This window comes from Anopheles cruzii, chromosome 2 (assembly GCF_943734635.1).
Source record: "Anopheles cruzii chromosome 2, idAnoCruzAS_RS32_06, whole genome shotgun sequence".
Lineage (NCBI taxonomy): Eukaryota > Metazoa > Arthropoda > Insecta > Diptera > Culicidae > Anopheles > Anopheles cruzii.
The window spans coordinates 3,881,307-4,003,184 of record NC_069144.1 but is presented as its reverse complement, the minus strand read 5'-3'; the positions used below and the strand labels follow the sequence as shown (position 1 = coordinate 4,003,184).

Here is a 121,878-nt window from a genome sequence, read left to right as displayed (position 1 = left end):
TTTAATCAACATTTGAACTACATTCTGCCTTTGCCTTTTATCTCTTTATCCTTATTCTTACCTACAAGATAGTTTTATTTTGAACAAAACTAGCTGTTCCCGACGCTCATTCCATCCCCATTTCTCGATTATCCGGCGTTTCAGACGATTGGGCATCCCGGTGATGTATCCGATTGGCTTCCCTTCTCGCTTTCCGTTGCTCCTCCGTTTCAGACGATCGGGCTTCTCGGTAACGTATCCGATCAGCTAAGCTTCCCGCTTCCCGCTTCCCGTTGGATACATGGGAACATTCACCAGAACATTTCCGCTTTCCCAAAGCTCCCCCCTGCAGAATTCGATTCGATTTGTTCGAAAACTTGCTTTGCTTTTATATGCAGGGTGTTCCATCACGACCCACACTAATAAAATGTTAAATAACTCCGCCATTTTTCAGCCGATTTTGAAAAATCAGCCAGTTTCTGAAACGTTAGTCTAAGCCGTTTTAGTCATGGATCAATTTACGGTAAAACAGCAGGCTGATATTGTAGCGCTCTACATTGAAAATAGTCGTTCAACTGTAAAACCTGTGCGTGCTTATTGTTGCCGAATTTCTTCTGATTTCTTTCTGTGGGTCTATTTGAAGAATAAAGGTTATTTCAGCCAACCGTAGACCATTGGAAAACTGAAAGCTAACATCGCAGCGGAAAGTGCTAAATTAATCTTGTTGATATGTCGAAATCGACTGCAAAATGGCGGAGTTATTTAACATTTAAATAGTATGGGTCATGATGAGGCACCCTGTACATTCGGTGCAAGCCATCAATTTAGGCTAAACGATGTTCGCCTAACCTTTGTTGCCCAAGCTACTTACATTTAGGATTCTCCCGGTTTAGGGGCTGGGACAATCTGCGGAAGTACTGCCCGAAGTGGCCCGAATAAACCGATTACGCGGGAAGCGCGACGGGTACCATTATGCAACAGCTTCGCAACAGAGTGATAAAATCGAACAACGGGCGGACGACATGCCACGGGCATCAACAAGTTAACAGTCGATGGATTGGAATTTTAAAGTCACCCAATGTCAAACGCACCCACGGGGGGCACTGGCCTCGTCTACGGACGTTCCGTTCCGTACGGCTTCACGTAAACAAATCAATCCGAAAGGACCAGGACGAGAGCGGTGGCGAAGAGTGGATATCGGAGGGACGCTCGTTAGCCGTTCCAATCTAAGCTTTCTGCTTGCGCAATCACGAGCTTAACGAGGCCAAAATGGGGATTGAAATCAAATCAGGACCTCTGGAAGGGAAGGCTTTGAGGCAAACGTACCGGGCAAAAAGGAGTACCTAACACGCGCCCGCCTTATCTTATTCGATGTTCGATAAGCGAAATGTAACCCCGACGTTGGTCGGGCGTTGGTCGCCCGCCGGAACAGTGGCGGGTTCAGTGGCGACTTGGCGTGCTGCTTTTGCATAGTGTCCACGAGGAGCGAGGTCCATAAAGACTCCAACAACACCTGAGACGATTGTCGCGCGAGCTAAGGACGGTCTCTCATCGCTCAAGGGGCCTCATGGGTCCTCGGAGACTCGAGCGCCGTCCCTCCCGAGGGGGGTTGTTTTTGCGACGACCGGCAATCACCACCGTTACCTGCCGGTTAATGAGATTACATCGTCATGATGTGACGGGGCCGTCGAAAACACGTTGCCGGGGTCACAGGCCGGCAATTCGCGGCCAACAATGAGGGGCGCGTGTGTGCGTCGTGGTCCTCAACCTTCCGGAGGGAAAGCCAAAAACGAAAACAGCCGCCCCGGCCCGGGGATTATGTTTGTTGCCGCGTGCTGGTGGACCATCGGCAACCGGTCGGTTGCCAACCGGAACCGCGGTGGAGGTTTTTTTATCCGTTCAAGGCTTACTTTGACCCGAGCACAGTTGGGCATAGAATTTGTGTGTAATGATTTATGCGTGCGGTCGGGGCGACCCGAAAGCACACTAATTAACCTGCACGGGTGTAAAGTTTCCGGGCACCCGGTGGTGGTGGTGGTGTGTAATTGGTGTGAAAGCTTACGGTGCGCTCGGTCGCCCAATAAATTCTCATTAGCGACGGCGAGCGGCGGATCACACTTTATTAGCGTGGCCCTCGATCACGCGGGTTCTCTACCAACGGCCACATTTGATTCCGAATTAATGATGCCGCCGTAACGACGATCAGCTAATTGCGCACTATTTGCACGCAACACCGTGAACCGGTGAAGGTCACCACCGACCAAGAATTCTAAATCCGAGCCGCGTTAGAATTTCGTAGGTTCGCCATCCGGTTCCCTTTTGATCTCACTCGCATTCTGACGGGGGGGTTCTGGGAAGGGACCAATAGTGTGAGTGACGGCTGACAAATCACTTTATTCGCCGGCCCTAAACTTAGGGCAACATGAGACCGCAAAAATCGCACCACGAGTTCCGCCGTGTTGCGTTCCTTTTCTTCGGCCCGATGCAGCATGCTGCAGTGAACCCGGCGGACACACGGCCTTTGGCGTGTTTGCACTGCAAAGTGAAAGATGATGTAGTCCGCTCTCCGCTCAGTCCATCCATCAATCCGCCATCCGGCAGCCGGCGTTGGTGGCCGCGGTGGCTGTCACTCAGTGGCCCGTGTCCCATATGTAAAGCCAGAACCAGGCAGAAGGGAAGGCCCGGCGCAATTCGGAACACCCGAACCACGCGGTGACGGGCGTGCGACAGATTTACGACGGCCGGGAGAGAAAAAAAACAGTCTCACACGCCCATCACGGTTCTGCCTCGTGACCCGAACCCAGTCAGATAAGGTATCCGGAGCCGGAGAAAGAACCGGCCGAACCGGAAAAAAATCCTCCCTCGTCCCTCGTTTCATCCGCTGGCAGACTCCGCTCATGCTCCGGTTTGGCGCGTGTCGCGTTCCATCGCGTCACCCGTCAGGTTGATCCTCCAGCTCGCCGTTCGTTACGAGATAATTATCTCGCAGGGTGTGAAAATAATCACGTTTCTTTTGTGAAGCATAAGGTTCTAGACTTCCATCTTCCGTTACGTAGGCTTTCTGGTAGAATCCTATCGATCCGTAGCTGCGCCCGATCGTCAGCATCTAATTAAGCAAATTACATACCAGCGGAGGCTGCGACAGCCCGGTGTCAATTGGGTCAGCAACAGGACACAAAACCCAACCGGAAGCGGTGCCTAGTGTGCCAGTGCGGACGGAACCTGCCAACACCTGACCCGGGTATCCCATGTTCCACGACGGAGCTCGTTTTTGTGGTTTCATCTTTCTTTCCTGGGGCCGGCCACGTGTTGCGGCGATAGAACGAACGGCCCCGGGTCTTCCGGGTCGGTTACGTGACCGGTTTCACTGACCGCTCACTTTTGACGTACGGTGCGTGTCGGACCGTCCAATCATCGGGGAACCGTAATTTGGCCTCCGGATCATCTTCATCTTCGCTTATCTCGCACTGAGCACGCCAAACGCAAAACGAAAGCACGAACCACCCTCGGTTCGTCCTGGGCTCCGGGGCTGGGCTCAACATTAATCCCACCCCGGGTTTGATGAAATGCCTTCCGGGGGGCTTGGCGAACACCTGGTTATGCGAAGCCACGCGATTCGATTGATGGCCAAAACGCGAGCGAGGAATTAAATATGATTACCAAAAGAGGGGCCCCAGTCGTGGCGCGTTTCGGGTTACCCGCTGTGGCAACCGCTGTTGGTGCCGCATCGGAAACAGATGGCACACCTCGAGACGCTCGGTTTCCAGAAATTTAGGACGAAACCATTTCCCGGGGCGTTCGGTGGCAATTCGGCAATTTAAATAGATTCGGCAAAAAGTGGTGAACCGATCAACATTTAAATTGTTACGTCAAAAACCGACTCGAACCGCGGGGCCGAATATTTAGATGATTTAGCATTATGGTAGCCCGGCCTCAGCACGTTCATCTCAGGCCCCCTCCAATGGCGGTGCCAATAAAAGCCGATGACAATCCATTAAGGTATGATTGATGATGGAGCACACCTTGCGGTAACCGCTTCCGGCGTTACATGCTCGACCGGACACACGACACCCGCGGGATATCCTTTGTAGCTTGATGTTTTGTCCACCAGTGTTGTTGGCCGATGATGCCAAATTGTTTTCCAACGATTTTCCAAGGTTCCAAAAACCACTCCGGAAATCGAAGCCCATTCGAAGCTAAAGATTCCCGAACTCGATCGATTTGCTTTGGCCATAAGTCTCACGCTCAGACTGTTCGGGACATCGATCAATAACTCGGGTTATGGAAATTGGGAAAAAACATAAAAACAACACACAAACCCGCGGTGATCATGAGAAGGATTTGTACCGTCACCGACCGCGCCCGCGACAACTGGTGCGAATGTTGGCGCGACCCTTAGGCCAAATATGTAAAGCACGGTGCCTTTATTTTATTGCCCAACCAGCCGGGGCTCAACCGGAGCTTTCCTCTGATTGGCACACACTGATCCGCGTCGAATCCGTTCGTAGCAGACGGGGCACATGTTTTACGATACCCGCACCACTTGAAGAAGCAACGGCCAAACGGCCCACGGCCCAATCGGCCGCCAGCCACTCACCCAGACGACCGTCGTCGTCATTCATCATTTCCCGACAACCCGTAGACCAAACATGGCAAAATAAAGGCCCGGCCCGGAACACCCGGAAGTGTTTACGACGGGCCGGCGAGAAAACCAGCTTCCCTGGTCGCCGGTCGGAGTCGGAAGACGAACTCGAAGGAGCAACAAGGCCACGCAACGCAACACCACAGCCGCCCGGAGCAAGGTTTCAATTCTTGTTGCCGGCGTCGAACTTTTACGGCCCGAAGAACTCGGGTTGAATTTTCGTTGTAGGCACTTTGATTTCACGGGTTTATGGGTCCGTCACCGACGTCCCCGGCGACGTTGGTTTCAATTCACTTACCGTCTGCACTGTGATCGTGATTTGCTTTGCTCTGGGTTTTGATGGCGTAGATTTTTTTGAAAAAAAAATTGTAACCCAATTTACATTCCTCCCGCAAAAGAAAAAGAAACCGTCTAACGTGGCTGTTGGTTTTATCATGACCTCAAACAAATAGCGTAGGCAAAGGGCACACACTAACGGGGACAGCCTCCGAGACAGGACATCTTGTTGGGGCCGCACGGAGGCGTAATGTCCTCGAAGCAACCCGGCTGACCCCAACTCTTTCGCCGCTGAATTATTCATCGGTTTTTAGGGTATTTGTAATTCTGCGTCCTTGGGCCACGCTCTTGTTGCTGTTCGATGCGAGAGAGAGAGAGAGAGAGCTGCTCGATTCAAAACATCGTCCTCCGGCGAAGTCTTGCGGAATCACTCTGTGGTCCAACCTCTTTTCAGTGGGACAAGGCGAAGGATGGCACCGACATAGTGGTGTTGGCCCCGCTTAACATGAAGCACAATAAATCAAGAAGTTCACAGAGAAACCGGCCCAAAGAACCGACAGACATCGGTAAGAGTCCAGACCATTGGAGGAGTATGATTTAAACAGTGTGCAGTGAGGTCTGGTCCGCAGGTCAAAGCGAACCAATAGCTCACAACAAACACTGTCTGCAGACCGGCGGACAGAAAGTTGTTGGGCTCCGTTCAAAACATCGTCCCATGTGCAAGATTGGCCACCTTGGCCATCCTGGGCTTCTGGTAAATTAATTCTCTTTATGTGTCCGTGCCCGAGGTGGTCGCCTGGCGGTTTCCTGGGCCCATCTTTACCACCGGGACATGGATAATGTTTGTTGTCAAACAACGTGCAACTAATTAAATTACACTCCATTGCCACTCCTTGCGTTTGACTCTGACGAATCTAATCGCACCGCAAATCGGCCCGATCGGATCGATAAACTCAGATGGGACCTATGAACCGACCGAGCGGCCCTATTAGGTACGATGCGTTCTCGGAATCGATCGGGCGGCCGTCTCAGGATATCGAAATTCCAACGGAGCGAGCCTAACTCCTTGCACTTAACTGTTTGTCGCTAAGCTACGATCTCGCCACATGGTGGTGGTCTCAAGAAATAGGAGCTTGAGCTTCTACGGTTGCGGTCTGATATTTTTTACGAGAACTAAGGAATTCATTGGCAACAGTAGGGGATCCTTTAAACAGTCCACGGCAGAGGGCAATCCCTTAAACAGTCCTTGAGGACGATGGATATTTGAGGCCGAACGAACTTTATTGCTAACAAACGAATGCCCCAGGCCAGCCCGGAATGGCGGCTGACCCCGCGGGCCACGAAAATTAATTTGTGCAAAATGATAGTGCAAAGTTCACCAAAAATTTACTTGCCTTGTCTCGCCCCTAGCCCTCAGCCCCTTAGCTTCCCGTTTTCGGAAAAAAGCTCAGGTGACTCAGAAGAGCCAACTGAAAGAGGAAAAGAATTTAAACAAAGTACAAAATCCAATTAACTCCCTCGGTTGGTCAAACCCCCCGGACCGCGGGGGGGGGCGGACCCTTCACACTGACACTCGGGCCGCGCGTCTTTATAATTGTTTTCCGCACTCCAATTAGGGGTGGTGCAGGGTGATCCGTCACCTGCACAAACCTAGGCAACCGGCTGGCGGTCCTTCGGGACCCGACGGTCTCAACGGTTCATAATTACCGTGAAAAGTTAAAGTTACGCGGAATTCTCACGACCCACGGCGACCGGAACTTTCTCTCCGTCGTTCGCTTTGCTGCCTGCCTCTAGTCGGTGCCAGAAGTCGGCTCTTGGCCGTGGCGTTGTGCTGCAACTTTGCGTGCAACATAATTTAATGCGCTCCCGGAGACCGCGCCCGGTAGTAAAATGCTTCATTTAAATGGTAAATGAATTGCTTTAGCAACTGGATCAAAACGAGTGTCCACTTAAGTCCCCGGGAGACTCTCCGGGACTAATGGCCTCTCGGTGGGTCGTGTCTTCTTGACACAGGCGAAACAAACCATTAGAAAAATCCAATCTACAGCGATGAAAAGCCCATAGCTCACGGCCCTTTTACCAAGCGATGGCTTCACTGTGAACTTCGATTAAAATGAAGGCATCAGAACACATAAATCACCTCCCTTCCAGGACCGGAACGATGTAATTACTGGCTGGCTAGCCGTGCCTGTAATATTCATCGACCGCTTGACCCGGGTACCGACCAGAGACCAATAAAGCGGTATGCCAATCAGTGTTCTCATCAGCCCAACCCCAGCCCGGCCAGCACACTATCCTGCCCGCCGGCGGTGTCCGTGGCGCTATGGTTTGCGTCACATCCGTGGGGATGAATTAATAAACAGCCAACAATCGCCACCGCCGCCGCCGCCGTAGTGGTATCTGGCCAACTCGTTCCGGTGTCCGGTGGACGTACGCTTTCTGCTGGTCTGCTAATTTGTGACAGACACCGACATCATGTACCGGTCAGCACACATCAACCGGAGGGCACCGGAGGAATGCGGAAGAAGCACCGCAACTCATCCCAACCGAGGCTAGCCCTCGGACCGGGTGTCCTTGGATATTAAATTTCTTCTGCACGTTCATGAAAACCGGATGCCGGACTAACGATTTTCCAAACCTCCCGGACCCGGGTTTATCGAAAATTGGAGTTCCCGACGTGCGCGCGTGTGTGTGGGGTGTTTACTCGATCTTCCAAGAACTTCACGCCGTCTGGGATAGGAAAATTGTCGACCGCGAGAACTTTGCTAGTTGGTAAAAGCCAATATCCTTTCGAATGACCCGACCCGGAGCGTGCGTGTGTGGATTAGTGCGTGCTTTCGATGATCTTTCGTGCCGGTGCTTGGAGGCCACAACTCGACGGTCCTCGACCACGGGATAATGGGGGGATTTCAGTTTCATCGTCCCAGCCAACCGGTGGGACCGGCTGCCCTAAACTTCAGTTGGCGGTGCTTCAATGTTTAACTTCCCAGAAATCAAAGCAAGCCGAAGATTCCACCGGAGAAGTGGCCACCAGCGTTCGCCGGATCTGTCTGAAGGATAATTGATTGATTTGGGTTAAGCCGAGGTTTAATTGTTGATTCTCAAATTGATCTGCCGCGCTGGGCGTCGTGATTCTTAGCAATCATCATCATCGGCCCCGACCGGGTCCTTCCGGGACCGGGTGGGGATCTTTAAGAAATGGGCATCATTTTAATATCGATAAAGCTTAGGGAGTATAATCCGTACCATTGGTGGTTTTGATTCAAGCCAAGCCGGCCGAGTGGCTGACAATCGGTCGGTAATTCTTGATGTGCCTCCCCGCCGGGGGAAATCAACGTATTGGGCCATCGCAGCTCGCCAATTTCCCCGTAGGCCCGTACCGTAATGGACTCACTGTCGTCACCGTGCCAATCAGATATCATTTCAATTCGAACGATATTCCCCAACGGGGCGGGCGTTTCGATAGGCGATCTGCGATAAATGCGCCATTCCCATGGCGTGCGGTATTTTTGTTTGAGTTTCAGATTTTAGCCCCCCAGCTGAAGGCTGTCCGGAACGTTCTGCATATTGCCAGCCAACTGGAGACCCTCATCGACACCGTTGCGACCGTATCCGGCCGGTAATGGCTCGGCCCTTCGGTTCAACGACTGTGCAATGTCGCCCACTACTTGAATGCCATTTACTGTTTCCATCGGAATCACTCAACTCGCCGACATGACGGCGGCGGACGGCGCGGCATCACTTGCGAGTGAGTGCCCTCTCGGCAAACAGGAACATTCGGTGGGCCCCGCGCTGCCAGTATATCCCATTAGAAGGATATCAGCCCCTACTTCGAGGAATGATAAAAATGGCGTATCAGCCGACCAGCCAGAAATCGGATTCTGGCATCGTCGACTCGAGCCAGCCAGCCAGCCAGTCAGTCAGTCGGTCGCCCCATAATGGACATCCTTCAGCTACAAGTTGCAATATTTGCCTTCCATTTGTGCCCACGCCTGCGGTCCGAGTCGAGTCGTGCCCGGGTGGAAAGGATCTGCACCGTTGCACTCGCCCCGGGAACAATAGTTAACCCACTGCTCGTCAACCTGGCTGGCTGGCGGTTCTCTTATCCGGCGCACGGAATAATGTGTGTAACGTTCTGTTCTCTGCTCACGACCCGTTAGGGCGGCCAAAGGCTGATGGCTTATGGAGCCGACCCCGCCTCGCGGCACACGACGGAATGGTGCGCCCCGCTCGGAAATGGAATCGACAAAGTACCTTGCGAGCGAAATGGTCTCGCAGAAACAAATGCTGGACCAGCGTGCGCTCCGTCCGCGGCCGGCTTCGGGTGATGGCCAAAGTGGCGTAACAAATTGGCATCCTTTCAGTGTGCCACCCCTTCATATTGCACTGCGCTCGTCGAAAGGCTTGAGAAGATGTCCTGCGACCGTCGGAAGGCTCGCCCACCGGCACAGACGAGTGAGGGCAAGATGCCGGAAGAATTTGTCATAAGATGATGAGAGCTAAAACCCAACGTCTGCACGCCGGAAACGCTCGTGCCCGCTTGTCTTCTGGCAAGCACATTAGTGGGACCGCTCTTTGCAGGATGTTTATAATTATTTCCGCGTTTTAATCATTTCCGGAACAGCATTTCACGCGACGGGCATCATTCCGAGCCGCTGGTGGGTTCCGCTTCTTCGTATGCGTATGATGGAACCACTTTTTTCTGGTTGGCTCATTCCGCCCATTCACAAAGCTCCATTCAGCATTAAGCAAACTGCAAACTGCAGGGATTCATCGCTTTCATCGCAAGCACTGAAAGAACATTGTAAAATTGTTGAATGAAAAAACGAGCAATCATCAGCAGCAGCAGCAGCGGCAAATATTAGCGAAACTTATTTGAATGTTTGCAAATCCGTGCCCCCGTATTCAGACGTAATTATGTGTGCACACCGCTCCATTCGGGCGGATTTCAGATCCACCTGCAGCCAATGGGTGCCCATTATTAACGAGTTTGCAGAGCTTCGCTCCAAAGGATCAGGAGCAAATATGGTTCATCTACACTGCAGTTCAGTTTTTCCCGCTCCTACGTTGAAGTGTAATTAAGGTTAGTTGAGTTATCGAAAGCACTACACCTAGTTCCAGGAACCGTTCGGCATCCCCGTCAAGAGACCGACCCAATGAAGGATGAAACACCGAAAGCCATAACCGAACCGGACACCGGCGGCACTCAATTGATATTCGACGCACGTTCCGGTGCCTTTGTTACACACAACGAACGTTCTAATAAATCACATCATCATCATCATCATGCTCAATGTGGCCACGGCCAAGACGGGACGGGGAGGGCGGCGTACACGATGCGTTTCCGGTCCTGTACCAACTTCCCAACCACTAAGCTCCCGCCTAAGCGGGAAATGTTAAGTACGCGCTGGCTGGCCAAACTAAATCCTTGGCAAACCCAAACCGGAACTCGGTCACTGATCGATTTTACCCTTGACTCACCGGACGTGATTATCAGCTTGTTGGTGCAGGTGGATCAGATTTAATCGTTGTGTGCTCCTAACACGTGTTTACAAATAAATTTTCGCTTTCGATACCTAACAAATAACGCCGCGGGGGCCAGCCAACCGGGAGCCAGGTCAGTAATTTGCTGGGTCAAACAAAACCCTAGCAAAAGCGTTCACGGGCAAATAAACACCTAACCTATTTTACGATAACGATATTTGATGGCGCCGCCTCCGTGGTGTGATTAGATCGACACAACGTCGGAACAACAGCAAAAAGCACGCGGAAACCGTTTCACGGTAGGTCGAGACAGCTCTTGTTAGGACGGCATCCGGTTCCGACAAGCCGCCAACGTTACAATGAAGCTAATCTCGTTCCCTTCAGCTCCAGCAATCGAGCGAATTGTTTGAATGACGGTGGGATGTGAAATCCTACAATAAGCAGCGCTGGACGAATCCGGCGTGTGTCCGGAGATGCATTCCGATAAAACGTCAAACGCGCGTTCCGTTCCGCGCGAGGGTTGGAGCAAAACGCACCTTGTACGGTTCCGAAGGATAATGCCGCAAGTAAACGATTTCTTTCGCTGTGTCAGGACTTAGATTTCAGGTCATTTACTACATTTATTACCCTGCACTGTTTTCTGAAGAAAGCCCTTCAAAGCCTAAACGAAGCTTTCAAAAGCTTTGCGACTCTCACAGCTTTGGGGTTGTTTTTGGGAGGGACTATTTCGTTAATTCTTTGAGGAGTATTTTGGAATTATTTTGAGGAGTATTTTGGAATGTTAGTTCTTGAGTCGCTATCCTAGACGGTTCACCTCAAACAGTCCCTACCACGGCCCTTCTGTCCTTCTGGACTGCCGAAGAATACTTAGGAACCATGTAGATAATATAATCACCTTTATTCAAACGTCCATACCCTTTGCTAAACAGATTAAGATTAATCGCTTTTGGTTTCACTTTCTTTCCCCTGAGAGTCAACGCGCCACTGGCCTCCCGCAACCACCCGAAAACCCCACTCTTAGATCCGCCACGAATAAATGTTAGTGTTAAATAGTGGTGCTCGTAAGGTTTGCGTTGTTTGCCGATAATGAGATGATAATCGTGACGAGTGACTGAATGTTCGAATACACTTACATTGATATAAAAACATACGATTACGATATCACCAGTTCTGTTCCTTCACTCCCCGGGAGCGAGTTCCTGTTTCCAGTGCTTGGTACAAGGTCACATCCACCATTGAACGCAATTGACCGGGTCGCGGTTGCCCTCCAAGTTCGTTGCCTTGCGATACTCAGCTCAACTGCAGCCATACAGTCAGGAAGATGACGGCGACGACAATAAATAGATGATATCGAAAAGGCGCGAGGCCCGTGTGCACCGAGAGCCACCTTGGTCTGGCCACCACCACGGACAGCCCTAGTCCTTCTTGTGCTCGAACAGGTCATCGAACACCTGATGGATCTGGTCGATCATGTCGGTGCACGTCATGCTGCGTCCCTTCGCCTTGAACGCGTACTTATTGCACGTCTTGGTGAGTGTGCTGGCCGCAAAACAGGCCACCATCGCCGGGCTGATCTCCTGCTTCGACTCCAGCGCCCAGTAGTAGAAGGTGGCCAGGGAACCGGCCAGCAGATCACCCTGCCCACCGCACCGGCGCGCGGAACCACCCTGCGGGCACTCGTACTTTTCGCTCGTCTGCGAATCGTAGATCCGATCGTTCCGGCCCTTCTCGATCACCGTCACGCCGGCCCCGAGCCGCGCGAGCGACGCCATCGTCAGGTCGCGATCCTTCCCAAACAACCGGCAAAACTCGATGGCATTCGGTGTCAGTATCGCACCGTAGTAATCCTTCACCAGTCCGATGTCCTGCGTGATGAGAAACAGTCCGTCCGCATCGATGATGAGCGGTTTCTGCAGCTGCCGGCAGATCCGTATCAGCTCGGCCACCGTCTGCAGAATTGCCATTTCGACTCCAACAGTTTCTAACAGAAGAATGTAAAATTGTCCGCGTTCTGATTGTTTACTTTACAAAGATTTCAATCGTCGATTTTGACAGCTTCTATGCGGCCACACACACACATAAAAAATTTGTTGATGATCACTCAGTGGTGCTGTGAGTTGCTAAATGCTGTCAATTTGTTCATTCGAACGAAATCGTTATCAACGGATGGGTAGAATATAATTTTTATTTCAGTGTTTTGAAGTATTCTGAATATCTAATTGTTGCCCTAGCTTAAGATTAAGCTTAAAATCAGGATACGTTTGTGAATGATCGTTATACAAACTATATTTTAGTCATCCTGTTCCCTTTATCACAACTATCGTGTGGAGCGTGGCGAGTTTGGAGGCTGCAGCTGCAAGAGGATAAGTTGGCCACGTTTGCACAACCTTATTTGGTGGACACTTTGTTAACCGTCGGAGGTAGAAACAGGATGTTTCCCACATCGAGAAGTTTTATTAAAAAAATACAAGCGAAAACGATTTGGCATTACAGATTGCTTTTACGCTCGGTTTTACGCTTCGTGTGGCCCAACAATTATTTTGCAAAAATGGACAATCCTTAAAATAATATATTATGCTATAGTGCAAACCATTATCGCATCAGACTACACCGTCTCTTGGTGAGTGTAAGTATGTAATTTTCGTCTCCCTTATAAATTTTGAATCCTTTTCTAGTTGCTGACCTACATTTTTTCCATTCCATTTTACATCCGAATACCGCAACCAATGCGCATTTCTTATTCTCACCTGGCCACGAACTCGTCAAAAACAAACACCACCCCCCCCAAAACATGTCGTCACTTCGTCTGCGTTCGCAAAAGAATCACGTATTTTGCGATACCCTTTTGGTGGTGCGAGTTCTGGATGTTGATGACAAACGACCATTTCCCCTCGGAGCTGTTCAATTTTATTGCTGTGCATTGTTGAGGCCACCTACAAATCAACTTGCACCGATTTCGAAATGACTAAAGGGAGGCCTGAAGAATGGTAAGCAGCCATCGCCGCCCGGACCATGCCGTCAAGCAAATATATTCCAAATCCTATAGATGCCACCTTCCGATGAGACATTTCTGTGCGACGCTGGACGCACCTTTCACCTACTTACTCCGGATCTTTTTGGTCTGATCCGTTTCCGTGTCTGCTTTCGCCCATTCAATCAGTCCAAAAACGGTAAACACTTTCTCCAAACTTCTGAAACCGAAACCAATACGATCCAGAATCAATTAATGGTGTGCCTGGTTTTGCGAGCAGAACCCAGGTCTTGCAAGATGTACGGAGATAGTCCGGATCATTGATCGTTACGGAATCCTGTTCGGTTGGGCTAAAGAGTGAGCTTGTATCGATTACGACATAACACGCACGTGCAAAATGTTCAAACACCTGGAGATTCAAAAACAGCGCCCGCCAAACCATGTACACACACCGGCGACGGGGGTCACTGATGTCGGAAGCGCCTGTGAAGATAACTTGCGGAGCAGAACTCGCGCAGACTCGACACAGTTTAAGCCCAGCGAGGCTGGTTCGCGGCACGGCGTCAGTCTTTATCGGCGCCTTTCAGCGGCCGGACGTGTCGCTTCGTAAGCGTTCTTGAGATAACTTATATCGCGCCCGTTTCGTTTTCGGACAGTTTGAGTTTCGAAATGGGTATACTATTTCAGTGCCAACCCTAGGACCTAGTAGTCCAGACAGTGAACGTGTACGAAGCGGTCGCGATGCGTGTTCCAAGGCTAGTGCGAAATCTGAGACGTTCCTCCCATCACCGAAAGGTACGGGCCCCGTGATCAGTGGAGTGGAGAAATTTAAATATTGATCTGTTAACGCACTCCCCATCGGGCGATCGGGAATCACCGAGTTAACAGTTAACACCGAAGAAGAACCCGACCCCGAAAAGACCCCAAAACCAAACTCGTTCGGCTAATCCAGGTCCCGAGGTGCTATAAATCAACCGGAACCCTATAAACCGGGCGGCAATAAAGAAGGAAATGTGTGGCAACCACAAGGTCTCCGGCGGCGGTCGGCGAAAGAACGGAAAAGCATGAGACACAAAATTCTTCGTATCTCGTTTCTCGGTTTTTTGGGATTCTCCACAGGTCGCTGGAAAGGCGTCTCAAGACCCCAAAATTTCGTGGCCAGTAGTTTTTGTGTGTGTGTGCGTGTTCTGAAGTCTCCATATTCTGCGGTGTGATGTTAATTAATTAATTCGAAAGAGAACCTCATACGTTTTTTGGTGCTCACAAGAAGAAGGCACTAATGTGATTCGCGACATTCGGCATGTCGATCACCAAGAAGATCACCTGCCTGGACCTGGATGCGAAAAAAAGAAACCTAAAACGCGGTTTGCTGTTTGTGCATTGGGTGACAAATTCCACCGTCACGGTTCCACCGTCGGAGCGGATGATTAATGTTTGCCTGCCTTAAGTACACACTGTGACCGAGGGGTTTGGTTTTGGTTTTGGTTTGGGTTTTGGAGGTTTTGGGATAGCGTGAGCACTTCGCATAAAAGCGGGAGAATTATAATTCTCCAGCCAACAAACACGCGGCTACGGGGGTTTCTCTCCTCACATCAAAGGTTCGTGTTTTTGGAGGGCGCACCAGACAAATGGGCCCAAAATGCCCATCAATTTCGGCGGACACCGAAGCAAGGGGCGGGTCATAAAGAGAATGACGAAAGTGGTTGTAATTAATAAAATCTGATCGTTATCACGCACAGACCTTCCGACGACCATATGTGGCCCTATAGCACCCGCCCTATAGCCCATTAATTGTTATCCGTACAGCGGATGTCGCTATCAACAGCACCAACAGCAGCAGCAGTCCAGCAGAACTATCAGTGTTTGGTTATTGTCGTGTGGCCATTCGAGTGATAAGTGAAACGAATCGCAAATAACACTCCAGATGGGGCTCCCGAAAGGAACCGAAGAAACCGAGTATCCGGAACGGGTTGCAGAAACTTTTTCCGTTCCGTAGCCCCAGTATCGGATAACACGTGACTCCAGACTGAGGGCGCTTGTGGCCCTCTTCGGAGGAAATAAGATATTGGACATGCGCTTGGTGCTGGCACGGGTACAAATGTCAGCTAGTAAATCTCATTCGCAATGAGTCGTGCGTCCCTGTTCCGGGATGCGCTCATCGATAAAGGTCCTTTGGTTTACCATTAAATCACGGGCTGACCTTCTGCCGATGATGAACATTGCGCCCAAGGCGGAAGATAACCTCATCATTTAAACCCCAAATGCCAACGTTCTCGAAAGGGCCCCGGGGGTGAACCTTTATCATACGGCTCGAGATAAGGGCACAATGGGCAATGAGTTAATTTCTTTTAAACAATCTCAAAACACGTGCTCCTGATTCTCGTGTTTGTACTGCGCCATGTTTATTCTTCGGTTTAATTTGGGCACGTTTTTTTGTCAACCTTTCCAAGCCTTTCCAGATGTTGCCTAATCAACCTGCCAGAAAGATACGCAAGTCGTACCAGCACAATGTGTGTCAAATGTACACGTTTTTTGTTCTTTTATGTAACGATCGTTGGGACAAAGGAGAAAAAACCTACGCCTTCTTTGGACCTCCTGAGCTGTAAGACCTCCGACGGGAGGTCAGTACCATGATACTACAGATTTATCACTCTGAAGACGACGGTCAGGCTAATGGTTAATCGTTTGGTCGCGCAGCAAATGAGTACAGTTATGCAATTTTTAACATGCACCGACGTCTCTTCCCAACAACAACCACTTAAACATGGACGGAAAAATGTCCACTTTTAATGATCTTTCTCCCCAAAAAAGACACGACCCTATCGCTGAGCAACCTGTACCTTCCGAGCTGCTGACATGTTGCGCAAATTATGATACACTCCCTCGGGCCGATCGTTAGAATGCCAAAAAAAGAATCCACAAAATTTGTGTAATCATAACCTGTTAATTCGCGGGAACAACTGCTGCTGTCCGAGACCCTGAGAGAAGGGGGGTCCCAGAGAATGAAGGGCCCGGGCCAGCAGCACCAATCACCAATCATCGGTTTGCTCGCTACTTCTCTTCCACTCTTCGCAGAAGGCGATAATCATCTCGATTGATGATCGATTGATTGTTAGATCCGACATGACGGCCGCCCGCTGTCAATTAGTGTCTGAAGATTGAAAGATTTGAACGAAATCGTTCACAGGTGATCGCGTGATCGCACCCATTCGGGAACTGCCAACTTGATAGAAAAAGGGTTCGTTCCACGAGCATTAAAATTTAATGAAAATCAAGCAGGAGGGGACAAGAGAAAAACAACAGCAACGATCAAAGATGGGTTTTTTTGGCCCAAATAAACGAGGATGATGGCCCCATTCTGTTGTCGCTTCCGATGACCTTCACCTCCACGCAAGCTAAGCTAACTTATGCTAAACCGGAAAGCTCTCATGCTTAGCTTGAGACTTCTTCGGATCTTCTGACGCGCTGGCCACTCGACGTTTTATGCTTAATTAACTTCTTTGTTTTGTTGTGTTTCTCTGATCTTCCGTTGTTCTTCTCTTCAACATTCTCACAGTCCCTGTTTGGTGAGGCGATCGTCAAGCTGGCGTTCGTGGCTTGCTGCGGGATCATCACGGTTTTGCTGATCATTCACAAGTACGAAAATTTGGACAACTTCAAGCGAACGCTCTACTACCGGTACCAAACCGCCGAGGGAGAGGGATTTTTCGCCCAGCCACGGAACTTGGACGGGGTGAGGATCGACTGGCACAACTATGAGCTGATGAAGCACGAGGAGAGCCGGACGGGGCCGGGCGAGCAGGGAAAACCGTACCGGTTGACGGACCCGAAAGCGAAAGCGCTCAACGAGGAGGTGTTCAAGGAAAACGGTTACTCGGCGGTGGTCAGCGATACGATCGCTCTGAACCGGTCTGTCCCAGACATTCGGCACGTCAAGTAAGTGCCTCTGATCCACTCTCACGTCGGATCTAATTCAGCTTCCGTTCTTGTTCAGCTGTCGCACCAAGGAATACCTCCGGGAGCTGCCCAGCGTTAGTGTGATCGTGATTTTTTACAACGAACACTGGAGCACATTGCTGCGAACAGTTTTCAGTGTGCTGAATCGATCGCCCCCCGAACTGCTGCAAGAAGTGATTCTCGTCAACGATCACAGCACGAAACCTTTTCTATGGGCACCGCTGCGCCACTTTGTCGAGACAGAACTGGCACCAAAGGTACGCCTGATCGATCTTCCTGCCCGGTCGGGTCTGATAGTGGCGCGTATGGCGGGGGCCCGCCAAGCTCGCGGCGATGTCCTGATCGTGCTGGACTCGCACACGGAAGTCAACACCAACTGGCTGCCCCCTTTGCTAGGTAAGAGGATCGCAAAGGACCCGCTTTTGGCAATCAGTTCTAATTGCTCTTCCGTCTAGAGCCCATCGCCGAGGACTACCGGACGTGTGTGTGTCCGCTTATCGATGTGATCGCATACGACACGTTCGAGTATCGGGCGCAGGACGAAGGCAAGCGGGGTGTGTTTGACTGGAAGTTCTACTACAAGCGGTTACCCCTTCTGCCCGGCGATACCGACGATCCGACGAAGCCCTTCAACAGCCCGGTGATGGCGGGAGGACTGTTTGCGATCAGTGCCAAGTTCTTCTGGGAACTCGGCGGGTACGACGAGGGTCTGGACATCTGGGGCGGCGAGCAGTACGAGCTAAGCTTCAAGATCTGGCAGTGTGGCGGACGACTGGTCGATGCACCCTGTTCCCGAGTGGGTCACATTTACCGTGGTTTCGCACCGTTCAGGAATCCACGGGGCGTGAACTTTGTAATGCGCAACTACAAACGCGTGGCCGAAGTGTGGATGGACGAGTACGCCAGATTCCTGTACGAGAGCAACCCGCAATTCGACAAAACGGACGCAGGTGATCTGACGGCACAGCGAGAGTTGCGGGACCGGTTGCAGTGCAAGCCGTTCCGTTGGTTCCTCGAGGAGGTCGCTCCGGACCTCCTGCCGCGCTATCCGGTGCGTGATCCACAACCATTCGCTTCCGGGCAGGTCCAGAGTGTAGCCGATCGGCGCTTGTGTCTCGATTCGCTCAACCACCAGGCGAAGGAACCGATCGGACTTTACGCGTGTTCCGCGAATCGGACGCATCCGCAAAACAATCAGTTCTTTACGCTCTCGTATCATCGCGACATTCGAGTGCGCAGCAACGACAAGTGTCTGGATGCTGCGAAGCTGAACGATGAAGTTGTTCTCTTCAACTGCCACGAGTCGCAGGGCAATCAGATGTGGCGGTACGACTACGTAAGTGACTAGTTTCTATTCCGGCGATTAGTCTAGGCTAATATCAAGATTTGTATCGCCCACTGCCCAGGAGTCAAAGCAGATCATCCACGGAAAGGACCACCACGGACGCTGCCTTGAGGCGGACATCGCCGGGCGGAAGCTGATCGTGGCCAGCTGTGATAAATCCAAACGCTCCCAACAGTGGGACTGGGGTTACATTAACTTTGTCCATCTGCAAAACTGGGACGTTTACGGGGCAAAGTTTGTGTAGCGATCTGTAGACCCTCTCTGTGCAGATCAGAGCAAAGATTTGTACCTATATTGTGATTCCTTTTTAAGTTTCTTCTATCCTTCCCATGCACATACAGTTAGGTAAATGTATTCCAGGGCTAGAAAATTTTGAAAATAGCATAAAGCGTGTTCAGGGACAGTAACTTTAAGTCATAGTATTGAAAAGTAAACGCAAAGTCCGATCAAGACGATCGATAAAAACATGACTTTTTATGTTTCATTTCTCTGTAATAGTAACAAAAATGTTGAATAATTCAGTGGCAGTCATGTCCGAAACGCGGCCTCAGACCTGGCCCAGATCGATGTACTGCGTAGCGTTGAACAGTAGCATCGTCAGGGTAAACACCATGCCCCGGAAACAGTGCAGCTTCTTCATCGGCTGGCTTTCGTGTATCAGCAGTCCGTAGTACTTTAGTGGCCGCAACGCGGGGCCGATTAGAGGATTTTGGAACACGTCGTCTGCAAGAATCCATTCCTCTTTCAGCTTCATGATTGCACGACGCTACAAATGTGTTGCGACTCTTGGAATCGAGGGCTTTGTGGGTGCTTTTTAAGGACCCTTCTGTTTGTTTATTTCCTTGGCTTTGCGTTGGCTAATTATCTCCTCTAATCGTAACATAATTAGCCACTGGGTCGGTAATTGTAATCGACGGACGGATGAATAATTTACATAAGGAACTGTCAGCTGTTTGACGAAGCGTTTGGGAATGAGTATTCGTTGCAGGAAAGAAATGAAGCTTTAAAAATGCCTAAAGTTGATTAACAATTCCTCCTTTAAGCGATTGCAGTTTGCTGAACCGATGCCGAAAAGCGCAATTGTTCTAATTTTGAGGCTACAACTCGCATTTGGCTGGTACAGTTGGGAGAACAGACAGCAAAAAAGGTCCATAAAAAGCCAAATGGCGGTCAAATTTCTGTTAGAGAAGCATAACCCGCGTGAAAAAGCGTGTTATTCTTTTCGAAGCATTTTCCATCCCGGTAAAAAAGCTATCAATTTTAAATGTCTAATTTCAAAATGAAATATTTTCATTTTGAAACCACCGAAAATATTTCACAGTATGACAGATTCCACGTTAGGTTCAAATTAGAAACGCTTCATGCGCTCAACGCTTTAAATTAAAAACGCTTCCCGGAGCTGGTCCCCTGGGCTTACAGCACTACATGGTCTAGTAAGAAGCGAAATTTTAAATTAATTAAATTTAAAATTTTTCGTTCCCCCGGGGCAGGGTTTGTTGCCGGTATTAGGATTTCAGACTCGATCTTATACATTTCGGATTAGGATTCGTAAAGTAAGAAGTAGAACAGGTTTTAGTTTGTATTTATTGTTAATATGGTGTGAAGTCACTCTTTAATGCAAAACGATGACGAGAATTTTAATAAATGAAACAACAACAAAGGCCACCACTGCTGATCGTTGCCTTCCGCTTCAGTCTTTCTCTTTCTTCTTCCTTTCCGGCTCCTGCTTCGTTTTGCCTTGGGCGCTTCCCATGAACAACTGTTTTCAACTTTCTATTGCTTTTCAGGGGTCTATTATATTTAACAGTCTCTTTGCACTTTGAATCTGTTAACATGTCTCAGTCGTTTATTGTTTGTCGACGTGAGCATTCGAAAAGGCTTCCCCCATTAACGGAATAGTTGTCAATGTGTTTTTTGTCCCCAGGCCGTGACATTTTTTTTACGAAACTCTTGTGGCGCACAATAGTGTTTCCAAGCCCGTAAACACTCACTGAAAAAACCGAAACCCTTCCCCACCAAAAAGACCCCAAAATAACGTGAGTTTACCTAACATTTATCACGTGCTAATCGCTTTCGAAGGCGTTTCTATTCCTAAATTATTAGACTCTTCCCCCTGTGGGTTTGATACAGTATTGGGGGACGGCCTCTTAAAAAATGCTTAATTCCCTTGCAAGTGTTGTTCCAATTGTTCCGCCCCGGCCCAGGCGTTTAAACCTTTCGCCGGTGTTTTATCTGTTTTTGGGTGGTAATTGACAACGCCGTTAATAAATAATGCACTTGAGGGAAGACGAAACTCCGAGGCATGTTCTTTCCCTTACATAACAGAACCCCGGAGTAGCCTCGAAAAAGAAAAGCGGAAAAGCTAGCTCTGGTTGTCTGGGCCAAGGTTTTCGTTCGCACGCGCGGAGGGTTCTCGGTACCCCGCCTTTGGGTTGCTTTCTTGCCTCTCTGGCTTTGGGTCATGAAAATTTATCATCCGTAGCTCATTAAAAAAAGTGTAATTCTTGTCGTGCGCTTTGGGCTGCATTTTCTTCCCTTCATCTCTACACCGGGTTGCGGGAAAATGCCGCGTCGTTTCGGTGCGTTTAAGGTCGAATGGTTGGATCTACCGGATAAGAACGGTAAGGAACCAAACAGCCTGCCGTCCGTTCGCATATCAACAGGGCACTCGCTATCGGGAGCAAGATCGTGCGCAATTTCGTAATGAACCAGGGGAACGTTATGTTTAAAATATAGCCGATTGCAGTCCCCAAAAACCGCCATTCTGGAGAATAACGCCAAAAATGATTTTTTGTTGCTAAGGATCTTGTCGATCGATAACGGGTAAAATATTTCATGAGCAATTTATTGTTAGCTTTCAAGACACGAGATGAGCCCCTAATGGTAGATCTCCGTCTGCAAGATCTGCACAATAAACTTCTGCTGCCCTTTTTTCTTCGTGTGAATCTTAAGCAACGACTGAGCCGTCCGTGTCCACATTTGGCAAAAAGTCCCACGATGCGGTAGTCCTGCAGAAATGCAAATTAGCTCTGCCAGGCAGCCGACCGAACGACCCTCGACGTCAATCACCAGTCTCACCAGTCAACAGCAGTGAGCACCGGAGGAGAGAAGGGTTTTTCGCTCTGTTATTCTTACGATTTATGGAGCCCCGAGATGCCCGAGCAGTCCTCGAGCAGTCACATTTATGAGCATTATTCGTCGGATCTCAGGGTTTATTTTTTCAGACCCAGTCCCATTCAACCGGCGCCCCTGGCGCTAGCCTAGGAAACGCTTTCCTCCTTTTGGACCACAGCGAAGTCAACCGGAACCCCCGCGGAAGGTACGAGTGATCCTTAGGCCTCCGAAAGCCGGTCGGTCGGAGGCGGACTATGACTTCTGGAAACCGAACCGATCGGCTAATGTTTCATCTAATTGAGTTTCCGACCTTCTGGTTCGAATAAATTGGAAAGGCATTCGTGAAGTCGACGCAGCAAGTAGTCTCACCCAGAACGGAATCAAAGCCAGCCCGAATAGGCCACTGGAAGAGTAGGAAGTTATAAGAAGTCTCCACATTGTGTTGTTTTAAAACAGTTCCGCTAGATCCCTGGTCGTTAGTCGTAAGCACCATAAAACACTCCGAGATAGAGCGAACCGTCTTCAAACCGACTCCCGGCAAAGCCCGAGCGGGCTTCCTTGGGCCAGGCCACAAAAAACCGGCGATCTATCGAAGATCACAAACCGATCCGATGGAAAGGTTCGGATCTTCCTACGACAACGTTCTAACGGCTGGACAGCACATGTTTGCAATAAAACGGCAACAAATTGCACACTCCCCGGGGGCCCATGAATGAGAAGCGTCCCATTATGAGATGTCTTCTGGGGCGACCATCGGGTACTGTGTCTGCCGTAGGTCCGGTCCGGAAGATTCGCCCGAAGAAGTCGCGCGAAATAGAAACCGGGAAGAAACCGAAGATCAGAAGAGGCGGGAAAAGTTGTCGATGGGCACTCCCGCTGCACTACGAAACAAGCGGCGGGCGAGTCACCAGTTTTGGAATGTCGTGCTGTGCCATGCTCGAAGATCGACAAAATATGGCCATGGCTGCTAGTCACTTGACCATGGTAACAGTTTCTAGCACGCAATTGGGGAGAATGTTGTTTGTCACACAATTCGTGCGGTGTAATGGTGTGTAATATCTAACGGCCGGTGAATTTATCGGCCCACCCTGGCACAAAGCGTCAGTAATACACGCAGTTTAATGATCTACAAAATATGGGCTAAAAAGAGTGAAATTGCATCATATAGCTAGACCCTTTGCTTGATAATTTACTTGTCAGCTTTAAGGTTTCATGTTTCAAGAGTTCTAGAATTATTCCTAAATTTGTTGCAAAAGATCCTATGAAATGATTCAGAAAAATTTAAGAAAAATTTTTGGCTCGTCTAGATTTGTTTTCGTCATTCGAATAGGAAAGAAACAAAAATCATTGGCCCATCCTTTTCAAAACGATTCTGTTCATTTCTATTTATTGCAATTATTCATTGGAATAAATTGGAAATTAGCTTCCCTTAACTGTAGACAAGCAAAGAGCACAGCATGTCCAACAATTGCCTCAAAATCTATTTCCCGTGGTCCAACCGGAAGATATGTTTATGATTTCCGTATCTCGTTCCGCGACCATGAATTACACTCGGTCCCAGACAACGTATTGCCGCTGCCGTTGCGCGTTGCAGGTGCAACCCGGTTCTGCAATACATCGTCTCGCAGGCAGATGCATCGACTGGCGACGGGAGCATCGACGAGACGACATCTCTGTTAACGTCACGTGGTCTTGTGTCGATGGTCTCGTTACCATCTGAGGGCGGCGGTGGTCATAAAAAAGAAGCGATGGAAAAAACGTGACTAAAAGTACCGCCGTTTTTACGACCAAGCAGCGGCCTATTCACAGAGTTCCGTCCCCGTTTGCTTGTTGCGTCCTCCATTAACTTCCACGGGGAGACACTCTGCTCAGACTGACCGTCTGAAGATGCTTTAAATGGTACCAACTGTTGGTTCAAACTATCAACAAACTCCAGTTGTAAGTCCCTTAAAATTGTCTATAACTCAAAGGAAAATTTATTAAACATTATCGACCTTTTAACTTGCTTCAAACTGACCTCTTTTTCTGTACTGGGACGCTCCGAAGGCGAGCACCTGCGGAGCGAGAGGAGTACAAAAAAAAATTGTTCCTACCCGTCTAGACATTGCCGTCTTCCGTGGTGGCCAGACGTTCGCTCTATGCATCGACCACGCTAAAAAGATATGCAGCGCACCGCACTACTGCAAGCGAAGCAAAAATCAACAAGCTCTATGCACAATCGAGACACGGCGGCGAAAACATGACGAACTCGGATATCGGTGTCGGCGGAACGGGTTGTTTTCGGACCAGCGAACCGACGGCCGACCGAGCCACGTGGGACGGGACATAATATTTTGCGATCGACTTCAAAGCGCGACAAAATTTAAGTTTAATGGTGGCCCTAAAATAATAAACAGCACCAGTGCGCTGTTGCACTGTACGGCACTGCAGCGGCAAAAAACAATAGAGTGCCGTGTGCAAGCGCATCCGGTGGTCTGGCCGCAGTTTTAAAATAGGAATTACTATTTTCGATGCACAACCCCCGTCTATCGATCCGTTCAAAACTGCGCTGAGTGACGATAAATGCAAATGGAGACCAATCAAAACCACCAAAAACCACATGGAGACACGGCCCTTTTCACCTGGTTCACCCCGCAAACGGAAAACTATTCTTTCGCCGGCGTAAGACTCGGTAGATCATATCGGAATTGAACAGTTAGGACCGACAATGACGGGACCTACCGAACGAAAGAACATTAAAATTACGACAAAAAAACACAAAAAACGAACGAATCAACACTGTGGCGACGACGGTGTCACACGGTGCGTTCGGACACCACATAAAACCCGGCCCCCGGGCCTCCATTAAAACTCCCGTCCTCGATGCTCGATAAATATTTACAACAACTCCACCCGGTTTTGGGGGAAAATTTTCCTTCCTTTTTCGAAAAGAGAACGCGCGGGAAATTTTCCCACCAACCAATTCTTTTCCCTCTCTCCTTCGATTCGTTATCTAGTCCCGGCCAAATTTCCTAGCCCATTTGTCGATCGTGAGTCGCTGGTCTTGTTAGTGGTTTGCGATGTAAACAATAGTGGGCATAACCCGTGGCACAATGCACACTGGATGCTCGAGGGACGGAAAGTGATCGCCGCGCTCTACGTTTTGGGGGCGCTGATCACGCGGATGATTGGACGATGATGTACGAGCATCGAGCATTTTTATTTTGTTTGCTGCGGTAAGGTTACTGAAGCGATGTTTACTTCATCCCGTGTCACCGGGCTCCCGGGCTGCCGTCACGATCGATGAAGGAAGTCCCGCTGTTGGCGCTTCGAGTGACAAGGTATAAACATGGGAGCATAGGAAAATGGGGGACTGGGATCGAGGTGCAACTGAGGCTGACGAACTGATCGGTCGGTGGTGATCGTAAACATTATTAACTACTGGTGATAACAGTTTGCTACGTCGCATAAATCATACCTTGATCGGTCGGTAAACGATCAACAATAAATCACTATTCAATTGACGAACGGTGAGTCACGCAATGACATGAAATATACCTGAGACCTAGGGCCTAGGATCCAACTTTAGAACTAAAATCTCAATAAACGAATAAGGTCGCATTTTTTAAACCCAAATCGCATATCACGATTACCTTCAGCTATGTATCATGTAAGAGATCGGAAGTAATGACATTTCCACCATTGCCATTGAGCAGTGCTCGCCTTTGAAAAGCATGTTGAAATCGAAGAAGTTAATTAAAATTTTTCCTAAACAACCCAAAACCCGGGACGAACGGGAAGCATAATCACGTGTGCAGTGGCAGCCATAACGAGGATGAATGATTTATTTAAAAATGGTACCAACCACGGCCCAAACTACCGGGGCCAGAACCGGTGGTTGCGGTGGTAGTGAAACCGGTAAATCTTAGTTCTTTTGGCTGGAGGTATTGAAGAAACAAAAAAACATTTAAACATTACTTTCTACTGAGCAACAAAAACCCAATTATGTGAGCTTATTTTATCGTGGCCACGGAACCAATGAAAGAGACAAACTATTCAATCCCAAGAAGCACTAGCACTTGCACAGCGCCGGTCGGGATATGCCGGGCGGCCAAACAGAGCCCGACGAACGAGGAATCGAAAGAAGGGCGAACATTAAAGGAATCTTGCATCTCGAGGGCAAGAGGAGAAAAAATAAACGCCACGCCGCCATTCGGTTCCATTCCGAGAAAATATCCGATTACCAAAATGGACCGTGGACCGGGCGCGTTGCTGAGTTGGTGGCGATGAAGACGATCAAAGCGGGTCCCGGAAGAATTTTCGGATGGCCCGACGGTGGAACGAATGAAAATTCTTTCCTTCTTCTTTTGTCTTGGACCCTTTTGGCTCGGGCTCTGTTTTCCCGCCCAATTCGGCCACGGATGACGCCTTCTGATCGCTGCTCTTTTTCGTTGCCTCCTAATTTCCTTCCTTTCATGTCCCGTTCCCGCAATCTTCGCATCATTGTTATCTTCTCCGGTTTGCCAGTTCCTCCTTGGTTCCTTTTTGTGGCGTTTTTCGGCCTACCTTTTTTGGGGTTGGCATTTTATGTTTACGGCGAGATGGCCGCAACTCAACATTTCGCACCGTTTCCACGCCGCAAGATGGCCGATGCCAGAGTGGAACCATTTTGCACTTTCGCATCGTTTATCGGCCCCATCTCAAAATGTGTAAGATTCATCATTAGCTTCCTGTGAAACACAAATGAAGCGTTCGACAAATCGCTCGGTACCGAAAACGAATTAACTCGTCACTCAGCGGCGTCTGTTTATTTGCTCTGCAGATGGAAAAGCATTGATTTATTTAGAACCGCAGGAAAGCATCCGTCCATCGATCGTCCATTTTTCTAAAGAAGCTGAAGGTGATTTTTTCTCAAAACCACCAAATTTGCCGTCCGTCCCCTGCCTAATGGACGGTGCTTCAGCCTCCGGGACCGGATATGAAACGTCAAGGAACAACTTTTCTTTCACTTTTCAAACGACCACCGCAACAACGAAATAACTCTCGGAACCGATCAATCGCCGGTGGTTGGGAGAGTTTAATTTAGGAACTTTTCAATTATTCTTCAGCAGCTCACCAGGCAGCTTGGCTCCCTGTGAAGCACAATGGAAGCGGAGAAAAGAAAAACCCCAAGCCGCAGTTCTATTTTGGTACTCGGTTTTGCATTTTTTATAATTCAATCGCCAGCGCGCGTGTGTGGCGGGGTCACGTGATGCAATCACAGTATTCACTTACTGACTAAACTTGATCAATGTTTGCACGAAGTTGCGCTTTTTGCGTTGTCGTAAATTTCGAATGTAAAACCTTAAAACGAACTGGAATTTTGCTGGATGGTGTAACGCGTGTCGAATGTTGTAAAGAGTACTGACGTAACCAACCTATAATTTGGCAATTTAGAAACATTCAGCAAATAAACTTAAACTCTTAGTAACTTTCTGATGCACAACAGGTAATAATAAAATTCTCGCTCTCTCGAGTGAATCACTTAGAATCTAGTAATTTGTACAGAAACGTCACATGACGTCGGTTGGCAAATCTTTGGCTCTTTCTGGTTGATCTTCATTTTGGTTGAAGAACGAAAGAGATCCTTTGCGCATGCAACGTACGCTGCGTTTTGTTGACCACAAGATTAAATCCAACATTTCGATAACAACGATCGAACGGGACAAATCGGCGATCGGTGCAGGTGCCGCTAACGTTGCTGGACACAGAGAGGTGTCCATTCGACTGTCGGTGACTCATGCTTATATCAAGAATGGGTTAATCTTATCCCAAAGTAATAAATCCGCTAAGCCTATGGAATTATTTGGTCACGCTTTCGGACACCTTTCGACCGGGGTAGATGTTGAGCAAGAGGGGGGCCCCAACACCCAACAACGCTTACCCGCAGTATCTCAAATCTGAGTCATTCTTTGGAAACTAGCTGCCTATGTCCGGTTCGCAGAGCTGCAGTCCTCCGTTCCGGAATCGCTCTTAACGTCTGTATAATACTTTACACCTTTAAAATGCTTTCCCCATCATCAACCTGGCCCCCCGGTAGCTCCTGGCCACTGGTGGCCTGGTGATGCCCTTTTCGTGTTTCGAGGAAACGTTTGACGCTTCACCGTTCAGTTTGTCCCGCAAAGCCGCAACGAGGTGGTTCTTCCAGCCGGTGGTTCCCGTTTCACCGAAACCGGAACCGGCCGTCTAGTCAGTCCTTCCCGCCACCGCCACCGCCACCGTCGCCCATCTCGCCACCGCTGACCGAGCCGGACGCCGCGGACCCGTTGCTCCAGTCGCCCTCCATGCGCCACACGCTGAACAGATAGCTGAGCTTCTCGTGCGCCAGGATGCCGCTGCCGGAGAACTGCAACGCCCCGCCGGACGTCGCCATCGCCTTGTGCTCCTCCAGCATCGTCGGTAGCTCGTTGTTCGACAGCACCCGGTACAGGAAGTCGATGTATCTGTGGGGACCGCAACCGAATGAAAAGAACAGGATTAGTCCAAGTATAGGTGGCAGAAGAGACAGTTCCGAAGAGAGCCGGCAACACAAACAAAAATCTCGAAAACAAACAAACAAACGACGCCCACCGACCAAACTCTGTACCCTGAACCGATGAGTGCGACTATCGAACTCTTCATGATGCTTCCCCCGGGACTAGGGAATCCCCGGTTCGTTCGATCGGACCCCGTGTCGACCGAAAGGATAACTGGATTTTCCGTCGCAATCCTGTTACACATCGTTCCGTTTACCTCCGGGGAGCGACTGGAAAATCCCCTACAAAAGGTTAATGAACCCGGGCACCTGGGTGGTGGCGTTTGGTTTGGTGACCAAACAGTTTTGGAAGCCAACCGGGTGATTGGATTGGTGACGAAGACGACTGAGACGACGACGACGGACATTGAGGGGTTTTTACGGGTGGAATTTCACGGCGGAAATAACGGACGGCGGAACGGAAAGTTTGGCAGGGTTTTTCACCGGCAACTGCGCGGGGAAATTCTTTCTCGCACGTAAAATTAAAGGGACACACAAAAATAATAAGTCGTGTGAAAGGATAATCGATAAACTTTTTCAAAAAGAACTCTTACCGAGTGAGATGAGGCTTCTCAAAAATTACCATCATTTTTTTTGTCAAAACCATTTAAACGAAAGTTTGGGAGGGTTAATTTGGAATGGCCTCAAATAATTAAACTCAATTATTCACTTCTAAATATTCGTTTTTCATTCAAAAGCCTGTATCGAAACTACTCAAGGACCCTTTGTTAAAATGTATCTTGCTAACTAAGTTATTAAACAAGTTAATACCCTTTCTGGCGCTTGCTATAAAATCGCTCAAAATGAAAGTAAGCTTGTGTCGCGTCGCTATAAATCATCTGCTGCGCCGGCGGCGGCGGTCCCCGGTCGTGACTGATCATGTGAAAACTCCATCACAAACCGTCATCAACCCGTCACAAACCGGGCTCTCCGGGGAGACACGGTCATAACGCGTGAAACCGAAAGCCGGACAAAATGAATCCCTCGTTCGTCGGGGTGCTGGCTTCTACGAGAGTCGCCAAAGTCTGCGCCACGTTTATTGCGCACCATAAAGGGACAATTTTTACAACATCCGGATACAGGGTGGCGGTCCCCGGATAAACTATGAACAGTGACTCACCCCAGGCCCCAGAAGTTTGAAGCGAAACGAGGACAGAGTGGAGGTGATAAATGGTTAATTTTTTCCCAAACACAACAGTGACCCAATTCCCGCCAGCATCGAACTCTGAAGCAAAGCGAAAAGTTTTCTAATTCGAGAACAAAGAATTTTGAGTTTAAATGAAAACCGAAAGCATAAATTCTTGGCGAACCATCCCGAAATCGGTCCAAAATCGGAATAAACCAATCAAAAGCTAATTAAAACGCACATTTCTCACCGCTCACCCGAAACAACCGCCGGCAGGGAGGGACGAGCGCCTTGAATTTCCCACCGGAAGCAAAGAGTGTGAAAAACCCGTCACGCCGACGAGTCCAACCAACCAACACCGGCCGCTGTCTCCCGAAAAGTCAATTAAAAATCGTTCATCGACACCAGTTTCAAGATCACGACCGACCGCCAGCGGCTTCAGACGATCAATCAGCGAGCTGATCATCGACGACCGCGTTTTTCTCGACCGGCTTTTCGGGTACGACCGTGTCGTGTCGCATTTTCTTTTACCATTTTTCCACGCCACACTTGTCTCGGGACCGGCCGGGACGTGCCCTTCCCCTACGCACGCCGCTCTCCTAAACGGAGCGAAATCTGTCACTGCCAGGAGGAGGATGAAGAGCCAATAGACCAAATCGAACGATCATCTTCCCATCGGCAGACGGGGCGCTGGCGGCTCCCTTACCTTCGGGACGACACCTCCGCGCTGGGCGCATTTTCCACGCACCATCGGAACCGAGGGGTGGTAGGCGATAAATTTTCCACGCATGTCTAACACACGGAAAACGTGGTCCTGTGGGGATAGATCGCGTTATGATGGCTCGTTACATTAGAGATTTTTCACGTTTCGAGCGAAATGACGTCAGAGTGCGTCAGGGTTACCGCCGGGCTGTGTTGACAACCGCCGAAAAGGCGGATGGAAAGGCGGATCGGTTGGACTGTCCCCCGAGGGGACACCTTCCTTTCCGGGTGATGACAGCCCGAGGACCGACACAAAGTGTTGGGGTGTGACGGGTTCTAGTAGTTTGTTCTCGTTCTCGGATTATGGAAACGATCGTAGCGATCGGTTCCGTCACTAAAGAAATTAGTACCATAAAGTGCTTACTCTCTACGAGAATGCTTCGCAAGATCACCTTAATGGCGAAGATCACTCACAACACAGGGTTTCATGATCGGCCATATACAAAGCATGATTTGGTCGAAGCGCGTTCACCAACACAAACTGCGCCAAGCATAAAAAGGGGCAATTTTTAAGATGTGCGCACTTATCCCAGTGATCTTTCTCAGGCTCAGGGTGCGCAATAAAATGGCGAAACGAAAAGATGGCAAACGCAAAAAAAGCACAAAACAATATTTCTGTTAAGAGCACTTTTAAGGTTAAGATCCCCCCCCTGTCGGAGGGCGACCGTTTCGTAAGATCGCCAAGTCCCTCGGGGGTTCCATTTTTTCTTCTTTTTCGGGCGGTAGTCCATATTTTTCAAGTACCCCTTTTTCGGGTGGCAGCTGTTGCGTCGCAGCAGAATGGAGCAGAAAAAACGTCGCAGAAAGGCGTCTCCAGAAATTCAGCGGAAGTCACAGCGGGTTGACAGTTGCTCCCCCCGAAAACCGAAAGATGGGTTCTTTAAGGGTTGCCTCTTGTGTCTTTTTTCGCAACCTTTTCTTATCCAGATGTTGAGAGCAGCCCGATGAAGAGCATAACGGTTGCGGAGCGTAGCATAAGTTTAAGAGGAGCAATTAGAAGCGGCATTTCGTGTCATGGAAAGATCGCGACCCCCAAAATGGCGGTCGCACACACACAAAGTGAAGCAATGTTTTATTTGGCAAACCCTTTTTTGTGGTTTGCTCCTAAAATAGAACTCTGAATAGAGTAAATAGATTATCGCTTGATGATGGATAAATCAGTGCACGATTTCAACAATCGCAACGGTCTTCGATCGGCTTCGACCGCCACGACGAGCATAAAGCAAATTAAAAATTGATCGCCAGACAGGCTAAAGTACACACACTCTCGCCATTGTTTTTGTTCCCCCCCGCGTCACATTCCACCGTCACCCACCCGAAACGCATGGCCGGGCACCCTCTCGCGGGACCCCGGCCATAAAATGTGATGTTAATTAACTGCCAACCGGCCTTCAGCACCGTTTCCAACCCGTCAGTCAATCAGAGGCCCTCACGCAGCAGTACCGCGCCGGAGAGCGTCTTCTTCGGCGGGCAGGTACACTTCGGGGTACCAAACAGGGATATGGCCACGGCACGGCGTGTGTGAGCACTCTCCCATAAATGTGAACACTTTTTCAGACGAGCGAAGACGACGAGCGCATTGTGTAATCCGTTCGGGCGTGCAGGGAAACTCCACGAGCAAAAGAGCGACAGCAAAAAGGAGAATTGTATATTAAAAAAAAAACCTCCGCCAAAGATCAACATAACGCACTCCGCTGCATCATAAACATTACTATCTACACATCCAGACGAACGATGGCCACGGTAACGCGGTAACAAAACATCCGTAATGGCGGGGCAGAGGATTTGAACAGCATAAAAGCATAAATTGTTGGGCCCAACACTCGTTATTTTAAGGCGTGACTTCAAAATGACGGAAAACTGTCTATAAAAACCCGTTCCGTTTTGGGTGATTTCATAATAATTTCCTCAAAAAAAAGGAATGGGCTACTCTCCATCTTCATTCGCTCTCTCGCATCTGGTGCCGATCCTTTCCGTCTTGTCCCGAAGTTCGCATAGCAATGTTTAATGAACAACTCAACACATGTTTCGCGTAACGTGAATAAGCGGCCGCCGCGTGGTGTTAATCCGCCTCCGGGAGGAATTCTTGTAAACATAAGCCTGCGCCATGGTAAGTAACGGTTTTGACCCTGTCACTGACACTACTACTGGGCCTGGAACCCGGGATCTATGCTCTCGCTATGCTCTTTGTTGTGCAGGATCTACCCGTGCCCGTGCCCGTCCCCTGCGATGACATCATCCGAGCGCGGGAATTGAGAATTTTCCCACCGATCATTCGATGGCGCAGCTCTGGGTGGGATGTTGGGGGCCACCATCGCCGCCGCCACCGAAGAATGACATCGCCTCGAGGGCGCCCCCCACCCAAAAATGATGCTTTGTCTCCCGGAATAAAAGTAATGGCCCATGTGCGGGGCCGCCTGTATTGCGTCACGGTTTTGCTTTGGCAGGGCGGAACTGTCAGGCGGACAATGAGCGATCGAAACCTGTCCCACTTGTGTGAGCATCACCGATCGATGTTTGGAGGATCATGTAACACGCGATCACTCGTGTGAGTGGGCTCATCATCGCCTCGATCGTGTGATCGTCAAGTTGTTCCGGTGCAGCACTTATCTTACTAAGCAAGTGATCAAATTAAAATCCAAAGACAACGTATGAAACGATCGTTGTAAGATCATATTCACCAAAATATTTGCTTAACCAAAGGCCATAAAAATCACCGTCAATCGCGCTGCAGTTTGTTTGAAAACAAACGAACTAATGCAAACCATCAATGGTCGCAACTATTATTTTAATGTAGCGAAATTGAGGGGAAAGAAAATAAATGAAGCCGGCGGCCCCGGCGGTAGAGGCAGCGGCCATAATTCATTCCGCTGTCGCGCAGCGGGTCCCACACCTCGCATGCGGCGCTTCGGACGCAAACATCAAACGCCAACCCTAGCGCGAGATCCACTCCAACCGAGATCAGTGTGTGTGTGTCTTGCATAACCGAACGCGACACGCACGACTCCTCTCGGTGGCGGTTTTGTCTTTGTTTGGTTGGTCTCGTGGCCCGAACGCCCCTTCGCATAGGTGTGTGTGTGCGTGCGTCCGTGTCAAATTACAAGCGGTCCCTGTGGCTGGCTTTCGTCGGGAAAACGCCACCCGCCTTTAATTTCTTTTTCTAATTTACGACACACTTTATGTCGCCGAGCCGAGGCAACCGACAAGTGCGCGTGATCGTGAATTTTCCTACTCATTTTTTTTGTTTGTTGATCTTCATTAACAAACATTAGTTTGAATTTCTGCCAATTTTTTAATTTATGATCCATGAAGCGCCAGAAGGGCCAAGCAGAGAACAAACAGAACTGGAGGAATGCAGTCGGGAACGATCGGTTAATAGAGTGGTTCCAAAGTGGTTAACAAACTAACGCAAACAGTCGGCGGTCAGTACTTTCCCGACCAATGACCAGGCGCCCCCATCGAATGGTGTAAAGTGCGTAGCCGCGCCGCGTTGATGCTAATCGAAACCGAAATCGATGGCCCAGACAGCCGTCCGCTTCGCTTTGATATGGTTTCGGATGGCACACGGCGCGACACAAATCCCGATCCCGAAACATTCTCTCAGAGTGTGTATCGTAAATCTTCGGCCCGTCACCCAGCCCGGCCCAAGGAAAGCAACATAACGATCGTAAGGATTGGGCGAAAATTTTGGGCAAAACTTTCCACCAAAACTGCACGCCTAATAAGCGTTCCATAAATCATGACAGAAAATGCCGCCGCCGCCGCCGCCATATTTCGTGGTTCGATTTTGGAAGAAAACGCCGAGGAACGCAGATCGACACTCGATCGACATTCCTTGGTGCGCGCGCTCCGCGTGAATATGTCATTCGCACGGGGCGAAAACCATTGATCATTTCTCGCGCCGCGACGTGCGTGACTATTTATTTTTTCTCGCTACCGCCGGAGCCGGATATTTTTCATTTTTCACAACTCAGTCCCCCAGCGGAGACTGAGTTTTCTCCTTCCTGGCCTTTCGTTCAACCTCTCTCTCTCTGTGGTACGAGGCATTCATTCGGCACGGTTTCTTTATCCGACCGACATAAATGATCTTTAACTGGCCATTTGCAAAAAGGGGAAAGAGTTAGCCGAACGCGCCGGTGCTTGATGGATGGCGTTTTCAATTTAACCCGGGAATGACTTCACTCCGTTTGCAACTCTGTCCGTTCGCTCGGACCTACAAATGCCTCGTTCGTTAGGGATGGGTAATACATTTTTCCAACGAATAAACGGAGACAGCGATCGCCACCGATCGCCGGGAACAGCCGTCCCATTCATGTGCCAATACATTTTAGTCACCAACAATAGGAATATCCTTTCAACGAAACAAAAAAGGACTACAATTCCCGTCCGACCGCGAAAAGTCCGACCGTCAACCTGAAGGGGATTTGGTTTTTTCGCCTCTTTGCCTCTGATTGATGACTGGAGGATTTCACCGAGGCGGGAGCCGTCGGCTGATCGTTAATCATAATCATGGGACCTGCGTCGACGACCCCACGACAACGACAAATAAGTCTTGTTGGGGGGCCAGACTTTCCATCGCAAGGTATTCCGGTGAGCGCAAGGCACTGCGACTGGAACATTGACTGGCTGACAAATTAAGCCTGTTACTGCTGTTTCCGCTCCCAGCGGTCGATGGGTCTCGGTCGAAGTTAGAGTCTTAAAAAAGCGGAGAGGTTCAAGTACTTACCGCGAGGCCAGCTTCAGCGTCTGGATCTTGCTCAGCTTGTCGCTCGGTAGGGTCGGAATGATTTTGCGCAGCGAAGCGAACGCCTCGTTCAGGCTCTGCGTTCGCTGGCGCTCGCGTACGTTCGCCATTACGCGCTGGCTCTGGAGGTCCTCATACCGAATCGACTCCTTCGTCTGGCGCTTCCGGATCCGCGGTGGCCGCACGCGACGCCCGGAAACCTTCGCCCGGCTCGGTTCTTCCGACCCGGCCGTTCCAGGACCTGCGGCACCCAGCTGAACGACGGTGGCCGGTGGTTGTGGATGCTGGGCCGAGTACTTTCCGCACGAACCCAACGAATCGTCCAGTTTGACCGGAGAACCCGACCCAGCGGATGTAACAGACAGGGAGCAACTTTCTGCATCTCCCGTACCGACCAGAGGACTGTTGGGTGAGGATGTATGGCCGTGCGCCGTGGCCATCCCCGGGTGGTAGTAGAGGACCGGACCTTCGGTTCCGTACTGATGCGCCGCGTCCTTGACGTCGGGCGACCCATTAGAAGAGTCCTCCTCAAGCGCCGGTCCCCCGGGGCCCGGAAGCATCTCGGTGGCTTCGTAAGATCCGGCCACCGGGCCAACATAATCCACCGTACCGGGCGCTCCATTCGAGAAGCTCCAGACGGTACCGTAGCCATCGCCGTAGCGGGCCCTTTTCTCCGGCTGTTGGGGATAGGTCTGTGGCACATCGGGGCTCAACGAGGGCTGATCGAACTCGTAGTCATAGTCGGCGTCCACGATCCGGCGCTTCTTGGCGGAGGATTCATCACAGGCGTACGAGGACACGAGCGCCGGCAGGTTGGCCTCTAGTTGAGCCAGATGATCGGGCTGATCGTAGCAACGGTGGAGCGATGGCAGAGTGATTGGCCGCGATTGGGCAACCTCCGTCATCACCGGATGGCCCTGGTAGAGGTAAATCGTTCCCGGGGGCTGCTCGACCACTTCCGGTGTGACCGGGACTATGCGCGAGTGATGCAGCAACACGTTAAAGTCCGGGCTCTGGTGCTGAAGGTGCTGAGCTCCGTGGTGGTGGTGCTCCTGGAGCGGTTGCACCAAATGATGGTGGCCGGGATGTTGCTGCGAATGATGATGAATGGGATGCAGGTCCGGAATGGTGCGTGGCACTTGCTGGTGCTGCTCGTAGCTCTGGTGGTGTCCGTTGTTGTTGTTGTTATTGTTCATTACACCACCATCGAACTGTTCCACTTTGATGATCTTTCTGGGTGACCGGTGATCGAGAGCGGTGGCCGTCACCAGGGCCCCGCTGCCACTAATGTCCAGCAGCAGCCGGGGCGAGTCGGAGGATCTTCCACTGGACATGGTTCCGGGCACCGCGTTCAAAGTCATACGGCAAGGCACCCCGTACTTAAATCCACCGTCCTTAGAACCGAACACACCGCAACTATCCAAACGCCGCGCCAATTACAGCAATTAGGCGACGCTCAATCACACACGAAGAGAACGTAAAAGCGATTACCTCCCAAAACCTGGGACACGACACTCGGATCGTCCGCGCGGGTCTCTGATCGTCGGCCAACTGACGCCTCCGTGCGTTACGCGATCCGGACCAGCATCCGTTCACGCTCACGATCGGATTCACTCGTGAAAACTCACGAGTGTGACCGAGACGTTCGGCGTGATCGAGAAAAGCGTGAACACCGGAAGAGGACGGGATCATGCCGAGCAGGACTCGGAGCTAGGTACACGAATGGGGTCGATCAGAGAGGAAAAGAATAGCGTGCGAGCGAGTGAGTGAAAAGGAGTGCACCGGATGGTGATCGTCCGTCTCGAGAGGATCGCATTGCTAAAGAGAGAGAGAGGTAGAGAGTCGGTTGGGCGCTGGAAAAACACGCATTGGACGATCGGAAAACGAGGGTTTCGGTGCTTCTCTCGCTCTTCGTTTCCACGGTCACATCATTCACACTTTCCCGACCGCTAATGAGCCGGACGATGAGTGAAATGGGCGCAAAATGAAACGGGCGGACAGGAAAAAATGAACTAAGGAACAAGGAAACAGGGGCTCCAACAGTGACAGCTATTGTTTTTGGGTGCAGGGACGAGATAAGAGGATTGAAACACGATTTTAAAACGTTTTATGATCGAAGATCGAGCACTGAGAGGGATGGACCGCGATGAGACCCTTTAAAGACAGTAACGGAAAATTCATTTAACGTCGATGATTTAAAATGAAATTTGATATCGTCTCTATGTACTTTAAAGAGGTTCTCTTTCGGCATTTCAAGACCATTGTTGAATAACATTTTAGCCAGTCGATTGCTGTCTCTTTCCATCATCCAGCTGAGAGTAACAGAAGGTCTCGCAGAATGGTCTCCGTTTTCCGCAAAAATCGGTTTCCCGTTCGAAGAGACGACAACGCGAAAGAGACAGCGTACGGACGGTCATGGGAAAACGATACTACCCGGACCGCGGTGGTAGATACGGTGCATCCCAGGAATGTCCCAGAGGACGGCCAAAAGGACGATAAAAACAAGACCGGCCCCGTCCCGAAGGAAGTGCGATGGCCAGTTTCCGGGAATTTCACGGTCGCCTGGGGAATTCACGGGTTTCGCTCTCCTTTTTCTTCGTCCCGTGGTTTGCTTTTAGTTCTTCTTCAGTTTTTGACATCACTCTAGCCATCACACCCGCCATTCGGTCTGCTAGGGCAGGACCGAAACTGACGGCCCTGACGGATCGGAAGAAGGGCGTGCGGAATTTCCGCCCGTTTTGCATAAATCGGCCCTCGGTACAGGAAGCGCCATACGGGCCCGGGCCCGGGACGGGCCGTAAAGGATTCTCCCGCCGCGTCCCATAATTACCATGCGCCAATGCAATGGACCGAATGCAACCGAGTCCTCCGAAGTTTGTGCACGGTAAAGATCGGACCGACGATCGGTTCCCAAGACAATTTGCAAGAAAGCAACGTGGCAGCTCGCGCTTGCAGTGGGATTATTGGGCGCTTCCCGGAGGCGCTGGTTGCGCCCGGTCCGGTGTGTTTTTATTGATTTATTGTTTATTGACATTTCACACCTTCGGCCACCCGGGGGCTCGGTTTTCGGAGGCCGACTTCCCCGTTTGCCGGTTTTATATTCCGGACTTTCAGAATAGTTTCCCAACCGTTTGGGAAAGCCGCGCAGTCAATAATCGACTCGAAAGGCGGGAGGAAAGGTACGAATGAAACAAAAAGTTTTGTTTTAAGGATCTTGCATTTGAGGATCACATTTGAGGCGCTTGACTAAACTCTATTCTACATTATCGGATAAAGGCAAAAAAAAACATTATATTGGCAATTTATGATTTAAAAAACATGACTTTTATCATCAAGATCAAGAGGATCGCAAGGAAGTAGGCGTGGCTACGATGATCGTTAATTGCCTTTCGTCGAAAAGATGATCCGGTTGCACCAAAGCGCCAGAAGGTATGCAATAGATTATCACAAAAATCGATTTTCGCGTATACGATCCTCACGACCGAAAACAATGAGTCAAGCAACTTTTTTTTAAATATCATCAAACACAATTCTAAGTGCTTGTTCTTCAAAATATTATCCCTCTCAATATCGGACAAGTCGACAAAAGTCTCCATGGCACGTAAAGGGTGTTCCGCTCCGGGCAACAACCTTCACCCACAAATACAAGCCAATAAATCATCAGTTGTTTCGTTGCGAACTGGATATTGGCCCGAGTTTGTTTGTCGTTCGACTTCGACGAATCGTTTATGTTTTTCTTCCAATTTCCCATTCACCACTCAGAGCACTGTGAAATTAAGCCCTCCACCGCGTAGTAAATAAATCACAAAAAGATGCCATCAACTGCCGGGCGCTGGATTCCGATTCCGATGATTAGCCAACGGCTTACAAATGGCCACCAAGAGCTGACGATTCGAAATGAAAGGTAAAAAAATCCAAAAGACAATCAGTGAATTGCTAAAATAGTTTAATTTTCCTCGAATCGTCCACCGTCACGCGATGGCATTCCCGACTGATGGCGTGCATTGTGTTGTGGCCACAAACTTTAACCGCGGGTTGGTGGGAACCATAGAACAGACCACCACCGTTAGGTCTTCATCTTTGGCAAGTAGCGTCCGCTTCTACAGAGGACCAAAAATTATTGTTGATGCTTTCGTTCGTCAAATTATATTGAAGGCCTTTAAACGGCAAATCAATCACATCGGAATGCGTTGAAGGGAGCCATTATTGGAATTATTCCACTACTTTTAAGCCTTACTTAATATGCATCAATAAGGAAATTATTTAATGAACGATTCTTTCAGAAGCTTGGCTTATTTGCATGCTCATTGCTGATTCACTCCTTGGTCCAAGTTCAGGGCCAACAGCTGCAAGTTCTGACCACCCGTGGACCTTTCCGCAAACGCAACACCATGGAAACGAAAGTGGACCACAACACAAAACGCGGACTTGGGCCGTCGAACGAACAGAGCTGAGAACGTCGACACGCGGCACCTCCTACCTTCGTTTTTTATTTTCTCAGAATGTAGTTTCTGCAAACTGGAATTACATGGCCAACACCTAATGGGCTATAGATTGTATTAAACAGCTTAAATTGTTAGCTTCCTATCATGCACCATTTTTGCAGCTCAACTGCACTTGCAACGCCTTCCGAAAACAACAAGAATCAAAATGTGTCGAAGGATATTTTGAAGGTTGGACAAAAAAGGCCAAAGAAAACTACGAAACCGTTCGTTTCCTTCATTCAGGTTTCCGCAAACAACGGCCCAGCTCTCCCGCGCCCGTCTTGGTCCTGCGCAGCTATTTCGGTCGGTCGGCGATGCAATCCGGGCCCTTTTTGGGGGGAGCCACCTTCGCGGCAATAAAATCGAGTTGAAACTCATACCACCCCACTCGAGCACGCGCCACTACAATAAAGTTCAAATTACGTACGACCGACCTGGAAAAGATAGTTTTCGGGCCACGTTCGGGTTGGGTCTGAAGCCCCAAAAATTCACTGCCAATCGTGTAGCTCGGGTTGTTTCGATAACTTGACCCAAACAAACGTAATGCAGGCGCTGCTGAATCGGAGGCAGACCAAACGAAACGAACTAAGCATGAAGTTGTATCGATCCGCAGGAGTAAAAATTGTCCGCAACTGTATTCCAGGTCCCCCTCACTGTATGGTTGTATGTTTGCCCCACGCGGATAGATACCCGGAGACAGACGGGGCACCCCACGCGATACTGATAGTGGAAATCGATCCATTTTCCGGACCCTAAAAGCCCACGTGCGTCCGCTCCCACCCCATTGGGGTAGCATTTTTATGGGAGCCCCCGCGTTTACGATACGCTGTAGTTTCCGTAGTTTCCGGTAGTTTGGCGAAATATAGTAGAACCCCCTAGCTTCGCGCTCGGAGCTCGGGTTCGGACCTTCTGAACCGGCGGCCAGTCGGTTGCCGGAACGCGCTCGAGTCGCACGTTTGAGGAGTCCTGGTCGCGCCGTCGTCTTTAACGAAGAACGTGACCAATTGAAGGTGCGGCTTTAAGGTGCATTGAGGGTGGAACGCGGGCCCGTCGCGGGTGGTGTTGATTAGTTGAACTTGACCCCTTCGAACTCGAGTTATTAAAGTGGAAGGCCGGGAGGTTCCACGTTTCGATGGATGGATTTCAAACGAAACGCGTTTAAACTGGTGTTTAGAAATTGTAGTTTTTGTTTCGTGCCTCGTCGAATAAGAAATGACATAAAGTAAATAATATAGGTGGTTAGGTAGTTAACGATGCTAAACAATATGTTGGTTCAAAAGACTGTTATATTTAAAAACAGTGAAGGAAAAAGAAATTGATTGTTTCTGGGGGGTTCCTACGCTCCCAGAGAGAATCTGATTTCGAGTCAGACGCCTTAACCACTCGGCCACGACTGCCTGCAGCAAGGACGACGCTTTGTGCCAAACTGATGTGTGAAGAAGCTGCTGGTCAGGAGCGATAGGCCAGAAACAGAGCGGCCTTGCGCAAGTAGATTAGCGAACCTTTAGTGATTGGCGAACCTCGAACCTTGATCTCGGGGAGAAAGGTTCGGTGAATCTCATCGTTGCAGTTCAGCAGAAATGGGAAACGGTTAAAAAAGCGAAAACCATGTAACAGCAATAAATTAAATAGCCCGTTCCCAGTAGTCTCTCAGAGCCCGATGTGTCGTCGTGCGTGTATCAGAACCATCAGCAAAAGCTCTTCCCAATTGAAGGAAACATGTGTCGAAGAAGAAAACCCTCATACGGGAGCGGGTGAAATCGTCGGCGGGTTTCTTTTGCTTCATGCTTTTGGCTGTGGCCTTTTGCCTGTCTGCCCGTCAACACTAACCTTGCATGTAAATAATATTGAGCGACGGTTGTCGTGTGCGACTACGAAGACAAATTGGAACACATCTTTTATTGCGCTACACTATACTTTCGGATCATGGCACACAGAATAGGCGAAGGACCACCGAGAATCTAGGACACACCTTATGGAACTCATTTTAAACCTTTTGGGGAATGTTGTACCTAAACAAGATACCTCCGCCCGAGTAATAGATTTAGTTTAGTATAATTTTAGCCATTGTTTCATGTGCATTTAACAGCTGAGCTGAAGTCATCAAAATGTCCTTTCGATTGCGGGGTCATTGAATTTGCCACACAAACCGCACGCACATCAACAATATGATAAACAGTGCCGAGCTCCTGTCCAGCATCCCGTCGCTGGGAGGCAAAGAACCGTCCAATCCGCAGCAGCACCAGCACAAGGAAGTGGTGGCACGGTGGCGCGTTCCTCTGTACGGAAAGGTGTACGAGATCGAGTTCGAACACGGCACGGCCAGCGGCAAGCGCGTGCTGTGGATCGACAATCGAAGTATTTTCCGGCGCGAATGGATGTTCAAGCTGGTCGGCGAGGATATGTTCAAGCTGGAGGACAAACGGTGCATCATCCGAGTCGATCCGCTGCCCGGTTTCCGCTACAGTTACTCGCTGTTCGTGGACGGAAAATCGTACGAACAGTTCACCGAATGCCAAGCAAAAGCACTGAAAACCTGGGAGACGAAGCTGGGCGATAATTTCTACCGCATCGTGCTAGGTTCGTAATCTAATCCTACATACAGAGGAGCGAGAAACCCGTTCAATGTTCTTGTCCATCCACAGAACACAATACACTCAACATCTACGTCAACGGCAAGCTGATCGAAGAGAACGTAAGAAATGCGTCCGTTCAGAGTAATTGAAAATAGTTAAAAATATAAATTCTCCATTTTCCAGGGCGAGTTCGTTGATGGCGGCACCGATACGACGTTTGTCGAGGACAACAATACTTTCGTCCTGAGCGCCCGAACTAGCGGCAATAAACGCGACGGGATCGTCCACAAGCTCACAGTGAATGGGACAGAAATTTTCGATCAGGGACGTTAGTTCTCTCGAGTAAGTTAAGGTAACTCCAAATACGATTCGAATACATACGGTTGTTGTCGGCGGCCTGTTTTCGGATTTTCTTTGGAGAGAGCGTTGCCGGCTTCTGTGGGTATGAAACACGAAAGGAAGAGTTTGATTTTATTATTTTTTATTTGAAATAATTTCAATTTTCAGCAACTCTGTCCGGTTCTCATTTCCCCCTGTATTGTTTATGCCTTTCGTCCCTCTTTCTCAGTGTATTTCCAAGAGTTGCCGTACCGTACCAACGTGCTGTTTCTTCATTTATAATTTAATCGTAGCTTCAGCACTTTGCTATTGTAACGAACAAGGAAAAGAATCTCTCTCTAAGCGCACGAGGAACGACGGGGCGGCAGATGTATTATAATGAAATAAAATAATGTATAAACCGTCACAAGAAGGCAATAAATGTAATGATATAAAAACGGACAGTGATAAAGTGCTGCGTTAGTGTAAACCGTAAAAGCTAAAATACTTGTTACTGGAATACTTCTCCTTAAGAAATCCTGGAATCCTGTCACGCACGGAAAACACAACTAAAGAAATCCGTTTCTATCGAAAAAAGAGTTTCACCAAATGCGCCATGTAAAACAGATTCGATGATGAACATGGATGGGTAAGGGTTATATAAACTACGATTGATGTCAAATCAAAAAGTATCTGCCGTAAATACCATCGTTTTAAACTCTAAGACCAAACTGATCATAATACAAATCATAGGCGTCGTTCGTCAGATTTCTTCTGCCTTCCCTTGCTGTGCAAGCCACACACGGTTATGCACGCTATAACGGAATAATATGCTGGGGGTAATACATTCGTTTGTTTTCCTCTCAAAAATGTCTTTCTTTGCAATCAGGTCGGTCGTCTTGTGGAATGTGTAACTTATGGTACCCCTTCGGGTACAGGAATGTCGTTGATAATTCGTACCAAGCGTTAAAGATCTCGTATTCAAAAGAAACAACCCAACTTTAACATGATCTTAAACAACCGATTAGTAACAATCAAACGGTTCGGGATGAACAGAACGAACAGTAAACGGTTGGACATAGAAAACAACAACATCTGCCCACAACAGTTTCTGTCTCGGCTTCAGTGCTGTCTCGCGGCTAGTGGGCCTCCAGAACGTGTAGGCTCACTTCCTCATTCAATCGATCAGGAGCGGTTGGTTTGTGTGTGATTTTACTTGTTTTTGCATAATTATGTTTTCTTTTGCGGTGTGCGTTCCTAAAGTTTTGTTGTTTTTTATTTTGTTTCCTTCAATTACTCGTTTGTCATATGTTTGTCTATAGTATTTCCTGAACTCATGTACAAAAACTGTCAGCTACAACAGACGACGCTCGCTGTATACGCGGACAGCGCGCGCGCGGACACACAACCAACCCCAATAATGCCGCAGTCTGTATGATTTTGATCGTTATTCTACATTTTGCCTTCGATCCCGCTGCCGTCTGCTGGCCTCGCTTCGCTGTTCGGTATGTGATGATTTTATCTCTTTGATTTCTTGTTAGTTTTTTTGTTTTTTCTTTTCTAAAATATTTAAAATGCTAAAAACATTCACCCATCAACGCGCGCGCCACCACAACACACACCTCCTTCTTCGCGGGGTTTTCTTTCACTCCCATAGCATGAACTGTGTTTTTCTGTTTTAATTTCAATTTCATTACTTTCTTTTTTCCATACTAAACCATTCTTCTCTTTCATGTCGGCTTTGTTAATTATTAATAGTAAATTTGATACCTAAACATGTGTAGCTCTCCCCCCGATTACTCTGTCCATCCAACTGTTCTATGTAGACTGTTCTCGTACGATTTCATCCCGGTTAGGGCCATCGCGCCATCTAGTTTGTTCTCCAGCAGCTCCAGTCCCACCACTTCATCAACCCGCCCCGGCTCTGCGCATAGGCCAACCAATAAGCGGCCGCCCGTGTTTTGCGCCATTCCTTCTACTACTTTGTTAACGATGCTGTGCAATTGTGTGTAACTTTGTAATTTTTTGTAACTTTTGCTTCTTGATTTACTATTTAACTATGTTTTGCTTTAGTATAAGGTATGTTCAACTGTTTCGCCGCCCCATGCTTCTTGGAGCCCGGATTCGCCTCAGGCAGCAGAAGAGGGTTCTCTTCCGAACCTTTTCGCACGTGTTTCACGTCTTTCCCCCGGGAGGATCAAACGAATTGTTTCATCGCCTTAGCATAGCTAGTCAATCATCCCAAGATCCGTTTTACTTCGTTCCTGGATTTGTTTTGTGTTCTGTAGCAGAGTTCATCACTTACTTTTCTACGGGGGGTTTGGAGAGCGGTTTGATTTTCATATCCTGAAACTCTTTTCCGTGATTTTTGTTTTTGTTTGTATAAAGATATAAGTTCACGACGTGAAATGTGTCAAGTACCATTATTAACCTCTTCTAGTTGATGTCCTGTGTCGCATCTAAATGCAGCAGAGGCGCACAAACTTGTCTGTCTGTGAGCCGGATATTAATATGCTTAGATTTGCGTCTCTCTCTCTTTCTCTCGCTCCGCGCTCTTATGGCTAGCTAAGAAGATACTACAATTGTAGAGTGATGATTGATGCTGCGGACGAATGAAACAGGCTGTCATAGTTTTGTGCTCAATTTGGAAGCGGACAAACAAAAAAACAGATCCAGAAGAGCTGTCGCGAAATGCGCCCGAGAAAGGCTTTCAGGTGTGTTACGGATAAATTGTGGAATTCTCTAACAAATTTAACAAAATTGAAATCAAATAATGACGCGCAGTAGAAATAGAACCCAAACAGAAACACCAAAGTCCACACTCTATCTCTTATCGCTACGGGTGTGTCGCTATCTGCCATCACTCGGCTGGCGGCGGCTCGCCGACGACGGTTGCGGCTAGTTCAGTGGAAGGCAAAACATGTGCTGCAGCAGACTCTTGGATGGTGGCGGAGGTAATTGAAGGATACTTAGCTCATCCACAACGGAATCGTAATCGCTAGAATCGTCACCGTATAACTGCGGGGAAATTGAAGATGAGTAAGAGAGAGAGAAAAACACATTAGAAACTTTGTGCGCCCAGAAACACTGCTGGCGGGGATTCGGACTTTTTCCCGTTTTATTTTCGCAACAGATCAACGGCTCAAGAGGGAGTTGTTGTTAGTAATATAGAGTAGTGGTTAGAAGAGCAGGCAAAACCAAATTGCACAGAACAAATGATAATTGCTGAAAAAAAAAACCGCTGATAGTAGAGGATGTGTGACCGCGCAACGGAGGAGTTGAGGCTCCGACGCACAAGGAAAGTAGTTTCCAACTGTAGAGCGGGAAAAACGAAAACAACGAACGAAAAACAGTAAAAAAAAACACAGCATCACACAGCAGACAGATTAGTAAGGCAATGATGGCGCACGTAATGAGCTTAAAACGAGGAATGCCGCTGTCGCTGTTTACCGAAAATGCAACAAAAGTGTCTGATCGGTAACTATCAGAAAAACTATAGAGCAGCAAGTGTGCAGCTGGAACTTGGTGTGTGAATAGACCCCGGAATTCTGAGAACATTGTTCTCATACTGTTTTACAACGTATGTGTAAATATTTTAAGAACTGAAAGCATGCGAAAAAATCGGAAAAACACGATAAATGTATTCTTGTCAACAATTTCCACCGAAAAAACAGAAATGCCGGATGCAGTAAATGAAAGCAGTTACAAACAGCACTGATAATTGAAAGCACACTGAATTCAGTTAATTGGAACACTACCCATCACATGTACTTCAGTATACTAATTATTGTAGCTTTTCATTGAGGCCCTAGCAAGGAATTGATTTTGGGGTAACAATCCTACAATCTTAGCAGTGCTTATTTTCATGACTAAAGGCACTCAAACTAATTGACTTCAAATGGAGCTCGAATGCGATTAAGGGCGATATAAGGTCCTTTCTTGAGAGCAATGATTATGCGAAGGCTTCTCTAGATGAGAATGAGGAGCGCTAGAAACGATTCATAATACCAAATCGGATTACAAAGCATGTTCCATCTTCCACATTCCGAAGCTCCGATGCTTAAAGGCGATGTATACGATTGAATTCAATTGGATGCAGCATTGCGCAGCGCGGCGCGGCGCGTGGTGGTTGGTGGTTCAAAGGATATCTTTGTGGGTGGGTTGGTTGCAAACGAAACACTTACGTTTGTTTGTGTGTTTGATCATTTATCTATTCGTCTGTTACTATAGAATCTACATCCGTCACTCGGTCACACTGTTTCACACCGCGTTGGGGGGACACATATATACGAGTCGAGAGATAAACAGTATATGGGGTGTGTATTACAAGTCTAGAAGGAACCACTATTTACCTTCACAAGTTAACTATATCGGGCGGATAGAGTGCACACAGTAAACCGGATGAGCGAAAACATGAGACCTATGTAATGATCGAGGGCAAAAACAAAAACTACAAACAGTCGCAGAGGGGAGCGCGGACAGAAAATGAAGCGCGTTCACAGCAGCAAAAGAATTGCCAAAAATGAAACGAAAAACTATCTTACGATGAAGCAGTAAGTAATGTGAGGCGGCATTCTGTAACATGAGAGCGTTTGCACTACTTACTTTTGAGTGTGTGTGGATATTGGTCTCGTGTCATTATGAAAAAACGGAGGTAGAACGGAAAACGGAACAATCTACACTGTCGCTTCTCTCTTCGTCATTTCGTTTGCTTCCCAGAGGCAAGATTTTCGGAAAACGAATGACGAAAGGAAAAGCATTTCAGCTTTCTAGAGTGTGGTGGGCCCTGACGTCCCCTCGAGTCACGTCCTATAAAAACCTCGGGGACGCAAACGCCACATGTTAAGCCAAACTCAATTCTACACACGTTACGTTGCGTTATTCTTTTGAAGTACAGTCCAGACACGATGGTCTTCATTGCCGCGGAGGAGGAATATTCCATGCCGTGCTGTGTGTCAAGTAAGCACACATATTATTAGACGATCGAGTGTGGCTAGCCCGATACACCGCGTCCTTTACAGTGCTACCCCCGCGTAGGAATCAAGTAGTTTGACTCGAATTTCTCTCTCTGCACTCAATACTACGGGAAGTGGTAGGTTCGTAATGGTGGTGATGGTGGTGTTGGTTGTTATTGTTGGTGGTGGGATGACGAAACAACACCAGTGGAAAAAGGAAAGAGAAATACAGAGAAGAAACCCATAAACGACACGTAAAGGGAGCAAAAAGAGAGCAACAAACCAAAACACTTATTCGGTAGGAAGGAAAATGTGTACAAAAGTCATGTGTTTGCAGAAAAATAAAAATATGGACAAACATTTTAACAACATTAGTGTAGTGACTCCAATTATTGGACTCCGGAAGAGGAATATTTTACAAATGTTTGTATCTACTGTATGTGGCTGGTGATGGGCACAGCAGAGTGTGAAATAAACCGAAGAAACAACCAAAATGTTACGAAAAGCGTTGTAAAAATTGGAAAAGAAAATAACCTTCGCAACGATGGCGCAAATCAACGACTGTTTGTTCTATGTACTTGAGTGTGTGTGACCGGTGACTGGTGTATGTGTGTGTGTTTGTGGTGCGGGATGACACGATCGCAATTCGCGATCGAATCAGCGTGCGCGATCCTCACAAAATCCTTACCTGCATGTTGTATGGATGCAACTCGCAAGATGCGTGATGTCAAACGCAGTCCTCCAACGACATCAGCAACGGGTTCACGTACTCGAATCCCTCAAACTCGGACTGATCGATCTTATCGATGACGCGGCTACGGAACACACAAAAATAAACGTATTAAACCAAATCCATCAACTAACAGAAACTGCCGCCCTTCGACTGTCGACACGGGGACATGGAAGCGTTGCAGGATCCTCCAGTCGGTTGGCATTAGCAAGTAGCTAGTAAGGCAGGTGTGTGTGCTCCCCTACCGATACTGTCGCGACTACTTACTCATCATCCGGCGTCAGATGTACCGGTTCGTCGGTGAACTCAACCGGGAAGTTGGCCAGATCACGATCGGAGTCGAGCCGCGGCCGGAACGGAGGCGTAATCTGCTTTTGCTCAAGCTACAAGGGACGCGGCACACGTACGAGGGTAAAGAAATGTGTGTGTGGAGTAGACGGCAAACGGCAAACACAAACACATGAGCAAAAAGGAAAAAAAAACGATGGTAAATAAAAAGAATCAAAATCGGCGCCATTCCGTGAGGAGGTAGTAAATAAGAACAGAATCAAAATTAAATATTTATCATCATCATAACATTGTGTGTGTGTGGGCAAGAAAGAAACGGGAGCTAAAGTGGGATTGGAGCATTGAGCAGAACACATCAACAATCGGATTGTCACGATATAAAGAAGAATGATCAACATAAAATCGGCACACACTAACGGGGGCGCTATGGAAAAGAAGAAGCGCACACTGGAAGATGCTTGTGAAGGTCGTCATGCGTCATCTAGCAATTGCAGAACTGGTGAAAAACACAATCCTAGAAATGGACCATCATCCGAAAGAAAGCTTTACACTTACGATGCTGTTTCAACGGAGATCAGAACCATTAGGAAACAAAAAACGGTATCGAAATGATAAGCCAAAAGTTCATTCGTCGTTAGGCAGAGAAACATAAAGGAGCATAAATCTTAAAAATAGACATTCAACATGCAACATGACCCTCGCCCCGTTATTCTCGTCCGTTTGGCCGCCGTCTTTGAAAAATAAAACTATTCATTAGTCTGCAAAAGCCAAACCCTAAGCGACACCGTCAGGGCCAACACCAAAGAGAGCATACTTATCCTTTCGGCACGGACAGGGCACGGGACCCCCTCGAAACAAAGTCAACAATCGTTACTGACTTTTGATTTTGCCGTTTAATCTTCTACAAAAGTTTCATCTTTGAGCGAAATTTGACGGGAAGCCGAAACTTTAGCTCCGGCGTTCCCGGTGCATAATAAAGCACTTCGTCGTGTGCCACTTTTGCCAGTCATGATGGACCCACGTCTTGAGGAGCTTCAATAACATTAAGAGAGAGAAAAAGTGACCCAAAAACCTAGGGCGGCGCGGCAAAAGACAAACATTTTCGTTGAATTATAAAAGTCATTTCTACAACAACAGCACGAGCGCGAGTGAACCGAAGGACAAACGAAAGAATTAACTCGCACAAACTCGCACAAACTAGCACAAACTAACTACGGGGGCTAAGTAGTAGCATAAACAACATCAAACAACGCAAAGCAAACGACATCAGGCACACAGAGAAAGAAAGTTTGGTAAAAAGCGGCGCGTTCCGAACTGAAGAAGAAACAAGGGAGTGACACAAAACACCGGCAATCACCACCAGGCAGGCACGCAGACGGACGGGCAGGAAGACGAACGTTGGGAGGGACACGCGCGTGTGTAGGCACCGTGCGTTGTTCCGTGGGCCTCTCTTCCGATGGCTGCGCGACCTCTCTCCGAGATACTTAATTACGAGAGTTTGCGAAAGTTTGCTTTTCACCCGAAGGAGGATCCGGTAACGTTCACACACACCACCTGTGACAGCGGCCGCGGGCGCGCGCCTTCATCACAAACTTACGGATCGTCCGGGGTCAGCTCGGCCGGTTCGCGCGTAAACTGGGGATCAAAGTGACACGTTATGTCCTGGTCGCACCCATCGAACGATGGTATGTACGGTGGTGTCACCTCCTTTTGCGCCAGCTGCTCCACGAGCGGTTCGGGGACACAAATCATACGCGAGATTTCGCGAGTAGTTCAGGTGAGTGAAAATAGAACGTTGTTTACGTAAGCAATGGCAAATAATGTTTCTTCAACGCGGACACAGTACAAAAGGGGGCCTACGAGGAAGTTGACCGCTCTCACAGAGGGTTCACAAACGAAAGAGCTTTTTCAAAGAAAATACCTGTGCATGAAATACGATGTGGTGAAGTTATTCGACTATTGTATGTACACATGAATGTCTCGTGGCCAGTTCCGAAAATGACGACAGTATATACACGTCTATCAACATTTTTTGACATCTTCAACAAACGCAAAAGTAATAGTAATTCCCTCGTGACCTAACATCTGCGCTGCGATGCGGGCTCCAATGGTTAGTTTCTCGGTTTCCCGTTCTTTCGCACATGCTCTCCGTTGCGGTTGGCGGCACCCGTCGCAACATCTTCGAATGGCGCTGGCCCACAGTAGGGACAGTAGGACAAAAAAGTCCGCTCATAAATAGCTTGCCGTAATCCAATTACATCGTGCGCTATTCGACTTTTGTGGTTAACTCGTTGCCGCCGTTGCACACCTAGACCTCGGAAAAGCCCGTGGCTGGGAATTTCCGTCCGTGGGCGAAGCTAATCCTCGCCTCGCGAAGCGAATCCGCCCACGGACATACTTTGTGGGCGTGTAAATGTGTGTAATCCGGTGCCGTGTCCGTCCGGCGGGACAATAACAAAATTAATAACGCGCGAAAATAACAAAATCCTCCGTGCCAAGCCAGCCAGCCAAGTGGTTTGTGGTCGGCACCGCGTGATGATCGTATGCTGCGTATCATAATTCCACCGCCATTACCACCAACAATCAAACTAATGGTAAGCACTTTGGTGCATTTTGCTCCGCGTAAAAGTCGGTCCACGATGAAGGTAAAGATGGTTCCATTTTTCTCAGCTTCCCGAACGGTTCTTCCGACAACGCGACGACTAGAGCACCGAGAAGCACAATTCATCCGCCGGAAACACTCATGTTGAGTAAGTCCAGTCATCCCTCGTCATTTACGCGTCTTAGTTAAGAAAGCGGAAAAAGGATTGCGCTTGGCGTGGGTAAGGTCCCCTTCTCGTTTCAGAAGGCGAAAATACCTTAATGCCCGGAATGACGGGTTTTCACTTCTTATCAAACCATCCCAATCTGGAGTTCCGTTTTGCAGAAGCACACAAAACGAACCCTGTTCCTGGCAGCTTGACATTTAAAAAAAGAGATGCCCTGAGGATTGAGTTGAGTGGCCAACCGCCACAGAAATCAACCGTGGCGATCTGTCCGTGGAAACCCGTACTTTTTAGCTTGCCTGAGATTTTGCACGGCACATTACATTATTCAGTTAATGATTAATATCCTAAATTGCTGTTTATGTACACAAACATTGACGGGTGAGTGGCCATGTGCGCTTCGATAAACGATAGCCTAAACCAGGTGTCAGTCTAATGGGACTGTGTTTTTATTGGTCACCGGCAGGGCTCCACCGGTCCTGTTGTTATCTCGAAGCGACCGATGTACTCGGTAGTGACCCCGTTATCAACACTGCGACGAGGCCATTCAATTAAACATAAATACACACAAACCTGCTAAATATACGAACAACACGGTACATCACCGGACCGCCAAAAGTGGAGGACAACAACTCAGTGTGTCACTCGGTCGGTTGGTGACCGCGAAAAACTCACCCAAACCACAACATGCGCAACTGTAATCCGAAGACCAGCAAAAAAAAAGATTGGTGCAAGATTGGTGTGTGGTTATCGTGAAAATTGCACATTTTGCCCCCCATCCGGTCCGGGTCAATGTTTTTTTTCGGTGCCTGATGGTAAATTTTAAGTCAGCCTCTACCCACATTCTTTCCATCGGTCAGCAGTCCGGTGCCGCCAGGACCTGCCAACGTCACTCCGCCACCGCGCGGCGCACACGGAGTGTGGAAACGGAGTGTGCAGTGTAATCGAAACCGGAAATTGACTGCTTAACGACTGTAAATGATGTTTCGGTGCGGTGTGAATGTTAATGAGGGGATGCAAAATCGGAATCGCGGGAAACGGAACGGCACAAAAATATGTTTTCAATTCCCGCGTGTACTTAACGGAGCCAATCAGAAACGAATATAAAGCAATTTTCAGCACACGAACACGAATCAAAGCTACGAAAACAAAAAGAAAACATGAGTTCAAATAATACAACATGAGAGTGAAGGAACACCGTGTGTGTCCGACACGATGGTGGCGATGATGGTCACAACTGAAACACTTTGCCGGGGGATGAAAAACTTAAATACGGTGACAAAACAATGGTGTGAGGTGTGTGCATACAATGGCCGAAATGAAAAAAGGACGAACCCGAACGGAACACATATCTAATAATGCCAATCCAATTGTTGGGAAGTTGGTCCTCTCTCCTTTGCTATCCCCTCCATTTCTAATCCCATGGCATCTTTTTTATGTTGCCAAAAGTGAAACAAAAACAGCTCTTTCCGAGAGCCAACAGCTGTTGCGGTCGCTCCGCTTGAAACGGTAGAATCGCATTAGCCTACCACGGAGTACCATACGTACCATCTCCCAGTCGATGGTCTTGAAGAACGAGTGGTTCACGATGTCCATGAAGGCCGAATCGCGATTGCAGCCCAAACGGTCGGCCGGATTCTTGTTCAGGAAACCTTTCAGCACGGAGGCGGCCTTCACACTGAGCGACCGCGGAATACGGATCGTTTTCTCCAGTATCACCTGGAACAGATAGTCTTCCGTGTTCTGTCGGACGGACGGAAATTCAATTCGTTAGTATCAGCATAAACTGACCCCGAACTGTTGCGGGGAAGGGAGCCGACGAACCTGATCCGGATTCTCGGAAGCACCGGCAATATCGAACGGACTGCGGCCGGCCAACATCTCGTACAGCAACACTCCCAGTGCCCACCAGTCGACGGAGAACCCTGAATGGATCAAGAACTCGCGTGTTTAGCGCGCCTTTCGAAAGGACGCCAGGCGTCGTCTTACCGTAGTCTTCCCCACGCAGTATCTCCGGCGCGATGTAATTCGGTGTACCGCAGAACGTGGACGTCGTGTCGCCGGGTCTGATGCCCTCCTTGCACATCCCGTAATCGGTCAGCTTGATGTGGCCCTCGTGATCGAGCAGCACGTTGTCCAGCTTCAGATCCCGATAGATGATGCCCTTCTCGTGCAGGAAGTTCAGTGCCAGACTGATTTCGGCCGCGTAAAACCGCGCGTGTTCCTCCGGCAGGCGGCGCTGGCGCTGCATGTGGAACATCAGATCACCACCGCGCACGAACTCGATCACGAAGAACAACCTAAAAGAAGCGCAGGAGTCAGTTTCAACGGTCGCATCTGCTTGACTGTGATCGCTTACCGTGACGGTGTCTGGAAGCACGAATGCAAACCCACCAGGAACGGGTGGTTCGAGGCCGTCTCGAACACATGCTTCTCCGTCTGCACCCAATCGATGTCCTCGTCGTCGGTGACGAGCGCCTTCTTGATCACCTTCATTGCGTAGATGCGCCGTGTTGTCCTCAGTTCCACCATCAACACCTTGGCGTAGCTTCCGCGGCCAATAACACTGTGTGCAGCGGCGAGAAAAAAGAAGGTCATTCTGAGGTCGCCCTTCGAAACCCAAACCAACGAGCAGCTTACCGGATCAACTCGAAATCATTCAGCGAGTACTGCCGCTGGGTGACAGGCTCTAGCGGTTCCTCCACATTATCGTTCACCTCGACCGGTACCTGGTCGCTGGAGTGCAACTCGGGCGGATAGTCTAGCGGTGCCTGGATGACATCACCGGCACTAGATTCATCGTTCGGATCATGATGCTGTGGTAACAAATAAAAACGGTTCAAAAACGGGGTACACAACATGAAACGGCGCACACGACCTGCAATTCCAGGACGCGCACCACAATGGGGACCCCCCCCTTCGAATGCATTACTCTCCTCTCTCTATCTCTCTCTCTCTTCGCCACGTCCATCGGTGGTGCAGTTTAATTTAATTTTCAACCTTGCTCTTGAAGCTTTCGCTCATCCCGTCCTCCTGGGGAAAGAACGTGTTGCTGGCGCTACGTGCGTCACTACTGCCCTATTTTCTATTCCCGCTTCCGGACTGCGCACACACACACACACCAGGGCGCAGCATCATCGGAAACGGAAACGAATATATAGAAATGGCGCACGATTTGACGTAGGAAGGCCACAGAGAGCTTGAAAATTAAAATGCAAACCAACCCGGGTGCGGGTGGCGAGAGAACGGCATTCCGGGTGGCGGCCCTCGAGAACCAACCACACCTCAGGGGAGAGGTCTGCAGCGACCTCAAACAACCCCGAGCCCCGAGGGGTGGGTCAATACTTACATCGCGCTCCTTGAAGACCGGTTCGACATGCTCGTTGCTGCACGGTTTATTGCCAAGCTTGTGGCACTTTTTGTGCACCAACAGCTTGCACTGAATGCACTTGAATCCCTGCCGGCCGAGACCCCAGATGCGGTCGTGGCAAAAGGCGCAGAAGGCTTTCTACAGAGAGGGTGAACGGGGAGAAATGAAAGAGCGGGTCATTTAAAAGTGTGTAAAAATGGAAAATAAAACACCGCGGTAAAGCAGATCCCGCCGAGCGCTACACGATGGCCGGGGAAAAGTCCTTCGTCCATGGAAATTTGTATATGATTTTTTTGCTTGCACCCTCTACTGGTCTCGTTAAAATGGCGCCGGCATTCAATATGCTAGCGGATAAGCGGAAAATCTAATGAAGAAAATTCAATAAACCGAGAGGAGCGTGCATTACACGGCAGGACGGCCGGCCGTCGGACGGATGCGTTCTTCTCGATCGACGGGGATCTGCTTCCTCTCGCGGTGGATGGGTGGCCGGGTACCGCGCCGAGTGGACATAGAAAACTTACTCGATTGAATCTCTTCGCTTGGAAAATGTGTCCGTTTATCCGGTACAGCTTGCGCCATCGTCGGGCGCCCCTTCGGTAAATGCTACCTGCAAGATGTATAGAAAAAGAAGTCAAACGTGAGTAAGTCCTCGCTTTCGTGTGGTTCCAGCGTGACCCGCGGTTGGAGGAAAGTAAATTAATGAGCGCGCTTCACACCGATTCACCGTGCGTCGGCATGGTGACTTTGTCACGTACGTGATTTGCAATCACCTCACAAGGACGCAGGGTGACACATTATGGCAGCAAATAACAATTAATCATCACCATGGATGAGTTTGCATCTATGTGGCCGCGTACTTTGTGGTTTTACACGATGGGAAAGCGTGGCCCGGTTGGCAACTAGCTCCAAATTCAGAGAACCAACAGCAAATCTGCTGGTAGAGTTCGGCACTACACCTCGAAAATCCACGTAGCGAAGCGTCCCCAGCTGAGGTAGACAGACGAACTAACAGGAAACGGCGGTTTTGGTCGGGAGGGGATTTACAAGCACAGTTCTCCCGGAACGCTTCCGCTCGAGTGTGTATTCCATCAAACTTCTACCCAACCGGTCGTTCGCTCGGTCGGATGGCCCAGTCGGTTAACAAAGAGCAAAGTTTACAGCGTGCGTCCTGCTGCGTGTTTCTCTTCCAGCTGCGAGTTACCAAAGGTCACCTCAAGCTTGTTGCTCCCGCGGGAGACTATCCCCCCTATTATGGATCTCGAACGGAAATTCTACCGTTCGAGTGAACACAACAAGAGAGAAAGCAGAATACAGCAAGAGAGAAGGCAGAAAGAGAAAGCTATAGCAAAATGAACTCAAAATGAATGGAATGAACGTTCGAGGACTCGAATCGAGTTCTATAATAGGGGGGTATATCGGAACTAGACCAGCCACTTCACACTCCAGGAATGCTTCAGAGTGTACCGGAGACGACGACAACGACCTAGACACGGTGGTGACGGTGGCCCTTGCTCACTCACCGTGAAGATTTGAAGTGTGACGACAATGAATGCTAATATTTGCCTTCCGTGCCCGTGTGTCGAGGTGGGTGTGTGTGTACAAAACAGGGTGCACAATGTAACAAAATTAGGTTCCGGCGGCACCCAGCCAACAATGGCGAGTAGTGGCCGCGCTTCCTGTTACAACACAGCGCCCCGTAACAGTTTGAGGTTAGAGCACGCACAATGCAGCCATAGCAACATACCTCCTTCAGAATCTCTCACCCAACTGATCATAGCAATCTGCGTAGAACGGCTGAATGGTCGGGAAAGATGTCTAAATCTGGGCAGTAATATACCAATTGAATTGATTACACAACGTGCATTCAACCAATCGCTTTTAGAGTTTCAAAACGGCCTCCGGTAGAGAAAGTGACTTGGACACCGAGGTGGTGCCGCGCTGTTTGGTAAAAGTACCCCAATCCGATTCCGATGTCCGGTCCCATCTAGCACGCTAAATGATCGAATATGCCCCCCGAAATAGGGTTGTGCTGCGGATAGGTAAAAAAAGGCCTCATCGCGCTTTGTCGTTGCAGTCCCATCGCAGGGGCAAGTGGCAAAACCACCACCACCAACAACATCATCCTTCCTTCCTGCACATTCCGGTGGCCTTCGCGTTCGGGATGTCGTTCCATGCCAGGTGGAAAATCCAATAAACGCCAGCAGAGTCGTTCTTCGGATGCCATGCTAAGGATCGAGACATGGCAGCCGAACCGGAAAAAAGCGTTCATCAAAAGCCGGCCTACGCGCTACACACTGGTCTTTCCCCCCAGGGGGGCTAGTCGCTGCCGATCTTGTGCTCTCTCGATGCGCACGGGGAGAGCTTGCACCGCCGGAAGGATAATTGGATTAAGTCAATTAAACTGTTAACTGCTTACACAAGCTGGCCTCACCGCGGGACTGCTGCTACATTTCGAGAAACCGGGCGCGGAAGGACCGAACTCAACCGATGGCCGCTGTCGGTGTGTTTGGTACGACGGCGCGAGCGTATCGAAATTCTGATGTGGATGACTTGAGGCTTCTACAGCATGTTGGACCGCAGAAAAATTACGAGCATTTGCGCGGCGTATGGCGCACGACCTTTACAGATTAGCGAGAGAGTGTCCTGCAGCGTGAGTTGCTAAACGAGTGATTAATTTAACTGTTCATTTTTACTACGAGGACTATTTGCTCACGGTATGATGAGTCATAAAAGACCCCCAATAAGAAAGTATATAATGCACGCACTTTACTTACATGGCCTACCAAAGATTTCACGACGCCATTGTTTGTAATAATTCATAGGTATCGCCCGTTTTCAACAGTTTTGTCTAGAAAAGGATACCAATATAAAAAAAACATACGTGCTTCAATGGAACGGATTGTCAAACGATGTTCACTTTTTTTATCGTATCCATGGCAACATTTCATAGGTTGCCCAATTCCATTGACATCCTTGGTTAACTTACATCATCGAATTAGCAAAACGATTCTGTTTCTATAAAAACATACAGAACATTCTTCAAAACAATATAATAAACCAAAACTGAACTACTGTAAGCCCAGAGATCCTGTTCGTTCAGACCGCGATCTCGACTTATTGCAACGCCAAAGAAACAAAGAACCCCAGTTGGGCCGGGTTGCCAAACTATAGCGCATTGTTTTTAACGAATCGCTACGGGTGTTTCAGAGTGTGTGTGTGTGAGTAGAAACTTCTGCACTGCACACTACTACCCACAGCACACTATTGCATCGCATACTATGTTTCAGCCAATCAGAAAACATGTTCCGCCGGTTTTGTCAGTAGCGTCATCAGAACGCCAAACACTTAACCAATAAGACTGTGCGGATATTCTGATTGAACCAATCAGGATTCAGACTTTTTGAATTTGTTACGCAAAGGTCCTGCTGTGGCCGAATGACCGTTGCACATTAAATCGCAATAACGAGATTCCTACGTCGCTTTCTGCCCAACTGCCCGCTGTGCGGAAAGCATACAATGTATTTTATTAATTACTCTCCGAATACGGTGCAAAAGCTTCGCCAAAGTGTGGCTTTGTCCACGTCCGTTCTAAAGTATGCTCGCCGCCGGAAAGAACCATAGTTCGTACGGATATTTTACAACGGTCCGCCGGTACATTCCAATTTCAGCGACACGTTTCTCTCGGGATATGAAGTGCCCACGGTACGGACGCTTGACGTTTTGACCATCGTCCACTAATCCGTGATGGTGTTTGAACAGAACAGCTCGTTCTGGAATTGGGAAGGGCAGGTCACTGGCGAGAGTATAAAAATTAATATTCCATTACCGTAGTGGATTCCTTATCGCTGTGGTCCCACTTTTGTAACCTTCCATATATTGCCTTTCGGTGGCTCGCCTTGTCCGGTGAACTACATGCATAGAAACTTTTGTAATAAGAGATGTGTTTCTAAATACCCCATCAGCACCGAATAATGAGCATGGTGCTCTGTTCGGTTCCGTAATACGCTCGGAATGACTGTTTCGGAACGATTGTGCACACTAAAAACTATCGATCGATGATAATTTGAATCCCTTAAAACGACCTACACTGCTGGTCCGCCCGTAGGTCCTAAATGTCTGTACCTTGGTTGCGCTTTTGAGGGGCTTTATAGCGGGGTGATTTTAGCGCTTATTAGAGACCACCTCCCGCTTACAAAGCTTCATCGCAACCACCCAGGAGGGTCTGCGGTCCGATAATCTCTACACTATTACCAGAAATACAGTTTAATAGCGCAAAACACGTCCGCATAATTCCTGGCTGCCACCGGAGCCTATGGTAACGAACACCCTCTGCGTCGTAACGCGCCAAAGCCATTGTTGCCGCCGTGTACTTAATATAAATCGGTGTACCCGAAGCTCCCGGACCGGATATTTACCGCCATCGCGCCAACCGGAACCCGGGTTATTAGCGTCACTCCGCTCCGGCATCCCGTGCTGCTTCGGAGGGCGCGCTTCATCGGAGATAAAGTTGTGAATAGTTAAACAAAAGTTTCCCGTTCCCACAGCCATTGTGCCGCAGATAAAGGATGACTTTTATCGACTGTCCTGTCGTTGTCGTCCGTGGCGCTTAGTGCAGTTAGTGGGACTCTTGGACCCCGCCGGGGGCCCGCCCGCCCGCAGGAAACGCAAAATGTTATAGTTTTCCAAACTGATAACAAGATTTAACCTTCCGAGCGGCGACCGGTTCTGTGCTCGTCGTGACGGGGCCGTTTGCGGGTAAAAGGTACTACTTCTTCTTGTCGTCCCTCTGCCCGTTAAGTACATTTTGCATTAAAAATTCAAACCCAAACCGTCGAACCCGATCTCTGCCGGTTCGTCCTCCGACTAGGGCCAGCGAGCACCACTAAATTCATAATCCTTTTCCTGGGACGCGGATTAAGCGTACCTTCAGCGCGCGCGAGGAATCCCTGGCCCCGGACCCCACCCGGTAATTCGGTAAGCTCACAGCGTCAGTAAGTCAGTCACGGACGTCCACACCACCACCGACCAGACCACCACCAGACCAGATGGCAGCAGATTACGATTTACCGCCACCAACCTGGCCGTCTCGTCACCCGATTTTGTAACAAAATCTCATCCTGCTGCTACACACCTGTGCCCTCCTGGCCATCCGACCCACCGACCGACAATTCATCTCTTTAATGGCCTCTTCAGCGCGCGCCGTAGCAGACCGCAATCAAAACGGGTCGGGACGTCGTTGTTCCGGCGATGCCATCTTCTTGCCATCCTTTCTGTGTGTCGCTTGTGTGAATCTGAAGGAGCGCGTCCGTCCGACTAAGGAGATGTGCATAAATTATGTGTGCTCACTTTTTCACCACCCACCCAGTCAGCAATATCTCCGAGTCCGAGTGTGTGGTTCGCACGGAATCGGAATTGCAGATTGGTGGTCGACGACGGAAGAAATTACATTAACGTCATATTTGAGCAGCATCAGACTCTCGACAAACTTTGCCGGCCATGGGCATTGTTTAGACGAGGTCCGAAAAAATCAAGCCACTTGCAGGACCAGGAACCCCCGGGGGCCACCCCCTGCACACGAAGAAGACGTTCGCTCCGGTTCGACCCCCGCCGGCCGGAGGGCAATCAGCACGTCTGGTTCCGTGCCGTGCTGCGGTACAATTTACATTCCTAATTAGCAAACAGAACTTCATTCGGGGGGTTCGTTTTCTCTTCGACGTCAAACGTCGACGGAACCTACAAGCTCATGAGTCGATATCGTTCACCCAGCCCCGTTTGTCTTGTCGGTTGATTCGAGATCAGAAATCAGATACTTCAAGATACATGGAACAAGCCTGGCATAGTTTAACATGTTTGGGCCCAAACCCGAGGTTCTCAAAATTGTGCAAAATGATGTAAACGGGGTACGCGACGACGAATGGCGTTGATTGAATTATGTCCGAGGAACTCCACAACCACCGACCGGACGCGCTACGACGGTACAAGTTTTCGGAAACTTTAAACTACGCCGACCTGGAGCTGGCGCAACGTTTACTAAAGATGCCGGTGCCGTTGCCGGTTGAAGGTAATTCATCTCTCGAAAGTAGTGCAACTCCCGCGTGCTGATAATGAGAAAATGGTTCTTTTCTAACGCCGAGTAGTTCCGCACATCGTTTTTCCGTTGCTTGTGTGTGTCCAGAACCAATACGGTGGCGAGAGTTCATTAGGTGAGTGAGTTCCTGTAGAACGCGTGATGTTGACCTTTTTGCCTCCCAAAAAGGCCTTAATGGAGCACACATATTGGGCCCGCGAATCGTCCCGGAAGCTTCCGACGAATCGACAGACGATCGACGGATGCACTGCGCTGTTGCACTGTGCCTCTCACCTGTTGGTCACCTCCGGATGCCGACCGGATGGTGTACTTTTGATTTGTGGGCAGCCGTCGCCGTCGCCGCCGGAACGCAATCCATAGCGAACCATTCGGACAGACCCGGACCGGGGTTGCGGGCATTGGTTTACGAAAACTCAAACAGAACTCCGCCGGTACCGGGAGATGATCAAACAAGCTTCGTCCAAAGCGTTCCCGTCGAAATCTCTGTCGGGCCTACACGGGCCTTTCGTCGTAAAAAGGGGTTACCTCGTAGGCGCGACCCCGGCTGGCAGCTCAAATCAAATATCAATCAGAAAATCTCCCGGCAAACTCACCCGGAGGACCGAGAGGCAGACCGGCAGACAACAGCGCCGCGTAGGCTGGCGTGTTCAAATTTACATAGAACAGCCAACCGGAACCTACAACCACGGGGACCGGAAGATTGGAAGGCTCACTGTGGCAAAGCATCTTCCACCGGAGAGCGCGGCGTGGCACGGTTCCGGAACTGTGAAACGAATAGAACGCTCAGTGGCGAAGCGTTGCAGCGCTGTCGAATGCTGGTTGTTGTTTGTCTTTGGGAGGGTGAAGCTAGGGGGCCAGGGATGACCGTGTGCTGATTAATTTGGCTCAGCGCGGAACGCCAATCATCGCCGCCCGCGGAAGGGAGCGAGGAACACCAAAGTTCGCTGTTCGGCAGGAGTATTGATTCCTTGTTCCGAGGTGTTTGCGTTTTCCCCCCAGAGATGTGCCATAAATCTCAGGCCAGGCCAGCGCAACAAGTGAGAAAGAATGGGTTTGTGCTTGGTTGGACTTCAACGGGGACTTTCCTTCTGACACCCTCCGCCAATTAGTGGCCCCCATGGAGAGGGGCATTCCGGGAACTTTCAACGCCACGCTAAATGGATCGAAAGTAATTCGCATTCGACTAACAGCCTCGCAATTCTGTTCGGACCTCGGACTCATTTTAAAGTTCACTGTACTGAACAATCGACGAACAACGCAATGCCGCCAATCCGGGAGACCATTAATTACTGTCAAAGATCAAAAGGTGGCCAATCAAAGCGAACGTATCCCCCCCTCTAATGATGGGGCCACCGTTCGCTTGTTTGTACAATCCTTTCATCGGCACATCGGCTTTCAATTAACGCAACGCATTTCCAATTGTCCCGCGCAAAACCCTTCATTAACGTCTTAACGCCGGACCAACACCTTTGTGTTCTCACACTTCTCCTGCGGGGCCACGGACCGGGGTCCTTAAAAGTGCACCCCGTCCGGTGCACCGAGAGTCAAACGAAAAATGACAGTTCCCTGGGCCAGGACGTACGTTCGCAAGTTTGTGGACCGGATCAGCGTAATCGACGAGCATTCCGATTACTTCCTCATTCAACGGTACTTCGAAAAGGCGTACGCCATCCACTGCGTTCCGCGCAACGGCCGAGAGCGTGCCGCGTGGTACGGATACCGGGCCGCCCTCGGGCTCGTCTACCTAACGTACGTCCACAAGGCGTACTGGATCGCCCGGCACTGGGAGGACGGGTTGAGCAGTGCGAACATCCTCGGCGTCGTCTGGTTCTTCAGTGCGGCCATCCTGCGCCTCGCCATCCTCGAGTGGCACTACCCGTTGATGGAGCGTCTGCAGGCGTTCCTGAATGACCACTCGTACCGGCGGGGCGACGCTGCGGTCCGTGCCAAACGCACCCGGTTCTACCGGACCACCAATCGGTTCACGCTCACCGTGATCGCCCTGAACGTGCTCGAGATTGTGTGCTTCGCGGCGACGAACGTGGTTTCGCTGGAGGACTTTATGCTGCAGTACCGTGGCCGGGTCGTTGGCGGTTGGCCCGTTCAGATTGCGTACGGTGTGGTTACGATGTGCTGGGGTGGGATGTACTGTATGGGGTTCATGATCTGCTACGTGCTGATCAGTACGTTCGCGCTCGAGATCGACATTTTGGTGCACTCGATCGACGAATTGAACCGCGAGTTGCGCCATACGCTAGATCCGGACGGCGATCGCTACTGGAACGATGTGTTGCAGAAGCTAAGACCCCACGTAGACCGTCTGATGGAGCTGTTCGAGTAAGAGAATCGATCATTGTAGAGGTGGCGTTTAAAGTCTATCGCACGGTTGCACTTTCAGGAAGCTAACGAAACTGAAGGCAGTCATCAATCCGATCGCCTTCGTGCAGTACTACAGCACGTACGTCGTCATAGCCGACTGTTGCCTAATCCTGGCGACCGGCAAGTTCTCGAGCCTTTCCATCGTCTACCTCATGTCGATGGCCGTTTTCCTGACCGAATCGTTTCTGCTTTGCCGCGGCATCGAGAGTGTAAGGGATGTGGTAAGTACATCGGCAGTGGTGATCTTGGCGATCGAACTAACGATCGGTGTCTCATTGTGAAACCTCACAGAAAGCGAGGGTCGCCGCCGCTTTGTACGACTTCGAGTGGACACTGAAGATGCACTGCAACGATCGGCGCTTGGTCCAGCAACATCGCCACGTCCGACGTACCTTTCTGCTGCTCACCGGGCAAGCCGGCCAGATGGTTCACTTTAGCTTCGCCGGCATCGGGGACATTTCGATGAACAGCTTCTCGGAGCTGGTCGAGAAGAGCTACTCGATGTTAACGTTTCTTTTGCAGTTCGCCCGATAAGGTTGCTGGTGTCCTGGAGTTCCGCCAGAAAATGGCACCCACCAGTTTTGGAGACTAATCTGCCGGCATCATGCCGGCGGGATTAAGTGTTTTATGCATGTCTGCAACTTTATCCATTAGCGGGCCGCCCGTCCGTCCGCCTCACTAAATTTCGCTTGGTGTTACTTTAGTTGATTTATCTGTGTCACTTTGTGCCGTCACGTTGATGGGCCTTCTGCCGGCCGGGGCCATTTTTTTTCCTGGTACCAGGCACACAAACCCCCGTGCCCAAAACGTGCCTTATCCGAGGAGCGCGCCCGGTGCCATTTTGGCCAAATAAAGTGTCATAAACAAATTTTCACTGCAATTTATTCGATATGCCCCGCGGGCGGCTGTGGGCCCGGGAAAAAAGTTTTCATCCCAATGTCGCCACCAGCCCGGGCACACACACACGCACACTAATGGAGGACAAACATATTGAGAGCTGCTGCCGAGTTTAGCGAGGGTGTCCTCCGTTTTTCGGAAGCGGCCCCCCCCGCGCCGCAGATCCCGCGCGCATTCAGTTTATTGCAAAACTTCATCCCATTTGCACATTTTTCCATGTGTGAGTGTGCTCCTAGTTCGTCACATAGGGCGTAGGGCCCCGCGGGGACCGTGCACGGGAGCGAAATAAAGGACCTTTCAGCAAAAGCTCGTTGCCGAACCCGGAAGCTTCCGGGTTTTTTTGTTGGCAGAACCAAACAAGCGAACCAAAAAAAGCGTGGAAACTGGATCAAATCCGTTTGGCCTCTCTCGTTTGTAGTTCCTTTTTTTCCCCCTAACCCCAAAAAGCCATACTTGGCTTCTGAAAGAAACGGGTTAGGCCCGTTTGGTAAGAGCTAAGCCATTTTGAGGCGTTTTTATTCTATTTGTGCTAAAACATAAATTCGCCAAATTCATCAAACATATGCAGCATCATTTGCATACGCGTCCGGTCATCGCCGTCGCAATGTCACGCGCGACTCTACGATGCCTACGAATCCCTTTTTCAGATTCGGGCGCGTCGTCCCTCGGGACGCTGTGTGCATTTTTCATCTTCACGAAAAACCGATCGTCAAGCCCGGGAGTGAACAGTTTTTGATGAAACAGAAAATCAAAACCCCATAAAAAGGGACTGGAACTTGACACGGCCCACAGTAAGATTCCCCCGGGACGGGCGCACTGAAGAAATCAATATAGCGAAGCACTCGCGTACGGAAACTGCACAATGGTTCAAAAACAACAACAAAAAAGATCGGAAAACTGTCCGGAATAAGCGATAGTGGAGAGCAATTTATTTAAAAACTGTTTTTCACTTCCCCGTGGGACGCGCGCGGGCGAGGACATTTATTTTCCACCGGACCTTGGTCGTATCGGAAAAGTATAAATTGGTGTCTGGTGTTCATACACACACACACACACACACACCGGCCCCGGTTTTGCTTTCCTCATTTTGACAAACACGACAATTCGTTCGCCACGCGCGTCCTCCTTACTGCCGCCGTCGGGCACACGGACCCCCGGTGGGGGCGTTCACACATCGCGTGGCCCTCGGGCAGCTTGTGGCGCATATTTATGCTTTTGCTTCGTTGGCAGTGGCCATAGCGCGCGCTGGTCAAACATGGAAAACGAATTAAAATCAATACTTAACCAGTTTAATTTGCACCTCGACGCGAGCGCAGAGACTGACGTCCTATGTCACATTGCGAACGGGAGCGAAAAAGAGAGACGGAATGGTTAGTTTTGTTTCGTCGTCTTTCGATTTTTCTGACCATCGGACCTGGCATATGCAATAGAGGGGCACGATCCAATTTATCCATCATTCCGCACGCCCGCGCAAGGTTGCTGGTGTTAAAAAGGCGGCGCGGCGCCATTCGAATGTTATTCCGCGGTTCCCTTCGGAACGGTGGGTGTTTTTAACAGAGAGAGTTTCTAATTCGCAGCAGACAGATTTAATGCCCATAAAATGGAGGCATAACTCACTCAAAAAATGGGAATAAAATGAGCTGAATTGTGGCAATGTTTATCTCGCAAAAGGTTAAAAGCTATAAAGGTGCCTGGTTAAGGAACGTTGACTATTTTCAAGAGGATTAACTTTCGAACCACAAACTGACACTCGAAAGGTTTCTCTCAAATTGAGAAAAACTCATACATACGCGAACCGGATCGGAGCCGTCCCAAATCGAGGGTGCATTAGAGGTCTGTCGGTGTGTAAAATTTGACTCGCTCGCTGGTCAGTGTGACTTTTCCCGGTGGAGGAACATAACCCGCACCACGATGCCACGTGGAGCGAACATATTAAAACTAATTTGCATATGCATGAATGCATCGGGAAATGCATCGTCCCTTACCACGCGCCAGAGGACTCACAGGCGAATTGAATGTTAAATGTAGCGTCCTGTTGCGGGGTAGTTGATTTTGGAAGTATTTTAACGAATGCCGGGCGAATGCGAATAATGCGCGCATCTGATGAATAACATTACCCCCCTTTTGCCTTTTCTGAGTAATAAATTGTCCCGCATCAAATTTCGGTACGCACGAGTTAGTTAATGTTTCGTGACGCTCTCGTGCAGTGCGCATTCGAATATGAAAATGCGCATCGTTTATTTAATGTTCTGATTTTGTTTTCGGTGGCCCTACCATTATTGGCACAGTGCACAAGACTAACTAGTTCCACAAACTGAGTAAGGACAGCATTATTTCCACCGAGAGCGAAACGGGGCTTACTCATACATCGCTAACAGCCTTCGACCATCCTCACCCATCACGGGCAATGCACCTCCGGCGAACGGAATGAAAAGCGTAAATTTCCCGTAATTTTACACCAAGCTGCACGCCAAAATGACACACCACACAAAGGACGGTGCGCCTCCTAAGGCAAGCTTTCTTGAAGGCTGTCCCAAGAAGGCCCGACACACGCTCGCACGGAGATAATACCTTCCGCAGATTACTTGCATCCTTCCGCTCCCATTATATGGTTCCCTCGAAGAGAACTTCTTCCCGGAGCGCAACATTATTGCACACATCATATGCTGCCGGTGCCGGCGCCGGTGGTCGACGGTTAACGTTTCGCCCCCGAGTCCGAGGCTCGTAGGTTCTGGCCGTCGAGCCTTACTGGAGCACTAATCTAATATGGTTCGCTTGGAACCGGGGAATTGGATGATTTAATTACAATTAAACGCAATCATCGCACTAAGACGATGCCGCCGCCAGCCGAACGGCATGGCCAACCGAATGCCGGGCCGGGGTGCCGAGAAAGCTGTACTGAAATTGACTAACTGACCGCATAACTGACAGACAGGCGAACCGAGCGGTGTGCCTTCCGCCTTCAGCAGTTAACGTAACGAACGATGGCTTTTCGGGGCGCTTACGATTTCCATCGCCGGCCGACATAAATTAGCATACCCGCTCCCTACTCGCAAGACAGGAAGAAGAAAAAATGGGTGATGCTTCCTTCCTGTGTATCCACCAAACAATCACTCACTGAGTGGCACACGCGGGCCGCTGTCGGAAATAGTTATGCTCTGTTGTTGTTGTTGTTGTTGGTGGAAGAAGTTGGACCAGACACCGTCGTCTTCGTTGCATGCATAATGTAGCGACGGCGCTCCACCTCGACTGACACGACAATCTTTCCCCCATCGTGGCAGGTCAGCGAAAACGATACGACCACAGCCTATGATTTCGAGTGGCCTACGACGAACCCTGGCCGCTGCACGTGCAATCAGCGTCAAAGTAGATTGCACCGGCGATGCAACCGCAAGCCGAAAGAAGACGGAGAAATGTGCAATCGCGTATCACTTCCCAACAGAAACGGATCAGTGCGTGTGTGTGTGTGTGTTTGTGGCCGGGCCTCGGATCCGTGATTTTCCATCGTACCACAAAACACTGACCTCATACCGCCGTGGAAAGCCGTGCAGGGAATCGGTTTAATCAGCTGGAAAATCCCCGACCACATTGAGGCTCCGTTAGGTCATCGTCGGCATCATCGAGAACTAGCTCGCCGTGCGCCACCGTGCAGATGACACCAACGAAATGTGGATTGCGTAAATTGCATCGCGCGCAAAAGGATACGCCGCCCGGTCGCCCTCTTCCGCGGGCTGTTTAGAATAACAGACACATACGGCTCGCCACGCTCACCACGGGAGGGAGGGCCACATAGAGTGTGTCCTCGCACAGGCGTTTCTCCCGTGGGGCAACGCAATCACAGTTAACGATGATCCGGAACCTTTCGGTGGTCTCCAAATGCCGAACCGCCGGCCGGGAATTGTGGAGCTCAGTGAAGCAATCGGTCCTTTATTGCCGGCACCTGCCGGAATTGAATCGCTCGCCGCCGGCAATCAATGTTTCGCGCGCAAGGACTTCAAAGACCGTCCCCCCACTTTCCGGTTCCGCGTCCGGTCAACCCGGCCCGGCGGTTTAGAGATCCATTTCCTTCAGACATGCGGTCGGTCGGACATGCAGGACGAGCCTCGAAATAATGCCCCGCGGTGCGGCCGGAAAGGTTCTCTCGCGCCGATCGATCGCCGGGCACACGTCTGTGGTTCGTCTTTCTAACCATGACGGCGTTTGATTGCAGACCAATCGGTAGCACGCACGAGACGCATCGCAGCCTAGGCCACAGGATTCCCGATAGGGATAATCCCGTAGTTCGGCCGGATTGTCGGACTGTCTCTCGGACCGAGACAGCTTTTGTGAAGGATTTCTCAACGTGTTGTGGCCTTTTTTCATCATCATCATCGTCGGAGGCATCGGAGGCTAAAAACAGCACAAACAAAAAATACGGTGAGAGGTTAATTGACGGCAAACCGAGCCCCTTGTGGTTCCTTTGCATTGGTGTTCATTACGACTTGCGTGTGATAATCACTCGCGCCGCCGGCCGCGCGTGCCGTGCGTGCGTGAAGGCAATTGTTCTTCTTTCCCTCACGTTTTATTTCACGCAATTAAGATGGCGGTGGTCCTGGGCGACGAGATTACCTTATCACGCCTTAATCAAGAATTCCGCGAATGGCTGTGAAACTCGGATCTGCTGCGGGAAGAGTGTCAGAATTTAATCAGAAGATTAGTGAAAAGTCGCACCAAATATCGTTACATGATATAAACTTACATAATGTAGTGATTGCGTTTAAGCGCTCCATAATCGTTCAATATTTTCCGATCGCTTTAATATTCCGCCGTCCACCGTTCGGAATGTTCTCCATAATAAAACGATATGTTATCCAAACCGGACCTACAATGGATTGTGCTGGCCAGCAACATCAAACGCGAGCGCTCCGACAGAGCGAAAGAGAGATGCGTTTCCACGGTAGCCCCACCCGTCCCGGGTTACATGATTCCTCTCTGTCGCTTTGATGTCCGGTTGAGCCCCTTTGATCAGCCCTGGGTGCTATGTAAAACGGCATCTGTCTGACGGGCCCCCATCACATTCAATTCATTACACCACGAGGATTGAAGCTCGTTATTGAAGGGCAAAAATGACGGATATCAAATATTCAACGCAATTAGCGGACCCGGGTCCGGCCCCCGGCCAGCAGCAGTTAGTCGTTGGGTAATCATTGTGCCGTCGCTTTGGTCCGACGCGATCTGACGTTGCTGATAGCCCAACTAACTACTTCAATGGTCTCGCCATGAATGCGCCCGACACTGCATTCAGGTTCGTTAAATTCGTTGGGAGAAAGCCCCACCGAAAGTGCAAGATGCAAGAGATCGCTGCGATCCCAGCCAATCGCGTGGAAAAAATATGGCAACACTTGTGGGCCAGCGCGTGAAGCGCAAGAGTAATGGTCGCCAGTAGAAAAAACGGGACCTTTAGCTCGAAAGGATCGAAAAATATCCGCGGGATTATCGAAACCATTCGGAACGACTGCTTGTGCACGGCTTTCGGGGCCGATTCGGAACCGATAGCGAGGATTGGAGCGAACCACGAAGAAGCCCGACATGGCACACGTTCGCCAGCCGCCAATTCCATTTCCGCCTGGTGCGAGGTCCTTTCATCGATCACACGCGGAAGGGGTGAGAAAGATTTATGCTTACAAATAGAGCGCCTTCGCAGCGTTCAGGAGCAGTTTTAATCGAAAGTAGAATGGTGGTGGTGGCGCACTCGGAGGTTCTACTTAATATCGCGTTAAAAAAAAGTAACGCCAGCCGGGAAACGTTTTCTAAAGCTGCCTCTATATGGGTTTAAATTTTCACACGGCATCCGCCAGAGAAGAAGATGGTCCGGGACTACCTCTCTCTCCGGGTGGGTTTCCTATTTTCCTGCAGTCAACGCAGCGGCCCGTGCTATGATTTATTCCAGAACCGAAATTTATAGCATTTCGCTTCCAGCTTCACACAGCTGCTCCGGGAGAAATTCCAGCGCAGCTTTTGCAGCCATGCAACCTCCCGAGTTGCCGATATTTATGATCAAAAACGCACACACACAAGGGCGCGGCCCCAACAAGGCTGCAACCGAGAGGGACCTAAGAAACGGTCAAAAGAAGCCTCTGCTCTCCGTAAACGATTCCGGAGCTTCTCTCGGGCACCTTAATGAAGATCATGAAGCTAGTTATGAGCTTGCTCGTCCCCGTCCCCGTCGCCGTCCCCGTCGTCGTCCCTGCCTCATTTGTAACAGTTGCAGCTGACTATTTTATGATTATGACCCGCGCGCGCTCTCGACAAGCACGAAGAACCACGGAAAAGAAAAAGCTGAAATTCTGCGGAATGTTCAGGATGCACCCAAAAACGATGGCGCGCCCTCCACGCTCCACGCGGTTGACGGGTGCAATCTTCTGGCTGGCAGCGGAGGCTTCTGCCAGGCTAGCCACATGCTAGCGGAACCGTTCGGCTTCGAATGCTAGCGCGCCACCACCGAAATGTGTTGACCGGGACACCGGGCGGTGGACCATTATTTTAGCTTGAGATGACACAGATGCTGGGGTCGGCCTGCCTGCGGCAATTTCGATGCCCTTCGCGGTCTTCCAGTTTCGGCAACGTTAAGTAACTTCCTTGGTGGCTGGCTCGGAATGGAGTTCACCCCGTGCGGATCCCAACACGCGCGGGAGCTTATGCTCTAAATCTATGACTTTTTTCTCGTTCCGCTTTACGACCGATTATTATTAAACGATCCGAAAGGCGAACCCGACTACTATACTTACGGTCTTCACCGACGCAGGACAATCCCGGAGCAGACGGCACATTTGGAAATACTGTCGGAGAGAGAGAGAGAGAGAAAAAGAGAATGAAACAATTAAAACCATAAGGTAGGTAAGGGTGTGTTTGATTAAAATTTAGTCTGCGACGCCGTTGGCCACAGAGCATTAAAAGCATGGCCGGGCATTAAATATTGTTTCTCTGCTCTGCTCTATGCGCCAAATGGGGGATGGTGTCCTAATTCAATTACCGGGCCATATGAACGTTAGTGCGCGAGAAAACGCAAAAATTAGTACACAAACATTGAGTGACTTTAGTGCAACGAAAAATCACGCGGACGCGGAATCCGCCGGAAAGTAACAACGGTAGCGCATTTCATAAAGTTTCCAGTGGGCGATAGAGAAAGAAAATGGCAAAATTAATATTGTTTTCTCGGCCTCGCTCTGTTGCCGGGGTGCGGGTGCGCGCGCAGTGTAATCTAAAAATTAAACTTTCAATGAGCACTCCAAACTCCCGAGCAGGGAACCCCGGCCGGCACTACGGCCGCTCCATTGCCGCTTTATGCGGCACTAGAGCGGTGCGGTGGTGTACCCCGAAAATATCATCATTCTCTATTTATTTGAACTGAACTCTTTCGAGTTCAACGGAACGGAACAGCGGAGCGGAGATGTTTGCTTTTGTGCTTTCGCGCGATACCTTTGACTCGCGGATAGTTTCCACGCTCTGTTCCGGCGGACGGCCGCAGCACAACAGCATAAGTTTGAATTCGCTCCGGAAAGTGAGTTACGATCATCGGAGTTGCGACTCAAATCTACCCATTCTTTAGCAAACCCCAAAAAACAGGAAAGAAAATAGCGGATCGCATATTGGGGCACTGCCTGGCACTCGAATGGCCCCAGGACTCGCTACGGTTCTCCCTGATAATAAAGTTCATAATCCACTTTTTTTCTCTCGGTCGGCAACGTGCACAATGCGCGTTCTGTGGGAGTAGCCAGTTATTGAATTTCCTTTAGAATTGGAGCGGAAAACGGGAAAAGTCTGCAACCAACAACAGTTTGTGGAATGCAACGCGACGGCGTGAGTAGCACGAAATTGAGTTGCAAAGTTTCAAAAAAGGCAATCGGCAATCCTCCTCGATGATGAAACGACGACGAAAGGCATGCACATTCTAAATGCATCTTTTAGGTCTGCCCAGACCAGCTCCAGTTCCGCAAGCAAAGGCTTGTGCAATAAAGAAAATGGAAACACTTTACTTCCACTCGAAGTACATCAGATGAAGCGCCTCTTCAGCGGGGTATCCGTTCAGAAGAGCCGAACTCCGTGGGGAAGCAGGTACCGCACAGACACCGGCGCCAAATAACTGAGAAATTATCCTCAAATTTCTGTCCCTCAGCCGGTGGAGGATCTTCATCGCCGTTTGCTGATAAAAACACTCCCCCGAAGGGCGTTTTACGGAACTCTTCTCCGATCTGTGGAAATCATCGGTAATGAAACGAAGGAGTAAAGTGAAGCTTAAAAGCTTTGGGGTAACAAATTTGTGGCAATTTATTGCACCAGAACCCGCCTTTCGCACCGACGACCATCTGGAGATGCTGTCTTCTGCAGCACCGAAGACTTTCGCGCGACAACCATCCACCCTCGGGGGTAAGACCCGGGGCGGATCGACTTTCCACCACTTTCCGGAATGGAGCCTGCCTATGAACGGGAGCAGTACCACCGCGACTTGTCGTCTCTCTCTCGCGCTCTCGCTGTGGTCGGTGGAAAATTTATAGCGATCAGCGCGGGATTGGCCGAGAACCGCGATGCGCGATGAAACATTTGTCAAATTCGGCGTTTTCCCCGATTCCCGATATCCGCGGGGCGCGACACGCGGTGGCGGTGTTTTATTTGGCAAAAGTTATACCTTTCGCGTACGAATATGAGATTGAGACCGGCGATGGTCCCGAGCGAGCGGCTGTCGGAGGAATTATCGAACAAATATTCAACCACCGATATGGCACCGATATGGCTGTAACGATCGTGTGCCGCCGCGCCGTGCCAATCCTTCACCCGGTGGTGGTTGGGAAAAGATTGGATTTTCTCGCTCTCGCATTTGCTCCCGGTTCACTTGCGTTGCGTAAGACAGTTGAGGGGCTTTGCAGCAATAAATCGGCCCACGATAGAGTAGCGTATAAATCGGATCCGATGCGCCAAAGCGTCCTTGGCCCGCGCGCCACCGTTTAGGGCCGGGAAAATTCCCACCGGATTGGAGCAGGATTGGCGGCCCCGAACGTGCTTTAAATTACGGATTTTCCACCCGTGCCTCCCTGGTGTGGTGCAGCGAATAATCGCGTGATGCCGTCGTCGATCTGGATGCCCGATCTGATCTGGTTCCCCAAGGCGCAGCGCGTACCCTGCGGCAGGATAAGCCTTCCATCGATCACCGGTGAACGAAGTCACTCGCGGGACTCTCGGGGATAGCCGTCCCTTGATAGCCGAAAATTGGTTAAGAGGATTACTTTACTCTCCAGTCTTGAGTTTCTGTGGCTCTCCCGAGGCGATACTTTCCAGCCAGCGACTGATTATGCCGCGGTGCAAATTTTCCCCAAGTCGAGCAGATTTTGATTACCGATAAACCGTTTTACTTCTTCTCATCGGGCGCCCTGGATCGAGGGCCGCTGTTGGATTAACGGAACACACAAACCCGTTGTTACCGTAAAAGAATGATTTAATGAAACGGATTACATTTATGTGCATCTGTTTGATAAATAATAAGTTTGATGATATGATAATTTAAAATATATTATTGAAAGACCATCCGTTATTATAAAACTGCCACAAAAATGAGGTCCATCTCAAGTTTCTAAAAAATGTTCCATTCGAAAACGAAGACAAGGCCGTCTTATGAACCATAAAAATCAATTTACTCAACATTTTTCGCCCGCCGTTCAACACGGGCTTCGGGCTCGCTTCAATTCAATTTGCTTTGGCCTAAGTGAAATGATTTCAATTTTTTGCCATTTTCCCTTGCATCTGCATCGTAGCAGGTTCCGGTGGGAGCACCCTTCACGACAGTTCCCTAATTGCATCGTAAGGCAAACTAAATTTCGCCAATGCAAGCGATATGCTGCCACATTTGCCACCAGACCGTCGATGCCGACCGGCTTTTGCTGCTGGCCAACGAAGCCGAAGAACGAAAGAAACTGCAATAAAATCATAAGGCCAAAACCAAAGCCTTGCTCAAAGCATGTGTCTGTGTGTCTGGATGTGACGCCCGGAGATGATTCGAACAAAAAAAGACGGAAAGAAAAGCCCAAATTCCCTGCAATCGATTGGAATTTTTTGTTGCCTCCCGAGAGGTCTCTTGGTGCCGATCGTTCGAACGCCCCGATCCGTGCCACGTTGGCGCGACGACCAAATGTTCAATGACCCGTTGATGATCTCATTTTGTGGCACATTTCAGTGCCATTTTTCAACATAGAAAAAGGGGAAATTAGGAGAAGCAAAAATGGCCGGGCAAACAACGGGGAACGGGGGATCAAGCGGCGAGGAGAGTTTGCAATAAAGCAAGCGCATGACCCAGCAACGGTCGGCATGGAACCGGGCCGAGCAATCCGTCCGCCGAGGATACGAATCAAGCGACCGAAGAGAGTGCAATCACAGCCACTGGGGCCATGATGTTGGCAGAGCATGTCCTCTCCTTGCCTGGCCCGTGGGCGCCGTTGGCTACATTCGAGACATTGATATTAAAGGATGGTTGCCATTGGTTTATTGCTTTAAGAATCGGCGTATAAAGAATGTCATGGTGACACCTCCCGAAAACGGACATTCTGTTTTTGCCCCAAATCCTGCGCTGGGGTCAGCTACCAGTACCCTCATAAGGACACGGACAGCAAATGGGTGTGCTGATTTTTACACTCTACCAACATTTTTTGTTCGCTCTCAATTCCTTCCGAGGCCAGATTGTGGAGGGCACCACATCGATCCCCGGAGCCGGTATCCTTAAATAAACCTCATCTGTGGCATCATTTTGCTACCATCGGTACGATCTTATCATCCGGTTTTGGCGTCATGTTTTGGTCCACATTCAACACCACGTAGCAGCGGTAGCAGCTAGGACACCCTTTGGCCTCTGAATGAGCATCAGCCGGCACCGAGAGCATGGGGACATCTAAAGATAAAATTTGTAATCTAGGCCCCCAGATAATCGCTGCCGTTCCGGGATGCGAGACCCGCAACATTGAAAATCGTGTTCTAAAAATAATTATAAAAAATCCTACATCGCCCACACTACATACACGACGACGGATAGATCCGGCACAATCAACATTTAACATAGAAAAATGGGCTTGGCTAGGCCCTTTTTTTTAACGGACAGTGAGAAATAAAGGAAACAGAGTCCGGTATTTTAGAGCAGCATATTTGAGCATAAGTTTTCATTACAGAGCGTATAGGACGGGCTTCGCGGCAAAGCCTGGTCGCCGCTGGCCAGTGTAATGATGAAAAATTATGCCCAGGGCTGAGAGCGAATAATGTTGCAACCACCACCACCATACACCATACTTTCTGTGCAAAAATATGTCCTGACCCCATTTGTTTTTTGTCTCGTTCATCCACGATCTTAGGAACCGCACAACGGCTCCGGGGCTCCGGATTTCCACAGGCTGAAGTAACGTAGATTTAAAAGCTGCGGCCGTCTTCTTCCATTTCTAACGTCGTGTACAATTAATCAACCAAATAAGGGACTAACTTTGTGCTTTAATCACCCAAGTACACAGGTCACGGAATGATTTGGAATGCTGATTACAAATAATAGCATTACCATAATAAGCTAGAAGCAGCATTCTTCTTGTGGTACGTTTTATTTTAATAGAATGGCGGAGCGGACCACATTTTGCGGGTTTCAAAGCTAAGCTTTCTTAAAGCTTGTCACGTAGGCGGGAGCCGTTCGTAGCCGTCGTCGTCGTCGAAGACAGCGTAAACAGCTGTAGACCGAGACCGAGGGTTTTGTTTCTTGATGGGATGTAAGTCTGTTAACTGGATTATAATAAATATTCATGTGACACCGGCAACGAATCGCATGGCCCCGGGGGCCCTTCTTGACAATTGGTCCTTGTTTGAAAGTTGCACAACTGGGGGGACGCCACGGGACGAAACAGTAGCCGGAACATGCCTGACCATATCCCCTTTGGTACGGTGCTTTTGATTTTAAATTCAAACACGAACCACCACAACACGGTGGACTAATTATTTCGCTTTCCATCACCATCCATTCTTTTGAACTAAGAATAATTATTGCAGACACCTCCACAACCCTATCCCACCCTAAGCCTCCGGGTCATAGCTCGGGACTATAAAATGGGTCCACCGAACGGGGAACGTCATCAAAGTTGCGACATGTCGCGCGTCCAGGCCAGTGTCCAACGGTGGCTTCGATCCTACACCACGTTTTCGGAGCGATCGGACTACTTTCGTCTCTACCGGCTGTTGGCCGCCCTGTCCGCCATCCATTACGATTCGCGCCACCGTATCGCGAAGATCCTTTGGACCGCGTACCGACTCCTGCCGTTGCTGGTGAACGTGTCGTACATCTACAAAACCTATCGCCTAATGTCGCACCCACAGGACACCACAGCCACGGCGGCTGTCGTAGCATCCGTGTGGGGATTCACCTCGGGAACACTGCGCATCGCGATCATCGAGACCCGTTACGGCGCACTGACCAGAATCATGTCCTTCCTCAACGACCGCTCCTATCGCCACGGGGAGCCAACGGTCGATCGTCAAAGGGCCAACCAGTTCCGGGCAAACAACAGAGTTCTGTTCGCACTCGTCGCTACGATCCTGGGCCAGACGCTCTGGTTCATGACCACGCAACTGTTTGCCCGAGAAGCCTTCATGCTGCAGCTCAACGGACGCGTCGTGCCGAACGTGGCGGTCCAGATCGCGTACGGCTTGCTTTCGAACGTTTGGGGCCTGATTTACGTACTCTCGTTTGCACTTTTCTACATCATCATGAACACCTTTCGGCTGGAGATGGCGCTACTGCTCGAGGCCATCGCCGACCTTGAGACGGTGGTGATGCTGAAGCAATCGAACCCTCTTGGCGAGACGTCCCGGCACCGCCGAAAGCTCTTCTGGAGTACTCTTCAGGAGGAACTGAACAAAAACATTGCCCGGCATGTGCAGCTGCTCGAGTGAGTATCGAAACGAGGACCCTTTCGCGATCATATGGTGATGCAGCTGCATTCCTTTTCGGCAGTCATCTACGCGAACTGAGCTCGATCATTGGCCCATTTTCGTTCATCCAATATTACGGTACCTTCGCCCTGGTGGCCGACTGTGCCTTCATCATCGCGATCGAGGGTCTGTCAGCGAACGGTGTGATCTACGTGCTGTTTGCCATCGTGCTGGTGTTTGAATCGTTCCTGATCTGTCACGGCATCGAGAAGATAAACGATCTGGTAACTGGGGACAAAACGAACCTCGCTCTCTATCTCTAACTTTCTGTCTCTCTGTCTTTGCAGAATCAAGCGATCGGTCAGGCCCTGTATGCCGGGTTCAATTGGCCGGGTTTGCTACGGTACAGTGCACCGTTCCGGCGACAGTACCAAAGCGTCCGCCATTCGCTGCTGCTTACGATCGGACGCTCGCAGAAGGGTTTCCAGTGCTCGTACGGTGGCCTCGGGGGCATTTCGATGGATCGGTTCGCACAGCTCATGCAGAAGAGCTACTCGCTGCTGACGATACTGCTACAGTTGGCAGACAGACCAGAACAGGTTTGCAGTTAGACGGACCCCCGTCTTGCGTGGTATCCGGGTGTGTGCCGTCGGCGAAATTTAAATCAGCTAATTTGTGTCGTCCAACACGTGGAACGGCAGCAACTAGTTTGTGGTGAGTTATGTCCAATCGGCGATCGGGGTGCTTAGAAAATAGACCGCGAAAACACTGAAGCGGCGCTGGCCGGACGAGCCGCAGACAGTTTGATTTCAAGGTTACTTGGTCGGTCCGCCGTTAGCGATCCGCGATTCGGAGCAATTCAATCATCCGACGCCCATGAAGCTGAAGAAGCATCAATCGTGAGTGAGTTTGTGTTTAGCTGACGGCGCGGATGAACCTACCGAAACCGAACTCGGTTTCTCTTCCTCCCCGGGCCGGGCGGGGGGCAATTGCGGAGTGTGGATACCTTCACCCCAATAACAACGAGTTGTCTGAAAAGCTCTCCGAAAGTGATTGTGTCGAGTAATCGCGTTTGAAGTGCCGTTTGTGGCTGCTCGAAGCGAAGGCCAGAGGGAAAGGTCCCAAAAAGCGGCGGCTCATCGTGAGCAGGGTCTTCGGGGAGTACTGCCACGAGAGCGCTCTGTAAATTGGATAAGTGTGTGGGGCGCAGTGTAAGCCCTGTCCTTCGGCATGTACCATCGAGGAGCACGATCAGCAAAATCAGCTGAACGGATCACCACGGTATGGCCACCAAATTCAATTTGGCCCATTCCGAGTGATAACCTCCCAAAGGTGCGGTTCGGATGCTTGTCACCTCTCCGGGAGGATAATTCCGATTCTGTCGTAGGTCAGCTAGCTTTAGGCTCGCCGAATGAGATTAAAATCTTAACGTTCTGCCCTCGCCTAATAATCCGTTAGGTCATTAGATAACAGGACGCTGGCTGCGGTTGGCTTCTGGCTTGGTTTGATGTCCCAACAGGAGAGTGGACTCAGTTCAATATTGGCACTCCACTTCCTCCACCTGGTGATTTTTGGCGCTTATATTTTAAAACTGATTCATTCGCCGGAAGATAAGCTCGACAAGGGGTGACATCGCGATTCTTGGGCGAACCGAGGAAAGTAAAAGAGAACACCTTGATCCTACCGAATGGCGTTTGGCGACATTTTGGTCAATGCGACCGGGCAGGCTGATGGCCTTTTCGTAGCCTCGGCCGTAGCCGCACCCGTCTCTCCACATCGCTATCGTAATCCCGACCGTCCCGACTGCAATGTGAGCCCCGTTTCCCGCTTCTCGATGGAAATTAATATCCAAAATCTACTTTACGGCCAAACGGCGGCCACGCAGCAGCAGCAGGAAGCTGGGCAAAGTTTGGGAAAACAGGGAAATGAAAAGTGAAAAATCTGAATAGCATCCTAGCGCCGGACACAGAGGAGATTCCGTCACTCTCTCTCTCTGTCTCTCGTCAGCGCAACTTTTTGCCGGTCACGCCGTCGCGTGGACGGTGTCACGAAGTTCCGCGGCTGCCAAGCGACTTATTGGCTCGCGGGACTGCAAATTGACCTCTCCCCACTCGGAAGCGCCCGGACGGTCAGAAGTTTGCCGTGGCCTACCCGAAAGGCGCGCGCTTCCGTTCCGGATCTGACGATACAACAAACTTGTGATTGGCGCGGTGCGGCGCCCCAAATGGCCCGCCGCGCACGATCCTTTGGAAAGTGACAGGAGTGAAGGCAAAAAATAGCTGTGGACATCATACCGCTGCTGGGAACAGATTGCTTTTGCCTCCAAAACATAGTTCAGCTCGCAAACGGAGCGCTCCACAGTTCACTTAACGCTCTCTCTCTCTTTCGGTGCGACGAAATGAAAAGCATTTAATTATGAAAATCTTCGTGCGTGAATTAAAACCAAAGTTTCCATCAACCACTTTCCACCAGCATTTCCTTGTTTTTTTCTCGCGCACTCCATACACACGAACGAACGGCAGGCGTCGTAAGAGATTGAAAGAGAACGAGAGAGAGAGAGGGTCATAAATAAAAAGTGGGAATTATAATAAATTACTTTTCCACCGGCGGAGTGCAAACATTTATTTGCAACGGAAACCCGCCGGGAGGAAAAGGCCTCCGGTGGGACGGAAAGTTGCCGAAAGTTTGTGTACAATTAGCTCTCTTAGCCAATGCCGAGCAGCACCCTATCTAGGTCCGGCCGGTCCGCCCGTCCGTTCGTAATAAATTCTTTGTTGAGTACATTTCTATTCATTTCTGGATCCACCAGCGAGCCGTCCGGAGTTCAGTTTATTAAAGCGAACGCACGCTCCTTCCTTGCTGCCGTTGCCTTTCTTATTGGCTTCATCTTCCGTTTTTTCCCGGCCTTTGATTTCTGGGTAAGTGAAATGAATTTATAATGATGCCCTGTTGATAGGTTGTCTCGGTAAGTCTGCGGCCAGTATGTTACCTCTAATCTCTAGCAAGCCAGTTCTACAGTCCCAATTTAATCACTCTGCCTGTCTCGGTGTGTTCAATAAACCGTTCGGCATGCTTTAGTTTCCTCAAGGAACTGGAGGGCTGTGTGCCGTATTTATGCGCGTGCGACATACTGTTATCCTTACTCTCATGAACGACCCAAACAGGTCGGCGGCTGTACTCCGAGGAGACGAACGGGCTCATATGCCTATTCCCGGAAACACGAATGAAGCAGAGAATTCGGAGACTGTTGCCAATCAAAGGCAATCGCGTTTGATGTGGTACAACAATATTGTCACACATTCGCCATCTCGTCGGGGACGGAAATGAAAGCTGGAACCGAACGTGTGTGAACGTACGCGTGTTCGGAGGCGCAAAAACTTCCGAGAAAAGCAAATCACAGGGATCTGGGGAATGATGCTTGTCCCGAGACTTGATTAAAGGACACAGCTAGGCTTGCTAGGAATTGATTTGCGTAGACCGAGTTCTACTTCAAACCAGTCACAAAACAGAATGAATCTCAAGCGTTTATTCAGAACGGTTTCCAGTTTAAAATGTGAACCCCTTTCTTATACCGCTTCACAGTACGGTCGATGAGTTCACATGCGGCTCCATTAACACACCGTTGGTTGCAGTCGATCGGAGCGGGAACTGGGAAAGGATTTCATATTTTCAAAACCACACCCATTTATGGGAAAATTAATTTTCCAATCAAAGTGTGATCGACTTTTTATCGTTCCTTTCTCCACTTCACAAAGCCACCGGCCGGCCGGCTGGCCTGTCCAGCAAGAAGGCTTTCAGTGTCCCGGCAAAGCTCTCCACTCCCTCCCCATCTGACAAGCTCGTTTACGTTTACGACCGGTCTCTCCAGTGGACTCCAGTGCCAAAGTCAGCAAAAGTAGTGGTCGCCAGCGACCAGCTCGGTGGTCGAGCCCGATCCGGTTTCATTCCGGACGGGAAGGTTTCATCTCGTCTGAAGATACCGTACGCACCAGCACACACACAGCGACGACCGCCGGACACGAGAAAACTCACTTATGGAAAAACTCGACCAACATTTTCACACCCCAAATCGGAGGCATTGTAAACGACTTGGCCGGCCCCGTCTGCTAGGAAGCTTCGTTCACCTACGGTGAAACTAAAGGAAGTAGCAAACTGACTGATAGTAGCAAACTGACGGCGGTGGTGGACTCGAACAAGGGACCGCTTTTTAGGTACGCCCAAGTTCCTGGAGCATCAACAGCAACCTGATGCAATTTCCGGACGGGGCCAACCTCTATCGCATCGACCAATATCTCAAATCGATAGGCATCGGTCGCCGTACCGGGCGAAAATGAAGCGTGAAAATGGCGCACGGGCGCAAAAACCCGACGCTCCTGTTCTCGATAATGGAAAAGCGCCACGATCGGCATCGGCCACGAAATATGGCGCCCGCGCCCATCGTCCGGGCGCCACATTTTGACACTTTGGAAGATTCCAATTTCTGTTCCGTTTTTTTGTCTGTTGCCTTTCGATTCTTGCTGACTGACCATTTCGGCCTCGGTTATGGTGATGAAGGCGGCCTTAAATGGTTAGCGTCCAACAGGCAGTGCGCAAAGAACGTTATGCTGTGTGAGGCCCTTACTTCAGCAAACCACGCTCGGTTAGAGGCTCGGTACGGCGTGAATGTTGACGTTATTCGGAGCCTTTAGTTGATTTGATACCATCCCTGTTGTAAATTGAGTGCTGCACCCACCGCAATGCGAAATATTCCGCGCATCCACGAACGTGGAGGGCTAAGTAATTGACTTTCTCGTTCGTTTGTTGGTGACCAAACACCTAACCTACTTTTACGTTAACCTTCGATCGATTTGACACCTCACAAAACGATTTTGAACGAAACTAGCCCGATGTGACACGACACAGTCGGTCATTGAAATGGGACCTTCGAGCCTCCGAGGAACCGTCGCAAGCTGGCGAAGGAGGAACCCGAAAATTCAATCATTTGAAGAGGCGCGTAATTAGGAATTTAAATTACATTTCCTAACGGCTGCCAACCACGTCACTGAGAGGAATCAGTCCTTCAAGAGCTTTCAGTTGGGGATTAGCTGCAGTGCAGTTAGAACTATCCTTTAAAACTAAAAACTCGGTCATTGTTAAATTGTTTATAAAGTCACTGATCAAGTGAAGCAAAAGAATCGAGAACGGATCGTATCATAAAAACGATCATATGACCCAGATATTTAATTCTTGGTGTTGTTAGTGATTTTCTGAGTGGATTTTTAAAAGTTTGTCTATTCGACATTATTTTTCAACGTACGCAAACATGCTATCCCGAGGCATCAAACGGCTGTAGTCTGGCCTCTCATACGCCAAAGCCAACCACAAAACACCCTCCCCTTCAGGTGCCGGCTTTATCGATTGCTTGTGGTGTTCTGCGCGCTTCACAACAGGCGCTTTCTGCCCGAAAATAGTCCTATGGCCGATGATGCGAAAGCACGCACCGATCCTCCCTCCTCACACAGTATCTTGTATCCCGCTTGGTACGAGAAAATTGTAACGAGTACAATCTCGACGAATCTCCCATCCCGGCAGCTGCCCAACCTGGCCCCGGTTGTAGCCTGCGTCCTGCTTGATCCAGGTGGTACTACCAGGCTCAGTGCCACCACCCGGGCTGAAGTTAGAAAACATTTGTCAAAGTGTCACCTTTTCCGGGGCCAATTATTTCGTGTAGCAATTTGTAACCGTCCATCAGCGGAAGCTTCCTCTCCCTCCGTGTCCCCTCCGCGTCCGTGTGTGTGTGTCAATTGACACCGTTGTAGCGCCCTCCAAAAACTCCCGCAACCCGGGAAGTACATCCGAGTTAATATTCTTCCACAGCCCTCTCTAGCACACCGCGATACCTTCACGCGAGGACACCACCAACAACAAGTGCACCTCCTGAGAGTGTATTCGACCCGATAAAGATCAACGGAATCAACGGGTGAAGCCAGCAGGGCGCCGTGTGGCGGCAAATTAAACACTTGCCATGGGGCCTCCGATCGTTACACGTGCGCGCCGACGCTTCGTTTGCATTTTATCGGCGCCACTATAAATTTGCGGACACCATATGCACGGGCCATGTAGAGGCTAATGTGGAGAAGTCTACCGGAGACCGGGACCTGAGCCAGGACCCATCGGCACATCGGCCGTGCCAAAAGCTGTAATTTTCTAATCACTCAAACATGCTTTCAAACAAAAGTCATGCCCGACCCACCGCGTGAGGTACGCCCACCCTGGCCGTGGGTCGCCGATTTGATCACTTTTTGGGCATCCAGTCCTTCACTAGGGAGAGAGTCGTTCGTACGCCACGCCGTACACCACATATTGATCAATGCAAATGAATTAATTCGGCAGAAAGCTCCACGAAACCGTGCAACGCACACACACCACTGGATCCAGCCGGACACGGAATCACGGAACGGACCAGGTCGCCGGCCTCCGGACCTCCGATGGATGGGCGAAATATTTTAATTAATACCAGAAACCGGTCGCCGCGGCGCTCTTCAGGTTTACAACCACGAAAGGACTGGCCGGACGCTGATCGAATTTTCACGCCCTACACAGCTGGCGGTGCGTAGGAAGTTACAGGCGCTAGATGATGCCCTGGATCGGCAGGCTCGTCGAGCATACGCTTGGTTGGCTAATAATTTAAGGATTTATATATATTCGGGGGACCGAAGGAACCGTTTGGGAGCGAAAGGATGTTTGAACTGCACCACTCTGAGCCTAGTCAGCCAGAATTTGCACATTCACAACGCAATCGATAGTCAGCAGACTGTTTAGTTTTCCGGGGCAAGGATTATAGACTAGACCGGATTGTTGTCTGTGAAGTAATAAGTAATGTCTAGCAATCGACACCCTGCAAGCGTGCGCCTGATGGAGGCAGATCCTTTGCAGATCTTTTGCCCCAAAACTAACTTTCCAACTCCTCAGTGTACCAAACACAACACAAACTGCAACCAATTTCGTCCATTATCCTGTCAAGGATCAAGTTCTGGCCGCGAAGAAACCTTTTGGGAACTCACAACAAAGAAACACCGAACGCGAACTTGGTCCGGAAGCGAGGGACAAGTTCAAGGCTGCGGCCCGGCAATAAATGGCACCCAAAGTGGTGGTAATTGGAGATTTGACAGGAGAGTAAGCAAAAACAGACAACAAACGACGGCGGCGGTGGTCTGTTGTTGTTGTTGTTGATGTTGGCCCCATTCGTCTGCCGATTTTCCGACTCCATCAATCACTAGGGGCGACATTCGATGGCCAACCGGTACCGGCGCGGCAGATGGATCCTGTTAATCTTAGTCGATTGCCCAAACCGTTTGGTGCGCGGGCGCGTGCGGGCACGTCAATCGAAACATGCCACGGTTTGTGTGGCCCCGGAGAGCCCCGGAAGTTCCGGAGTGATGTAATCCATTTTCCCAACAGACCGCGCGCCCTTGAGAGATTCCTCGGCAAAACTAGAAACAGCAGCACTCGATGATTTAATTAATGAGCCCGTTTTGTTGTCGCAATTGTCGCTGTTAAGGGGTGTTTAGACAGTACACAGTGCGCGGCAAGAGGGATCGAAAAGTGATGATAACGTACCGTTTCCGAATTCCGTAGAAAATTTGTTAAAAATAGCACCGAATTGGGAGAAAATGATTAAGATCGAAAGACTTTCAGAAAGACAGTAACCATAACAGGAACTTCAAACAGCACTCTGAACAACTGAAGATGACCCTCAGAAAGTGAAGATTAGAAAACAAACGCAAACGGGATTAAATTGATGACTAACGAGAGTTTCCTTCTCTCTTAACATCCCAATAAAATCCTTCCAATAAAACGGCAGACCAACATTACAGACTCGTCCATCCCCTCCGCCAGTTTGTTATTCAATTATCGGCGCCTTGTGAGGACTTCGAGTGGTCAAAAGTTTTATCAAATTAACTCCCGATGTTGGGCGCAGCATGAATTAATTACCCATGCATATAAATTGTGTGCCGCAGAAGCCGAAAGTCAAATATTTTGTTGTTCGTTTTGTTTTTCTTCGCGCGTTTTACGCGCAGGCCACGGACGAAAAGCTTTTCGGCAACACACCGGCCCCGGACCCGACGAGGAGCACGCGGTAACAGGATTTTCCAGTCATTGGCCTGCTTGTGTGTGCGAGCGTAAAATGTAATACGAAGGGAAAACAAAAGCTGGCCCGCGCGCGCTTGTTGTTGTGCGCTAGCGAGAGGGAAAATCTTTAATGAGCCCATTTCGCTTACCGCCCAGACCCAGAACAGGAAGCCCGGCCACCGCCACCGCCGGCGTGCCACTGGAATCGGGGTTTTTGCATATTCATTGGTCTCCGGCGGAACACCGGCGCGGCGCTGAGACCAAAAAACACATTTTCCACCGAGTGAAAATCATTGAAGAGCTTGTTTTAAACTTCTTACGCCCTCCTCCGCGGTCCGGGCACCGCGTCATCAGCACGTAAAAAAGGCAGACCAGCCCCCCGGCTCGACACGGTTCCCAAAAAACGCACTCGGCCGCCGCCGCCGCCGCCGCCAGTTGAAAGGTACGTTTTTAATGGGAAAAGTTTCGGACCGGAGCACTTCGGACCGATCGCCGTTGCCCGGACCGTGGCACTCCCCCGAGGTTCCGCTTCACCAACCTCTCAGTTTGGCTGCTTTTACAATCGAGCTTTACATCGATTACGCGAGCGGAGCGGAGGATCTGTTCGTTCTGTTTTCATCTCTCTCTGTCTGTGTGTTTTAAATTCGGAGATCGATTTTGAACGGGTTGGACGTTTTTTTCGTTCCTATGTGAGCTACGTTACAACACATAAAACGTATGTGGGCAGGTACTCTTGTACGTTACGTTACACTTCACATTTAGCAGACATGCAGTGGAGTGTTTATGTTACGTGCACGCAACTAACATATGGGTCAACAAGGGCACACATCATGAAACATACTTACATGCTTATTGACCTACGTTATTCCTTAGTAATAAGACGGCGATTCGATTCTGGAATCGAAGAACTTCAAACGCCCTCCAATTCAACAGGCAAAACGGAAATTTAAGGACGTCGAAAAAAACCCAAACAACACGAACAACACTTACTGGCCACGGCGCCGTGAAACGATTTGTGGTTTGTGGATGCGGATGACGAATGGCATCCATTACTGTTAGCAGTTTGTCAGATTTTACGCCCATCCAGCAGTCCCCGTGTGGGGTGCTATGCGCCTTGGTTCAAAAGCCTAAAAATTCCCGGAGATCCCCGGAGAAAAGCGCGATTCCAACCTAAGGCTGGTGCTGCGAACACCGGTTTCGTGCGCCGTTTGAGACGGTGCTGTATGACGACGATATTAAATCCTAAACTCCTGCCACTGAGTGGCAGTAGCTTTGGGTAAGATGAAATCTAAAAATAACAACGAACGCATGAAACAGGGCCGTGCTGTAAAAACAAGGCAAGGCCCCTTCGGGGAGAGTACACGCACCGCATGTGCATGTGTGTTATTGAGCAATAAATTGGCGTCAAGTGATGGCCGCACCACGCCGGAGGCCCCGCCGACCCGGAGGGGGCACCAGACTCTCTGAGGACGCGCCGGATGGGGCGAACGAACACTTTGCGCAAGCTTACGATGAACGTAGAACAACAAATTCAAAATGGCAGCAATTCCGTGAAAATATTGCCAAAAAGGATTGCTTTCTATCCGCCTTCACCGTTCAGGGTCGGTCGGTAAACATATTTTTGAAGACGGAACATCCAAGCCCATCTGATTAAAGCGTGATGCGCACCGACACGAAACCAATCCGGGGAGGAATCGTGGGCCCCGCATCTCCGAGGGTCTGCTTCAGCTGCTAATTTCTGTCCTCACGAATCGCCCGAAGGTCGAGAAAATTGAGGTTGAATGATGTTGTCACATTTCGAGTGCTGCGCTCCTGCGGGGCTCCGATCTCCGGGCCACGCCATCAGCGAGAGCGGAGTTAACGATGAGTCAAGAGCGATAGGGCTTAAGACGATGTTTTCTCGCCCCTGAAGAGTGCGACGCCCGCCGGGGGGCTCCGAGGTCGGAGATCAATTGGAGCGTGGAGGACACACTCCTCCGCACGTCACACACCGGCGGCCCTTGGAAGCCCGGCGATGCGTCGGGCGCAAGGACGCCCAGGCCAGACAAGACGATATTGGACTTGACTTAATTAAATTGAATATAATTACACTCGAAGCTACTCAGCGCGCTGGAGCGCTGGAGGGCACCAGCCAGCCCGCCCGCAGACTGCCGGCTCTTCTTGGATTATCCGCCCCACACAAAAGCTAACCACCACCGGCAGAGGACCACAGGATGGATCGTGAGCCGTATCGTGCGACGGCGACTCGTATCGAAGAGACGGCACCGTCAAGCGGCATTAGTTTTCCATCGCCGGCGAGTGAGATTTGTATCGGAACCGGAGCTCCCCGGAGACCGAAACTGAAACCCGCCGCCCCCGGGGGGCTCAAATTGATGCCAAGGTCTGGAGTGTGCCAAGGGTTCCAACTGGACCGACCGGGCGCTGTAACGCGGCGGTAAAGCAATCCTTGCGCCGTCGTAATGCGAGACTCTTAAGCGCAGGGCATTTTAATGACTCCTTGCGATGCATCAACCCGTCGTTCGAGAAGAGAACCGTCGTCGTCGTCGTCGGGATTCGGGTGGATGCAATTGGAGCCAGCACCGATTAACGCCACCGCGCTACCGGAACCGGCACGCTCAAGGATGCTCTCGATGATGCTCTCGCCACTTGATGGCCATCCATCTTGAGCTCGGGCGCTCCACTTAACGTTTCCTAAACAAACGGCAGTCCTAACCGGCAGTAATAATGACGATGATGGCACTTCTACGAAGTGGAGAGATCGGATAAATTGCGTGTAAACACTGGGTGGCGGGCGATGCATACATTAAAGTAATTAAAATCGATCGACTACGGCAACCGCCAGCAAACTGACTGGCCAAGTTTTCACGATTCAAGCCATCGATTCTCAATAAAAGTCATTTAATAAAGGGGTCAATAAAAGAACGCCCTAGTCCACCATTGCCGTTCTGTTCGACTGCGTAGTTTGAGTTTGAACAGTTTTATAAATCGTACAAAAACATTGCCTTAAATGAGTTATAAGATAAATGAGACAGTTAAATTAAAAGTGTAATACTTCCTTATAGACCCACTGACCGTGAAGATCCTTCTTTTTAAACTTTGCCACGGCCAAGGGCACGCAATGGACGCTCGAACCGGTGAAAATGTCGTGGCGACACTACTTTAAAACCCCTCCGAAAGCGGATCGACGGCGGGTGGTGTGCTGCGCTAGTCTTTTAATGGTCATCAAATTAGCAACCACTTGGACCACCGTCCCCGGCTGAGCAGCTCTCTATGGTTGGTGCCATTTCGGGTTCACTTAACCGCCGAAGTACCTGCGGAATTCTGCCAGCAAACCCCCCGACCGGGAGACCGTACCGCCCTCTCAGACACGGCGGCGACCGGAAGCGATAATATCGAAACCACTTCATATCCTGCGCCACGCGCCTGCCCGCTTCGAAGTGGCACGGGAAAAGAAAAACCCCAATCATACAGTCCGGCAGAGTTCTCTGGGTTTACCACAGAAGAGCCCACCAGTGCACCCAACCAGCCACCCAGGGCCCTATCTCAGCCGACCGTCACAGCGCAGACGACCAGCGGGCAGGCAGAACAATGGGCCGAACCGTCTCCTTCCGGAGGACTTCCTTCGGAACGGAACAAAAAAAAAAGGAGAAGCGGAAAATCGAATCGTTAGTGAATGGTAAACGCCACCGACCAGAGCTCCCCCCGTAGCAGTCAGTCATTTTCCTTCCGTCCGACGGTTTGGTGGTGGAAAATCCGAACTACAATGAAAATGCTAAACCGGACCGGACCGACTGGCGGGGCTCACTGAAACCGCAGGGGGATAATAAATTTAAAAGTAAGCAATGTTAAAACACTGCCCAGCGTACGATTGTCGGACCGAGGACGATGATTTGGGTGCGCCTGAATGTCTCTCGTCAACGGTCGCACAGCTTAAGCGTATCTTAAGCGTCGTCGTACCGTGAGTAAGCGGCTTACGTGTAAAGAGAGTAAATTATATATTGTCTGTCCAGTATTTGTACTTGATAGCGCCGTCCCTCCTTTTTCTGGGTGAAGAAGAAATACGTTGAACGTACCTGAAACGAAAGAAAGAAACAATACATACATAAACTTGACCGTGAACAAAGAACAGATATTTATATACATAAAAATGAATGTCTGTTGTATGGATGATTGATTGGCGTTGAGCGTTAGTCATGTCGTCGAAATGTACCCGTTACCTCAAACCGATAATCAAGTTTATAATTTCTTGAATAGTAATGGACTGCGAAATTATTAGAAAAAACAATTTAAGAACTGTTGGCTCAACGTAAAATACCATAAGCATCGCTACAATAAAGAACACTATTTGATAGAGAGCAAGCTAATTTTGTCGACACATTCAATCAAATTTCCGGTTGGCTCCACATTTCAATTTCTTATTACATTTTATTATCCTAAACATTTCACGCTATTAATCCCCTTATCATGTAGTTCCCAAAAAAATATGCCATGTTTCCCGAGCGAAACACATTTAAGCCCTCACTCGCCCAGCGACGTCAACGTCGGAATTTGAAGAACACCCTTCAATGAATCTCCTGTGGCCACTGCCACTTGCGGGTCTGCAGGCGCGTGAAAACAAATGAATTCGCTTTCGCCCGTCGGGGTCACTAGAAAAGTGCCCGCGAAATGTCAACACTGAAGAGAAAAGCGTCATCAGACCGGCGCCGCCAGGACACAAGAGCGATAGCTTCCAGAAATGGGGAGTGAGGAATCGCAGCATAGGACGTGGCGAAGGGAATAAAAACCCACACACACACACAGTTGAATAACGGACTGTTACATAAAGAACCGACCACACAAACGGGTGCAGCTCGTCGGACAGGCCAAAAAGAAAAACATACATAAGATGCAAATGTCCTTTCGGCATTCGCAGCGCAGGAAAAAAGGATGAATGCAGGCAGTAACCAACTGAAACACCAAAATTAATCGTCTCGAAATGGACTCCAACACGAAGCGAAAATCGACTTCCGTGCGCCAGGGAAAAGTTTCGCCGTCCTCGCTTGGTTGGTGGTCCGTTTTTTCGGCGACCCATCTCCCGCCGGTCCCCTTGTGGTGTCCATTTACAATTATTATTATGCTCCCGCAGCCTCAGATGATGCTAGTTCGCGGTAAGGTTAAGGGGTACGGCGCCACACAGAAAAAAAATCTCCAATGTTTCATCAGAAACCGTGTAAATCCGGCTTCTCCGACAAACCTGGGACGGGACGGGTCGCGAAGCGCACAAAAAACAGGATTCACTACCCATTGCCACCACCACCACCCGGTTTACCAGAGGGGATTTTAAAGGATTAGAAAATAAACACAGCAAAGAGAGCAGCGACAGCAGCAACCCTCGGCTCGGTGAAGAAAAGCCACAACCGCGGGGCGCACCACTCGGTTCACACGCCACACACCCTCTCTCACTATGCGGAGCGCATCAAAAGCTCGTAAATTTCGCGAGCGAGAAAAGAAAAGTGGACCGCGCGAACCAATGTAACTATAACACGGGGCTTGTTTCGCCGAACAATGCGCGTCATGTGCAGTGACGACGGCGAAGGAGCCGCCCGTCGGGTCCGTTGGGTCGGGTGGGCCGAGCGGCTGGTATCCACTTTCATTCCCGCCGTCGGGTGGGGCAGAATTTGATAGCATCCGGGGAGCAAAATGACACGGGACACGGGGTCCACCGGAGGACAATAGCGCACCATCGCCGCGTCGTCCACGTGCGCACACCGTGCCGTGAAAATGGCGACCGCGGTGGGGTGTTGGGTGGGAAAACCGAAACCCATAAATCAGTGTGCAATTGCGAGATGAATTCATTCGTTCCGCCCGACCGTCCGCCCGTCCGTCCGCACGGTTCTGCGTTCCGGTACAAGATGGTGGACCCGTGGAGGTGCAAATTTGTGATCAGAACCGGGTGCCCGAAAAAAGCCCGTCGACGTGCTTCGTAACACCGGCCGGAGCTACCTGTCAGGAGCAATGGCCTCGCCTCGGGGTGATCGGCCCACGCTCATCGGCGGCATACGCATTTCTCAGAGTTCCTCCACCCCGTGTCAGTCGGACAGGTCTCTCTGGAAGGTAAAAATAAATTACAATCCTTCTGACGTCACCCGGCCGCGTGGGTTTCTGTCGCGATTCCGCCGGCAGCAGAATCCTTCTTGCGTCATCGGTGACGCTGCACCACGCAAAATATTATTTCATTCCCAAAGTGGTCACACTTTTAATCGGTTAATTCTATTATTCCGTTTCTGCGGTTTCTTGAACCATCTTTCAACAGTAAGAGTGCAGAAGAAACTAGCGCAAGAAACGGAATATTTCTCAATGAAATAAAATAAGCATGAAATACGAGCAAATAAACCAAATAGTAGATGAATTAGTATCAGTCAGGCCAGAGCCGGAGCCGGTCAGCATCACGCGCGCTACTTCATCACTCGATTGATGAATTTGTTTGCCAACGTCTACTTCACGAGCGATCCGTTTCAATCCGCCCTTTGCCAACCGATCATCAATCGGTTCTCTGTGCGTGTGCCTGTGTGTGGGTGCCCTGGGCCAAGGAAGCGCCACCCAAACCATTGAGCGAAAGGATGCGGGCAAAGGAAGACAACTCCCGTAAACCATATCGTTTGCGTCGTCCATCAATTAAATTGTTCCCCCGAGCCACGCGACGCGGCCGGTCTTCGCGTTCTCGCAGTCGGTTTGGAGTTGTTATTTTCTTTTCCCATAGCGGAAACTGCACCAGGCCACAACCGGTTGCCCGGCGTCCCGGTGATTTAATGTCGACAGAATGGACGTTTAATGTTCAGGCCAGGCGGACTCGACGGAAGCGGGCAGCGGTTAGAGAGCCAGAAGAAGTTCCGCTTCTAAGACCCCGAGCCCTGGAACCCCGATCAGTAATGTGGTGGAAAATTGATGGCCCTGCGAGATTGGAGTCCGCTTTTTTCTCTGGTCGTTTGGGGAGCTTCCTCCTTCTGAGTGACGAACCAATAAACACCTGAAGGCAGAAGGCCCTGGAAATGCGGGAAACACGGTCCAGGCTCTAGCCGACCATGTCTTAATACGGTAACGCGGTAATTTAATAATGAACTCAACGGCGGTGCTCGCTTCGGTGAACTGTTGAGGGCATAAATGCGCCCCGAAAGAACACAGTGATTCTCAACGCGGTCAACTTTAAGTAAGGGTTAAGAATTATTAAGACTTTGTCCAAATTAAACCTATTCTTTTTTTTTTGTTTTGAAAACTTGATAAATTCTTGTCACAAAAACTAAATTTAAAGCCCAAGAAAATATTCGCTACATTCGTTGTCAAACTTTAGAATATCGATCAAGAATCCCGGATGCGAAGATGTTCTCACTTATTAAGATTCAACCCGACAACTCGAGCTACAGAACCAATCGTCCTGGGTCTTGGAACCACTGGACATGGACAAAAAGAAACAAATAACATCCAAACCAAACCCATCTGATTAGCGCCTCCGCCTGGCGTGAATTATTGGTTTGCCTTCGGGCGAAAGATGGCAACAGTCGCCACCGACCAACAAGGGTGGTGGCAGCGCGAACAACGGCGGCCAATCAACCCGCCCGTCTGCCTGTCTGCCTACCTCAGCGCTATCGGTTCCGCGCGCGTCCGATACGCGCGCTCTTGGGCGACATAATTTATTGCTAATGGCCGCCATTTTTTCTCTTCCTCCGAGCGCCGGCTTCAGCCTATTTTCGACCCGCCCGCACGCCCGCTTCGGTCCGAACGCGAGATGGATGGTTTGGTGAAGTAATAAAATTATGCTTCAAAATAATTAATGGTCAATTGAAATTAATCAAATCCGGAGCGGCGCTAGTGGCGCTTTTATGACACGCTTATTAAGCACCTCTCATAGGCGCCCGAAGCTCCCGAAAGAGGTAAAGATGCGTATAGCACGGATCGCTCATTACGCATCGCGCCCTTGCGACACGTGTGTGCCCCGCGAACCGTGAGTGAATTTATTTGCATTTTCATCGAGCCTCGTCGGTGCGAGATTTGTCCGACCAGCACATGCGTAGTGATTCATGCGATCACACCGAGGCGATAATTTACGAATCATTCGCCGATTTCGATACAATTTGTTGATTTATAGACACGGGCCCTGGGCGGTCGGTCTGTACTTCACGAGAGTGTCATCCGACCGGACACAGATTATTAACGAGAATAGCCGAGAAGATTTGCACCGTAAATGGAACACAAAGGCACAAATCCTTCCTTGAGACCAAGGTAATCAAAACGGACCAAGCAACGAGTAATATTGACGAAAATAACCACAATTTTACGACCCCGTATATGGCAGGGAAGCTGATACGTCATGATTTATTTGTGGCTCACCGAAGGTCCACCACCTCATCTGAGGGCAGTCATCCGGAAGAATTCCACGGTGTCCCTTTTTACGACGCTTTTAGAAAAAATGTAACGAAGTTCAATACAAGGCCGACCAACCTTCCTGATCGAAGACCTACCCAGAAAGACGGTGAATTTAATAAAAGGAAATTATAAAATGTTGCCAATTGAAAAAATTCACAACAAATCCACACACACACATACACAGTTGTCAACGTAAACAGTGTCAAAAACGTGCCAAAAATAGGCTTCGCGAAAAAAAGATGCTTCACTTTTTGCTTTGCTCTGCTGCCTGTCGATCCTACGTTGTTGTTGAACTATTGTCACTCTGAATGGTTCTTCGGCGGCCTCCGAAGCCCCGAATGTAATAGGGAACCCTCCCCAAAAAATGGTTCGTGGAAAACAAGAATTGTCTGCCACACGGAGGAAAACCAAACAGAACCTTACCCAAAACATGCTCTCCGGATTTACTCGCCATGGCGACACGGCCGCCGATGGCGGGAGCGAGCAAAAATGTGCAACAAAGTCAGAATAAAATTTTCGCTGCTTTTTAGCGGTACGGCGCTACATCATGTCCCTAGGGGGAGCCATCTTGTTTGGCATCTTCGGCATCCCGGCATCGGTGGCCTTGAGTCGTTTGTCCTCCATTCAGCAAAAACGACAGAATCTCCGCGTCTCTCCCCGGGGTGCGATTCCGATCGGGGCCGGCGAAGGCGCAGCGGCAGCATCAGTTTGTTTTTCGAAAAGGACACGAGCCGGCTTCGAGGACGGCTTCGAGGCCGGCTTCTCGTGTTTGCTTCGTGCAAATAGGACGAATGATTTATCATTTTCATCCCCTCCCCGACACACCTCTGAGGGGTCCCCCTTGCCGTTGCCTACAGAGAGTCTTCTTAAAAACATTGGATCGTTTTTTTGGCCTTCACTTGCGGGACCCACGCCGAGCCTAGTCATCGCGAGCTTCAACCACAAACGACGAAGCAAACGACGGAGTACCGCGGGCGCGACTCTCTATCGCCCTCTGTCCGCCTCCTGGCGGGGTTCGGTGGTCTTGGGTTCAATTTTGCGGATCATATTTCGCAAAGGACGACACCGACCGACGTTTCTGAGAAACCGACGAAAGGCCCTTTTTCCGAAAGGACCCCACCGAAAGAGAAAAAAAACCAGGAATCCTCTACACGTCGATCCTCCCTCACGTGGCGCATCCCTAAATTGACTGTAACGAATAAAAATGTCTTCTGGATGCGAGCAAATGGGAACGTTCGCTTCCTCCTTAAGTTCACACTGTGGCAAACGCCGCGAAGGCCCGACGTCAGATGGAAACAAATACCATCAATAAAATTTGAATAATTCCCCTGAGCCGGAAGCGCGGAACTTACTGAGCCGACACCCGGCGAACGAACGTGGGCCCGGCGCCCGAGATTGACGGCGGCGGGCGCCAACGGGTTTCAGTTGCCGTCAGAGGAGCGAAAACATAAAATAAAAATTGCCAATATTCCAATCCATCAATCCCAAGCGCCCCACAGAAACGGGCGGCGACCCGGCCGGTGTGTCACGGATATCTAACGAGGCGACAATTGCCTGTCATAACGACTTTTCTCTTCGACCCGGGAAAGTTCGAATCTTTTACACGGCGGCGCGTGGCACGTCAAAAGGGGGCAAGGTCTTGGGTTGGCGCGTGTGTGGATTTTGGAGGCTCGTAGGTCTGCTGAAGCCCTCAATGGGCCCCCGGGTTGTTGCATTGCTTTAAATGGCTCCGAGACGAGTGAAACTTTGCCCAAAGAAAAACGCCCGTTTAACACGAGCACCCAAAGTGTGAAGTCATCATTTGAAAGGATTCAGGATAAAGTTGGGGAAGTTGCATGAAAATCCACAGAGCATAGGGAGCCGTTTGATGAGAAAAATGTTTCTTTACGGCCTGTTTTCACCATAAAGTGGATATCAAACGCGATAAATGAACCAAACACGGTCGTAAATCGTAAAATTTAACACCAACGGGCCGAGACTCGTAACACAACAAAGCAACGAACCGAATCAATGACACAAAAAGCGACATCAATAAAATGGGTGATCTGGAAAAGTCGTGAAATCAAAAGTAAAACGTGAAGTCTATAAAAGTCGATCGGTTGGGTGTGAAACGCCATTCCACTGGGCCCCATATTTTAATCATAAAAGCAAAAAAAAACCTTTACTTATCGTACCAGGCCCGAAAAGGGTATCGGAAAAGGTAAGTTCATAACACACACTACAAAATGCGTCACATGATGGAAAACAACATCGATAAAGTGTGAGAGCAAAAGATAAACAGCCCACTAAAGAGAGAAGAACACACATAAAGAAATAGCTCCCCCGGAACCGAAACAGCCAGCCACCATCACTTTGCAGCGGGGCAGATCAAAAGCCGCCGGTCGGCCAGGCCAAGCAGCACTCGAAGTTGCAAAGAGCATTCGTAAAGCATCACCGCCTTCTCCCCCGGCGACTCGCGCGCATTAGCATAATTTTTCCCGAACTTTCCACCCCGAGCACTCCATTCCACCGACAAACAGGGCCCGCTCCGATTTCCTCCCGCTAGCGTTCGATGGCGGACAGCCCTAAATGGCAGGACCATTCGCCCGACCGAGAGACCACATCAGAGGCGAAGTGGCGTTCACCAAACCGAACGGGCTCCGCAAAAATGAATGGTCTCTGGCGCTGCTGCTGGTGCTGTGTTCCCTCTGTTTACCATGTAGACACCCAATTGTTGCTGTAACAGCATAAGTCAACCGAGAAGCCCAGGCGTCGGATGGGGATGGCTTGGGGATGGCAGAGTAAGTACATAAATCCTCTCCGGTGCCGCCGTGAACCGGGTGCTTTGGAATGCTGGCAATCAATGGCAGCGGGGGCAGGGCTTAAAAGGATGCTTCGGATGGTCCAGTGCCCCGAACGCATTAGGCCAGTAGTGCGCGGCATCCATGTGGATCCTTTTGGATGTGCCCCAACAAAGCCCCGCCGTTCGAAAAAGATCAGCCGTGGGAGAATAAGAGAGAGACAAATCACTACTGCAGGTCGACCCTTCGAATATCCCTTTTTGAACGTTACACGGTTACCGGTGCGTTCATGCGCGCGTGTGACGCCGCTGCTGGTGGTGGATAAACCGAAACAGCCGGGCCGGGTCGAACCGGACCGGACCGGCACACTCCACTGCACCAGGACCTCGATTCAGAGGGCCCAGCGACGACGGCCAGAGTAACGGTAATCTGCTCCGGTTTTTTCAGTGTCGGGTCGTTGCGCACCGCACACGTTCATTTGGCCGAAATGCGTACGAGGCGAAGGATAATGCACGCACCCGGCCTAATGCCCGGTCATCATCGTTGCCCGCGGGCTGAACGTATGAAATCGGATCAGCTGAGCGCTGCTGTGTCGTTTCCCGTTTGACACCCCGTTCTAAATTGTCCAACAAAGATACGTTTGTAATGTTTGATAGTAAACGTACGGCTCTGGAATGGAGTCTAATCAAACTCGAAAAAATAACGGCCGATCGACCAGGATCGATTTTGTCGGACGACCACGGACCATCACAACAGCCATTTGGCAACGGGAAGCAACAGAAGAGCGGCCAATTGCAATGTTTCATTTCGCAATGTTTTTAAATTCCCATTCCCGGTTGGTGGGCAAACAAATCGAATCCACCATCCGTTGCCCAAGGACGACGACGACGACGACGACGAGGCGAACACAAATGGGTTTTCGAAATCGAAAAATAAACGATCGTTGGTCCCATCCCATCATTCCGTACTATGTTGCTAGTCGCGCCCTAAATGCGCCCCGGAAACGGTCGCAACGACTGCGACTTAAAACATTACCGATGGCCGACCAGGCGCCTCCATCGGGCATCTCTGAAGGGTCCGCGCCGCTTCGCACAAAAACCCGAGCGCCCGCTTCTTGGCTCGATTGGCCCGAACACAACCGAAAGGTCAGCCGGTGTCGGCGGTGCTAGAAAGATGCGGGACACCGTGTACCGGCGCGGCGTGCCCCAGGGGTGTGATGTGGTTTATGCTCCGACTTCGGAACCGCTGATGTTGGGCACATCAAATGGCGTTCAATTTAGTGTGGGCAGCAGCTCCAACCATTCCCACAGTTCCGGGAAACGCGGCGGATGACGTCCGAAGTCAAATTCTGCCAAAAAACACCAAACAAACAAACTATTTAATTGCAAAAGCGCAAGAGCAACATCTCGCTGGAGCGCCAGATCGGTTCCCATTTCAGCGACGGAACAATGTTTGCCTCCCGTCCCCGTCCCGTCCCCGTCCCCGTCCCGTCCACCCGCGTGGTATTGAGGTGAGAATTCCAAACCCTTCCATTATTGTGCCCGTTACAAGAAGAGCGTCCCATTCCCCCGGGTTCCCCGTAGCGATTTGGTTGTTTTAAATTGAGTTTAATTAAAATCTAATCATCATTTACCAAAACAGCGGGCTCTTGCTCGCTTTCTTGCCCTCGTTCGTTGGGGGCAGGCGAATTGTTTGAATAACGAAATCGTCAGCCGTTTAACCACTTCGAAACGTCGGAATGCAATCGGAATGCCATCACTGAAGTCAGGGCGGCGCGAGCGCAATGTTTAGCAGCGCACCTTTTTAAATAGAACTGTTTCCGTCAAAAGCATGCAAATTGAACCTGTTTCCGACGTCTGTGAACAATATACACAAGGTTATATATATATTTTATACATACAACGTTATCATCAAATCATCATCAAAATATTATCGTGCATCAGTATATCAGTAACAAATCAGTTCGTTTGTTTATCGATTCGTGTCTGGGGATGCAAAGTAAATCCTAAGCAAAGCAAAGTAAATCGAAGCAAGAAAAGCATTCATTTCCTAGGTTTAATCCACATACTTGTGAAGATTTTACCTGCGTCTTGTTAACGCAAAAGTGACTCGCCCAAAAGAGAACCGACATTAAATTCGTAGAAGTCGAGAATTTTGATAAAAAAAGACAATCATTTGACAGTTCTCTCTCTCATTCTCCCCCGCCACTCACTTCCTCCCCTCCCTTCCCATTCCTTACCTGTCGCGTAGGCCGGTTCGATTTCGTCCTCCGAGTGGAGCTGGGGCGGCGGCACGATCGGGATCTGGACCGGAATCGGGAGCGGCATCCGGTCGTAGTGCGAACACTCGATGTACTCGAGCCGCCCCTGGCTCCCGCCCAGTATGCTGCCCCCGCAGAAACCCACCCCACCCACCATCCCGCTGCCGCCGACGCTGCCACTGCCCCCGCCGCCACTCCCGGGGCCTCCGCCCGGACTGGAGCCCGAACCGGACCCGTGCCCGGAACCGGACCCACCGGTCGACCCCGGACACGACCCGACGCGGCTCAGCGAGGGCGGCGTTGCCGACGTAGACATGTAGTGGTGCGTGTGCGGGTGAGGATGAGGTACCGCGTAGTCGCCGGTGTCGCGGAGGGACGCGCCGCGCGTCAACGTGTTGCCCGCCGACTGGATCGAGGGTTGCGTCGCCCGGCAGATGATATCCGAGAGCTGGTTCGCCTGAGACACACACACGCACGCATATGCAATGCACACACACACAAACACAAGCAGAGGGTGAATATTTTAGGGGGCCACCAGCAACAACAACAACAACAACAACAACAACAACAACAGCGCGTCATCGTGATTCCGGCGCACGTTTTGGGATGCGAAAAAAAGAAGGATGCCAATCAAAAACGAAGCAAACGAAGGCGGGAAAACTGCGGGGACAGGAAACGAGTAAATGGCCGGGTTCGAGAACTGGAACACTGGGAAGAGGGGTAATTGGAGTGAACGGGAACCGGGAGGAACGAACGAAACCGGAAGCGGAAACGAAAACAAATTGAAGTGGGAGCCCACCGAAGGGAGCCATTGCTATAGTCCAGGGATAAATGAATGCGGGGTAGAGATCACAGGCGGCCACAGGCGGTGACCTACCTCCCGCGGGGGGGGGAACAGGGTGCGAGAGCGAGAGGATGCTAGACGTCCTTCCTTGGCGATCTCGCCCCCCGCTAGTCCCCGCGGGGAAGTGCCTTTGGGCTTAGCCTTTGGCGGGACTCTCTTTCTCTCTGATTGTCGTTCACGTGATTGGCCCGCTTCCGCGGGGAAAGATGGACCTCGCTTCCGGAGATCGGAACCATTCCTCGGGAGTTCAAGAGCCATTGACAGAGAGTTGCCTTAGGTCGACAGTGACAAATGATCGCAAAAATGAGGGTTCCAACGACTGGAAGTCCTCGGCTATTTGCTTCGAGCGATCAAGGAGATACTGAAGTAGTGGTCATCATTTGTGACCCGTATGTGACCAATCAAGGCAAGCTAATGCGACCGGCAGTCCATCAATCCCGGACGTGAAGCGGGCGCAAAAACCGTAACGAACGAGTCCACCGTGTAATCTCTCCTCTCAAGCGTTCGTCTCGTAAAAACGCAAGGGTTTCGAGAGCTGCGTGCAGAGGTACTGGGCCACCGGGGTGGGGGAGCGCCCGGGGGCCCAGAGTGGGACTGCCAAAAACGGTTGGCATCGATCTACCTGTGGACTATCAAGTGACTGTCTACGCGAGAAGGTACAGGGCGTGCAGGGCAGTTCGGGCGGGAGCTGCTCGATGAACTGCGGACTGTGGCACGGACTGTGACACGGGCTCGAGCACATTTGCTGCTGTTGTTGCTGGTGCTGCTGCTGCTGGTGCAACTGAGACTGGGAGCCGTTGGTGCAGATGAGCTGCTGTTGCGCCAGGGGCGCTGGCAGCTCGACCGACTGCGGACAGGTGTTGAGCGAGAGGGCACTGCAGTGCATCGAAGGCTGTTGCGATTGGCTGGAGGCCAACGTGTAGTGCTGCTGCAGCGGCTGCGGTGGTTGCTGCTGCAGCAGCTGCTGCTGCTGCTGCTGCTGCTGAGGTGGCTGCTGGTAGCCCTGGGCGTGGTACTGGTTCTGCGGTAGCTGCGTGTTACGCCGTGGCGATCGGCCACGATCGACCGCCGTTGCACTCCAGTAACCCCAGGCCATGCTGCTGTGCGCTGCTGCTACTAGGGAGGGTGGCACTGGCACTGGCACTGGCACGGAACGGGAAGGAAAAGGAGGACCGGATGGTAGCGGAGTAGCGCAGCAAGACAGCGCTTTGATTCCGTAGCCTTTCGGCGCACAACCTTTCGGGCCAGACACACTGCACACTTCACTGCGGGTTTAGGACGCGCGCACTCACACTCTTCGACCGTGTGAATCCCGGACGCACATTCACTCACTTCACTTGACGCTCTCGATACTCAAAATCACACGCACGGCACTTGGAACGGACTCACCAAACGCTGGAAGCACGCTGGATGTGGATAGAAGAATTTCAAATGAACTAAAGGCAGCAGACAGTAATGAAGCGGAGAGAATCTAGTTCCACGAGTCCGTGATGTCGTCGCCATAACCTCAACACCAATTACGGAATGTACGGCTCTACAACAATGTTTTCTCGTCGTTAATCTTCCAACAACAATCGTCCACACAATTCCACAGGTCAGATAAAATAACTTTCAACTGCAAAACCTGGTCGTGCCTCCGGAATTCCGGAGAAACTCCGGAGTTCACAGAACTAAGCGTTCACTGGCGTCGAAAGAAGGATCCAGCCACCGGCGTCGGCGACCGAAATGACGACATTACCTGCAGGAGACCCGACAGAAACCAGGAATGGTCGGAACTGCGCAGAACATCAGCGTGAATAATAAATATCGACATAATGATGTGCATCTCGGTGGTGGCCCCAGAGCCCCGTCTGTTCGTGTTCCCCGGGTCCCCGACGATGTCGCCGTTCGCACCAGGCGGGGAGACACCTTATGTGGTACTCTTGGATGCGAGAGTGTGCATCAAAAGCGTACGTCAGTCGACCCAGCAGACCGCCACTGTGTCCTGGGGACTGCCGGGGAGCTGGCTCGCCGTCGGAGCTATGCAGTCATCACTTTGATGCATCACCGCAGAGCTCTCAAGCTCAAGGCTACCGGGTTGAAGTTACAGCGAGTTACAAGCCGGTCCCCAGCACCTGCTTCAACTGTGGCGGGGACACGCACACATACCGCGTCATGCTGGATGTTGGTTTTGCCCTAACAACTACCAGCACTGGCCGAATGGTGGTATAGAAATCACTGAACCTGCCACCCCAAGAGGTCGTCAACCCTGTGTGGTGCTACGGCATTTCGCCCGGAATGTTGTCCAGACGAGGGGAGACGAACCAGGAGCCCCAGATACCGTGGAATGCGCGTCACATCTAACGCGTTGAAGTGCAGCGCGCTGTGAACAAGTCTTTTGAAAACTTTGAAAGTCCCGACATTGGCCCGACAAGTCCGAGCGTACTCGAATCGACATTTAAATCTCATGCCAAACTATCTCTCACCTCAGCACTACTCTGCCGCCACCTTCGTATTCCGGTGCTAAACAACTTAATTGGCCCCATATTAAAGGTATCCGCATCCCATCGCCTCTCGGTGCTGAAATTAATTCCTCTCCCAAGCAAACCGACGACGGCCGGTCTGAACCACGATGCAGACGGCACCCATTTCGCCAAACCACAAATCGTTGAGATTGCTGCAGCATAACTCGTTCCGAGAAGCAGGACGCAGGAAAGTCAAGGTAGCGCCCCGACCCAACACAACCAACCAACTTTGTGCTGTTGCAGCTCGAGTTAATAACGTTTCAACCAACACCAGCTAGTGCCCGGACGTAGCGGTGTGTGTGAGTGAGGGAACGGCGGCGCTGTCGTCATCGTTATCACGGACTGCACCAAACGGGACGGGGAGGACTCGTTTCCAGGTTTTTCTAGGTCTTATTTTCACACCCTTTTTTGCGGGGACAAAAAACTAGCGCTGCAGTCTATTGCTGCGGTGCTTCAAACGCTTACACAAACAAGCTTTCTTGTTTTTTTAATCGTGTACTTCTGACGACGAGCCAGCAGCATACGAGACTGTTTCCTATTCCTTCTGACCACTCGGGTATACGTCATCTTGTGCGGAACTTTTTTAAATCTCTTTAAAAGCACTTCGACCTTGTCAAACTAATATTTGATATAAAATAAATATGAAAGCAATTTATATGAGGCAGAAACTTCAGAGTTTGAAGTAAAAGAGCCAATCCGGTACTCATTAATGATGCCATTCATTTCTACCTATTATACATAAATATTGACTCTTTTGATAAGAGATTAACCCGAGTACGAACACTTAACAGTACGAAAAATGTTGGACAAAAATTTAGAAAAAAAAGTGCTGTACCTACTAACACTGCTATTATTTTTATTTAACTTTGACCCGTTCTCAATACTCATTCGCTTAATGCTCCAATGATAGTACGTAAAATGCTCCATTTTATCCACGTAACACGGCTTGAAGAGCATTAAAATCGATTACTTCACAAAACAGAAGTTAAATCAATTCGTTCACCGTTCACTGCACCAGTATCTCTTTAAGGCCCACAATAACCGCACGGATTGACAACTGGGACGCACTCAAAGGCACCGGGTTGGTCGCATAGTTTAACCAAGGTTTAGCTTCCACAGTACACACCCTTCCACATCACCGGTACCTGCGACGGGCGCGGCCACTCTTGGCCATGATCTTCCTGGCAACACTTCCTCCTGGTCTCACGGACACGGACACCATCAACAAGGATTATTTTCAGGAGTTGAGCGTCGCGCGCGCCCCAAACAAAGGGGTTTTCTATTTATACTCCACACATGAGCACATACCCGGATGAGCCGTGAGCCGGTTGAAAATAGTGAGCGCGGCCCGTATCCTGCGCCGAGGTGGCCTTGTCTTTCGAATCGCACCGGATGCACCGCCGGAGCGCTGCGTTGCTGTTGAGCGTGCTGCTAGAAATTTACGACAATTGTGTGTTGCTGGGGGTTGGCAACTGAAACACGGTCCGATGGCCGTGAAGGATGATGAGAAACGAAAAAACTTCGCACTCGTTGTTTACGTGTCCGTGAACACTGAGTTATAGACCGCCAACGAAGGCGCCGTCGGGCCGTATTTAATGCGATGAGAGAAATTGCTTCACAACTTAAAGCTTATCCGGAAAAAGCTACGGAACACCCGAAGGCTGCACTCTTTAAGGTCAACGGGGGCCGGACTGGAAAACGGGACGCTTCCGCTTCAGACGTCGGCTATGCGATCCACGCGTCGCAAAAGAATTCCACAGTGAGTCGGTCGGTGCTACCACATAAAAACGTGGCCCAACCGGCTCTGGCCTAAGCAGGGGCAAGGCATTACATTATGCTGCGCTGCGCGCCCCCATCGGCAGAGAATTGGAAATATAAAAATCCTTCCCCAAATATAAAAATCCACCCCCGTGTGGGGCGTCTCGAAAGCGCGCAGTAGTAAACAAGAACCACAACGAGCGCTAGCTGGCTGGTGAGCTGCTGTTGAAGGACGAAGGAACCGCGCGGTCCCTGCTTCTCGCTCCATCCTCTCTTTCCTCTATTCACCTCACTCTCTCTGTCTCTCTTGGAATAAGTAATTTCGCTGCGTTCTCGCTCCCGACGAGCAGCGCGTCAAGTCAAGGATCATTCAGCGCGAGCATAAATATGATGGACGACGATGGCGCCGCCCCGGTACGAGCACGTCTCGCGCCCGGCTCGAGAGTGTTCGAAGCTCGGGTAGCGGCGGGCGTGCTAAGGACCGTCACCGGATCGCCCGCGCACGGTACAACACACACTTTTCCCGCGTTCGCTTTTCCCCACTCAAGTTGCGCCGGCTCGACGGCTAAGACGTCCACTACGAGCTGCTGCTGCCACTAATGTTGTCCCCGAAGAAGTTCGTTTACAAAACAAGGAGCATTTGTTGTCTGCAGTGGCTCTGCGCACAAAAATCAGATCATTTGATGGGTGGGTCTCGAGAAATGGCTCCAGTTGACCGAACGTTGGGACGCCCGAGTCAGAGTGAAGTGGACACGTTCTCAAGTGTTTAATGCACACGGTGGGACTCCGAGAGCTCACGTAACCTGAGGACAATGCTTTCGCCGACATAACTTGCCTTTTCGCGGACCTGCCAATCTATAGTTGCCTGCCAAAGCGCGCTTGTTCATTGAAGGAACCCAATGGATATAGCTCCAGCAGTCAGGGAGGAACTCCGACTCCGGCGTGGATCCAGCGCGCGCTGGGCAATCGTAATCAATTTTTATTTAATTAATTAGCAACTCATGATTCACCTTGCGGTTCCGAAAAGTTCTAAATCTTCTCCAATCGATCGGTACCGCCGGATGTCGGCCGGCAGATGGTCGGCATCGGAGTCGCGAAAAATCGAACGACGATGAACGATTAAAAGTATACTCTAATCCAATCACTCTGACACACTATCTCCTTCTTTCTATCTCTCGCGCTCTCTCTCTCTCTCTCTCTCTCTCTCTATCCTAAAACCCCAACGCCGGGACGGATCCGCGCTCATGGGGGTTTAGAATCGATTCATCACCCGCAGCGAATCCTCCGGCAGCAGCAGCACCGCCGTTCGGACCAGACCTCGTTGGTCGTCCTGTCGCGTCGCTGTGCTGGTCGCGTACACGTAATTAATTACATCTCCCGGGAGAAATTCGAACCTCCGGCCCAGCCAGCCAGCCAGCTAGCCAGCCATGGGGTTTATCTGTTTCAATGAAATTGCTTCACAGGAGCGGTGATGGCGGTTTCGCCATCACCGCCATCATCATCATCGGAGTCGAGATGATCAACACCATCGGCTCCCGGTGGGAGGATGTCGAAGTACTAATTAGCGTGCGGTGTGGCCCCAAAAACGAGGAGGATGTATCGATTGACGGAACCACGGGACCCGAAACCAGGTGAAGCAACGGCCACCGGCGCGTCCGACTGAAGGATTGATGGGGCCGCAAAACCGCAAACCGGGTCCGCGCAGCTCATCACACCGCGACCATCCACGGGGCCGCGTCAAGTGACATTACTGATTAGTGACATCCCGCCCGCCGACGATGAGGACGATAACAGCTGGCCGTGGCAAGATGCAAGTCTGCAGATGGTATGCGCCAAATGGAACGTCAACGCCGGCTCTTACGGCCGACCGCAAGCAATTACACTAAAAGCACCTTACATCGATTGAACTCCGGATTGCGAACCGTTGTGGCGGCCACAAAATAGGGCACACATCACGGAACAAATTTAAAGCCACAAACACCCAGGAAAACCGGGAAAATGGCATCCTTTTCCACCCGGCAGGGCTCAAAATCCCAAGCTCATTAAAACTCCGGATGGTTTGCTATAGGCCCACCCGGGAGCTATACAATGTAACGTTATACGTCAAGTCACACACCAGCGAGGAAAAACTAACTACGACCGAGAGGTGGCCATACATCGTGTGTCCCAACAGCACCGAGCGTGTTCCAGATGATCAGCTTAATTGTAAACTCAAACTTTCCTGGCCTATATGAAGAGTTCATCGAAAAAAAGGGACCCCACCACAGGCAGAGACCAGGATCATCGATGCAGCGTACAACCCTGTGTTTTGGATCGTATGTCTGTGTGTGCGGTTCAGGTTTTTTGTTATTTTCTCCCTCTCTCTCACTTTGCTCACTCGCGAGGTTATGTTTCGGAATTAATTACACCCATTTGCCTTCCACGTGCAACCGGTGACGCCCCACGAAACCCACGAAGCCCACGGTTCCCGTCTGTTTTTGCATCCAATCCTCTCTCGATCCTCTCTTTCGGTTCGTTTAGCTTCGCTCGTGGCCCCGCTGCTCTTCACTTCAGCAACATCAATTATGGTTTTATGACCGATATGTGCCCGGTTCGCTTTTCTTTACGTACAGCAGCAGCATCAGCACCATCAGCAACGCCACCGATCGCAGGTCCTGGTGTGTAACGCATCCACTCGGCAGGAATCATCTCGGTACCGGCGACCAGAGGATAGGGACGGTTGATTGAAATTTTCCGCGCTTTCACCAGACAGCCTGACGATGACGGGAGTCGGGAAGATCCCGGGACCAGCATCGGGAGGTTTGCCGAGGTCCCCCGAGTGTGTGTAGTGGAGGATGTTTTGTTTTAAATAAATTTTCATCCACCATTTCCGCCGAAAGCGTGCGCCACGGTCCGCTGATGTGGTGGCGGTGGCGGCGGTTGGCTGATGAGATACTAATGGATGAATCATTAGATGCAAAGATACGATGCTACGAGCCCCGTGGCGCGATGGCCGCGTCCTCTATTTGCGCAATTCGTTCCCCGCAGCTGTTCAGCACTTATCTTAAAGGGCGCTGCACGATTATAAGTCATAAAGTTGCCCAACCATTAAAGCGGCACGGCGCTAGCGGGTTGGAATTCGCATTAAAATTATTTGCACTTTCGGGTACCTGCCGCACACACTCTCTTTCTCTGTTGGTCTGTTTTTGGGAAGGTATTTGGATAGAATGGTTATGAAACCATTGCTTGTTTTGGAACCCGCCCTAATTAACCCACGTGGCTGAGGCTCTTCGGTCCACATGGCACCGTAAATATTTCGGAGGAGGTACGAGGACTCTTTCGCTTTCAGACGCAACGCAAAATGGGCGATGTTACGAAGCGCGAAACCCACTACATCAAAGTGGAGTGACTGCAAGCTATGTAACCGATTCAAACCGAACCGCTCATTGCATATCACCAAAAGACCAAAATTGTTCTGCAATGTGTTTGACTTTAATATGATTACAACTTCAGTCACACATTTAAACTATAAATAAATTTTAAACTTCACCATTCGAAAGTCCGACCCCACAGAGCAGACTATTTTAAATCAAACGCTTAAACTCCGTGCAAAAAGTTCCATTTGCAGCAAAAGTATTCTGTTGCGGTCGACATCCGACAATAAACCAGTTTGTTATTGGACTGTTTTCTAACTAAAATCGATCGTTTTGGACGCAACTAACGACACGGCGTAGCTCACACAACCCCGGGGGTGCCTAAGCCACCCGGGTTCGGTTCAGCTTGGGGTGTAATGTTGCGAGAAACCCCGTGGAGCAGCAGCAGCACCAAACGAGAGCACCCGGGGCCAAAGCATTGCAAAGCCACCAGCGAAGCCGAGCGACATGCGAAGGACATTCGTCGTCAAGGCACAAGCGAAACGGAACGGAACGGAACCGAACCGAACATGATACGATAATCGATTCAATTGCCCACACGGGGATCCGGTGGCTGGCTGGCTGGCTGGCTGGCTGGCTGGTCGGGTTGCGCTTGTGGGCCAAGTTCAACCATTTTTCTGTCATTTCGAAGATTGATTTAGACATTTCGGCCCTGGCCGGGGCACCGCCCAGAAACCAGTTGAAATCACTTTGCGTCGAATGGTTCGACCGTCCGTACGTCCATCCGGGCGGCATCGCGCATGTGATGCATGGAATTTCTGCCCACAACCACAACACCTTCCGAATATCATTTAAAATAAACCGGCTCCAGGAAACCCGGTCCGGTGCGCCATTGTTTAGAGTGAGTAATGTTTTCCTCCCCACCAAAGGGGTCCTCCGATGTTGCGCGGATCGATCCAGGGTCAGCAGCGCGGCGCGTCGTCCGAACACGCTACCAGAAGGTCCGACCGCGGTAGCGTTCTGCGTCAACATAAACCCATACGCTGTATTGGGGTAGTAAAATTGTAAAACAAGTTTATGAGATCGCATTTTGTACGGTCCGCGGCAGATCCTTTCCGATCCAACAACTATTGTTACTAAGAATCCGCAATCTGTTTCCATTTCTTAACCGCATTCCCAAAAATTTAAAAAAACATTCCCACAAAAATGTGTTGTCCTTTCATTGTGAATTCCGCATCGAAAAAAAGGAGTACGCAAAGCGCTGAGCGCTGTGAAATAACGTTTCTTTCTAAAATTGATTCAATTCCACACGAAACACACAAACAGAACAGGGTGGCAAGGGACCAGGCGTTTGATCGCCATACCGTAACTGATAAATGAAGTTAAAATAACGTTCGCTCAGCGCCACGTTGTTGATCCCTGCGGTGATAAATTGGCAAGGAATTTTAAATGAGACTCAAACTCAAACACTCCCAACCAACCACACACTGGAGATGGCGCCGGTGGTTCTGAATGTTTTATTTCGCTCGTTCCATTGTTCGCATCCATCCGTCCGTCCGGTTCGTTACAATCATTGTGTGCCGACACACTGACTTCGTGCGCCATTCTCAGTACAGAGTAACGGCACGGAAAACGGATTAAGAAGCTGCGACATGATCATTTCCATCCGTGCCTCGGCGCCTTTTAAAGCGGTCCTTCTGAGCCGCACAAGAGAAGGGACAAACACTCGGGCCAAACCCACTTTACAAGTTGCGCCTAAGTTTGACCAGTGTTTGCAACTTCGCATCGCATCGCTTCGCACCAGCAGGAGCAAGGCCGTGTAGGGGCGCGTTGTTTGTGTCAATTTTTTCACCCTCTTCTGCGCCGGAGTCCCGTGTAATCAGACCGTGAATGTGGGAAGAAAATATGGCCCCGAGCGGGTCAATGTTATCGCCGAACCGTCATCGAATTGACGTCGAAAAGTCAGCAACTTTCGCCAACGGAACACGCCAGCGTTCCGGGCGAAACTTCTACGGTGAGTGAAAAGCACTTGACCTAGTTGTGGACGATGGAGCCACGAAACAACTCGCATTGCGGGGCGGGATTTGGCACCGAAGCACCCGAGGCCACGGCCATTCTGGATTTCGATCGGAAAACATGCAAACGGAACACAACCAAGGGGAGCAACTATTTTCTGCCCAAACACCCAGCTGCTGGTGGTGGGGCTCCAATTCGTTTGAAGTAACGCGCGTGAGTGTCTGTGTGTGTCCTTCGAACTCCATCGAAAGCTCAATATGGCGGGCGACCGTCTCGTGTACCACGAGCTACCAGGCGCCTCCATCGAAGGAATCGGATTGTTATCATTGCACTCTTTGGAGTGATATCAACTATTGATGGAAAATTGAATAACACCCGAGGGAGTTTGATATTTCTTACAAAAGATGTCCATAAAAATCCATCCCAACGAGCACACACCGGCGCAGTGACTGGTTTTGGGAGCTTCAAATATCAAAATCTAAGTTCCGTCGTGACCCAAACAGACTGGAAGAAACAGATTTTCACCTCAATCTGAATGTTCTTCCGATCGGGATCGGGAAAGAATCCACCTGTCCCGGGGGGTGAAGACCTAACACAGTGCGCTACACGGAACGGAAGGATAGAATTAAAATCAGTCCCTTACTAGGGTATCCCGTCATCTCCGACTGTCCGGAAGTGTGACGGATGTGTGGGAAAATCAGCTGAAAGCAGCATCCGGAGGAGCTGGCCGGCCGGCCGCCCGGACGATCGATTTTCGGGAATGAAAACCTTCATCACCAGCAAAAGTGGAGCCGACTCAGCGATAAACAGCCACCCTTTTCAATCTTCCGTTCCCCCCCGCCGGGGTCCGAACTAACCGAATCCTTTTGCTTACAACATCCGTCTTTCGTTCACGAGGTACGGCCACCTTCCACAAAAACTGACGCTGAAAACTGATTCGCTCAACGAATAGCAACTGAAGAAAACTCTTCGATTGATTTTGAACCTTTTTCCCTACCAAATAACCTTTAAACAGAGACGAACGTCGGCCCGTTTTAGCCTAACGTGAAATGTGTTTATCATTCGGCCATCTAATCGTACCGTATTTCGGGGGCAAATCGTATCAATCACAACGACGGATCTCGACGAACGGCGAAACGGCTCACCGAAGAGAGAGAGAGAGTAGGTAGGTGTTTACTCGGCGCCGATTTATGACTGGTTTTCGGTTGTCGGTTCGCATTTGAAATCTGTTTGGATAAAAATTGACATTTTGTTTTCCAATCCAACGAAGAACCGGTGAAAATCCGGCCGCTGGTTTTGGTGGGGTGGAAAATTTCCTTTCCTCCTGATGATTGGTAATTCGCATCGTTTACGCTTTATGTCACGCAATCGGCGCCAACCCTTGTCAATTGAAATAAATGTCAGTGATTTGAATTTGAACCCACTGTCAATCACACACACACACACACTCACTCACGGCGCCGCGGTTTATGCAAACATATTTGCGGGCGGCCGTGGGTGTGATAATTTATTTAAGGTAAAGGAACCGTCTCCGTTACATCAGCCCCCAAAACCAACAAAACGCCAATAGTATTGTCACTTCCCATTACACACACAAAACCTCAACCAGTTCATTTGCTGTGGGCCGCTCCGCTTGTGGGCACGGATTGGGAAATATTGGGCGTTTGTGGAGCGGCACAAACACACAGAATCGTCACTCATTAAATATTTTATGTGCGTTTAATTCAGCGCACCAATGTGTGATTTTTCTTTCGGCTCCGGAAACTGTACCACCATTACTGCTGCTGCTGCTCCCATCCCAACCGGGCACAAAACCAATAAAAACACATTCTCGGCGCATTTCCATTTCGAAACCGCACCACACACGGGGCTATCGCTAAAACTTTAGACCACAAACGCCCGGGCGGGAAGCATTGGCCCGGCTGTGTGAAAATAATCACCCATCAATATTAACACATCGAGTCCGTCCCGTGAGGGCCCGGCGGCGACGGTGGGGGGCCCGGCGAAGCCTGAGCCCAAATGAATCATTCATCATCTAATTCACGATTCAATTTCACGCACTTCCAAACAAACAACTCCGACCTCCGAGCCGTAGAGTTAAAGCCCGGCCGTCCGGGGAAATCCCTGTGCAGTTCGCCGGCCGGGATGGGTCGTCCTCGGACTAATTCCTCCTGACCACCAAGAGCGGAGCCGCAGAGTGGGCCACTGTCATTTTCAGCCCGTTAAACCAGCCCCAGAGCCCCGTCCCGATAGATGTCCTTTTTTTTGACAAGGCCTAGCGATATTTTTAGTAGGGCCAGAAATGGGCCGAATGAGTGGCTGCTACACCCGGCCGGACGAGAGCTTTCCGGTTCCGTGCATTATATTCATTCGAGTACTCTCCGCTCCGCATGAGCTGTCGCTGAAGGGACGGACACACGACGATACGCGGGGCGTTCCAAAATACGATTTACGGCGGAACGAATCAACGGCAGATTACTGGGACTAGGGATTTCGTTTCGAAAATCCACCAAAACGGGTCATCGCAAAACTCGTGCCACACAGCGTGAGCAATTACGATCCTCGGTCCTCGATTTAAAGTTGGGTTTTGGGAGCTTTGGGGAAAAAAGATACAGTCCCCAAAAAAAAGGTGAATTCGAAGTAGCAAAGGTTCACCCTCACAAGGAAAGACTCATCCGACGACGGTACACCCCATCATATATCTCTTCGGTGGAAAGTTAGTTAATAAAGTTCAAAATTAATAACCCTTTGCCCGGCGTGTGGTTGCCCGGGCCCCCGTGCGGACGGTAGGCACGGAGCACGGCACGGAGTGCCCCCCGAGGCTGTCGCAAAGGTTTATTTAATTTCTCCGAGGCCCGCGCCTGTGGTTAAAATGAAATTCTGTCCGACCAAAACATAGAAGAAAAAAAAACGTACGAAACTCACGACGGGACGGGTGGCGTCACAAGAAACCACCAGAAAATCGGAAAGACGACGTGACGCGCGGGGTTAGACGCTAAGCTCCGCACCGGCGGCAAAAGTAACCCCCGCCGACCTCCGATGGCCGCAACCGGAGCGTAGCGAAACATCGTATGCCGCCCCGCAAAAATGGGCGGTTGGTGGTTTTTCGGGGGCACAGAAAGTTTGCTTTCCAACGTCTTCACGGCCTGAGCGCCGATTGAAACCGGCGACGACCGTAGAACGGGAAGCACAGACAGCCAGACATAAGTTTAGAATTTTTGCGGACCCCAGCAACGAAAATAAAAGACTGGGGCGTAAAACAAAGCGGAAAACTGGAAGCTATCCCGCTAGCATCAGCCTGGGTGGGTCCGCCCGCCACAGGAGAAAGTTTTCATACTTTCCTTTTGGGGTGGACGAAATAAAAAAAGGGCAAACCCACCCCCGGGAGGAGATCTTTCGACGAAAGCTCTCAACTCTCTCTCTCATTCTCGTGTCTCCCGCCGTGCGTGTGTATGTGTGCGAAAGTAGAATAAAGTTCGAGTTCTGGCTCCAAACTCCGAAGTCCACCACCGGTGGGTGGGCCTAAATCCTACCGAGAAGCAACCGCAATTCCCACGAATCACTCACCCACCGCCAGCTGTCAACCGCCGCCGTCGCCGCCAATTGAGAACTAGGAAGTGTCCATAAGTTTCCTCGTGCCCTTTTGCCGAGGCCTCGGCCTCGACAAAAAACGTTCAACATTTTCTACCGAAACCGATTGACCCTTTTTGCGCCAGGATGGTGGTCACTGGCAGCAGATCGTAGGGCGTACGATGACATTTTCCGGCTAAACCTGTTCCGGGACTTCGACGAAGGAGGTTAAGGTTCAGCTTAACCATCAGCCATAAGGTCAAATGCTGACCTTCATTTCCACACAGTAAGTAGTGTCCCCTGCATTTGCGTTGCCGTTTTTCTTTCCTTTTACTTTTTGCTTCGAGGTCCGCTAGAGGAATCCATGCGGAAAATGTAGGTTCCTTTTCCGATAACACCCCGGGATAATGCGGTCAAATGGTTTTTGGTTTGTGTGTCTTTTGCTTTGGGGCGAAAGCGGAAAAAGGAACTGCGTTCCAGGATGACGGCATGACCGAGAATGACTGATGACAAGCGATAATCCTGAAGCGACCAATTAAAAGCAACCTTTTAACACTTAACGCCAACGCCAAACACACACTCGGAATTCGTCGGAATGGAGTTTCTTAGGGGAAGGCGCAACTAGCTCGGCCTGTCACTTATCGTCCTCCCGACAGGGGCACAGTTTCATAACCATAACGAGACCCGCCGCCAGCCATTAGAGGGCTAGCGTTTTGCGTGTGTACATAGGCAACGCGGCGAAAGCTTCTCCGCGCCTTTATTAAGAGGGCTCTTCTTCGCCGAAAACCACTTGCGGTCGTCTTTCGGCCGAAAGCGGAACAAAAAGTTTATCTGTTATTTTTTGGTACGTTTTCTTTTTCGGGCTTTGGGCGCCACACACACACACTTAGCGGCCACAGCAAACACGCAAGGACACGCCATGCTGCTGGTGTCTCCAAAGATCCACCGCCGACTGTTGCTGCCGACGCCATCCAACGGCGGGCCCGAGGAAGCGAACGGAACTAATTTCCGGTTCGCGTAGTGCCGGTTTCGTTAAACCCTTTACCGGAACCAGCCAGCCCGGGCTACTGATGGTGTACTGCCACCTCACCCATGCAGCTTTTGGTGTTCTTTCAATAAGTCACCCTTCGGAGCGAGGAAAAATACTGCAACACCGGGTGGATGGGTCCAACAATGCAAGGGCGCGACAGCGACAAAAGATTGAAGGCCAAACATCCAGTGGCGGCTTCCGGTCGCCACAGTCCCAAGGCCCGAGACTGCCTGATGCAATGGTGCCAGAATTTCGGTTGTGCCCGATTTTATGATATAACATCCCCGTCCTTTCGTGGTGACTTTGAACCATTTTGGGGAAAACCTAATGGTAGGCCCCGAAAAAAAATGTTTCTAGTAACAATAGTAAACGAGCACCGATTGCTTAAGTGATCAACGAACGAGGACCCAAAAATAGGAGGTCCCGTAACAGCTGCCCATACGTAACGGTAAGCCAGGCTCTGGCATAAAGAACCGCAAAGAGTCGATTTGAAGTGCGCCCAAATTATCACATTAACTCTGAAGGGAAGGGAAACGGCCCAAGAAGGCCGCGACACGATATGTGGGTCCCAAAAAAACGGACACTAAATCCTTGCGCCATAGTACGTTATCGGCACGAGTTCTTATTTTCGTCTTTACGATCTCGCTCTCTCTTTCTCACTGTTTTCCGCGCTCTCTCTCTCAAACACACACACGCATGCACATGGTTCGATTTTGACAGGTCACACGGCACCACACCCCAACCACACACCACACCAAGGGGGGAAGAACCGGAGCGCAGAGTAGAGCAGAGCACGCGAGGCGCTGCTGCAGAGAGGCTGCAGCAAAAACGGCCGCGAAAATTCGCCTTCTTCGTCCTTTCGTTTTCGTGCCTTCGCACACACACACATACACTAACAAGTCGCGCTCTCACGTTCTCTCTCTCTCTGTCTCGGTCTCTTTCCCCGTTTTCCCGTGCCCGGACACACGCGTGAACACCCGTTTTTCCGGGACCGTGCGTAACTCGTGCGGAATTCCCGGACCAAACACTACGCACCGACCGAACGGACCGAACCGAGGCGCCGCCGAGCAGTCCTTTTCACTTCAGGCACATCCCATACACACCTCTGCGGGCTACTTTGATTGTTTTTTCCTCAGCCGAGCAAAGCGGAATGGTGGCGGCTTTTGGTGAACGTTTTGACAGCACTCTCGCCAATGAGGGAATGTAACCAAAGCTGAGCTTGAGCCGAGAATCCAAAAACCTCCCGTCGTAGGCACACAAACTCACACCACTTTGCAGATTGTCACGTACCAGCACGCGGTTTGAAATGGAAATCACATTTTCACCTACCGCCGTCGCGTTGAAGGAATTGGAGTAGGCTTTGGGCCGCGTGAGCTGGAAGATACCGACGGGAAGCGCAATGTGTGTTGCAGCCACCAAGGGGACCAAGGAAGAAGATGACGGATGGATGTTGGCTGCTGGCTGCTGGGACCTGTATTCTTCTCGTCTGGCCGACTGACTGACTGAGGATCCACACGGTATTGACAACTGCCCCGAGACTGTGTCGCTGAGAGACTGACTGCCTGAAGCTTTTTCTGGACTTCACGCGACCGCACGCACCACACACACACACACTGTTACTGGTGAGCGAGCTGCGAGTGTGTGAGTGAGTTAGCCTCGCTGTGTAGGCTTCAAATCCTCCAGCACACCGAGAGCGAGAGAGCGAAAAAAAGAAATCCACGCAACACACCGGGAAAGGATATATGACAACCGATGCGATGCCTAGTTACAGTACCGGCCACCGTTCGGCAGCACCGGCGATACTCTCTCGATTGCCTCTGCGCAGTAGCAGAGGAGTGTAGAGTTAGTGGAAAGCTTTTCTGGCTCTCCCAAAGCAACCCGATCGCTCACTCTTTCGCTCCACTTCGCTCTCTCTCTCGCTCTGACACCCTGCCAACTTTGACAACACAGCTGTCCACACGCTGCAAACCAACCACGGTGTGCCGCTTGCCAACTGTCACTTGCGGAACGTAACTGCAAACTACGTCACAAGCCCCGGGGCTGGTGGTGTTAGTGTAAATGGCCACCCTCCCCCCGACGGGCGCCTAGTCTCCGGGAGTTGCGACTTCAACACTGCGACAACATAGAGCCATCGAAATGTATGATCTCACACAGCGGGAGCTTCGCAAATGACAGCACACGACCAATGCCGATGCCAAGGAGCGCACCACCCAAGCGAAAGGTAAGCTTTACACTTTACGCACGATGACAATGAGGCTCAAGTGGTTGATTTCCGGGACCAACCGTGGCCATAATGCGACCAGCGTGTAAAAGAACTTTATTTTAATGAATGATACTCAGAAATAATGGAATGAAATAATAATTTAATGTTAACAGAAAAAATTTTTTTTAAATAGAAAACCCACACATAAACAATAGTAATTCTTCGAACTTTGAACTGTTTTTTTGAAGTTTACTATTACTAATAGCAAGTTTGTCCTGCTAAGCTATTACACACATTAAAAGTAAATTTAAAACGACACAGTACAACACAGTCTTTACTGAAGCTTTAGTTATTAAAAGTCACTCAACGAACTTTACCATCACCGAACCAACGAACCGACATGTTCCTACAATTCAGAGATACATTGTATCACACTGTCAAGTGGCGCCAAGGGGCGCTACACATTCCGTAAGGGACGCGTGTAATGACGAAGGGTGGAGCAAAAAATTGCAGCACATTTAATTTATTACCTCAAGTTTTGTGCCATCAAAATTACCATCTCTCAACGAGCCGCCATCATCGCCCTGGGTAAGGTACGAAGGCAGGCACATTTAATGATCATTATATTTTTGTGAACAACGCCAAGAATGTGTGTCATGCTCTTAAGCTCGTAATTTGTGTGGAATGTGGACCACATATGTGCCGGCGGCATGTGCATCAAGAACCTTGAGACAGACACGCACACCCGGCCCGGCCCGGCCTGCTGGCAATAAATCAAACAATCGTGCGGCGTGTCTTCGTTCCTCTTCGGTCGGAAGAAACGAGCTCGTCTTCTTCGCTAAACCACATACCATATTTTACCATGCCTCCTCCCGAACCGGCCCGCGGTTTTGCTCCCAAGGGTAGACTTATAATCTGATTTAAATGAACCGAGACGCACATCGTTTGTCTCCTCGACTCCCGTAGTGATACAACTGCATCCCTAGCTGGAAGGCACCATAGTTCCTGGTGGGTCAAAAATAGGTACCATAATAAAGACTCCATCATATTTTCTCACGTGCATTGGCCGCTCCTGCACCGAGGATTATCGTTAAAGTAAAGCCAGATATTGTGAGCGAAATGTGAGTCCAGCGTGAGGTCGGTTCGCGCCGGGTTCGGAAAGCACGGATCAGCTCGCTAAATAAACCGCAATAAAAGTTTCCATTTTTCTTTTGGGGCCACAAGAACCCAAGACCGGGACTACTCGCTGGTCGCTGCCCCGGGGCGGTCGCCCGGGGAAAAAAGCGGTTCGATAATTGTTCTGTCAATACCTTTGAGATCCAATCAAATATCGCACGCCGTTCGATTCCGCATCGCGGCTCGCCGTTCCTTCTTTATCCCGCTGGTTTACGTTGAATCCGCAGCTAACAGAGAGAGAGCAAGATCGGACCGGGATTTTACCGCTGGCCGTGGTCAAAATCTGGCGTAACATTTAGACGTTTTGGCTCACCGTAACGGAGTCGGAGTGCGCCAAGTTTTTTAATCAAATGGCTTTATAGCAAAACTTTCGCCGCCGCCGGCGCCGCTACCCTGGTACCCGACGCAGTGGCCAGAGCAATTGTTTCAATCGCCAAAAAGTCCCCGAACGCACTCGGAGTGGGCCCCCCCGGGGGGAATGCTACACAATATTTGGGCAAGATTCGGGGCGTTTCGTTGTTCCGTCTCCCTTTTTTTTCCTTTCTTGGCTGCAACTTGTTATCTTGAAAGGAAAGAATGTAACTGTCATGAACCTTCTCCGTCGCTGCCGCCGTGGACAAAGCCAAACACAGGGAAGCACTTGGAAAAGTGCCGGACAAACTATTCTACCCATCCGGCGATTTGCGTCCCCTCGCACAACTGCCAGTTGAACTTTTAATTTCTCGCTTCCGTTGCTTGCTTGCTTGCTGTGTTCCAGATTTTTCGCAACTATGCTGCACAGGATTGTGCGCAAGGTCGGGTGCGGAAACGTCCTCTTCCGCAGCCCCGGATGAAATTGTTTGCAAGGACGACGGACAGTTGGCAAGTTTCAACTGTCTCAACGTTTCGTGCACGCACAGGTACTAACCAGAAGTTAGCCGTCAGAGTCAGAGTTGCCGCCCTCCGGCAAAAGCCGAGCGAATGACATTATTCACGTGGTGCCGGAAAGAAAGTAATCTTTCTGTCCCTCATCCTTCCCGGCGCCCACGGATGTCCCGCTCACTTGCAAAACATTAATCTTAATTTGCTACAATTAGTCAAATTATGCAGCAGTTGCAGCGTTCGAGCAACATTTGACGAAGAAGTTAACAGTCTGTCCCACTAAAGCACAACTAATAAATAGACGCTGAACGAGGACCGAGAGAAAGGGAGAGACAGAGAGAGTGAGAGACAGCAGAATAATGCACGGCACGTGAAACGAGTTCCCGTAGCGTACTTCCGAAGGTTGGGAAGCAAAAATTATTAACTTTCATTTCACGTCAACTACCAGGCGCCTCCATCGGGTAAAGAAAATTCCTGCCAGCTACCAGGCGCCTCCATTGACAACGCTTACTAGTTGGTTGCGGACCATTTGTAAAATCTCATTTGCAGCCATTGTAACGCGCAGCGGGGCGGTCCGGCATAATGAAGCTTGAAAGTGGCCCTTTTACGACGGTGAAGATACTTACAAACTAACGCGCTACTGGATAATAAGGTGATACCGAGCGTACGATTTAATCATTCGTAACCTGTAGCCTGTGCACTTACCTGTAACGGGAGCGTAGAAAAAAAGAGAAAGAGACAAGCATTAGCACTGATGGAGCCGTAACGAACCACGGTAAGCTTTGTTTCATTTATCTGACCGGACCGGCGGGTCATAAAGTTCGAAGCCCGAATGACGATATAATTTCAGTGGGTCATCGGTGAATCATTGCTCTGGCACCTTCGCGGAAAACTCGTAAAATCACACGAATGTTATCTTCAACAATAAAACGAATTCTTATTTTATGAGCCAGATTACGCCGGGAAGTTTTGATAAGATATTGTTGTGCGTTTCATCAAACATGAAGTTTCATTTGTATCGCCCATCTCTTGAATATTATTCAACAACTTCGGTTGATTGAATTGGATAAAAGGAACGAAATAAGTAAATATTTCACACTTTATGTCATCCCAAAAAGTATGTAGAACATAATTGGATGCCCGAATGCCAGCTACTGGTCGGTTATGTTCTCCAGCATTACCATACTCGATGTGAGTATGCTCGCCACAGGCAAATCCGGCTCGCATTAAAAGGCAAGGTCATCAAATCAAAGCTAAACCCCTTCTTCGCAAAGGTGTTACGCCACTGACAGACGCAAATCCACCACCGAACATACCCACCACACACACGTTAGAAGTTCATAAAAATATCCATATTTTGCGTGGTCCAGAAACCCGCTACTTCCCAACAACTCTACAGAAAAAAACGCGCCGGACAGATTATGACATGTATTTCGATCATAAATTACCGTTTATGGCGCGTACGTGGTCATTTCAGGTCGTCGACTGTCTCTCGCACCGACTGGAGGCCCCGACGGATCGAAAGGAACCCAAAGTAAAGGAACTCTTGCCCACGCCAATCGCCCGCCCGCATGCGTAAGGTCCAATATCTCAAAGGCCGCCCCTTTCGATGGTAATGCTGATGATGATGACGGTCGGTTACGGTTGCCTTAACCTGGCGGCGAAGAAGGCCGCCGGCCGTCTAGGGTGGGCACGGTTAGCGTGTCCATGTCCTTGAACGGACAAATGTAAATCGAACGAAGGACACGCCACCACCGCACGGGAATGCCAATTCTACTCTAAAAAACGCTCAATTCGCAAAGCATGACGAAGTCACGCTGAGGGCGCGCGCACGTTGAAATTAAGGAATTTGACTTTCAACTCTCTATCCAGGGGTACCGCCGGGCAGTGGGCAGCCTACGGCGGACACGGAACGGGTCTCCTGCGGTGAAACACGAAAAAATGTACATAATCGGAAGGCCGCCGACCGTGGCCCCAGAAGGAAGTCCGGTTGTTCAATAAATTCTTCCTCGGCACTCGGCACTTAGCCCTACCGTTTTTGTGGAAAGCCGACCAGCCGCGGGGGGGCTCGGTACCCTCGGTTGGCCATAAGAAATGTTGAAGACAACATTAGAGCGAGCATCCAGGTCGCCCACCACTCAGGATCAGTGGGGTCGGTCGGTCGGAGTTTGCTGTCGCTTTTTGGCACGTTCGTGGCTCACGCGCCTCGTGCCGTGCGACAAACTATTTAACACGGCACCGACATCCCCCCTTTGAGAGTGTTGACTTGATTTTTGGTGCATCACGTACAAGGAATCCAGTCAGCAAAAGGGTTGTCCAAATAGTGAGTGTGCCACTCTGTGCCACGAGCCATCATCATCGCGCGGGTTGCACCTCTACACAACTCGATAACGACTCTCGATGAAAGCGAATAAAAGTGAAGCTAAGCTACCCTCCGCTCGGCGTGGTCTTAGAGGTGCGGCAGAGCAAAAAACCACGAGCCAGAGACTCGTAGGAGGCCGTAGAAAAATCAAAGGACCCAAGGAACGTGTGGCATGACGATAAGCACTTTGGTTTGCTCACGCAACGGCGGACACACCCACGGGTCGCTGTGAAAAAAGGAACGAGATTTACGTTTTATGTTGATTAGAACGGACGAACAAATAACAGGTAATTAGCGTGGATTTCTGTAGAATGAATAACGGTGGCCAAAATGAAGAAATCATCTCCTACTGCCTTCATACAGTCCGGTTAGTAAGTTTTCATTTAAGATGTAGAACGCTCTTGAAGTAAATCTAATCCGAGTTAAGGTTATGGACCGAAAAGCTTCCTTTTCTATTATCACATCGCACAAATTTATCGCCTCGCTAAACTGTCCCGTAGAGAAAACCGCGCAAAGCCGATGGCGAATTAAGCGTAAAACAGTATTAATTCACTTGTGATACATCAACTGCCGGCGGCCGGGGCCTAAATAATTCCCCATTTTCATCGGCAACCCGCGCAACGGCGGCCCTTTCACTGCGACGGGCACCCGGCGTCGAGACACTTCCGGCGCGGACGACGGTGTCCACCATAAAGTGAAGCAAAGGCAAAAGCGGAGGAAAAACTGGAGAAAAATCGAAGAAAAAAATCTCCATAAGCCTTCCGCAGCGGCAGCGGCGGCGCGACTGTGGAAGCGGAAATTCAAACACGCTCACGAATACTAATATTTGTGCGGAAAATTAAGTCCCTAGCGAGGCCCCCCGCCGACCGGACCCGATCCCGATGTGGCGTCTAGGGGCGACCTCTTTCTTCCTGCACGGTGGTGGCCACATAGTTGCAGTACGGGGCAGCGCCGACGGCCGGGTTGTCTCGGGACTCGAGCTATAGCCGGAGCTCGGAAACTGCAGCACACACAGGAAGCAAACCCGAACGGGGACGAACGGGTAAAATGATAAATTTATTTTCCTTATGCCTTGCGGGACACTGCACACTGCAAAAGAAGGCCCCCGGCAGATAAGCGACCCTGCGGCAGGAAGGATGACTTTCTGGATCTGCGGCCCGTTTTCTAGCCCTTTTTCGTGTGGTGGTGGTGGTGCGCAGAGATATCTCTCGTGCTGGCCGCTGGCTATCCGTTTCCGTTAAAGCAAATAAATAAATCGAAGAATGGGAGTTTGCCCGACCGAGACCGAGGTGAAAATCCTGTGCCTTTCACGCGAGACCGTTTTTCGCTTAAATTGAAAAAAAGGAACAAAATAAGCGAACCGTCCTCTAAAGAAAGGGATTCATTGGGGTGCCCCCAACAAAGCAGACCCGGGAGCCCCAATCATATTCGATCGAGTGCAATATTTTCCAACAATTTGTGTCGGTGCTTCCATTTTTGATTTCGCATTTCCGGCTGCTGCTGCTGCTCCTGCATTGTCCCGGGTTCCCGGAAGCGGGAACACTTTACAACGACCACCGCTGGATCGCTGCTGGCCACCTGGCCCACTGGTTGGGCAATTTGGGCGAGGAGGCAAGTGATTCATTTTTATTTTCCCATTTTCACTTCGGAAAAATATTCGTGCAAAATGTTTGCTGCTGCCATGTTTCACAAAACGATTTTCCAGTCCAGCCCAGTCCACAGTTCCGTGGGGGGATTGGGTAGGGTTTTTGTCCCGTAGCTTTCCTACCTTCGCATGGCTTCGTTTGTTTGCCCGAGCCAGGCCACATCTGCTACGTCTCTTGCCGCCGCCGCCGTAACTCTCTCTGTCGCATCTGGAAGCGAGCGACGATTCCGGGTGGCTTTTGTTTTTTTTTTTGGTCCCACTTTACACTCTGCGTTTACCGGTTGGGAAAGTTGAAAATCTC

General features: G+C 50.1%; 5 protein-coding genes across 5 annotated transcripts; 2 read left to right on the top strand and 3 right to left on the bottom strand.

The window, feature by feature from the left end:
* Positions 1 to 11,396: 11,396 nt before the first annotated feature.
* Positions 11,397 to 13,733, bottom strand: LOC128275160 (ATP-dependent (S)-NAD(P)H-hydrate dehydratase-like). The gene is made up of 3 exons (XM_053013571.1): positions 13,729 to 13,733; positions 13,487 to 13,572; positions 11,397 to 12,392 (listed from the first exon to the last, which is right to left on the bottom strand). The coding sequence occupies exons 1-3, from the start codon at positions 13,731 to 13,733 to the stop codon at positions 11,797 to 11,799; spliced, it is 687 nt and encodes a 228-aa protein (XP_052869531.1). The 3' UTR covers positions 11,397 to 11,796.
* A 281-nt stretch (positions 13,734 to 14,014) lies between these two features.
* Positions 14,015 to 19,039, top strand: LOC128277840 (N-acetylgalactosaminyltransferase 6-like). Its single transcript, XM_053016372.1, has 5 exons — positions 14,015 to 14,147; positions 16,909 to 17,288; positions 17,347 to 17,705; positions 17,765 to 18,645; positions 18,716 to 19,039. The coding sequence occupies exons 1-5, from the start codon at positions 14,094 to 14,096 to the stop codon at positions 18,896 to 18,898; spliced, it is 1,857 nt and encodes a 618-aa protein (XP_052872332.1). The 5' UTR covers positions 14,015 to 14,093; the 3' UTR covers positions 18,899 to 19,039.
* Positions 19,040 to 27,976: 8,937 nt separating this feature from the next.
* LOC128275131 (protein twist) lies at positions 27,977 to 36,266 on the bottom strand. Its single transcript, XM_053013535.1, has 2 exons — positions 34,915 to 36,266; positions 27,977 to 28,229 (listed from the first exon to the last, which is right to left on the bottom strand). Exons 1-2 carry the CDS (start codon positions 36,264 to 36,266, stop codon positions 27,977 to 27,979), a joined length of 1,605 nt encoding a protein of 534 aa, XP_052869495.1.
* Positions 36,267 to 41,509: 5,243 nt separating this feature from the next.
* Positions 41,510 to 42,930, top strand: LOC128267634 (fas apoptotic inhibitory molecule 1). Its single transcript, XM_053004520.1, has 3 exons — positions 41,510 to 41,996; positions 42,062 to 42,111; positions 42,176 to 42,930. Exons 1-3 carry the CDS (start codon positions 41,585 to 41,587, stop codon positions 42,323 to 42,325), a joined length of 612 nt encoding a protein of 203 aa, XP_052860480.1. The 5' UTR covers positions 41,510 to 41,584; the 3' UTR covers positions 42,326 to 42,930.
* Positions 42,467 to 100,195, bottom strand: LOC128275097 (atypical protein kinase C). The gene is made up of 14 exons (XM_053013491.1): positions 100,116 to 100,195; positions 99,722 to 99,974; positions 98,235 to 98,712; positions 70,550 to 70,600; positions 54,940 to 55,025; positions 54,367 to 54,556; positions 53,689 to 53,809; positions 53,408 to 53,614; positions 53,038 to 53,348; positions 52,873 to 52,973; positions 52,597 to 52,791; positions 48,263 to 48,378; positions 47,954 to 48,080; positions 42,467 to 45,328 (listed from the first exon to the last, which is right to left on the bottom strand). Exons 1-13 carry the CDS (start codon positions 100,193 to 100,195, stop codon positions 47,993 to 47,995), a joined length of 2,277 nt encoding a protein of 758 aa, XP_052869451.1. The 3' UTR covers positions 42,467 to 45,328; positions 47,954 to 47,992.
* Positions 100,196 to 121,878: the final 21,683 nt, after the last annotated feature.

What these genes read in the sequence shown, in the direction of transcription:
- LOC128267634 (XM_053004520.1), top strand. Translation starts at nt 41,585, where the DNA reads ATGATAAACAGTGCCGAGCTCCTGTCCAGCATCCCGTCGCTGGGAGGC. An exon ending in TTTCTACCGCATCGTGCTAG is followed by an intron (nt 41,997 to 42,061) that starts GTTCGTAATCTA and finishes GTCCATCCACAG; the next exon opens with AACACAATACACTCAACATC. An exon ending in GCAAGCTGATCGAAGAGAAC is followed by an intron (nt 42,112 to 42,175) that starts GTAAGAAATGCG and finishes TCCATTTTCCAG; the next exon opens with GGCGAGTTCGTTGATGGCGG.
- LOC128277840 (XM_053016372.1), top strand. Translation starts at nt 14,094, where the DNA reads ATGCGTGTTCCAAGGCTAGTGCGAAATCTGAGACGTTCCTCCCATCAC. An exon ending in CCAGACATTCGGCACGTCAA is followed by an intron (nt 17,289 to 17,346) that starts GTAAGTGCCTCT and finishes GTTCTTGTTCAG; the next exon opens with CTGTCGCACCAAGGAATACC. An exon ending in AGATGTGGCGGTACGACTAC is followed by an intron (nt 18,646 to 18,715) that starts GTAAGTGACTAG and finishes CCCACTGCCCAG; the next exon opens with GAGTCAAAGCAGATCATCCA.
- LOC128275131 (XM_053013535.1), bottom strand. Translation starts at nt 36,266, where the DNA reads ATGTCCAGTGGAAGATCCTCCGACTCGCCCCGGCTGCTGCTGGACATT. An exon ending in ACGCTGAAGCTGGCCTCGCG is followed by an intron (nt 28,230 to 34,914) that starts GTAAGTACTTGA and finishes CGGTCCCCACAG; the next exon opens with ATACATCGACTTCCTGTACC.
- LOC128275160 (XM_053013571.1), bottom strand. An exon ending in TCAGACCAAAAAGATCCGGA is followed by an intron (nt 12,393 to 13,486) that starts GTAAGTAGGTGA and finishes GTAAACAATCAG; the next exon opens with AACGCGGACAATTTTACATT.
- LOC128275097 (XM_053013491.1), bottom strand. Translation starts at nt 100,195, where the DNA reads ATGGCCTGGGGTTACTGGAGTGCAACGGCGGTCGATCGTGGCCGATCG. An exon ending in AGTCACTTGATAGTCCACAG is followed by an intron (nt 98,713 to 99,721) that starts GTAGATCGATGC and finishes TGTGTGTCTCAG; the next exon opens with GCGAACCAGCTCTCGGATAT. An exon ending in GTCCTGCGTCGGTGAAGACC is followed by an intron (nt 55,026 to 70,549) that starts GTAAGTATAGTA and finishes TACATCTTGCAG; the next exon opens with GTAGCATTTACCGAAGGGGC.